The sequence below is a fragment of the Eleutherodactylus coqui genome, chromosome 13, assembly GCF_035609145.1.
Source record: "Eleutherodactylus coqui strain aEleCoq1 chromosome 13, aEleCoq1.hap1, whole genome shotgun sequence".
NCBI lineage: Eukaryota > Metazoa > Chordata > Amphibia > Anura > Eleutherodactylidae > Eleutherodactylus > Eleutherodactylus coqui.
In genome coordinates, this window is record NC_089849.1 from 45,157,022 (window position 1) to 45,301,200 (window position 144,179).

The window sequence follows — 144,179 nt, forward strand, 5'->3', positions numbered from 1 at the left end:
TTCTATGTACTTAACTAACATTAGATCAGACATCCATTGTCTAGCAAATACTATGATTAGATTGTGTGTGTGTCCTTTAAACTCCTCAGAGCTGAAAGTCATTACAATAGCAAAATACATTTGGGTTATATACAAATAGCGATAGACATTTTATACTAAATAATTATCATGTCTATCACATTAGGGCCATTTAGGAGGTGCACTATTGCTATTGGGGCCATTTAGGAGGCACACTATTGCTATTGGGGCCATTTAGGAGGCAGTATTATTGATATTGGGGCCATTTAGGAGGCAGCATTATTGCTATTAGAGCCATTTAGGAGACGGCACTATTGCTATTGGGGCCATTTAGGAGGGGGCACTATTGCTATTGGGGCCATTTAGGAGATACACTATTGCTATTGGGGCCATTTAGGAGGCACACTTTTGCTATTGGGGCCATTTAGGAGGCACACTTTTGCTATTGGGGCCATTTAGGAGGCAGCATTATTGATATTGGGGCCATTTAGGAGGCAGCATTATTGCTATTAGAGCCATTTAGGAGACGGCACTATTGCTATTGGGGCCATTTAGGAGGGGGCACTATTGCTATTGGGGCCATTTAGGAGATACACTATTGCTATTGGGGCCATTTAGGAGGTGCACTATTGCTATTGGGGCCATTTAGGAGGTGCACTATTGCTATTGGGGCCATTTAGGAGGCACACTATTGGTATTTGGGGCCATTTAGGAGGCGGCACTATTGATATTGGGGCTATTTGGGAGGTGGCACTATTGCTATTGGAGGGATTTAAGAGGCGGCACTATTCCTATTGGAGCCATCAGACTTGTCGCATATCCTGGGGTTATGCCATAAAAGTTTGAGATAGGAATACCCCTTTAAGATCCCTAAGGTTGTCTTCAGAGTGATATAGAAATACATAGGCTATATTTGAATATAGCAGTGGTTTCCAATCAGTGACTCTCTAGTTATTGCTACTTCTAGTCCCAGCAAGTCTTGATAGTCATCACAACTGGGGACACTTACCTGTAGATTGTAGGGTATGATATAACCAGTTGATGGATGGCAATGAGACCACTGGAAATATAAATTCTAGAAGCCCAAACCTAAATTGTAATGTATTACAGAACTGCAGTAAATTCCTAATATTTCAAGAACTGCTTTCATGGAAACTCCTAGATACCGTATATGAGATTTATAAGTATACGCTCTTTTTTCTCTCTAATAAGCATTCATTACTAAGGAATGTTGCCGTGTAAGTTTCAGACAAGTAGACCCTATGTTTCAGTCAATCAACATAGGCGTGCACCGTGCATCGAAGACAGATATATATCTTTCTATTTTATACCAGATGACAAAATCCACTCACATTTATTGCATTTAATCAGATAAGGAAAAAAAAATGCTCAGAACAAGCCTTTCTTCGCCTTGGTTGAAACCCTGAGGTCAGGCTTCTCAATTTTGATAAGAATAAACACAAATTGACCTTATTTCATATTACCAGTGTTTTGCTGTCAAGAACATCTCAGAATTTCCTTCTCCTATACATCCTTCATGGTTTAAAGAGACTTGCAGGGCAAAGATGATTGATGGCCTATCCTCAGGATAGGTTATCAATAGTTGATCAGGAGGAACCTACCGCTCGGGACCTCCTGTCAGTGCAGCAGGGCCGTACATCATCATCAGGGTCGGAGGTGGAAGCGTCATAGAGGGCTTCACTTCGACTGAAATCAATGGGACCTGACGCCTCCTATTACATTTCCACGTCCAACTCCGGTTTTTGAAGTGCAATACGAGGCTTCCACCCTCATTGATTCTAATAGGAGTGAAGCTGGGTATGACACTTCCATCTCTGACCTCGATGATGACTACATCTGGTCCTGCTGCACTGACAGAGGGCCAAATGATCAGCTGATCGCTGGAGGTCCTAAATGGCAAATCCCTGGTGTTAAGCTATTGATGACATGCTGAGGATAGGCACTCAATAGGATTTCCTGGAAACCCCTTTAAATATTTTTTGCCTATGTGCTCTATTAGGATTTCTCGATGACAAAAACGCACAGCTGACCGCAATTAAAAAAATGTATCCCTTACAACCTTTTTTCTCCTAATTAAAACCAGATATTGAACCATATTCCATTTATCTAATTTGTTTTTATTTTCTGATTGTAGATTTTTTATTCTATTGTCTGTACTATGGGAGTGGCCCTCTTGCCTGAGCTTAACAGCAATTAGAGATATGCTTTACAGCATTCTGACGAACGACAGTCACAATAGCCAAGAGCTGACCCAATGACTTCTATGGGAGAGTGCTCTGTGATTTGCGCAGAGGTCATTGTGCAGGGAGGGTGAGGAGGTAAGGTGTGACCATCACATACTGTGTATGGTGCATCCTATGTTGTCTATATATAGGTATTACCTTACATTGTACTCCTGCCTGTGATGATAATGGGATGGCTACTGAAAAGTTTTCTCCACAGAACAGGAAGTGTCAAGCTATTATTAGGCTAAGTTATTCGTGTGAAAATTGCAGGATTTGGGGATTTTCAAAAGAAATACAGATTGTGACATTGAAAATAAAAATAAAAACACCAATATAGAAAAAGTGTAATATAAAAACAAAACTTGAGTTATTCAATGGTTTATTTTTGTGATTACACTTTGGGAGGAATGCTAATCTATAGTCAAAGAAAAACACTAAAAACCATGCTACAACTGCAAAAAAAAAAATTAAAAGAAATCCATCAGTCCTTCTTACAGTTCTTTTTCTTGTGTGCATCAAAAAAATTGCAAGGGCCAAATACGCAGCAAATACAAGCAGTTTCGTTCAGTGAAAATGCTGTATATTTCCTGCATGCGCTGGTGTGAGTGAGCCCTATACGTATGCACCACAAGTACAGCTGCCATTAGGAATGTACGCACATTTGGAGTTAGGCGTTCTATTCTCCTGACCATCCCAAATTACCAAAAATGGGAAACGATCTTTAAAAAAAAAAACATTACCAACCACTAAAATGCTGTGTTTACATATGTTTTTTTGACGGTTTTTTTTCTTGCGGTTTTGCCTCAATTCCATTTGTGATTTTAACTAAAATGATTCCCATTCAGGGTTATATGAAAATGTTCCAAAAATTGTTTCAATTCAAAAATATGACACCACAGTGGAGGCGAAACCGTGATGAAAAGTAGTGTGCATGCATCCTAACACCTCATGCATACCCTGTTTCCCTGAAAATAAGGCATACCCCGGAAATAAGCCCTAGCATGCTTTTTCAGTTTTTTCGAGGATGCAGAATGCTTTTTCAGGATTTTTGAGGAGTCTTGAACTATTAGCCCTACTCCAAAATTGAGCCCTAGTTACAGTTAATAAAAAAAGTGTATTTAAATAGTGTCCAGGCAGCTATACATGTAAAAAAAGTGAAATTAATATAAGACACTGTCTTATTTGTGGGGAAACCGGGTAATACAATATATACCACAGGGATCCGTAATACTGCATCTACAGAATTCTTTGGGGTCATCCTGCACCCGAAAAATCTGCATGGCCTATCACATGCCGGATAACGTGCAATATACAACTGCATGCCAAGTGCCTACAGGTCTGTAGTCTAGACCCATTGCTACTCCCTGTGCCACCATATAGGCTCTGTGCACTCAACAAGTCACATGTATGGACCTTTAATTGTCATGTGCATGGCAGAACAGTACAGCCAGAAACTGTACTAAGGTACATGAAGGCTCTGTGGCTTCAGACTACAAAGGTAGATACTCTGTGCACTGCCATATATTGCCTCTGTAAAGCCCCATATTATGGAAGATACCTCCATAATGCAGCACCCAATGGAGAATAACTTGATTTTTGTAAGATTCATAGGTAGATCCGATAGGAAAAAAACTGCAACCTCATAAGAAATCAGAGGTATATAAGGGTATAGTCATGCCCATAGATCTATGAATACTGTATTACAGGTTTGTACAGTTCCTAAGTTCAGTCGGGTAAATGAGCCCTAAAAGACAGAATTCAACTAGAAAGCAAGCAAAAGTATTTCATAAGGTTCTTGCTCCCCCTAGTGGCCATTCCATAATGTAATATTAAAAGTAGTTTCAACACAGAACTTCATTCTTTTATTAGTGTGGATTATATAATTTGTTCTAGTGGGCTTTATATTGCTCTTAAAAGGTTGTCACACTTATGGGGTTTGTCTCACAGATGGACGTGTGTGTTGTCAGGAGATATGGATGTCAGGGGGGATGCTGTACTGAGTATGGTTCCCAGCTGACATGTAATATTACTAGAGAAGGGCGAGCGTACTCGCTAAGGCAAACTACTCGAGTGAGTAGTGCCTTATGCGAGTACCTGCCCGCTCGTCTCTAAAGATTCGGGTGCCGGCGGGGAAGAGCGGTGAGTTGCGGGAGTGAGCAGGGAGGAGCGGGGGGAAGAGAGTGAGAAAGAGATCTCCCCCCCCCCCATTCCTCCCCGCTCTCCCCCGCCGCTCCCCGCCGGCACCCGAATCTTTAGAGACGAGCGGGCAGGTACTCGCATAAGGCACTACTTGCTCATGTAGTTTGCCTTAGCGAGTACGCTCGCTCATCTCTAAATATTACCTATATGGTGGAATGACTCTGGCAATGTGAGGTGATCACGGAGCAGCTCTTTTTAGAAGACTGGTTGTCTTTCTTAGTGTCATGACCATCTGGACAACCTCCATCATTATTTCCATCATACTGCTGAATAGGAGGTAGTGAAGCCACTTGAAACAAATGTAAAACACTTAGATGATCGCCGGTGGGTCATCACTGTGGAGAACAGACAATCTAGGAGCACATGGCCTAATTGAAACTCTAAAGTTGCACTTTATAGGATGGGTGTACTGTGCTGTCTACATCCTCAAAAGAACAGAACATTTCCAATTTCTTTTACATCATATAGCAACATAGCAACATACATAGTAACATAGTATGTTTGGCCAAAAAAAAGACATATGTCCATTCAGCTCTACCTATTACCCCCCAATGTTGATCCAGAGGAAACAATGAGATAGAAGATTAAAAAAACAATGAGATAGAAGCCAATTTTCCCCATTTAAGGGAAAAATTCCTTCCTGACTCCAATCTGGCAATCAGAATACATATCAGGAAATTTACCAAAGCTTAGGAGATGGAGGAATCCATACTGGAACTCAAAACTCTGTCAAGAACTGAAGATCCAAGGTTAGGTTGGCTGGTTAGGTTATAATGCTTGTAGAACATGGAAGTAGACAACCAGCTAATGGCTTGACAGGTGTCTCTATAGGAACTCTTGATAATTCTGCCCAAGACTCACCTACGGTATACAGTACCTCTCATAAAGTTGGCTTTGAACAAAAAGGAATGATTGAGGTCTTGGGCTTGATAGACCAGAGGTCTAGTATTTCTTGTCTCATCCTTCTGGTAAATGTTGATTTGTTTGCTTTGCTTTCTCTTTATTCTTTAGTATAAAATCTTTCTAAATAGATTTTAATCGGGACAATTGAAATTATGCCAGATTTTCTTTAGCTGGGGGGGCTTGAAATATAAGCCCTACCACGAAAAAAAGCCCTAGCTGCAGAAATGTAAAAAAAAACAATATATATATATATATACACATCACCTCGTCTTCTTCATCTCTTCTGGCTGGGGATTGAATGCCCTGCCTCCTGGAAGCACTGGCTGTGATTGGCTAATGCTTAGATAATGCAGCGCTTCCAGCGGACAGGGATTTTTCAATCTCCGGCCAGAAGAGATGAAAAAGAATAGTGCCAAGGACTGAGAAGAGGATACAGCAAAGCCGGACAGCGCTTCTAAGGTGATGTATACTTTTTTATTTTTTCCTGCAGCTAGGGCATAGATTATAGCTCTGACAGTAGGGTTTCCTACTGTCAAAGTTGCATCACACCGTATGAAAATCGTGTTTTCGTGCAATGCGATGCAATAGAGAGGAAGGCTCCACAGGGAAACATGGTCTTCAAAACCTCATGAGTCGTGTGCATATCACGGGACCTGCGAGGTTTTTGTGTCGGAATGTCGCACACTCCAAAACATCGCACATGTGAATTAACCCATTGGAAAGCATGGGCTGAACGAACACACGATTTGTGGCATTGTTGCGACACGACAAAATCACGCAACTTTGTCGCCCCTGTGAATGAGGCCTTGATGACACATCGGAAAAAACAATATGGCCTTTCCTAACAGAGGAGAAACAAAAGAATTACAGATAAGTGCTATATAAAGCAAACATTAGTGAGCGTACAAGCTGTATTCTAAGGGCTCTCTCACACGAGTGGTTTTTCCCGTGTGCTGTGAGCATAACTACCGCTAAGAAGCACACAGCAGTACGCAATGCACTGTGTACTTGCTGCATGCCGACAATCCCCATACACTATCTTGGTGTGTATGTGCATGTAATACACACCAAGATAGTGCATGTAATACACACCAAGATAGTGCATGTAATACACACCAAGATAGTGCGTGTAATACACACCAAGATAGTGCGTGTAATACACACCAAGATAGTGCGTGTAATACACACCAAGATAGTGCATGTAATACACACCAAGATAGTGCATGTAATACACACCAAGAGAGTGCATGTAATACACACCAAGAGAGTGCATGTAATACACACCAAGATAGTGCATGTAATACACACCACGATAGTGCATGTAATACACACCAAGAGAGTGCATGTAATACACACCAAGAGAGTGCGTGTAATACACACCAAGACAGTGCGTGTAATACACACCAAGACAGTGCGTGTAATACACACCAAGACAGTGCGTGTAATACACACCAAGATAGTGCGTGTAATACACACCAAGACAGTGCGTGTAATACACACCAAGAGAGTGCATGTAATACACACCAAGATAGTGCATGTAATACACACCAAGATAGTGCATGTAATACACACCAAGATAGTGCATGTAATACACACTAAGATAGTTCATGTAATACACACCAAGACAGTGCATGTAATACACACCAAGATAGTGCGTGTAATACACACCAAGACAGTGCGTGTAATACACACCAAGAGAGTGCATGTAATACACACCAAGATAGTGCATGTAATACACACCAAGAGAGTGCATGTAATACACACCAAGATAGTGCGTGTAATACACACCAAGACAGTGCGTGTAATACACACCAAGACAGTGCGTGTAATACACACCAAGACAGTGCGTGTAATACACACCAAGAGAGTGCATGTAATACACACCAAGATAGTGCATGTAATACACACCAAGATAGTGCATGTAATACACACCAAGATAGTGCATGTAATACACACTAAGATAGTGCATGTAATACACACCAAGAGAGTGCATGTAATACACACCAAGATAGTGCATGTAATACACACCAAGATAGTGCATGCTACAATCTTTTTAGCAAGTGTATTTTGCATGCTGCGAGAGGCACAATTGAAAGTATTGTCAATTTTAGCACGTATTACGCATGCAAAATCCTCATTAGTAATAGGTGAAAAACGCTTGTGTCAGAAAGCCCTAAGTGCACTCTACTCTAAAGTGTGCTGTTTCACAAGTGTGTGAGGGTAGTGGAATTGCTAAATGTGTATCTTTCTGAATTGTATTTGCATTTGTTTATATCAACTCATAGTAATCTTTTAGCTTATACATTGTGCTACATGATGTCATTGAATAGCTGTGATTGGTTAACCCAGCGCCGGCGTTCATTGGCTGACGCGGCGCTGAGTTAACCAATCAGAGCAGTAGCTTGCTGAAGGCGGGGCATTCAGGCCCTGCCTCCACAAAGCAATACTCTGTCGGCATGGAGGAGGGAGTGACAGCCTACAGCAGCGTTGCGGAACATCGGCGGTAGGCGAGTATTTTTTTTTTTTCACTTGTAGTTAGTTTCCCCATTGATATGCACTGGAACGTATTAATGGCGTTTCAATGCATTTTAATGGGGAAAAGTGCTTTGACATACAAGTTTTTCGGCTTAAGAGCTCCATCTCGGAACGGATTAAACTCATATGTCAAGGCACCACTGTATTTACTAATGACCTGGCAGAAGGATTGTACAGTAATTAACACAAGAGAGGATAATATGGGATTCCAAGTGGTCTGAATAAATTGGGGGCAGAGAAATGGCAAATGAGGTTTAACACTAATAAATATAAGGTTCTGCACAAGGGCAGAGGAAATACATGTCACCATTACACGCTAAATTGGAAACCACTGGGCAAACCTGACATGGAAAGGACCTGAGGATTTTAGTTAACTGTAAACTTAACTGGAGCAACCAGTGTCAGGCAGCTGCTGCCAAGGCAAGTAGGATCAGAAGAGGTCTAGAGGCTCATGACAAGAACATTGCTCTTCCTCTTTACAAGTCACTGAGTGAACCACACATAGAATATTGTGGACAGTTTTGGGCAGCGGTACTCCAGAAGGACATATCAGAGCTTGAGCGGGTACAAAGGCGGGCAACTAAAGTAATAAATGGAATGGATGGACTACAATACCCAGAGAGGTTATCAAAATTGGAATACCTTTAGATTATATATTAGTAATTTTCCACCTTCCATCCTTACTCAGTTGTGTGTTTCAGTTCAGAGGTTTATAAGGTTTGTCCTTTTTTAACATATATATGCATATATATATATATAGTTTCTAATAGACAAGATGATCAAAAGCCTAGTAAACATGGTGTCTGTATATCATATCACTCCTTGCTTTTTAGTTATATTTGCCAATAAATACAGTGCTGGTACTAAATGTAAGAATATTGCTAATTTGACGGAGAACAAACACGAGAACGCTTTACGAGAATCTGGAATTGGTTATTAATGCTTTTTAAATGAACCGAAGGCGTAAATCTTATATATAGGCTCAGCGGCCCTGATGCAAAAGGTGAGCTGGGCCCCCCCTCTATCTGTACTCGTACCCATACCTAAACCATGCTGCACAGAGACATAACTTCTGGGCCCCAATGCAAAACCTGTAACAGATCCCCCAACTATAATGCTTTATTCATAGTACTGCGCTCCCTATATGGAGAGGCCTTATGGGCCCCTAAGGCTCCTAGGCCCGGGTGCAACCGCATCCCCTGCATCCTCTATAGTTACGCCCCTGTGTGAATGTATGTAAGTAGTACTATGTTACATTGCTGTGATATATTTTTGTTTTGTTTTGTTTTGTTAATATGAAAATGACAAAAAAAAGTTTTATAAAATTGGAATACCTTTAGTTTAGAAAAAAAAGACGGCTGAGTGGCGACTTAATAACGATGTATAAATACATCAGTGGACAATACAGAGATTTCTCCAATCATCTTGCTATACCCAGGACTGTGACTGTAACAAGAGGGCACCCTCTACATCTAGAGGAAAGAAGGTTTCATCACCAACATAGAAGGGGGTTCTTTACTGTAAGAGCAGTGAGACGGTGGAACGCTCTGCCTGAGGACGTGGTGATGGAGAACTCAATAAAAGGGTTTAAGAGAGGGACCTGGCCGCCTTTCTTGAGCATTACAATATTACATGTTATACTCAATAATTACTTTAGAAGGGTTGTTGATCTGGGGATTATTCCAATTGCCAGACTTGGAAATGGAAAGGAAATTTTTTCCCTTAAATGAGGAAAATTGGCTTCTACCTCATTGGTGTTTTTGTAGAAAAACATTGCACCAACACAGTTTAGTCTGTGATCGTGATTGAAATTTTGGATTAATTTGATCCCCTGATTTTGGTGAATCAAACTCATTGATCAACTGGTGAGATCCAAGATAGCGGACTACGCTGATCATCTGATAGGCTTTTCCTGGGTGGTGAAATTACACCTATGTTTGCTACTGGTAGCGGCCATGTTTTTTCACTATGAATAACTGGACAAACCAGACAAAACAAGGACAACAATGGGGTGGGGGGTAGGGAGGGAAGGCGAAGTAAGAGATAGATACAAATATTCTAATCATTGCATCTTAATTTCATGTCCCATAAACCCATGCTGAAAACTACTCATCATCCTCAGGTTAAACAGATGGTTAACCAGTGGCATCCTCTTATTCCAAGTACCTTATGTTATTCCGAGAATAGGTTATATATGCATAGTCTACCTATTTCATCTCACGTCCCATAAACCCATACTGCTACAGGTGTATATAGCGCCTGAGCTATAATGCAGCTGTCCCACAATGGATGTAATGCTTTTAATCTGAATTATAGCCGTGTTAAGAGATCTAATACTATTTTTTTTAACACCGAGTTCCAGCGAGTTACTTCATTATAGTTATTCTTTGTTATTTTAGTCTCTTGACCTGTTTGATAATTCTTTATTTGGGGTTAAAGCAAATCAGTCCTCGTTTAGTCCTTGTCCCTAATGTGGGGGTGATTGCATAGAAAGCCAATTAACCTACACTAGCAAAAAAAAAAGTAATTGAACGCTTGGAAATTACCTGAATGTCTGCACTGACTCCTGATAAAATGTGCTTTAATAGCCATTTAAATCACAATTATAGACAAATACAATCTAAACTAATAACACACAAATAGTTGAATCGTTCATGTAATTTATTCAGCACATTGAGTACATTTCCATGGTGCAGGAGAAAAAGTAAGTGAACCTCTGTGCTAATCGACTTCTCCAAGAGCTAATTGGCAAATGGTATTTCAATTAATAAGATGAAAATTGAAAGTGTGGATTTCGCAGGTGCTTTGCCTATAAAAGGGGTGGCACCAAGATTTCAAGTTCCCCATGCATTCACTTTCAATAAGGAAGATGCAACAATACCTCTGCAGCACCACCTATTGGATGGCAGCATTCCTGCAAATCAATGTCCGACCCTTTCCCAGAGGAGCATGCATGGTCTTATAAGTCTCCTCACTCACCTTCTAGGTGCTCTCCTTAAGGAGGAATGATACCCTCCTGACACAAATCAAAGGCCTCTCACTAGCCAAGCCAGGATCCTACTGCACACTGATGAGGGGCAAAAACCCTGAAACAGCTGTCTGTGTATGGATTCTGGCTTGGTTTTCAATTCCCAATCTAAAAACCTGTATAAAGGGTCAGACATTTATTTGCAGGAATGCTGCCATCTAATAGGTGGAGCTACAAAGGTATTGTTCCATCTTCCTTATTTGCATGTTTCCGAGAGGAGCATGCATGGCCTTATAAGTCTCCTCAATAACCTTCTAGGTTCACTTTCAATTGGACTGTGAAGATAGCTGAGCACTTGCTGCTCGGGTACCTCGGCAGTACCATTGAAATGACCGCTCATGCCTGGCCGGCGCTCCATTCATTCTGGCATCACTGTGGGGAGAAGCAAGCCCCACAGTGACAGGCAAACGGGGACACAGGAACTTTGAGATCAGCGTGGTTCTCGGTAGTGAGAACCCACCGATCCCCTGTGGATAGGGGATAATTTGAAATCTTGGTGCAACCCTTTTATATAAAGTAGCAAAAACACACTTCAGCATTCTAACATATTTAATATCTGAATACAATTGCTTAACTGTTCTGTATACTAACCACAGAAGAATGCAAGGTTCTTAATGCATATTTTGATCAAAACTTGTGAGCCCATCTGCCAGGTTACCTTTCCTTTCAGATAGGCCTTAACTCTAACAGATGCTTCTCTTTGGGCCTAAGACTCCAAATGGATTCAGGGAAAAGTAGGATACCCAGCTATATATTGTAAGAAAAAGGCTTAAGACAGATGAGTGAAGAGGGTGCACAACAGATGTAAAGACAAGACATGAGGCCTTCTCAAGAAAGATTAGTTAGTGTGAACCATGTCTTGATACAAACAGCTTTCAGAAGATGTTTTATAGAAATACATTAAAGGGGTTGTCCCGCGAAAGCAAGTGGGGTTATACACTTCTGTATGGCCATATTAATGCACTTTGTAATGTACATCATGCATTAATTATGAGCCATACAGAAGTCATTCACTTACCTGTTCCGTTGCTAGCGTCCTCGTCTCCATGGTGCCGTCTAATCTTCAGCGTCTAATCGCCGGATTAGCCACGCTTGCGCAGTCCGGGTCTTCTTCTTTTCTGAATGGGGCCGCTCGTGCCGGAGAGCGGCTCCTCGTAGCTCCGCCCCGTCACGTGCCGATTCCAGCCAATCAGGAGGCTGGAATCGGCAATGGACCGCACAGAAGCCCTGCGGTCCACCGAGGGTCAAGATCCCGGCAGCCATCTTCACCAGGTAAGTAAGAAGTCACCGGAGCGCGGGGATTCAGGTAAGCACTATCCGTTTTTCTTTTTTAACCCCTGCATCAGGTTTGTCTCGCGCCGAACGGGGGGGCTATTGAAAAAAAAAAAAACCCGTTTCGGCGCGGGACAACCCCTTTAACCTTGAAAAGGCTACAAAAGTGTTGTTAAAGACCTGGATGTACGTCAATCTATGGTTAGAGAAATTACCTACAAACTGAGAAAGATCACAACTGTTGCTACTCTCCCTAGGAGCGGGCGTTCTGTTAAGATCACTCCAGGAACCCCATGGGTAATCCTGAAAGAGGCGAGAAATAACCAGGAGCAGGCTGAAGGGATTGTCTGAGTTATTTACTAGGGACTGCGGACACAGTGGGAAGCTGGGAGGGGTGAGTATATGATTGTTTATTGTTTACACATGATGAACATGGTTTTATATATATATATATTTTAACTCGGACAACTCCTTTAAGACTTGGGCCTCTGGATGTATGAATATTGTGGGGCTCCTAGCAGTCTAAAGTTTTGAATGATTTGATGCTTACTACAGAGAGAATAGAACTGCACTGACTACATAATGAGGTAATGTATCTCTGTGTGTTACAGACACCTAGAGAGCAGAATCTGCAATTCTCTGGGCACAATGTACAAGACAGCACAGCATCCAGGATCCTGCCAACAGTCCAGAGAAAACTGAGAATCAGATGTATACCCTGCAGAGGGAAGAAATGCAGGATACAAATCATTAAATGGCCAATCATTAAAACAGTAACATAGTATTTAGGCTGTATTCCCACGAACGTATATCGGCTCGGTTTTCACGCCGAGCCGATATACGTTGTCCTCGTGTGCAGGGAGGGGGGGGGGGGGAGGATGGAAGAGCCAGGAGCAGGAACTGAGCTCCCGCCGCCTCTGCACTATTTGCAATGGGGAGAGCTGGGACGGGGGCGGGGCTAATTCTTGAAACTTAGCCCCGCCCTGTCCCGCCTCCTTCCATTGCAAATAGTGCAGAGGGGCGGAGAGGAGGCAGAGAGGGGACGGGAGCTCAGTTCCTGCTCCTGGCTCTTCCATCCTCCCCCCCCCCTGCAGAGAGAGACAACGTATATCGGCTCGGCGTGAAAACCGAGCCGATATACGTTCGTGTGAATGCACCCTTAAGGCAAGATACATATGTCCATCTAGTTTAGTCTATTACCCCCCACACCCACTTCCATGTTGTTCCAGAGAAAGGCAAAAAAAACTATGAGGTATAAGCCAGTCTTCCTTATTTAAGGGGAAAAAAATTCCTTACTCCAATCTGGCAATCAGAATAATCCCCAGATCCCTTCTAAAGCAATCAGTGATTAGAACATGCAAAGCCTCTTTCACATGAGTGTTGCGTTTTAACGCTCCCCACATCTCCGCTGAAAAGCACATGAATGAAGAATAGCCGCGGCCAAGTCGCAGCTATTATTCGAGGCTTTTCGTCTACTCACACTGTTCGCTACAGCGTACTGCAGGGAAAGTATGCTGCAGCCCCGAAATCCCTCGCTAGTCATGACATTTAAACGCCTCACTAGAGGCACTTGTCACTGTTTAGCGGCACTAGCCGCTGCTAAACTCCCTCCACCTCCCTTTTCTGATGGCTCCCATAGACTCCCGTAGGAGTCTATGGAGCTGCCAGCATGTTTTGGTCAAAAGATAGGGCAAGACCACTTTTTTTTTGCCTGCTGCATTAGGCCGCGGAGGTGCTATTGGTTTTCGGCTGGCCGATTTTGCATGGCTGAACATCACCCATCTGAAGGAATGCATTGGAATCCAGTGCGTCAGATTATTGCGATTTGCATCCGAGCCGTATAAAAATGCTCGTGTGAATGAGGCCTTATATTCTAACGCTCAAGAAAAACGGCCAGACCCCTCTTGTTCTTTTTTTAGCAAATTCGCCATCATACATGTACATGGCAGCGGATTCCGAAAAGTCATCTGAAATGTTAGGTATACTTTAAAGTGGTTTCCCAGAAGGAAGTCCTCAGCATCGGTCATCAATAGCTGATCGGTGAGGGGCCACCGCTTTGCCAATCCGCTGCCTGAAGAAGTCGCCGCGTTCACATCAGCAGTATAGGCTTCCGTTTTCCGGTCCCATTCAGCGATCCCTCGCGAAACTGTACCACAACATGACAGAAGTGAACGGTCGCCAATGGCTACAATCAGGTCCATTTGCTTTCCATGCAGCCGGCATTTCAGTGGATTTGGCAAAATGAAATAGCACCGCCATTTTTTTTTGCGCAAATCAGCTTCCGCTGATGTGAATGAGCCCTGAATATCCACTGCACCAGTAACATACTACAGCTAGGCAGATTTGCCATTCAGGCTACTAAGAAAGCCGGGTAAAAAACACCTACTAGAGTTGCCATGAAAGCCATTACCCCTGACAACAAGGGGGGGGGGGGGGGGAATATTACTTCAAAGGCTAAACAGTATTTTTAACAACTTTACTAAAGCTGCCACCTTCAGGACACACATATTTACTTGTGTGTTTTCAGATTTTGAGGGGTAAATGCACCTTATTGCCCAGCAGTAAACTGTCCCTAAAAACGTCCGCTAACATCTAGCTCTTAAGAAATCAATTTCACATTAACCTGCGCTCTTCTGAGTCTCCGACAAAATGGCGTATCGGCCCTTTCCATGGAGACAAAACACTAAGTATTAAATCGCTCTCTATTGACTCTCACGAGGAAACGCCCCCCAAAAGGCTCCAGCCGATCACGTGCTGTTCCCAGCCAAATTCTATTGGCTCCCTGTATAAAGCGCTGTTAGCGGACTACGCAGAACAGGCGCTTCCCACAGACTCTAAACAACTTTATTACGTTCACATGTACGGACAACAAACAACAAGGCTCATCCCCTTTACGGAACCAGTTCACGCCCAAAGTCTCTGACGGCAAAAATCCTATTCCTGATTGGTTCTCGGTGATGCCCATCAGCGCACTAATCAGCATTCTCGTCATGGATTGGCTCATTCGCTTGTCTCTCTTCCTGTGAGCCTGCGGCTATTGGCGGTTCACTGCGTCGCTCTGCTGAGGGAAGCGGATGGTTGGCTGTGTCGCTGCAGCTCGGGGGAGGCGGAACAGTGTGAGTTTCGGTGCGGGCTCGGTAACAGGAGATGTCGGTGTAGATAACGGGCGACTTGTACCGCTTCCGGTATGTAGGTGGGAGAAGGAAGGAGCCGCCAACTCCTGCTTTTACTGGGGACAGGGTGGGGCTGATGAGCGGCGCTTCCGGGAGGTGGGCGGGACTGGAGTAAACAGGATGTGCTATATTTTGACACTACTGGGGAAGAGCAGTCTAGGGGTTAAACAGCTGGGCCCAAGAGCTTACCATCAGAGTAGTGGGGGATGGGAGCAGGTAGGACCGCCAGCAGTACAGCCTGTGCACCTATTTGCTGCACAACAATTGCGCGCTCCTCTCACCTCCACCGCTGTTTGTCAGAGGCTTCTGCCGTGTTTGCACGAGACATATAGTGCCGTGTGCGGCGCCTGTTTACTACCAATACGGCAGGATCGGCGGTCATGTGACTGATCTCCAAATTATTACGTTATTTCCTATCCACAGGATAAGGGATAACTTAATAATCGGCGGGGGTCTGATTCTGAGCCTGGGGGTCCGGTTGGTCCCTGAGTGAATGGCGGTCGCTGCTCTGTACACTTCAGTAGGGTTCACAAAAAAGTGTTCTGCCGTCTGCATTAATATAGAACGTTTATTGATTAGCGTATAAAAAAAAAACCTAACTGCACCCTGAACCCTCCCAAATACTAGCCTATAGATGAAAAGGCGGGGGAACCGCCCTGAAAAGGGCGACCACACACACACACACCCACCCCACTCAGCCTATCATACCCTATATAAATAAACAGGAAGCGGAAGGAATAACACAGATCTGATCCAAATTATGGATATTGGACAAAAACAGAGTTTTGGTATCGGTTACTATTAGTGATGAGCGAGTATACTCGCTAAGGCACATTCCTCGAGCAAGTAGTGCCTTAGCCGAGTATCTCCCCGCTCGTCTATAAAGATTTGGGGGTGACGAGGGAAAGCGGGAAGGAACGAAGGGGAGATCTCTCTCTCCCGCCCGCTTCCCCCCGCTCCCCGCTGCAACTCACCTGTCACCGGCGCCGGCCCCCGAATCTTTAGAGACTAGCGGTGAGATACTCGGCTAAGGCACTACTCGCTCGAGGAATGTGCCTTAGCGATATACTCGCTCATCTCTAGTTACTATGTAGCTAGAAGTCCGGCGACCAAAATATCAGTCAAGGATAGATATGAAATCTGATAGCTGGCACACACAGAATCTGGCCGTGACTGCGACGGATAACCTGCCTACCTGTGCGGGCAGGTGGTGGCGTGGACCTGTCTTCTTCCGGCTTCTCTGTACTCTGGATGGTCCACGCGGCTCGCCATCCCACATGCGCAGTATGGATTTTTCTTTTTAATCTCCTGCTTTTCCCGCGGAATCCGCAGCCCGTCTACAATGTCAATTGCGGATGGGCTGCAGGTCGAACGGCTTCCATTGACTTCAATGGAAGCCGTCCGTGTGAGAACCGCAGGAAAATAGAGCATGCTGCGTTTTGTTTTTTTTAACATCTGCGAATGGAAACCGCAGTTGGTTTCCGCTCGTGTGCATAAAGAATTTTTTTTACATTGAGGGTTATTACTGCGGCTCCCATAGGCGGACGCCAGCCCCAGATTCAACAGCAAAAATCCTCCCATGTGCAGCGGGCCTTATACAGATGATGAGTGACGGCACTGGAGGTTAGCGAGCTCAAGCACTTCAGCGGCGTGCCCCCGTGACCTCGGCTCACTCGGGAGCCGCGCACCCCAAGACCCCCAGTGATCGGAGCAGGGCGTGTGTGAACATTGCTCAGGCCACTTGTATGGGGATAGCCAAGTGCGGCGCTCAGCTGCCACCATCAGAGCAGCGATCATGCAAACTGTTGCTGCAGTCACCAGGCGGACTTGGCATGTGCGGCTCTTGTGATCCCTGAGGGTCCCGGCAGTCGGACCCCGAGTGATCAGACATTTATCATCGATTCCATGGATAGAGGGTAATTTTGTTTAGTAAAGCAAAAAAAAATCCTTAAGGCCCTTTTACACGGAACGATTGTTCAAATGAGCAAAACTGACCGGTAAAGGCTCCGGCACCGGCTGAATAATGAGCAGTTAATCGTTGCTTTTTGCTCGTCGTTCAGGTTGTGCAGCATTAAAGTCATCGCCGGCTCGTTTACGAATCGTTTGGTCTAAATACCGATCGTTTAGTCGTCCTCACGAACGCATATAATGACTGTGAGCAACTGAATGGTTTCTTGTTTGAATGAGCCAACAATGTGTCTGTATAAAGAGGCGTTCCGAGCGAATTCTGACATCGCTCAAATGAGAAATCGGACACGGAGCGGAAATGCTGCGCAATGCCCAAGGCGAATTCCTCAACCAAAACAGAGTCAAAATCCACCTGGTTTTCACGGGACAACCCCGTAATAAATGTCTTTTGTATTCTAGGTTTGTGAATTGTTGGTTCTGCGGGACGACAGAAGATTCTGGGATGTCAGTTGTTGCTGCACAGACGGATGTACTATATGAGAAGACCTGGTGACAAGGATACATGTGCTGAGATGACCCAGCTGATACATTGCACTTACTAGACTCATCAGTTTTGTAGCAAAGGTCAGTATCACGCCTGTGCCGGTTCTTAGTATCGCTCTTTGTATCCGCTTCTAGACTGAACTTTGGCTGTATTTTTAATGCCAGGTTGTGGGCCTGTTATAATGTAGCACAGGAGCTGACACTCGGTCTATACATTTCTCTACTGTATTTTTTTACTTTTTGTAATAACCCTTTTTGCCTTCATTGTTGTTTATTACCCGTTTCCTTGAGAATAAGCCCCACCCTGATTTTTCGAGATTTTTGGTGAGGCTTGAAATATAAGCCCCACCCTGAAAATAAGCCCTAGCTTAATTACATTTTTTTTAAAAAAAGGAACACATTACCTAGCAGGTTTGGTCCAGGTCCCTCACGGTACTCTCCGGAGCTCCGACGAGCTTCTTGCAGTCCTCAGCCGCCCACAGAAGATCACTTCCCGGTTATGGGATACATAAATCCCACCTCGAAGTCGCAATGACTCTGATTAGCGAGCAGCGCTCGAGAACCAATCAATGCAGGGCTCAATGAACCAATGCGATGGCTGTGATTGGTTCATCAAGCGCTGCATTGATTGTCGGAGCGGTGGTCAAAGAACCAATCACAGCCATCACACTGTGGAGATAGCATTTATGAATTGGCCAGTCAATGCAAAAATTAATATAAGACAGGGTCTTATTTCTGGGGAAACACGGTAGAATGAATTCGATTAAAGGGGATTTCATCTTTTTTAACTACTGCCCAGTCCACAGCTAGAATTAGACTACATAAAATGTTGTGTGACTTTAGAAATACTCTGCATTACTTCTGCTGCGTTTAGACTGAAGGATATCGTTCAGAAAATGATTCCAATGAGCGATAATGAACAAAATCCTTCAGTTTAAACGCAGCCAACAACGAATGAGAATCGTGAGGTTCTCGCTCGTCGTTCAATTTCAGTCGGCATAAAATTCAGCGCCGGATCGTTACTTCTCGCGTAGTTTAAGCACTGATTGTTCACTGTATTACATAGGGGTGTGAAACCCTGAACGACTAGTGCATGAGAACTGCAGGCCTCCTGTCCACGGGCGGATCGGACTTTGCATGCTGGAACCCGCAGCAGAAGCCAACGCTTCCTGTGGCCAAGGATACTGCGTTACCTGTCCGGGTCTGCGGATGCATGCACAGTCCTTTTTTTTTTTTTGGACTCCTACTTTCCCGATGATTGGACAGCTTCCACTGACTTCAATGGGAGCCGTCTGTGCGGGATCCGCACTGAAATGGAGCATGCTGCGATTTTTATTTTCTTTATATTTTTTCGGATCACAAGGTCTGTACACCAAATCCACATGCTTTATTACATTTGCAGACGCCCGTGTTTCCCTATGGGTGGCTTGATTTGCGGATCTTCCGCGTGGGTGCTGCATTTCAAACCCTCCTGTGGACATTGAGCCTTAATGAGAATCGTACAGTCTAGACATACTCCCCCAGTTGGTGATGACATCATCAGCTCGTTAGCCCGTGTAAAAGGCGCATTACCTTGTACTGATCCTGAGTGACAGCTTGCATTATAGCCTAGATCTGTATTCATAATTATGCAGGCTTTAGACCTGACTCGTCTTTGCATGAAATGTTGTAATCTGGTGTTGGGAAAACTAACTGTTCCCTCTGCATTATAGGAGTTCAGTCAAACTGCTAGGGCCGTGTCGGGCTTCTTGTCTGTTTCCAATGACACTGGCAGAATTGTGAGTGCAGCTCTAGGGTATAACACATAATACTACATATAGAATACAGGCTATAGGTAACTCATGATTACTACCACACTGATGGGCCACTCTATTAAGGCCCTTTTACACGGCAGTCCATTAAGCGACTGCACGAGCGCTGACGTCATCGGCAAGGTTATCAGTGCTCGTGCAGAGCTTTCAAACTGAACATCCTGCCGGCGGCTCGCTGGCTTCTCGCTCAGCGCTTCCCACTCCTATGGGAAGCGAGGAGCTGTCACACACGATGAGAAGCCAGCAAGTGCTAACGAGGTTTTTTTTTAAGCTGACTGAAAAGTCAGTGTAAGCAACCACGAATGACAGGTAAGCGATATTGTCGCTCCACACTGAACGATTATCGATCACCTTTATTTGCTTGAACGAATTTTGAGTGATAATCCTTGTGTGTAGAAGGGCCTTTAGAGACACCGACACTTTTATGATGGGAGCTTCCCGGTATGAAAATTAAACCCATGACTTTGAAGTGCAACATAAAATCATGTGACAAGTTTTCCATGGATCAGTTTGTGTGAATTCACATTTAGATGAGAAAATCTAGTGATCTGAGTGGCTTCCAATGAGATCTGGTCACCGGTGCTAGACTAATGGATCACTTGGCTGCGGAAAAACATCACCTGGTCAGATAAATCCAGATTTCTCTTGGACCATGCTGATGGGAAGGGTAAGCTTTTGGCACAAGCAGCATGGATCGATGAACCCTTCCTGTCAGCTGATCAGAGCATTGTCAGCACTTCCATCTAAGGGTAGGCTCAAACGAGCATATGGTAAAACGCAGTGTTTCACCAGCAGGTGGAGCTGCGATCACAGTGATTGCGATCGCATATGCCTGCGCATGACAGCATATCTCACGTGTGCTGTCCTACACTGGCTTCTTTTTTTTCCCCCTTATTTTGCTTCCTAGCAACGTGCCTGTCAAATGCCGTATAATGCAGTGTTTTACCGCTGCTGCGTACAGCAGCGATCTTGCACTGCGCTTGATCTCACACACGTTGTCACACGCAGTCTGACTTGTTTCGTTTTTTTTCCCCGCTCTGTAGCTAAGTGACTTTGCATATAAACGCAGCACATATGCAATGTGATTGCATATGTACACTGTTTTCATACACACCCACAGAGAACAATAGGGCTTTATTGCACTTAATAGGCAGTAAAATACAACATGCTGGGTTCTTTACCCGTGTAGTACACTCAATGAATATACACAAGCGTAAATGGATCAATGTACTTTCATTGACTCTGTTCATCGCGTATTATTTGCACGTAATACGCAATGTAATTATACCCCTGTGAGCTCAGCCTAATTTGCATCAACTACAAATGGTTCTGTATGGGTCAGTATTCCTGCAGACAGATTTCAGCACCTAGTGCAATCTGTGCCACAACAAACTGCTGCACCTCTGAAGGCCAAAGGAGGTCCGGTGCACTACTACAAGGGGGTCACAAGTGGCCATTCAGTGTAGATGAGTAACTTTGTAAATACATTGCGTTCCTTTTTTGCTTTTTAATGTAGATGATATTTCAAATGATATTCAAATGACTATTTAAACGATTTTGAGTTTGGGGGTGAAAGTCATTAATTGAGTCTGGAGATGAGATTTGCATTGGACATTATATATCTGGATGTTGGCAATTCAGATATATTTTGTTATGTTTAATTAAAACTAATATATCCCTGTAACTTTTTTTTCCAGTTCATTATGACTGCAACCGCTGCAGTGAGTCCTAGTGAGTACCTGCAACCAGCTGTCACGGCCTCACAGGTTAGTCTGTTTCCTGATAGTAGAGAGATGGCAGAACTCATTGCTGTCTGTCTTAATGGGGTGTGGAGAAGCGGTATACAATGCTAGCCAAGTAACAGATGAAAAAATACAAAAGGAAGAGGGATAGTGGACATAGCAGCCATAGAGTGTGTATGTGTATGTGTATATGTATATATGTATATATGTATATATATATATATATATTAGTCCTAACACATTTATCAGCACGTTGAAGAGAATATAACTTTTTGTGCAATATAAATGTGCTGTTTTATACTATATTGGCATGTTTGAGCTTTTGGGGCTAACTTTGACTATGCTGGTTTTTATTTCATGGACAACACACAGGTGCATTAAGGCTGGGTTCACACGGGGCATATTCCCGTCGGAAATCTCGCGGTTTGGCCGCAGCAAAAACCGCGAGATTTCCACCGCGGTTTAAGCCGCGGCGGCTTTGAAGCGGCCGGCCGCTTGCTTTTCCGTTGCGGCCGGCGCTCCATAGAGAAGAGCGCGGCCGCAACGAAAATAAACAAAAAAGTAAACAGGCATGCTGCATCTTTTGAAGCCGCAGCCGCGGTTTCAGCTGGATTTACAGCGGATTAGCCGTCCTGTGTGGACAAGATTTCTGAGAAATCTCGTCCACATGGCTGGCTAATCCCCGAGATTAGCGGCCGCGGTCGGATTTGCCGCTGGCGGTTTTGCCACGGCAAAACCGCGGCAGATCCGCCCTGAGTGAACCCAGCCTAAAGTTAATGAGTAGACTAATAGTGTGAACAAAATCACTGCATGTCCTATTCTTGTTCATATTTACGAATGAGGACAGCACATGAAATCTGCACTGTCTGTGGACATCAGACAGCACGCGGCCGGGTGTCCATGTGCCGTCCAATGCGAGTTGCGCTTTGCAATATAGCTGCTTGAATAACACCTTTAAAAGAGTATTCCGGAAACTTAATGCTTTTTATAAGTCTTCACCTGTACACTGAATAGGTGAAAACTGATAGATCAGTGGGACTCCCACTGATCCTGAGAACAGGGTCCGGTCGGTCTCCAAGTGAAGGACACATCACTTCCCCATTCATTTGAATCAGAGCACCGCATATTGTGGCATTCAAACTTTTGGCAATCTCCGGTGATCTCATTAAAATAAATGAAGCAGTGTTGTCTCGGTGTGATCTCCGCTCTGTTCACTTGGAGGCCGATTGGACCTACATTCTCAGGATTGTTGGGGGTCCCAGCGGTGGGACTCCCACTGATCTATCATTTTTAACCTATCCAGTGTATGGGTGAAAATTGTCTCTGGAATACCCCTTTAAGGGTGATGACGATTTACCACGTAACATATATCTTCTCTTCTATCCATGTAGGACACACAGCCCTCTCCTCTGGCACTCCTGGCAGCCACATGCAGTAAGATAGGTCCTCCTGCCGTTGAGACAGCTGTCGCACCCCCTGTACCGCAACGACCAACTCGCAAAAGGCTAATACCCATAAAACCTGCACCATTACCATTGAGTCCAGGAAAAGCAGGTATAGGACTTCTATCTGCCAAGGGGAACGTCATTCAGATTCCACAATTGGGGACAGGAAATGGGCAGCTCTTCTTCACCATACAGAACCCAGTGGGCAAGACCGGACGCTATCAGGCTTTGCAAACCTCCCCTCAGGCAGTTCCACAGACTCTTGGCCATCAGTTTCAGATTATTAATTCCAATGACGGTGGAACGACACTTCAGATTGCCCCAGCCTCTAGTTCTACAAAACATGTGCCCATCAAGCCTGCCCCTCCACAGAAAAACAGTAATATTATGAAGTTGACTGGAACTGCTGGCAACAACCTCACCTTGGCACTGCCTCTCAATAACGTGGTAGACACCTCAGCTGAAAGTAGTACTCAGCTCGTTCCTAGCAAACAGAGTAAAAAGCCCCGTAAGAAGCCCATTCCACCAGGGCCGATGCCAGGCTCTCCTACCCAGGAGCAGGTGGAGACTGTCTTGATCGAAACAACTGCAGACAATATTCTGCAAGCTGGAAACAACCTGCTGATTGTCCAGAGTCCCAATGCCGGTCAGCACGCTGTACTTCAGCTTGTTCAGCCCAAGGCTGAAACCCAACTGGTGCAAATACCACAGCAAGCGCTGAGAGTGGTACAAGCGGCCTCCGCTACGCTGCCAACAGTGCCACAAAAACCTGTACAAAGCGTCCAGAGCACAGAAAGTCTCCCTACACAGGTACGGAAACCGTTTCCTCAGTTATTGCTTCACCCATGTAGTTCTTCTGTGACTTGTTACGTGTAAGCTTGTTTAGCGCTGCGGTAGGATGGCATTGCCAGCTTTCAGGATTTATCTAGTTGAGTGCTAGTTTTTACACTTTCTAGATAGCCTAATAACCGTAAGCTGAGGGGTGCTACTGCAGCCTTTGACGAACCCAATGGTCTTCTGACTGTGAAAGGGTTGTTTTCAGAGTGTCCTGATTATGTAATTAGATCCAGAAGCGTGGCAGTCACAGTTCTTTGTGACAATAGCATCCAACTGTTTACTATGTCATCTAATAGCTACTCTAATTTAACCCAATTATTACCTAGTGTTGTACATATGCTGTTCATGGACCTGGGCTTTAAATCTGTGCCATCGTAAATCAATAGCGCAGGTTTAAAGCGACCCTCCAGGCCTAGAGAAACAAAGATGGCCGCACTGCTTTTCTGACTACCTGATACAAACTGTGTATTAGAATGCATCATAAGTCTAAAGTCCCATTTACACGGGACAAACTGTCGGCAAATGGTGCCGGACACTCGTCCCAGTGATGCTCGCTCCTGCACTGTAACACAGGAGTGAGTATTGCAGGCAGCGTTGAAAGCGCTGTCGGCATGGAGGCAGAACTGCACGACTGCTGTTTACACTGAATGGCTTGTCATTCAGGTTTCTGCATGCATTTACATGGGGCGACTATTGTTCTTACTCTCGCGGGAGCGCGGGTATTTGAACAAATCTGAACGATAATCGTCCCGTGTAAATAGGCCTGAAGACATACATTACTTGCTGATCTGATTTGGCCAATGCTGCTCACATGGGCAGCTCTGACCAATCAAAGCAGCATGTATTGTCTTAGACTAATGTTGCGTACTAATACACAGTGTGCATTAGATAGTAAGAAAAGTGGTGCGGCCATCTTTGTTTCTTCAGGCTCAAAGGGATGTTTTGCTAGTCCTGCTTCTGCAATCTAACAGGAGCAGGTTGGGAGTTTGGCTGTCTTCACACATCTGAGGACCCTGCAGAGAAGACAGAAGTGGCTTATAACTTCTTCTGTCTTCTCTTTTGCAGCCTACTTGGGACTCAATATGCACTATGTAGAGAATAGAAGAGGTAGCAGTGTGGTTCCATTTATTGGACTCAGTGATCACATTATTGGCAGCCCTCCAGCATGGCAGATCTGCTGGGTCTTAGTCACTGACAGAGCTCGGCTGGGGTCAGCTCTCACTACAGTGGGCTGTTTTTCCCTGTAACTTGAGCTTCTATGGATGCCCCAGCTACGGTGGAAAACTATAATCCGAGACTCTACAAATTATTTATTAAAACCACAAAATAAAATGGAGAAACTATTCCTATAATTTATTTTAGCATAGTATACAAATTATAAAAATAAATATATACCTTTTTTTTTTTTTTATTTATTTTTTGTACACCTTGCGCCCAATAAAACCAAAAAAGGTAAACAAGGAAAAAAAGTGGAAAAAAAAGCAATTAAAACAGTTCTATATGTCATGAAAGCAAAATAAGTGCAGCAAAAATCACAGGTTTATGAGTGCTTCTACCTTCTCCTTTCCCCGGGTACATAGCGCTCAGTGAGCTATCCATGTGTGGTTGCTGCACTGGTTTTTTTTTTGTTTGTTTTTCCTTTTTCTATCCTGAGGCCACATTCACAGGGACGAAATCTCGTGCATTGTGAGGGGCACAAAACAAGCACGAATATGAACTCCATTCTTTTGAATGGCCTTATTCACATGAATCACAGCATGTTCTATCTTTGGGCATTCCCATTTCAATGGGACCTTTAAAGACATGGCATGGCACTCTCATTCCGTGCGATGTGATGTTTCCCATTGAAATCAATGGGAAACACTTGCAATCCTTTAACACTCATGAAACATCGCAATTTCACATGAGCGATGCAAGGGATTTTTAAATGAAAAACTCCTCGCATCCGTGTGAAAAACACACACTGAGCAGCGCGATATCGTGCTCACTCGTGGGAATCTGGCTGTATTGACTTGAATGAGAGTCTCATCCGCCTATTGGATCAGAATCATGCAAGCCACGAGTTGTTGTTTTTTTCCCCGCGGTCCCTGTGTGCGTTGACTAACATGAGGCCATATGCTGTCCGTGTGGAGTTTATTTTTTGATCGGACTGCACACAGATGAAAAAGGCGCTAGCGTCAGACAAAGCTTAGCTGGAACTACACCAAACATGCCATTGCTCCATACAGGACTGTAAAATTCATGGCACTTTGTATCTAGTGTGACGGGAAATTCTACTCCGCACCCATCTGTCAGATTTTCTAGTGTTGCATCACAGCCGGTGAAAGTTCGGCGTCTTGTGGGTATGCAGATACATTCATAAACCTCAGCTCTTCTTGCAAGCCATTTATTGTCTCTGACCGCAGTTTCTTATTTTCTTGCTTTGTAAGTAATGCTGTTTTTTGTAATTTGGCCCTTATCTGCTTTTTGTATTTTTTTATTTTTTTTTGTTCTTGCAGATCTACTTCCGCACATCAACAGGAGATTTACAGACGCTGATGCTGCAGGAATCCCCACCCCAGCCATGCTCCATGGGAGGCACAGGGTCTCTGCCAATTCTGTCTACCACTCCTACTAAGAAAAACGTCACACGGAAAGAGCGGTCCTTAGCCAAAATTGCTCCAGCGGGGAGCGTCATTAATCTGAATACAGCACAGCTGTCGGCCACTGCACAGGGCATACAGACTATCAGTATCAATGGCGTCCCAGTGCAAGGAGTACCCGTTACCATCACCAATGCTGCAGGTGTATATCCCATGTAGCCAAACCAAAAACCCTAAGCTCCAGCCTTACCTCCTGAACGCTTAATATATAAATATGGTTTGCTTGAGTTATCCTTCTATTAAATGAATCAACCCACCCTTGTGTTTGTGTATCCAATCAGGGCAACAGCAAATCAGTGTGCAGAACGTGGCCAGTAATAACGTTGCCATCAGTGGCCTCAGCCCTTCCCAGATACAGCTACAGATGGAACAGGCCTTGTCTGGGGAGCTACAGCCAGGAGAGAAGAGGAGGAGGGTGGCCTGTACATGTCCAAACTGCAAGGACGGGGAGAAGGGGTGAGAGTGTTCACAAAGCGGAGATGACCTTATGTGAGGCCAGTTGTATAAGGGGCGCAGGCGGGAGGTGCGGGTGATGGAGGGGATTATTGTGCTGAGGAGAGACACTCTCTCCCTCTCAGCAGGTGGGGTCCCCCTGGCAGGAAGAGGCACGTGTGTCACATCCCTGAATGCGGGAGAACGTTTCGCAAGACGTCACTCTTGAGAGCCCACGTTCGTCTGCACACCGGGGAGAGGCCATTCGTGTGCAACTGGGGATTCTGTACTAAGAGGTTCACCCGCAGCGATGAGCTGCAAAGGCACGCACGCACGCACACAGGTGTGTGACGCATGTATGCACGCATGCACGTGTATGGCACTCTAGGTGCCGCATGTATGACATGTATACTGATTTTACTCTGCTGTCCCTGCACAGGTGACAAGCGCTTTGAATGCCCCCACTGTCAGAAGAGGTTCACACGCAGCGACCATGTCAGCAAGCACTTCAAGACACATCTTGCGCCAAAGAAGCTGTAATACAAGTGAAAAAAAACATCTGTGGGACCCCAAAAATGATGCCATTGTGTTCCAAGTTGGAACTCCTCCAGTTATGTTTGGGCCACCCTGAAATAATATTGCGGGACTCCAAGCCCAATAATACGAGTAGTAATTATCAGCACTCCCTAGAGGCCATCGTACTGCTGGTATGTCCACAGCAAGCAGATGGTAGAGGTTTCATGACCACCGTGAGTTCGGGTGTCCGCAGTATGTAGACCACAGATCTGCTCCGTGTACGTCTGCATCATTGAGTAGAGGACTCTTCAGCATAGTATTTACTATTGCTTAATCAAACATGAAGGATTGAACTGGGGGGGAGAGCATGCATACATTACCTGACACCAACCTGCTGGCTGGACTAGAACATTCCCATGTGTACACTGCTCTCCCCCTTAAAGGAAAGGTGCCTTAATATCTCCCCTCTTCCACTATACTTGTGTAAGAGCTTTAAAAGGGGTCATCCAGTTGTAAAATATTGATGGTCTAGAAGCTGGACAAGTCATTAATTAGTAGATCGGTGGGGGGCCATTGCCAAGGAACCACAGCAATCAGCTGTTTCTAAGCCAGCATGCTTGTGTAGGGAGCTGATTCTTGCAGTAAGCTCTGCTCTTACTGCAGTTCCCAGGCTTGCTATTGCTGGCCAGATTCTCACACATTTCAATGCCTGCAATACCAAACCTGGCCACTACCATAGGAACGGAGCCATCTGCTTCCTGCAGAAATCAACTCAGTGCATGGCTGCGCTGGTCCAATGAACAGCTGGTCCTGCTATTGATGATCTGTCCTGAGGATAGGCCATCAATATTTTACAACTGGACAACCCCTTTAACTATACTTGTGCTAATCCTGCTTTCATACCTGCTCCACCAATTGCCAGACCAGAAATTCCCAGAGCGGTCCATAATGAAGATGCAGGAATCGCCGCCCCATGTACTTTCTTCTAGTTGGGCATTTGTACCAGAAGATCATTGTTTCTCTGCACCATGTATGCCGCCTGTTGTATCTGCTGGTATCACCTAGTATGTTTTCAATAAAAGAGGGGATTTAACTTGAATTGTATGGCGGGTGCAAGCACGGAGAACAGCCCGTTCTTACATGTCACGAAAAGACGATAACTCACTGACACGTGAATGTTCCTTTCTAATAGAAATGTGCCGTTTTACTCATTAGTAATTGTTAATTAATACCTTTTCTTAAAGTGAACATATCATTAGCTTTATTTTTGGTTAATTGTTACAAATCAATCATATTCTTCTAAGGTCAGAACTCCATTTCCCTTCTCCAACGCTCTGATTGTGTTGTTCCTCCACGTCAGCCGCAGCCCCACCGTAATTCCTATCTTTAGCGCCTGATGAAAGCCACTAAGGGCTCTGAGCCGTAGTGGGATATGTCAAAATAGTTAACTATTTAGATTAAATAAATATGTTTTAAATGCAATCTGAACTGGAGTGAAGTGTCGCTTACCTCTATTGTGCAGGGATACAAATGCAGTGGGCTTCCGCTGATTGAATGACGACAATGTGCTTAAAACAAAGTAGTACTAAATGAGTTTAAAGGGAATAAAGGTGGTATATGATTATTTTTTTTTTTTTTACTATTCATGACCTATGCTCAGTATAGGTCATCAATAGTTGATCACCGAGGTCCGCCCCTGAGGATCCCCACTGATCAGCTGATTGTCCGGGCCACTGCACTGACATGATCGTCGTCATCATCGGTGGTTAGACGTGTAATAACTGGCTTCACTCCCCTTGAAATCAATAGAAGTGCTGTCTCCTATTACATTGCCTCCTCCCACTCCTAACTGCCATCAGAGCCATAGGCGGTATAGCTCCCATTTCAATGCGAGTGAAGCCAGCTATTACACTGTGGTTCGGACGATCAGTGGACATTACTAGCAGTGGGCCCCTGATGATCAACGATTGGGAGGACCTAGCAGGAGTGTAAAGCCAACTTTTGAGAAGTGCGGTTGGTCCGTCGAATTCTTGCAGAAAATTTGGTTTGGTCCATTTTAGTTCAACCCATTCTTGAAGTTCACCAATATCCCTAAAACTGGTGTATAAACCTGTCTAAGAGCGATTAAAGCCCTGAAGAACACTATTCGTCTTATTTATACAGTGTTCATGACTCGTGTTGAGCGAACCAAAGCAGTAGAACCCCGTTTAGGGTAGAACTTTGCTTAAAGGGGTTGTCCCGCAAAAGCAAGTGGGGGTATACACTTCTGTATGGCCATATTAATGCACTTTGTAATATACATCGTGCATTAATTATGAGTCATACAGAAGTTATTCACTTACCTGTTCCGTTGCTAGCGTCCTCGTCTCCATGGTGCCGTCTAATTTTCAGCGTCTAATCGCCGGATTAGACGCGCTTGTGCAGTCCGGTCTTCTTCTTTTCTGAATGGGGCCGCTCGTGCCGGAGAGCGGCTCCTCGTAGCTCCGCCCCGTCACGTGCCGATTCCAGCCAATCAGGAGGCTGGAATCGGCAATGGACCGCACAGAAGCCCTGCGGTCCACCGAGGGTGAAGATTCCGGCGGCCATCTTCACCAGGTAAGTAAGAAGTCACCGGAGCGCGGGGATTCAGGTAAGCACTACCCAGTTTTCTTTTTTAACCCCTTTAAAGGGGTTGTCCCGCGCCGAAACGGGGTTTGTTTTTTTTTCATAACTTTAACTTTTTTTTTCAGACATACCCGTTTGAAGGGTATGTCTCAGCAACGCAACTTATCACTTAACCCTTTCCAATCCACTGTCTGACGTCTGAAGACATTATGATTTAAGGCTGTACAGCTCCGATTTTGTAAGACGTCCGTCGGGGTGCTCTTACTGTATATTGCCAGCCTCTCCTCTGTCAGAGTCTATCAAACGTGTCACCTCATGCAGTACTGGCTTTAGCCAGCAGATAGCACCGTTGTATAATGGCAGAAAAAGAGTAAACCCCCTAGGAAAACCAGGATGAAAATTGGATTGGAAAGGGTTAAAACAGGATAAATGTTTGATTGCTGGAGGTCCCCCCTCCAGGGCAACCGATGATCATAATAGAGGTCATGAATCCCCCACCTCTGAAAGGAGCAGCAATCATGCGTCCTTACTGCTATCTCGGCGGTACTGTGGAGGGTGAACCCCTTTTGAAGAACACTGGAAATAATGAAACTCCATTCTCTCTAGTACTGGACAAATAATTCTTGAATTGCTGTGATGCCCCCATCTGGTCAGGCCTGGCAATAAGCCTAACAGTATCTTTTCCACTTGAGTCCCTTTATGGGTATGTTCACATGTGGCATACTTGTTGCAGAAATTTCTGGGACTGTCCCTTTCATGGAAATAGGGCTTGCAGAAATACAAGTACATGCTGCAGAAGTAACTCCAGATTATGGAGTGGATTTTCCTGTTGCAGAGTCTGATCGATAGAGAACTTTCATTCTGGAGAGGGGTAACAGCCTGTGATCAGACGTCACCAATGTGATCTTAAACACAACTATGACAGATGTTTGGCTAAGCCTAGTCAAAAACATGTCTTTCTTCCACACAGTGCCGCCCTTGTCAGTGCAGTTGTGCCTGATATTGCAGCTCAGCTCCATTGAAGTGAATGAGAGCTGTAGTGCAATATCAGGTACAACCGCACTGACAAGGGTGGCACTGTGTGGAAGAAAGCAGCCATGTTTTTAGAACCCTGGGCACTCCCTATAAGGCTTGGATACATGGAGGTTTTGTGTAGCACAGTTGATATTTTTACTTTTGAATTAGTGTTCCCATATGCCCAAACCTCCCTTCCCCCCTGTAGTTTCAATGCCATATCTTCCTGTCTCTGCCAACTGACTTTGTGTTTACAGGCTGCAGTCAGCATGTGTACAGAAAATCACAAGCTGCTGCAGCCAATCGCAGAGCTCAGCGTTGAAGTGTAGAGGTTTGCAATTGGCTATAGCGCTTTGTCATGTCCCATTCGTAAACTGTCATTGCAGCCTGTAAACAGACCAAGTGCCAACTACAGAGGTGCAGGGCTGGAAATGTAGGGATCCAGGAGGGTGTAGGATAATTTATTATGTTTGGACATGGTAAATACTAATTTAACCTTTTTCCATCCCATGACATACATGTACGTCATAAGATGTAAACGGGTAGCACAAAATACTATACATGAGCGGCCTATAAAAGGTATGGCCTCAGGAGCCGAGACCACGCCATTCACAGAGGGAGCCAACTATAACCAACAACTGGGGTCCCACTGCTACTGCGAGGATCGAAGAGATAATACACTGCAGTACAGAGGTACTGCTGTGTGTTATCTGAACTAACATAAGATTGAAAGTTCAAGCCACGTACAGAAAACATTGGGGGGGGGGGGGGGGGGGAAATAACCCCACCTTTTTCGCAAAATTGCCATAACCATCTATTCAGTAGCTTGGAACTAGGCATAAGCATATTTTAGGCCCATACCATTTAACTATGTATGGCCTTTCCTAAGAACTGGCCATATGACTTTAGGGTAAGTCCAGACATGTAACACATATTTGCTGCAAATTCATAGTGTAAATTATCTACTGCCTCTAGACCTCGCATCGTTGCTTTGTGGTGGATTTTCTTCAAGAACGCTCATTTCCATGCAGACTTTATATTATGCACCCAAATTTACAAACAGACCAATTGTATTTTCCCAGTGTTAAATGTACAGATACCAATGGAACATGCGTATTAATGCACCCACAGTCATTCTGCGTCACCTGTGCTCGCTGCAGCAAAGGCTGCTTTGGACAACTTTATATCATTTCTTATCCAGTAGTTTTAAAGCATTTTGCAATGGGTTGCCTGAACATTCGTAACTCAGTGCAGAGACACTCAGCTGTCCTGTGGCACGTTCTCTGTGATCAATGTCTCTGTTGCCTTTGTTCCAGTGACTGCAGCCTTTTCATTCGGAGATTGCAGCCTCTGAGCTGGTGCTTTAGCTACAGTTCTGGGGCAGTGTTTAGTGCCTCCCTCTGTCCAGTCAATGCGTATGGACATCTTTTTCACGGCCCTTCGGGACGTGCCGCATTTACTGTTTATAACTGCATTGAAGTTACAGCCACGGCCACAAGCCCTTGTCACATAGGCTGGAAAAGAAGACAAAAACGATTAGAAATGGATACTTGTCAGATAATTTCTGAAGTGATGCATTTTGTGAGATCGGAGGGGACATACAACTTTCTTACAGTTTCAGTTTGATTTTAGAAACTTAGAATAGTAACAGCGGGAAGGTTATTTCACACATGAGTATGAATGCTAGAACTTCCAACGGCGCCAATGCATAAACCTGGAGGGCGAGTGCAAATGCGTTTCTTGGAATCAACAAGCACAAAAGGGCAACACTGTCAAGCGGATAGCTTCCTTGCTTTCATTTGATGGGAAGGGTGTAGATGAGGTTTAGGGAAGGGTATGGCCCGGGGAAGCCGCCACCCATGGGTTTGGCCCGGGGAAGCCGCCACCCATGGGTTTGGCCCGGGGAAGCCGCCACCCATGGGTTTGGCCCGGGGAAGCCGCCACCCATGGGTTTGGCCCGGGGAAGCCGCCACCCATGGGTTTGGCCCGGGGAAGCCGCCACCCATGGGTTTGGCCCGGGGAAGCCGCCACCCATGGGTTTGGCACCCCCACTGAGGAGAGTGAATGGAGCTGCAGTTGTGCATGCGTGGTGCCACTCCATCCTCACTAGGCCTGCTGGAGATAGCGGAGTACAAGTATTTACGTCAGCCTCACTGAAATGAATGGAGCAGCGCTGTGTATGTGCAACGGCCTCTCTATTTAATCCTCATGTCGCTGTGAACGGGTGCTGAGAGCTCACACTGACAAGAAGAGGGAGACACAGGATCCCCATTCTCAGATCAGTGGGGTCTCAACGGTGAGACCCCCATCAGACTTATCACCTCTCCTCTGTATAGGGGATACAATTCTGTGTTGGTACAACGCCTTTAAGTGTGTATGGCTGCATCAGTGTAACGAATGTTCACCATTCGCTCATGGTTCATCCAGTGGTTGACTAGCAGCCTACTTCTGTGTATGGCCATCTTCGGGGTGCATTCGTACGTGGTGGAAAAATCCATCATCAACAAATGCACATAGCGGGCTTTTCCTCCACATGTGAACACCCTACATGGCAAATGACTGAAAGTTTTACCATTTTCAATACAAAAATCAACTGCAAGACCTGGAGGGCTTTAAGATGCCAATTGCCTTTGTGTAGATATGTGCCATAGGCTGGGGAGCACTGGCTCATGGGGAATAGGGGAGGGCAGAACTTTATTTTGCTCTTTCCACTCTCTAAATATGTAAATTACTGAAAAAACATTGAACTTTTCTCTCCATTTCCCCTCCCCAGCAGAGCGATGAAGTGGACCCTCACCTTTGATGGCAGTTACTACTGTATCAGGCAGCCGTAGGGGTTTCTCCATAGTGGTATTATTATGCGCAATCCGCTGTCCTGTGGCTGAAGATCGTGCCAGGGTCTCCCTAGAGAAGAAGTAATCCAGCAGTCGCCGGGTCATTAGTTTGGGTTTATCTGGCGGGATAAGAGATAGGTCCTCCAGCTGCTGGTAAGTGATGTACACCCCAGATGCTGGCACCAACTCCAGTTTAGGACGTCCATTACTCTAAACATAGAGAAGACACAACTTAAAATTAGCACATTTTGCTTACATGAATTATGGTGTAAAATATCTCTCAGTAGCTCTAAATTTTGGGTTTGTGGCCAGAAAACTATTTAAAAATTCCTATTATGCAATAAATCCTGTGATTTTTCCTTATTCTTGTTTGCATAAAATCAGTAAGCCTAATTAAAATCAACATTAACATTTATTTACACTCAAACATCAGTAGGTAACAAAGCTTTTTTTGTGCCCAAGTATGTAATGCCAGTTTTAAGTTGCCTGGGTCACGTGTAACTGGTAAAGCACTTTTACTGATCTAGAACTATGGTTTTGTACCAATTGAGCTGGTATTTTGGCCCTATCTGTGTGCATCACAACCAAATGTGGCAGATTGTAAACAAACATTTCATTGCACATAGCGTGTGCATCTGTTTGTCTTTGCAAATCTAGAGCTGCCTGGAAATCTGAAGTATGCTTTCTGTTTGCAGGAGACAATCGGACAAAAGGTATCCGCATGGGTTTTCCAATGGCCTCATGAGATTCTAAGTATGTATTTGCAGTCTCTCAAGGCCTTATGGTCCTTTTAGACAGGACGAGCTGTCAGGCAAACGATGCCCAACACTTGAACTAGTGATACTCGCTATTATGCTGTTACACAGGAGCTAGTATCCTTGGTATCGCTTACAACACTGCCAAAATGGAGGTGGAGCGGGCCAGGAGACGCTACCTGGGAGCAGGAGCCGGCAGACAGTTCTCCACTGGTCAGGCTATCTGACAGATAGGCTGACAGCGGAGAATCGCGGCAAATCGCAGCATGCTGCGATTTGCCGTCCGCGCGCAGAGAACTGCAATGATTCTCTGCTCGTGGACAGGGGTGGGGGGGAAGCACTCTCCATAGCAACGCTATGGAGAACTTTCACTGCGTTCCCCGCGGCCGGATTATCACCGCGGGGAACATAATGAAAACCCGCCCGTAGACAGGAACCCTTTGGCTGATTTAGACACAACAATTTTTGCTCAAAAATCACTGAAAGCCGTCTTTTGAGAGATCATCGTTGTGTCTAACTGCACTGACATTGGGCCGTTTTCATTAAGGAATCGCTGTTCTTTCAACGTGCTGAAGACAGGTGGGGTATGAAGAACACAGCTGTCCAGCTGTGTTCTTCATACTCCGCTCGGAGAGCTCGGCTGTATAACAGCCAGGTGCTCTGAGCAGAGAACAGCTGGGTGGAGAAGACAAGCGGGGGATGCTTGTCTTCTGCATCCCCTGCTCGGAGCGCAAGGTGATCGCTTAACATTTGAGCATTCACCTTGCGCTGTAAAAGCACACAACGAAAAGATTTTTTTGAGCGATAAATGTTGTGTCTAAACCAGGCTTTACTGTGAATGGAGGCGGGTAGGGGGAGAACGCTCCCAGTAACTCTCCACTGCCATGCTGGCAGCACTGTGAGTGTTGAAGACAATATTTTCTCCTGTGTAACAGCACAAGAGGAGCAAGCATTACTGGAACGGACGAGCGTCAGGCATCATTTGCTTGACAGCTCATCCCGTCCAAAACGGCCATTAGGAGAACCAGTGTGGATACTTTGTCCAAATGTCTCCTGAAAACACCAGAAAGTATACTTCAGATTTCCAGGCAGCTCCAGGCTTGCAAAAACAAACATATGCATGCGCAATGACATGCTTGTTTGCAGTCTGACATAATTGGGTCTGATGCACACAGTGATGAGCTGCACAGATATAGGGTCAGCTGAAATACCTGCTCAACTAGTACAAAATCAAAGTTACGACTCAATAAAAACACGCTACCAGTTACATTTGACCTAGGCAACACAAAACTAGCAACATTTTTTTTTTGTTACACAGTGTAATTTGCTGTGTGGAGGTCACTGATCTACATAAAAAGATACATACCTCTATAGGTGAAGCCCACGCAGGAGTCCCATCTGGCAATGTTTCTTGTAGTGGTTCCTCCCATAACACACAAGATTCAGGTATTGTGTTCTCTACACCATCATCCATCTTCATCCAATACTGGAAGCCACTTGTCACCCCGGAGACCCGCAGCATGGCATCTGGAGGAGCGCTGGTCACGTCATTTGGTGCATTAGGATGCCCAGGCTCCGGCGTGGGTGGTGGAATAGGGGATGCTAGGTTTTCTGCTGAGGGGAGCTTGCTTTCACTTGACGGGAGGGGTGTAGATGAGGTTTGGGGAAGGGAGGCCTATGGAAGGAAAAAAAATTGAGTGAATTATACATTTACATAAATGGAAAGACAACTACGCCTAGAGTAAACAACTACCTGCGATTCTGAATTTGTCTCCAGAAATCCAGCCAGGTTCTTCAAGAAGGAGATGTTGCCGTCAGTGACCACTGAGAAGGAAAAGCAGTATTCAAAACAATTGCCAACTTTTTTTTTTTACAAACCAACTCCAGAAGTGGATCCTAAATGTATAGAGGAAAGACTTCTCTTTTGTGGATCCAATAGAAGCAGTGGTTTGTGCTCCGGAGTCATGATATGGCCATTTTTTAAGCATCTACAGCGACACGGACACGCCGCCTCTGCCCAAAGTGAACTGAAATCTTAGGAGCTGCAAATTTAAATGTACTCTAACCCAAAGGGGTCCAGTTATTGTGGCCATAACACCGATGCTGTGTAAAGCCTAGGGGGGTGGCTCTGCACCAATAGACTATCATCCGAATGACACAGGGTGACGGGCGTTAAATTGCCCACTATTTGTTTCGTATCAGCTCACATGAAATAATGAAGAAAAAAAACAAAAACAAAAAAAAACGCTGGTTGATCAAAAGTCGTCTGGTGTAAACTCAGAGTCATTTGTACTTAACCGACTTGCAAATGAACTTACATGGAGATGACTATATGTCGACAAACGACTAATGAACAATTAGCGCTGTGTGTAAAAGCAAACAACTGCTATTTGTACGCTTCGACTGAATGATAGCTGCTCAATGTAAAGAGACCTTAAAAGGGGAATTCCGGTGACATCAAGTTATCCCCCATCTGCAGGATAGGGTAAAACTAGCTGATTGGTGAGGGTCCCAGCGATCAGACCCCCACCAATCACCAGAACGGAGGTCCCACATCCCTCTGCGAGACTGGCATAAAGAATAGAGCAGCAACATGTATGCTCAGCCACTGCTCCATTTATTTCAATGGGAACGTCGAAAATAGCCGAGTTCAAACGCTCAGCAATCTCCAGCACTTGCATCGAAATGAATGCAGTGGTAACCAAGCATTGGACATGGAATTTGAAGTTACGCAGTCTTTTGGTCAACCACTTGTATACAGAATAAGTCTACCAGCTCAGTGAGGTCTGTAAGAACTCTGAAATGGGTTACCCAATCAAAATAATTTATAAACTATCCAAAAGGATAGGTAATAAATGAGTAATTGCTGGGGGTCCGATTGCTGGGTCCCCGACGGATCACAAGAATGGCATACCTCCAACCAGTTAGGTGAATGGAGTGATAGTGCGCATTTGTGACCATCACTAGATTCACTAGCCAAGAAGAGCCCCATATAAGTGAACGGAGCAGTGGTCATGCGCACAGCTATTCCATTCACCTTGTGGACTCAGGATATGCCCTTCTGGCAATCCCCGCGGTTCCAGCAGTCAGAGCCCCAGCGATCAATCATTTATCATCTATCCTGTGGTGTGGATTTTGGTGCAGATCCGTAGCTGATTTTTACTCCTTCAGGGCTCAGTCAGACGAGGGGCGATCTGCGCAGAAAAATATCCGCACCTGCCAAAGAAAGAACATACGGGTGGCAATGGACATGGTCATGCGGATTTTCACCCACATGCGGGGCGGACGTTCTTTCGCGCAGATCGCCGCTCGTCTGACTGAGCCCTGAATCTGAATTCAAATTATGCTGCAGAACTGCATCAAAATCTGCAAGAAATGGTGCGGATTTGCTGCTGATTTTTCAGCTACAGAAGAACTGCAGCAAACTAAGCTACAGGAGGTTTCAGAGATGGCTTTTTTTTTGAGGAGGGGAGGGGGGAGCACAGCTTTCCATGCATATTTTTGAACCAAAGTCAGAAATGGATTGGGAAATATAAAAGGATTCCTACTTCTCCTTGATGGATCCACTTCTGGTGTTGAAAGCTATGGCTTTAAAATCTAAAACCCCCAGTGGGTGAAACTGCCCTAAAAGTGTTTTTATTTGCTCCTTGTGGAAGTTCTCATACATGGATTTACAAACACCTCTCACCCACAGACTGACCATCTGGTCCCACAAGTCGGTCCCCTTCCTTTATTGCACAGAGTCCCCTACGAGACAAAGCATCATTCTGCTCCTCCAATGTCTGGACATGCCTTCTTAATTCTTGATTTTCTTTCTCCAGTTCCTGGATTTTCCATTCTTGTACTTTAGCGGCTTCATCCCGAGAAGCCAAGATTTGATGCAGTTCTGCAATCTGTGCCTCCAGTTCCCGAACTAACTCAGAATAAAGTGCAGTTACCCGGCTTCCAGGCCGTGCAGTCCGGTATGGTTCTCCAGGACCTTGGAGACAACTTGTATCTCTATCAGGTCTTCTTTCATGGTCATTAGTACTTTGAACATCTTGTGAAGTGTTGGTTTGGGGCTTATGGATTGTGGGCGAGCACAGAGGTCCATTCAAGGTTCTTTGACGTTTCCTGGAAGAGAACTCCTCTTCAGCTTTGTGTGAAATTGATGAAGACAAACAGGACAATCTGGAACATGAAAGAAAAAAGATGCTACTTGAAATGGTCAGTGGTAAAAGGAAACAGGGAAGACAAAAGACACGTTGGCTGGACACATCAAGGAGGATATGGGAATCGACATCAGGCAATTGGAAGCAGCCGTAGAGAATGGCGAAGCATGGAGAGGACTGGTCTACAGAGTATCCAAGAGTTGGATACAACTGAACGGACAGAATTGGAACGTAGGAAAAATTGTAGATGGTGATGAGGAGAAAGAAAATTGATTAAATAGTTTTTCTTCTCCAGTGTATTCACAAAGGAAATGTCAGGTGAAATGCAGCATTATAAAGTAAACTCTCCACTAAACGTCATCAGTTTAACCCAGAAAGAACTGCAGAGCCACCTTAAAAAGATTAAAATGGACAAATTGCCCGGTCCTGATGGCATTCACCCCCGGGTTCTAAGGGAATTAAGTGGTTGTTTCTTACATTTAAGGACTCAATAGTGACCGGGTCTGTTCCACTGGTATGGCACATAGCAAATGTGGTGCCCATATTTAAAGAGGGGTCGAAAAGTGAACCTGGAAACTAAGGGCCGGTAAGTATTACTTCCAACAGAGATGCTACTCTGGAGTACCTCAAGGAAAATGACTGTATAACTCCGTATCAGCATGGGTTTATGAGGGGTCGCTCCTGTCAAACCAACCTGATCTGCTTCTACGAGGAGGTAAGTCCTAGACTGGACCGGGGAGAGTCACTGGATCTTGTGTATCTGGACTTTTCCAAAGCGTTTGATACTGTGCCGGATAAAAGGTTGGTGTATAAAATAAGAATGCTTGGTCTGGGTGACAATGCGTGTAAGTGGGTAAGTAAAGCCCCATTTACAGGTAATGATTATTGCTCAAAATTCATTCAAACGATGGCATATGAGTGATAATTGTGTGTAAATGCTACCATTGTTCACACTTAGGTTGAGGGATGATTTTAAGTTGAGCTTAAAATCCATCCTTCAGCTGGAGAGTAGATAACACAGACTGCACTCTGTTCTGCACAGGAGCAGCTGATTGCATTGTATTCAGCTGACAGCCCATGGAAGAACAAAGGAGCTGATTGCAGAGCTCATGCCACCTGCTGTGTTCTGTAAGCAACTCCTGGAAGTTCATTTACATGCAAAGGAAGTTAACAAAGTACTAATGGCCATTAGTATCCATTAGCACTTTATGCAAAATGATTGCTAGAACTGTCAATCTTTCAATCGTTTGAAGGATTATCACTGGCTCAGTGATAGAAATCAGAGGGTGGTTAATAATACTACATATTCAGAGTCACCGTTACTGTTGGGGTACCACAGGGGGCAGTATTGGAGGGGCCACCATTACTTGTGAGGTAGCACAGGGGTCAGTTTTGGGCCCTATTCTTTTTAATATATTTATTAATGACCTGATAGAAGGATTGTGCAGTAAAACAGCAACATTTGCTGTTTTATAAAGTAATTATATAAAGTAATTAACAGGAGTTGACAGTACATGGATAAGTTTGGGGGCTCGGGCAGAAAAATAACCCTGATAAATGTCAAGTTCTGCACATTAGCAGGGAAATACATGTCATCATTACACACTAAATGGGAAACCACTGGGTAACACCGACATGGAAAAGGAGGTGGGGATTTTAGTTAACTGTAAGCTTAACTGGAGCAACCAGTGTCAGGCAGCTGCTGCCAAGGCAAATAGTATCATGGGGTGCATCAAAAGAGGTCTAGGGGCGCATGACGAGAACATTGTTCTTCCTCTTTACAAGTCACTGGTCAGACCACATATAGAGTATTGTGGACAGTTTTGGGCACAGATACTCAAGAAGAATATATCAGTGCTTGAACGGGTACAAAGGGCAACCCGCTCAAGCAACTAAAGTAATTGACAGAATGGATGGACTACAATACCCAGAGAGGTTATCAAAAGTGGGATTATTTAGTTTAGAAAAAAAAGATGCCTGAGGGGCAACCTAATAACTATGTATAAATATATCAGGGGACAATACAGAGATCTCTCCCATCATCTATTTACACCCAGGACTGTGACTGTAACAAGTGGGTGTCCTCTACATCTAGAGGAAAGAAGGTTTCTGCACCGACATAGAAGGGGGTTCCTTACTGTAAGAGCAGCGAGACTATGGAATTCTCTTCCTGAGGATGAACTCACCTTTCTTGAGTATTACAATATAACATGTTATATCACCGATTACTCCAGAAAGGTCAGTGATCCGGGGATTATTCCAAATTGGAGTCCAGAAGTAATTTTTTCCCCTTAAAATAAGGAAAATTGGCTTCTACATCATTGATGTATTCTTCCTTCCTCTGGATCAACATTGGGGGGTGGGGGGAGTAATAGGCTGAACTGGACGGGCATGTGTCTATTTTCAGCTGGGTTACTAACTCTCTTACCTGGGTGTCTGGACGCCATCTTGCACGCTGTGTGTGGGCGCATTGTTGAGGGTGTTGTCGGACTCTTCTTGGCCATGTTCAGGATCTGCACAGCGGTTCATCTGTCTGTCTGGAGCGGTCTGCACAGGGATGCGCTCTAGTTGCCTAAAGGATTATACAAGCGGACAATAAATGAAGGCAGTGATCATCTGGAGAACACGGGCTTAGAAGGGGATGTTTGCTAATGACCAATATAGGGAAAAACCATCCGTACGAGTAATCAAACAACAGCTTAAAGGGGTTATCTGTGGACATGCTGCTCTTCAAAAACAATTGTTCATCCTGCGGCAGTCAAGTAGCAGAGCACTTACTTCCCTCCCCGATCCCCTGCCGTATCGCTAGGAAGGGAGCGATGACGACCCCACACAAGGTCACGTGAGCGCCGTGGCCATTCACTGGCTGAACATTGCCGGTGATTGGCTGCAGCGGTCACATGCCCCTTTTGTTGGGGGTGTTATCACCTGCTCACTGCACCCAGAAGTGAAGACCAGTGAGGACCGGGAGGTGGCGAAGCGGCAGGGGATCGGGGAAGGGGAGTACTCTATTACTTTACTACCACAGGCTGAACAACTGTTTGAACCAAAGCATGTCCCCAGATAACCCCTTTAACCCTTTCCAATCCACTGTCTGACGTCTTCCTACATTCTGATTCAAGCCTGTGCAGCTCTGATCTCGGAAGACGTCCGGCAGGGTATTCTTATTGTATATTGTCGGGGGGCCTCTCCGGCATGTCCCACACCGCAGTACTGGCTCTAACCAGCAGATGGCACCATTGTATATTGGCAGAAAAAGAAAGTCTTCTAGGAAACCCTGAATCCAAAATTGGATTGCAAGGGGTTAAAAGGTTGTGGACAACTTTGAATTGAATTTTTTTAATATTCATTTGTGCCCTAAATGGAAAATTAAACAACTTTCTAAGCCGTCTTCATTACCAGTTTCCTACCATTTTGCTGTGATGCCTTTGTAACTCCCTCACCTAGCCGGCTGCCTTGTTGAATCTGATGGAGAATTGTCCCTGGATGCATCTGCTCTCTCTTACTACCCCCCCCCCCCCCCCCTCTTCACTCAGTATTAAAGGAGTTGTTGACATCATGTTTTTTATTTAGTTTTGCCCCCCCCGCCCAAAACTATTTTTTTAGCAAAAAAAAACTCACTGCGGCGATAGAACGCCGTTTCGCCACTCCGATGCCACAGCCTCACCGGGTCTTTTAGCCAGTCACAAGGGTTCTAATGTAGTCTGATTAGGGAGAGCCACTGATGACGTCCAATGCTGAGGCCTCATATTGGTTGCAGTGATCACAAGTAAATAACTACATGACCACTGCAGGCAAAGTAAACAGACCGACCAGGGGAGCGTAACGGTGGCTCGGGGAGCAGAGCATGGCAGATGACAGCTGAGTATTCCCCCTCTGCCACCATAGTAATTATTAGTTGGAATAACCCTTTAAGGCCCTAGACAGACTGGACAAGAGTCAAACAGTCCCGCAGACCTTGGTGGTACGCCATAACTTCAGTCTGTAGGGCGCCTCCCAACCTTTCCCCAACAGATAACAAACACTGGAGGAACGAAGGATGGAACAGACTGAATCCAAACCCCAATCCTTTTTTTCCCGTGGAGATAAGCGTTCACCGCTGCTCTGGCTGCAGCTTTCTCCAACAAGTGTAGCAGAGCGTCCACGGCGGACTCAGGGTGAAGTAGAGCGGATACATGAGAGCGGGTGAAAGCAGCAGCATCCGGGACACACAGACCCCACAGCCAGCATAGAGGACCTGCAGGGACACGTCCTCAGGGGTGAAGCGGAGCGGATACGTGAGAGTGGGTGACAGCAGCAGCATCCGGGGCACACAGACCCCACAGCCAGCATGGAGGACCTGCAGGGACACATCCTCAGGGGTGCAGCGGAGCAGATATATGAAAGTGAGTGACAGTAGCAGCATCTGGGACACACAGATCCCACAGCCAGCATAGTGGACCTGCAGGGACACGTCTTCAGGGGTGAAGCGGAGCGAATACATAAAAAGCGAGTGACAACAGCAGCATCCGGGACACACAGACCCCACAGCCAGCATGGAGGACCTGCAGGGACACATCCTCAGGGGTGCAGCGGAGCGGATACATAAAAAAGCAAGTGACAACAGCAGCATCCGGGACACACAGACCCCACAGCCAGCATGGAGGACCTGCAGGGACACATCCTCAGGGGTGCAGCGGAGCGGATACATAAAAAAGCAAGTGACAGCAGCAGCATCCGGGACACACAGACCCCACAGCCAGCATAGAGGACCTGCAGGGACACGTCCTTGGTGAAGCTAAGCGGATACATGAGAGCCGGTGAAAGCAGCAGCATCTGGGACACACAGACCCCACAGCCAGCATGGAGAACCTACAGGGACACGTCCTCAGGGGTGAAGCGGAGCGGATACATGAGAGCGGGTGACAGCAGCAGCATCCGGGACACACAGACCCCACAGCCAGCATGGAGGACCTGCAGAGACACGTCCTCAGGGGTGAAGTGGAGCAAATACATGAAAGCGGGTGACAGCAGCAGCATCCGGGACACACAGCCAGCATGGAGGACCTGCAGGGACACGTCTTCAGGGGTGAAGCGGAGGGAATACATGAAAGCGAGTGACAGCAGCAGCATCCGGGACACACAGACCCCACAGCCAGCATGGAGGACCTGCAGAGACACGTCCTCGGGGGTGAAGCGGAGCAGATACATGAGAGCAGGTGACAGCAGCAGCATCCGAGACACACAGATCCCACAGCCAACATGGAGGACCTGCAGAGACACGTCCTCGGGGGTGAAGCGGAGCAGATACATGAGAGCAGGTGACAGCAGCAGCATCCGGGACACACAGACCCCACAGCCAGCATGGAGAACCTACAGGGACACGTCCTCAGGGAAAAAGTCTGAAACTAGGAGCAGCTTGTAAACTGCAGATCAGGGGGTCTAAGGCTGCTTTCACATGGGTGACAAAATGGCGCGATTTTCTCACAATGTGACAGCACTACAGATCGCATGTATGTGAAGCCGATGTTTTCCAATGTGTTCCTTCACATTAGTGATGTTTTGTAGGCTGCGACATTGCAAGAAAAAAATATATATATATTGCAGCACGCCGAATATTGACACAATTTGTGATCTTTTGTAGCCCATGTTTCCCTATGGAGCCTTCCTTTGTGTTGCATCGCATAAAAACGCAGTTTTCGTGCGGTGCGATGCAACGTTAAGGCTGGGTTCACGCAGGGCAGATTTGCAGCGGAATTTCGCTGCAGCAAATCCGTTTACGGACGCTGATCCTGGGATTAGCCGGCCATGTGGACGAGGTTTGTGAAAAATCTCGTCCACACAGGGCGGACAATCTGTCGCGGCAAAGCCAGCATTAGCCGTTGCCGCTGCGTGGATTCCCGGGACGCAGCATGTAATTTCTTTTTTGTTTTCCGTTGCGGCCTTGCTCCTCTCTATGGGAGAGACGGCCGCAATGCAGAAGCATGCGGCAAAGCCGCTCCGAAACCCGCAGCTTAGTGCCGCGGGTTTTGAAGCTGTGGTTATCCCGCGGTTTTTCGCTGCAACAGAACTGTGAGATTTCCGTGGTGAAACCATCCCGTTGGAACCCAGCATTACAGGAGGAAGTCCAACCCCCCCACCCCACTAGAATAACCCCTGGTTACATAAAACAAACCAAAAACACACAATACCTCACCTAAGAGGCGCTGACCGCTCCGCCGCACGGCTCCTCCGCAGCTCCGGCAGACTTGGCTCTCGAGCGCTCCTGCTCAGCCAACCAGAGGCAGCGCTTCCTGGAGGCGGAGTTTATGAACCACTGACCCAGAAGCAAGTGCCGGAGCTGCAGAGGAGACGTGCGGCGGAGCGGACAGCGCCTCTTAAGTGATGTATTGGGATTTTTTTTACGCAGCCAGGGCTTATTTTTGGGGTAGGGCTTATATTTCAAGCCCACCCGGAAATACTGGGAAAAGAGCGCGACTTTGTAGCGACACAAAATGTAGATATTGCCGCGAGAAAACGCAGACATATCGCACAAAAACCCGCATACAAGTGTGTGAACGAGGTCGCACTATAGGGCCTTGATCATACGGGCGACAGTGATTGTGCTGCAAGAAGAAGAAAAAAGAAAAAAAATCTGCACCAAATATGCGATTATGACAATATTCTGGCATCGCACCGGCTCGCGAGAAGAACGCAGGATTTTTTTTTTTTTTTTTTAAATCACGGAAGTCAATAGGCCGCACGATTGTTAAAAACGCAACACACGAAAATCACCAGTTCGTGCGATGCGATAAACATGGAGGCTCTGTAGCGTTTTCTCGCGTTGTTGCACAGCCAGAAAATCACGCAATTTGCTCGCCTAAGAGGAGAGAACTACAAATCCCAGCATGCCCGGGCTCCAGATTTTATGGGATATCAGTAGTCATTAGAGACATGAGTATTATAAGGGGGGAGAACTACAAGTCCCAGCATGCAACGGCTGCAGATATTATCTGCTTGCATGGGATATCTGCAATCAGTATGATCAGCGATGAGAACTACAAGTCCCAGCATGCCCAGGCTGCAGATCAAAGTAAACCCTTCCCGGCAGCAGTCGTTCTGCAGCTTCCCTGGATGTATCACTCCGCACAGCCGGACAGAGCCTGCAGCACACACCCGATCATCCGGCACACGTGCCCCGGTCTGCCCGCAGATCGCTTCCATCCGCGCACGGCTTCATTTACCTGACACCGCAGGGAAGTTCCGCGGAGCGGCCATTACTGTCGTTTCTCCAGGTCCCACGGCTTTCCTCCGTCTCCCACGTGACCGATCACATGACCGTGACGTCACGGAAGGTCCTGCAGCCCGCTGGGATCTCGTATGATTACGTGCCGCGGGCTCTTGTGGTTCGCCTGTGTGTCACCCGCCGCCCGGGCGCTGACAGTTGGAAGTGACATCATGGACCTCAGCAGCATGCGGAAGACTTACCGCAGCGACCATGAGGTAAGAGGTCATGACCCCGGGGCTGTCAGAGGGCACCGGGGAACTACAAGTCTCAGCACTGCGACCACAGCTAAAGCAAGATGTCGTGCATCCAGATACATCTTGGGGAAGATTATTGAAAACCAATGCAAATGCAAATAAGGGGTTTTGTCCATAACAATATAAATAAAGCTTTGGAGTACAAAATAAAAGTTGGACTTGATTGGTTGCCATGGGTAACGTCCTAGGAGCTGGCCTTGTGCGCTGCTGTGTAGACACTGCCAAGTTATCACTTAGGCCGGTGACACACGAGCGCATGCATATCTGCGGACGCATGAGCGCAGCGTATTTGCAAGACGAACAATGCTTTTTTTTCTTTGCACGTGCTTTGGCGTATTTTACTATACTGTTTGGGCGCAGCAAAAAAAATGCAGCAGTTGAAATGGCTAATTAGTCTAACGAGTTCCAGATGCGTTTTTCTGCACATTTACGCAGCGTTTCACGCATCTCGCTGCGTATTTTGCACGCATTTGCGCATCTCCATTGACTTCTATGGGGGCTTTGGTGTGCAAATGCGCAGGAGAATAGAGCGTGCCGCAGGGTTTTTTCGCACAACCGAAATGTTCAGAAAACATACGCGCATGTGAACGAAATTAACGGCTTCTGTTCTGTGCATCGCACATGCGCAGTATGACTCTGGCCTGAGGCCGCTGTCACGTGAGCGGATTTGAGATGCATTTTTGCACATCAGATGTTGCAAATTTGCGTGCACAGCAGCATTTTTTTTTTCTGTACTTTTTGCAACCAGGTTGTGCCCGATTGTGTGTGGAAAAACACGCCCCAGCGCTGTCAGCCATTGAAACGGCTAATTAGTTTAATGAGTTCAGAATGCGCAGGAAAATATAGCGTGATACGACTTTTTGCATAACGCGAATAGCATCAATGGCTTCTATTTTCTGGGTATTGAGCGGTCAGAATGTTCGCGCACAAATACATTCGTGGGACACAGGCCTAAATGTAGGTGTAACGTAGTCTTAACAGTCAGGTGCGCCAAATTGTATATACGATGCATCGAAGAAGAATACAGCGTGAAACGGACAAGATGGCGTTTCAGGAGTCGCTTCCTCCACTGAAGCACTTTATTGAGTAAGAAGTATCTACAGAGAAGCACACGTTAGCAGGAGCGGATCTAATGCTCTGTCCCCCCCACACATCAGCAGGAGCGGATCTAATGCTCTGTCCTCCCCACACGTTAGCAGGAGCTGATCTAATGCTCTGTCCCCCCCAGTAATGTCTGGACACCGCTTATCTCCATGCTATTGACAGAGTCTCACATGCATGTTATAAAGGGGTTTCCAGGCTGCCGTAATGGGAGCTGCACTTGTAACTGTAGGCTGGGCTTCAATTCACTTCAATAAGAGCTGCACCTGCAATTACAAGTGCCGGCCACTACACATGAGATGGAGCTGCAGCTTCCTGTCTGACTCCAGTGGGCGCTGTCTAAATAACCCCTTTAGTGTCTCTGTGTTGGATGGGGACCAGGGTAACGTCACAGCATCAGCCGCAGCCCATGTGATCTGCGCTTCAGCACCTGCTCACTGTCATTCTGCCATGAGCGCTTCTGTTCTGGTGAATGCATAGATTGGTCGGCTGAGGGGCGCCCCTCAGCCGACCAATCAGCGCTTACCTGTACACATTTACTCTAGCTCCTCTGCAAGGAGGATGCAGGTTACTTTGCGAGTCTGAAGGTGTTTCTGGTCTAGTTGTGGCGCCTCTCCTGCTCCATCGTCAGATAAGCCTGTAAAGGGTGTTTGGGGTAACATCTATCACCCGACTTACTGCTTCCCTTACATTAGTGTTACATCCGGTTCACTACAGGCTTGTTTAGCATCTACACGGTGCATATTGTTATCTGCTATGGTGGTAGGTATCCCTATTCTCCAACTAAGGAGAGCTAAGGTTGCCCTGGCATTCTGGTGTGGGGTCTCCCTCATCAGGGCGGGTGCTCTACGTTTAGCTCAGCTCTCATTTCCTTGGTAGATTAGGCTCAGATTTCCCAATCTCTCACTTTTCGATTGCATTATTAATATATTGCGTTCTTCGCATGTTGTATGCTTTTTGGACACAAATCTCGTTTGATCCGAACGAGGAGTTTTGCGTCCAACTCAGACGTAAGATTGAGGAGAGGTCAGCTGTCAGCAAAGCAATCATTCATATGTACGTTCGTGTGAGCCGGGCCCATACCCATACATAATACTGTGTGGACATACTCCTTCGTGGATTGTTCCCCTTACACTGCATTAACCTCACCGCAGTACAGGTTGTTGCTTTGCTTGTTCCTCGGAGACTCTTGCTAATTGTCCTTGTTTTTCTTGCAAATTAAAAATATGTGAATCCAGGAATCCTCCAGATGTAAACCTGCAACTGCGAAGCGCGCTGTGAGAGCCACCTCACACCAACGCTGCAGCAGCAACACGGCAGGAAACGTTTAGAAGGACTATTGAGAAAGTTGATTCATTTTGCACTTAGGAAGCAAATCAGCCCTAGGTGTCCGCAGCGTAAAAGTGTTTTTCAAGAAGCTTTTTTTATGAATACATTTGTAAAAGGCTGCCAGCAGAGGGCGCAGCGTGGACTGTCAGGCAGGTAAGTGATAGCCTGATGCATGTAGGTTTCTTACCACCAGTAGAGGGTGCAGCATTTTAACGTCAGAAAAGTAAATGTTAGGATGCTGAAGTTGGGCGCAAGTGATACAGATTGGGCCAGAGCGGGAAGAGTGGGATCTACTACTCCCCACTGTTGCAGTGAGATCACATTCTACCCTTGGGGTCTTATACACGGCCATTGCCAGCTTCTGGCTTTTCTAATCCGCTTGTCATAGACCGGTCAGAAGAGAACATTAGTGGAGTTCCTAAGCTAGACAACGATGCTTAATAAAGCCTCCAGATGACTTTGTTGCTTGTCTACATCTCATACTTTAGTAGCTACTGTATACTATTGATATACTGCATGCTGCTGAAAGTCTGTATACTACTAATTAGGGCTGGCTCCAGGTTTACATGTGCCCTTGGGTGACAGAATCGCAGTGGGCTCCCTCAGTAATTTATAGGCCCCGCTGTGCCGCCTTAGGCAATTTATAGGCCCCGCTGTGCCGCCTTAGGCAATTTATAGGCCCCGCTGTGCCGCCTTAGGCAATTTATAGGCCCCGCTGTGCCGCCTTAGGCAATTTATAGGCCCCGCTGTGCCGCCTTAGGCAATTTATAGGCCCCGCTGTGCCGCCTTAGGCAATTTATAGGCCCTGCTGTGCCGCCTTAGGCAATTTATAGGCCCAGCTGTGCCGCCTTAGGCAATTTATAGGCCCCGCTGTGCCGCCTTAGGCAATTTATAGGCCCCGCTGTGCCGCCTTAGGCAATTTATAGGCCCCGCTGTGCCGCCTTAGGCAATTTATAGGCCCCGCTGTGCCGCCTTAGGCAATTTATAGGCCCCGCTGTGCCGCCTTAGGCAATTTATAGGCCCCGCTGTGCCGCCTTAGGCAATTTATAGGCCCCGCTGTGCCGCCTTAGGCAATTTATAGGCCCCGCTGTGCCGCCTTAGGCAATTTATAGGCCCAGCTGTGCCGCCGTAGGCAGTTTATAGGCCCCGCTGTGCCGCCGTAGGCAGTTTATAGGCCCCGCTGTGCCGCCGTAGGCAGTTTATAGGCCCCGCTGTGCCGCCGTAGGCAGTTTATAGGCCCCGCTGTGCCGCCGTAGGCAGTTTATAGGCCCCGCTGTGCCGCCGTAGGCAGTTTATAGGCCCCGCTGTGCCGCCGTAGGCAGTTTATAGGCCCCGCTGTGCCGCCGTAGGCAGTTTATAGGCCCCGCTGTGCCGCCGTAGGCAGTTTATAGGCCCCGCTGTGCCGCCGTAGGCAGTTTATAGGCCCCGCTGTGCCGCCGTAGGCAGTTTATAGGCCCCGCTGTGCCGCCGTAGGCAGTTTATAGGCCCCGCTGTGTCCCCTAAGTCATTGCCGGGTGTTGATGCCTGTCCAGCTATTATATAGTGTATACCTTTTTATTCGTAACTGATGTTGTCAAGGTGGTCCTTTGGGGCCCATGAAACAAACACATTGAACCACCTACAACGATGGGGTACTTACAGTAAGTACCACTCTTTCCTTATTTTGCTATGCTTTGGAAGAAATCATTTTACGTCTTCATGTGTTGCATGCAGATGGATGCAGACCGATTCGGTGGGAAGGCCGGACCATTTCTGCTGGCTAGAGAGCTTTCCTGATAAACACACCGCTTTCTGCTGGCATGACATGCATTCCATCTGACACTTCATCCCAATCTCGTGCATGCGCCAATGACTGTGCTGAATCTGTCCACGAAAGGGACAAACGATCTGTTCACGAACCAGTCCATCAACTCTCAATGCAAGATTTGGATCGATTAGTGATGACCTCCACATCACACCAGGGGCGGGTCTATTAGGCAAGTACCGGCCAGCGGAGACCACCGGCCCACCCATCAGACCGTTCTGCATCTATTTACCTGCGACGGGGGATTGTATTTAAATGCTAACTCTCCAGGTGTGATTTCTTCAGGGACTTAACAATGGAAGAGCAGTACTTAAAGGGATCCTGTCAGCATTTTCTACCCCGCTATACCCCACCGGATTACCACAATTTCCAGAAGTACCCTTGTTATACTTTCCTATTAAAGCATACCTTTGCAAATATCTTTTAACATCTCCCGCACTATATGACAATTCCGGCAATCCGATAGGCGTACCTAGACCAACTCTTCTGCCCGGGGTCTTTGGAATAAGCCTTTCCACCCCGGCCGTTGAGTAACCACGTAATCCACACGGGCGCAGGAAGGTTTTGTGCACACGGTTTGTTTTGCCAATGTGTTTTTGGTGTGTTTTTTTTTTTTTTTCTTTAACACAAGTATCGTCCCTTTCCAGTATCTGCCTGCTCGTCCGCAAAGATTCGGGTGCCAACGGGGGAGAGTGGTGAGTTGCGGGGGGGGGGGGGGGGGAGGGGAGTCTGATCCCACCTACCCCTACCCCTACCCCGTTCTCCCCGGACGGCACCCGAATCTTTGCGGACAAGCAGGCAGATACTCGAAGAGGACGATACTCGCTCGAGTGTTTGTCCTTAACGAATGTGCTTGCTCATCTCTAAAGACGAGTCATCGTTTTCATTGATACCATTTTAGGCCACATGCACTTTTTGATCCCTTTTTATGGGGTTTTTTGGAAGGTCGGATGTATAACAATTCCTGAACTTTTTTCTTGTTACATAATTCATTGTGCAGCACAACGGACATTAATTTTATAGTGCAAGGTTTATGAATGCAGCAATACCTAATATGTGTGGGTGTGGGTGTGTGTGTGGGGGGGGTTGTTTTGTTTTTTGTGTTTTTTTTTTTTTTTTTTTTGTTTTTTTTTTTAGAAAAGGGGGGGGGGGGTTTGTAGAAAAGAATTTTTCTTTTTAAATGTGAACTCCTATCTTTTTTCTCTTGTCCCCTGAGTGGACTTGTAGATGCGATCATTCGATTGATAGTTTTACTACACTGCACTATTTATGCACATGTCCCAACCATCGCAGATTTGATGGACAATCCCAGATTCAGTCACTGAAGAGCTATATTACGGGATACGGAGGGTGGGGCTTGGCATAAAGGGGCGCTGCCTGTCCTATAAATTTTACACTTTTGCACTCAAGCTGTTGGGGGGTATCTAGACTGCCATAGAGGCTGAGGAGAGCAGTGATAGTGAGAGTCATGCTCTTGACCCCAGACACACTTTGTTCAGTAATAGCTATAACTCCCAAGCAACGAAATGTAAGTAAGGCTGGCCTCAATTTAGACATTGGTTGTACATACCGCTAAGGGCAAAACTAGTTAAGCAACATGCCTGTTGTATAGTGAGGTACCATGCTAAGTAGCTTGGACTATTTAGCAAGTTGCCATTGCTAGCGGTTACTGAGACAGTATTACCGGGGTGCGATCCTACATTTGCCATGTGCTGAAGCAGTCATTTAATTTAGGTGATACTTAGAGGGTATCAAAGCCTTATCAGTCAGGTATGCCAAATTGTATTTACGATGCATCGGAGAAGAATACAGCGTGAAATCGACAAGATGGCGTTTCAAGAGTCACTTCCTGCGCTGAAAAATAGAAAAGTTCTGGGTCTTTGAATGTAGCCATGTAAAAAAAAATAACAAAAAAAGTCCAAGACAGTGTATTGAAAAAAAAAAGTGGAAGAACCTAAAATAATATATGTATAATTTTGGTATTGTTATCATTCCAACCCATAGAAAAAAAGATTTAATGTCAATCATACTGTATGATGAATGCCATAAAAAACACACTGGCAGAATTGGTGTCTTTTCTCCCTACCCCCCAAAACATTAATAAAAGTTATACATTATATGAACCCCAAATTGGCACCAATAAAAACTACAACTCACCTTGCAAAGAACCAGCCCTGAGATGGCTATATCAATGGAAAAATAAATAAATTTGTGGCTTTTGAAAAGTGGAGATAAAAAATCCCCGCAAAAATGTTACATCCTTATGGCCAAAATACTACATGGCTAACCCTTTCTAATCCACTGTCTGATGTCTTCAGACATTCTGATTGAAGCCTGTACAGCTCCGATGTCAGAAGACGTCCGGCAGGGTATTCTTACTGTATATTATTGGCCGCTCTGTTGTCGGGGGGCCTCTCCAGCATGTCCCATACCGTAGTACTGGCTCTTGCCAGCAGATGGCGCCATTGATAATGGCAGAAAGAGAAAACTCCTCTAGGAAACCTTAAAGGAGATGTCCCGAGGCAGCAAGTGGGGTTATACACTTCTGTATGGCCATAATAATGCACTTTGTAATATACATTGTGCATTAATTATGAGCCATACAGAAGTTATAAAAAGTTTTATACTTACCTGCTCCGTTGCTAGCGTCCTCGTCTCCATGGTGCCGACTAATTTTCGCCCTCCGATGGCCAAATTAGCCGCGCTTGCGCAGTCCGGGTCTTCTGTAGTCTTCTATGGAGCCGCTCGTGCCAGAGAGCGGCTCCGTGTAGCTCCGCCCCGTCACGTGCCGATTCCAGCCAATCAGGAGGCTGGAATCGGCAGTGGACCGCACAGAAGAGCTGCGGTCCACGAAGACGGAGGATCCCGGCGGCCATCTTCAGCAGGTGAGTATGAAGACGCCGGACCGCCGGGATTCAGGTAAGCGCTGTGCGGGTGGGTTTTTTAACCCCTGCATCGGGGTTGTCTCGCGCCGAACGGGGGGGGGGTTTAAAAAAAAAAAAACCCGTTTCGGCGCGGGACATCTCCTTTAAATCCAAAATTGGATTGCAAAGGGTTAAAGCAGTTGTACCAGAGTAGACTTTTATCACCTATTCATAATATAGGTGATAAAAGCCTATTCTAGTCAAAACCTTTTAAAACACGACTAGAGATATGAGCCAAAGGTATAGCCTATGACACCCTAGTTATGGCTGGGCTTTGGTAGTCAGGTGCCACAAGGAAATGTTTTTGTAAGTTGCCTACATGTGGCTCCTGAGTCACTTTGCGGCCATTCTGGATACAAAGAGTCACCTAATCTATAATTGTAGGTTCACAGGAGCGAACCCACACTTTAAACTGTACATTCATATCCATATGAAATAAACGCTGACATCATCTATACAAACCTGTTATAGATAATGTAATCGGTTAGATATACCTGTCATTATGCAGGTATCCTTTTATGAGCAGTGCTAAAGGCTAGTGACAGAAAATAAAGGAAGTCCACGTCCATGTGACAAGAACACTCGGCTTGTAAAAAGTCTTAAAATATAGTCATAACTCAGATTCTGGGAAGCAGTTTTCATTCCAGCTCCATAGCACAATCAATAATTGTTCACTGGTTTTATCCTGGCTACAGAAGTTTGTTCCTATGAGGAAAGTCATGGCACATGCGATTTGGGATAGGACTTGTACTGCCATAGTGGTGGAGGGCCAAAAGCAATGGTGGGGCAAGACCTTTTAGTGGCCAAGACTTTGGTTTCAGAATTGCCCCCTGTCATGTACTGCAGGGGAATCGCTCAATGGACCCTTAAACTTACAGCATTCTCAGATGCAATGTTCGATTGGCTGTACAATGAGATTTAAAGGCAAAGTGGAAAAACCTAACCTTTCATGTCTATCATACTGTATGATGAATGCCATAAAAAAATGGCAGAATTGGTGTATTTTTTTTCCCTACCCTCCAATCAAAGGTAATAAAAGTTATACAATACATTATACCCCCAAATGGTACAAATAAAAACTACAACTCGCCTTGCAAAAAACAAGCCCCCAGATGGCTACATCAATGGAAAAATAAAAAAGTTGTGGCTTTTGAAAGGTGGAGATGAAAATCCAAAACAAAATGTTACATCCTTATGGCCAAAATACTACAGGGTTAAAGGGGTTGTACCAGAATAGACTTTTATCACCTATTCATAATATAGGTGAAAGAAGTGTATTCTAGTCCAACCCTTTTAAATGCCCATGTAGACACAACGATTATCGCTCACAAGGCGGCTTTTGAGCGATAACGTTATGTGTAAATGTGCCCATCTTTCACTTTTCTGCCAAACGATGGATTCCAGTTCGGCATGAAATCCATCTATCGGCAGAACAGCTGGTAAGGCGGACCGCACGCTGTGCTCTGCCCGGGGAGCGCTGATTACAGCTGATAACATTGTCTCCGCTGTCAGCCCCAAAGCAGAACAAAGGGAATTTATTCAGAGAACAGTGGGGGTAGTCTGTTCCCTGAATACAGCTCCCATCGTTTATGCAGCGTAAACGATGGACAATGAGCAGATCGCTGATCGCTCAGTGTAAATAGCAGCCGTTCAGTACTGAACGGCTGCTATGTTAAGGCAATGGAGGGGGTGGGGGACGAGAGGAGAGACATCTCCTGCAGCCTCTCCGCCCCCCAGCTGGCCGCTCTGTGAGCGAGACAGCGATACTAGCTCCCGTGCAGGTACATTCGTCCCGTCTAAATGGGCCTTTAGGGATCACATAAAAACACAGCAAATACCCAGCGAAAAATTGCATATGCCCATGAGGACTTGGGCTATAGGAGATAAGATAAAGGACAAACCTTTTGTAGTCTCAGTACTGATTACTGATTTGTACATCATTCTAACAAGCAAGATGGCGGATAATCTAGGAATACAGTATATGAAACACAGGTTACAGAGTTAGTTAATTGGACTCCGAGAAGTCAGACCTGAATTCCAGAATGTTGAGATGAAGTCGTGGCATCAGATCCCTGGGATTACTTCTTGTCCAAGGTCCTGACACCTATAATCCCTACAAAAGACTATGTGTTCTCGTTCTGGGGATTATTGTAGCTATAGTCTGCCAGAAAGAAAGATCATATTGTTGCCGTCTTTCTCAATCCCAGTTCTCAGGTCCCTCCAGCACGTTAGGTTTTGAGAATATTCTAGAAAGCGAAGGCTTGTGGCCATTTCTTAGGCACTGATGACAATTACATCACCTCTACAATACTAAGGGAAACCCGAGAACAAACATGACCATGAGAAAAGGTGCTCCGTGTCCCCCTATATGATTGGAGCGGTGGTCAAGCATGCGCACTGCCGCTCCATTCACCTCTATGGGACTGCTGAAGAGAAGCTGAGCGCAGTACTTAACAATCTCGCTCATTCTTGTGATCAGCGGGTCTTCCAGTGGTTGGACCCCCAGCAATTCGGCACTATGCACCTTCTGGATTGGAGATAAGGGAAAATCTTGGGACTGTCCCTATAACTTTTCAATGTGGCACTGTTGAAATATATAGAATGTGCTGCATCGGGGATAAAACTGGTATGCCCATAATAATGAACTTACCACAAAGTTTGTCACCATTGTCTACCGGCACGAATCACTTGTTCTGTTGTATTGGCCACATAGTGGATATGTCTGGTCAACTTATCCATTCTTCATGCAAATCCATTATAATGACTACCTCTTGCTTGGATACAAGATGTAATACGAGGGGCAGAAAGGCTCTAGTACCCTGTTGTACCACCTCTAGCTTGGATACAAGATGTAATATGGGGGGGGCAGAAAGGCTCTAGTATCCTGTTGTACCACCTCTAGCTTGGATACAAGATGTAATATGGGGGGGGGGGGGCAGAAAGGCTCCAGTATCCTGTTGTACCACCTCTGGCTTGAATATAAGATGTGATATGGGCAGGCATGGAGGTTTAGTACCCTGTTGTACCACCTCTAGCTTAGATACAAGATGTCATACTGGCGGGCATGGAGGCTCCAGTACCCTTTTGTACCACCTCTAGCTTGGATACAAGATATGATATGGGGGGCATGGAGGCTGTTGTACCACCTCTAACTTAGATACAAGATGTAATACTGGCGGGCATGGAGGCTCCAGTACCCTGGTGTACCACCTCTAGCTTGGATGCAGGATATGATATGGGAGGCATGGAGGCTCTAGTACCCTGTGGTACCACCTCTAGTTTAGATACAAGATGTAATACTGGCGGGCATGGAGGCTCCAGTACCCTGGTGTACCACCTCTAGCTTGGATGCAGGATATGATATGGGAGGCATGGGGGCTATTGTACCACCTCTAGCTTAGATACAAGATGTAATACTGGCGGGCATGGAGGCTCTAGTACCCTGTTGTACTGCCTCCAGTTTGGATACAAGATGTAATACGGGTGGGCACGGAGGCTCTAGTACCCTGTGGTACCACCTCTAGCTTGGATACAAGATGTGATACAAGTGGGCATGGAGGCTCTAGTACCCTGTTGGGCCACCTCTAGCTTGGATACAAGATGTAATACGGGTGGGCATGGAGGCTCTAGTACCCTGTTGGGCCACCTCTAGTTTGGGTTGGCATGGAGGCATACAGGTTCTGTATTGTATCCTGCAGCATATCAGATCCACATTTGCTGTAACTGAGCCTCTAGATCATTCAAACTCATATTCTGTCAAAGTTGTCATTCTGGATCATCCCATACATGATTGGCAATAAATGTGGCGACCGGGCAGCCATAGAAGTGTGACAATGTTGTGGGGGCTCCCTGTGACCCCCTTGTGTGTGCGGCCGAGAATTATGCTGCTGGAAAATGCCTCTTGGAAGCCGCCATGAGAGGAACACATGGCTGATGGTTGTCCTGATCATATTGCTAAGCTGTCATTGTTTCTCGTACCACTACTAGGGATTACAGACTGTCATATACAATGGTCCTGACAGACCATCACACCAGCAGGGGGCAGTGTGCCGCTCCACAGCAATATAGAGACTCTAACCCCTAGGTCTCCAAACATGAATACAAAATGTCTTTCAGTCATTCCGACAGACACAGGGGCTGTAATAGTGGTGCTACCTGACACTGGATAGCGGACAATAAAACATTTGGAGCTGCTCCTGCTTGTCGAATGATCAGATGATCCTCTCTACTGGTGGTCTGTCAAAGGCATCCTGAGACCGGTCACCTTGTGTGCCCTCATGCATCCACTGGTCCAAACATCTCCTAACAGTCTGGTCAGAATGACCCAGATGGCGGGCAATTCATCGATAGGACCATCCAGCTTCTCATATCCCAATAATGCTCCCCTCTCAGACTCTGGAGGAGTGAAACGGAGTGAAATCTCTTCTCTGCGTCTAGAGGTCAGCAAGCTTCTCACAAGCTGAAAAAGGGATCACTACACACAAGGAGCCTCTGAGAGCCTTTTTATAGACCAAGGGAGGAACCACATTTAGGGTCTCGGGTGGCAAGACTGTTTATCCAATTACACCACAACGCTAATCGTTTGCGTGTCTGACCGAGATGTAACTGCATGCCCAGTTTTAATCTGGTCCTTTTTAAAATTGGGTGAATACAACCTCAGTTGAATAACACATGATAAATTACATGGATGAACAATATAGAAATGCGCCACAAAGTCTTTTTCAAGGTTCTTTCTGTATCAAATCCCCACGTGTCGGGAGAGCTGCAGGACATTAAAGAGGGTTTCCCTTACAAAAAGGAGACCCTCGCAAGGAAATATGAATAGTAATCTATGATAAATTACACCATATCATTATTTAAATAAAAACTAGAGCAAAATGTAGAAGAAATGTGTATTAGTACACCTTTACTGCTTCCATAGGAATAAAGAAGTAAGTAGCCGTTAGGTGCTACTAATAAAATGCCCTTGATTAATTGATCAAGTGTGACCACCTCTGTAAAAGCAGACATTTGGGCAGTTTGCTGGTCTGGAGCATTCAGGTGTGTGTTAACACAATGCCAAGGAGGAAATACATCAACAACGATCTCAGATTATGCTGCCATCAATCTGGGAAGGGTTATATGGCCATTTCCAAACAATTTGAAGTCCCTCATTCTATAGCTAGAAAAATTAGTCGGATATGGAAAAACATTCAAGACAGTTAATAATCTGCATATACATTCACACACCTAAAAATTACTACTCTGTTCGCCAACCTGGTACTTGTAGCTATGCTGTATATAGAGACGTAATTCCCCTACAATATATCATAATTCACTGTGACAAGGTGGAATTACTAGCGTGTTGCTATCTGTTATGTCCATGGACTGCAGTCTTCTTGTCCTGAATGTATCACTACTACCCTGACCGCATTCACTGCTCTTGTACAGAACTCTGGTTGCTGCTGAAGTAGTAATTACAGTCAACAACATGGACCCGTTCCTCACACTGCTATGAGGTACAATGACTACATCGCTGTCCTTATATCCAAGATGAAAATTGTACTTTTTATGAAAATCCCAGATCTGCTTATTGACACTCCCCACGGTAAAACGGCTGTTTATGAAACTCCACTTTTTGCTTGCGTCTGTTGGTTCATTATCTTGCATGTACTACAAGACTTAAAGGATCCTTAGATCAAAATGTTGTTTTTGTTTTTTTACCTTTTTGTAATAAATAATTTTTTTCATCACTAGCCCCAATGGTGGCAACGCCAACGCTGAAGCCAGTAACTGGCCCATGGCAGTCACCCCATTAGATGGCATGTGTAAGATAAGATATGATAGGAAGGAATATAAAATCCTGCAAGTTTAATGTTTAAGGCCCTAATCGCATCTACATTTGGGCATTCTGTTTTCCTGTACAGAAGTTATAGGGAACCTCCTAAATTTTTCTAGTAGAAGAAAAACAAAAAAGCTCCGTCCTGTAGGAAAATGATCTCCAGACTTTTGGGTCTAGTGGTTTGTAATAATCATTTTTATTAGATCAATTGTGCAATGCGTTTTTTGTATAATAATGGAGAGAACACAAAATATTTATAACAAAATCGAAAATGGGGAAACCGGAAATCTGACCCTAATCCTCCTCTAATGCAATGAGACCCTACCTAACAGTAGAGCACTTGCACTGATGAAGGCGACCCCAGATCAAGAACATGGGGCAACCCTGACTCTCCCTAGTTGGAAAACAGCAAAAATAACAAAGGATACGGTATACACAGAAACAAGCAAGGAACAAACCAGATGAAGTACAAAGGCAGAAATAGTAACTTAGGTAGGAGACAGATGTTACAACACCCGAAAATATTCTATACACCAAGCAGACTTATTTGACAGTGGAACAAGACAGGAGCCACCAACACGACCAGAGAAGCCTTAAGACTAGAAGTATAACCAGCATGAGGAGTAGCCAGAATAAATGTGTACAGACAGATGCTGATTGGTTCGTGTGGGCTTGGACTGACACCATGACAGCAACCTGGTCCTGATCCAACATGGCCGGCGAGCCACGACACTTTAAAGTAGGATGTCAGGAATAGGGTGAACTGTAAAACTAACTGCCAATACATTTCTTTACAGCTACTAAGCGGCATTCTTCTGATGTACATGCCATGCCTTGGAGTAATGCCTCTGTAAAAACCCATATTGGCGGTCACTAAGTAGTGTGATGTTAGAAGAGGGAGTTGTTTTGAGAACTTGTCCTTTGCAGTCCAGAACATAGCTATTTTAATGTTTTTCCAACCCCTTCCTGACGTGCACCATACATGTACGGCACATGTCAAGTGTCTATTTATAAAACCTGAGAGCTGAGGCTATTATATACATGGCAGCCATCTTTGAGAGCTGATACTGACCGGCAATAGCAACGATTAGAGTTTACACTGATTGTGGCTATTAACCCTTCAAATACCCCAATCGGTGCTGCTGATCGCCCATCCCCTTCCACTGCATTGCAATTTGGGGGATGCCATTCCATTGTCCTGGCGGCTTTGGGGCTTTCTGATGTCCCTGCAGGGCTGCCATGAATGATTGCCTAACAAAGCATGCCTGTGGCACATCTTCATAAGATTACACAGTATAATGCAATACTATAGTACTGCATTATACAGTATGAGCAGTAGTTAAGATCCAATCTGGGGACTAAAAAAAGGACTATCACCGAGGGAATCACTAAAATATAACTTTTATTAGGTAAAGATAAAAATAAAAATGTATAAAAGGCGTGGACTCTTATTCCAGTTACACTCCTACTGGACAAGTAGATATTCTAACAGTAGTAAGTCCATATAAGTATATACCAGATGATGCGCTAGGTTCTAACTCCACAACCACAATGACCCCATCTATATTGTTGGTGCATGGGTCGAGATATATATTATGGTTGTGTACAGCTCCACGTGTATAAATGGCCACAAGGGCTAACAAAGCACAATGTAGGTTATATTTTTTGTATTTATACGTTGGAGCCGATAAATGGGTAAAGGCCAGAATAATAAATGTAACCCCCGTCTGGCAGAGTATTGAGGCATATATTAATGCCCAGGAAATATAGCATCAATCAGGTATATACTATGTGGTATATCCCCTATTATGGTGGATAATACCCTGATGCGATAACCAGCTATAGTAAACACGGTCACTAATTTTATCTATATAGTGACTCGCTTGACTGACGTCATTTAGCGTGTTTATCTAGTTTATATAAAAGCTGGCAAATAGACTGCAGCGCTGAGTGGTCTGTAACTCGGAGTTAAATGGTGCAAGGACATATTACAGCACCAAACGTTCCTTTTATTTTACCACATTCCCATTAGGGACAGACACAGCGGAGAGTCTTAGACCAGGGTCATTAACTCATAAGACCCTGTCACATGGACTAAACACTGCTGAGTGCAGCTAATAAAAACAGCTGATCACTGCTTCACTAGAGATGAATGCCGCTGTTTGTGAGATTTTATAATCACTAGCAGCTACGAGCAGCTGAACTGAAGAGGGTTCAATAAGATATATAATGAACCCTCTTTGTCAGTAACTGCTGCATTCACTATCACCATTTAAGCATAGATAGCCCGATATACAATGATGTGGACATCTGTGGCATGTCAAGCACAACAATAAGGCTATCTTAGGCTGGCTAACACCATCTACGCGTTTCCACGGTCCTTAATGCAGTGACCGCATCATCAGGATGGTGAATCTAGGTTATAGAACCGAACAGCCTGAACGGCTGTGTGAAAATGAGCAGCAATGGTATGTTGCCCAGAGCAGAGGCTTTTTAAAGTACAAGCCACGCCTCCCAGCAGGAGGGCTCGTCCCCAGTGCTCCAATGAGCATCAACCAACACTAAACTGTGCCTCAGCGAAAACCCGTGATGGAACGGGATTCCCGCACATGTGCAGTAGCCCCGACGGGTCCGGGACGCCAACCACTGCCAACCTTAGGAGGTATAGCAGAGTCGGCGCCCGGCACCCCGGAACCGCTGCGCGCGGCAGAGATAAGTGCTGCTGAGGATAAAGAAGCCTTTTTTGCTGCATTAGTATACAACGGTGCCCAGATGGAATTTAACGCTCAGTATGTTAATCCTTCAGTATCATGGCCCAAAAGAACGCATGGATAGAATACCCAAGTGCTTCTGTATAATAATATTTGATGGACCGAACCCGGTTATTGGGAACACTGTATGTATATAGAGAGAAGGGGTATATATACATAGTTTAAATGACAGTAAAAATAAAAATAACAGTAACGACAGGTGACTACCATTATTTGGCAACATATAGTATTATGCAAACAATAAACATTCCATGATAATGCTCCAAGATGTCAAGCATAAATGTCCTATATACACTGACTCGCATATACAGCCAAGTTTATATAGTCTATGCATGGTGTGTCCGCACCAAAGATGGTGTAGTACAGCGGACGCGTAATTAAATGTAATAAATACTGTACATGGTATATTGTTGCATCAGTCACCTATGATGTTGATCCTGTATTATATAAACGATGCATAAGAGAGACAGTCATTTAGTCCCTTGGGGCTACAACATTGCAGGCGGTGAATCCACCGTGTCTCCTTTTGTGTTAGTAACCTGTCTCGATTACCTCTCCTCCCATTCTCCCTAATAATCTCAATCCCTTGGAATTTAATGCATGTAGGATCATTGTCATGCATATCACGTATGTGTGTCGCTATGTTGGTATGTTCTCCACGGTTCACATTGCCAACATGTTCCAGGATACGTCGCCTAAATTGGCGGATGGTTTTCCCAACATAGTCCAACGGGCACGGGCATGTGGCTTTATAGACAACGCCGCTGGTGCGGCAGTTTATAAAGTCCCTTATGTGGAACACCTCTCTTGTAGTGGAACATGTGAAGGTATTACCTCGAGCAATAAAGCCACATGCCTTACAGCCCGCACATCTGAAAGTGCCCTTTGGTAAGTCCGATCCTAGCCATGTCTTGGTTGACAACTTGGGTGGAAGTAGGCTGTGGACCAATCGGTCTCTCAGGTTACGTCCGCGTCTATACGTGATTTGGGGATTGACCGGGAGATGTGACACCAGGTCCATGTCCTTCAAAAGAATATGCCAATATTTACTGATGATATGTCTCACTTCTTTTGATTGGTCATCACATGTACCAATTATACGCATCTTATTGTTCTTGTCATCTCTTTTACGAGTTTGCAGAAATTGATCTCTGTTAGAATTTTTTGCATAGGTGTTTGCTCTCTCCACCACTGCTGTTGGGTAGCCTCTGTTACTGAATCTACGACTCATTTCTTGCGATTTTTCTGAAAAATCGCCTTCAACCGAACAATTTCGGCGGGCCCGGATGAACTGTCCTTTAGGGATCCCACACTTCAGGGGTAGAGGGTGGTGGCTATCCCAGTGGAGGAGAGTATTTGTGGCCGTTTCTTTCCGATATATTGATGTTTCCAAGGATCCACTGTCTGTTTTTGTTATCAGAAGATCCAAGAATGTAATCTTATGGATATCAATATCTGATGTTAAAAATAATCCAAGATCATTTCTGTTTAGTTGGTCCACGAACTTGTGAAAGTCCTCCACTTCCCCTGTCCACAAAATGAGGATGTCATCAATGAAACGCACCCACATATCAACGTGGGTGGTCCATCTCTCATTAGTCTCACCAAAAACGATGGTTTCCTCCCACCAGCCCAGGTACAGATTAGCATAACTGGGGGCACATGGGCTCCCCATAGCTGCGCCCCTGAGCTGGTGGAAGTACTTCCCTTCAAAAAGGAAATTCCCTCGGTGATAGGCTTGTTGACACACAGGGTTTTCCTTTCTGTCACGGTGACAAAGACTAAAAAAAGGAAAAATAAATTTTAAAGAAAAGTTTTATTACTAAAAACAAAAAAAGGCAGGAAAAGTTTGAAGAAAAAAATTTCCCAGTTGGTTCATTAAGAAAAAAAAAAGTCAAGTTTATGAAAATATCACATTTATAATCCTGCACAGTGTTCACCATAAAAAAAAAAAAAAAAAAGTTTATTCAAAACACTTCAGAAACTTGTATTTGAGTGACTAGAATGAAAAATCTGAATGGTCCTGGTATGACTATTTTTTACCATCCTACTAATCCTGAATGATGAATTTGCTTGGAGTTTACCATTTTAAAAAAAGAAAACAAAAACAGAAGAAAAATGTATGTATTTTTATGGAAATTAGAAGTCACCGATTTTTTTTTTTTTTTTTTTTTTTTTTTTTTTTTTTTTTGTGCAGCCTGTCTGTGAATTTAAAGTTAGATGGCAGGCCTGGATCTTAAAAACTAATTTTAAAAAAGCCTTTAATTCTTTCTTTTCCCTCAGGCATTTGAAGAAAGTCATCTAGTTTCCCTGAATCCCATTACTCAGTTCAGTGCGTGGTTTGAGGAAGTACTGCAGTGCCCTTCCATTGCCGAGCCTAATGCCATGTGTCTGGCCACTGCCACCAGGTAATGACCCAGCGTCGTTATGTCATTTGTCATTTTTTAACATTGTACCCAGCCAGTCACCTCCCGCTGTTTCTCTTTGATCTACCCACATTTACCTCAGTTTACCCTTTTTACCCCTTCTGCATAGGGATGGGAAGCCCTCTGCACGTATGGTCCTCCTGAAAGGGTTTGGTGTGGACGGGTTCCGATTCTACACTAATCAAGAGAGCAGAAAAGGGAAAGAGCTGGTGAGGAACTTTACCTATACAAAGTAACATATATGGTCCTATATGAAAACATACAGCTGATGACGGCCAGATCTCTGCTTCTACGATCACCTGGATTCAGTGATGCCCTATTCTGCATAAAACAATATCTGCTCCTAATTTCATAGTTTATACATTTTCTAATGTTCTTTTAGGCCTCCTTCACACGGGCGACACGGCATTGCCACGAGAAAATTGCAGCGATATCACATCACTGGTCCGAGCGATATCGCTGCGTCTTCTCACGGCAATACAGCGATTTTGTAATACTACAAAGTCACATGTGGTGCTACAAAGTAGCGCGACTTTGTAGCACCACATGCGAGGATTTTCGGGGGAGGTTTGAAATATAAGCCCTTCCCCGAAAATAAGCTGTAGCTGAAGAAGGGAAAAAAAAAATACACATACATCACCTCTCCCGCGCTGTCAGACCGGCCGCATCTTCTAACTGGGTCCCCGGGACTGATCATCATCTTCTCTTCTGGCCGGGGATTCAAAAATCCCTGGCTGCTGGAAGCGCTGGCTGTGATTGGCTGACGCTTAGCCAATCACAGCCAGCGCTTTCAGGAGGTGGGGATTTTTAAATTCTCGGCCAGAAGAGAAGAAGATGATCAGTCCCGGGGACCCGGGTAGAAGATGCGGCCGGGCTGACAGCGCGGGAGAGGTAATGTATGAGAATTTTTTTCTTTTCTTTTTTTTTTTTTGCAGCCAGGGTAGGATTATAGCAGTAGCATTTGTTACTGTCAAAGTTTTTGCTCGCACCGCACGAAGACTGCATTTTCGTGCGCTGTGATGCAAAGGAGAAGAAGGCTCCATAGGGAAACATGGGCTACAAAACCTCGCGTGTCGCGTGCATATCGCCGGACCCATGAGTTCTTTTGTGTTGGGTTGTTGCATGCTACAAAACATTGCACGTGTGAAGTAACCCATAGGAAAGCATGGGCTTCTCATATATGCGATTTGTAACATTGTAGCAACGCTACAAAATCGCATGCCAACCCCTTTAAACTGCCCATTAGACGAAACACACCAGACCCACTGATTTCAGCGGAATTGGTCAATGATCTAATGTGTAGAGGTACTAGAGGTGTCAACTCTGTAGCTGTCTGGATGAGCAATGACCAGGCATGTTGGAGCCAGTCATACATTCTTATAGGAGATAAGCCCATCAATGGTGTGTGGAAACGGCTCATTTCCCTCTCCCCATTGAAATAAACATGCATTGACTAATCCGAGCATAGATGTGTGGGGGCTATTCGGGAGAAATTAGTTATTTATACCAGTTTTGTATGGCATCCTTTTCTGGAAGAATGAAAAACCAGCGCTTGTAATGTCTTTCCAATCTATACTGGGAGTTGGGGTGGCCGTACACATTTCATATATTATTACGTATGTGCTATATAAGTAAAGTAATTGTGATTATATAGATAGCCGAACCCACCGACCGATCATCTAATGTGTATGGCACCTCCTGACTCTCCTCCGACGGCAGATATATGGGGAGATAAGGATCAGGCAATTGGTTTTCAGCTGCCCATTCCTTTCGTTCTCAGGAGGTAAACCACTACCAAAGGTGTCTAGAACCGCATCCTGCCCTCACTACACATGCACGCTTGCTCGGCTGAGCCAAATGTATATGGGGAGACTGGGAGAGAGAGATCTGGGCCGAACAAGCTCTCCTCCAACTGCTATCTCGTGTGTAGGTAGCTTTAGATCCCCTTGCTCCCTACCATCCATAAGACATTACATGCTCCTCTATGCATGCTCTTTTCACTTTAAAGTAATTGGGACAAGTTATCTCTTACCCACAGGATTGGGAATAGCTTTATGATCGGTGGGGGTCTGACCGCTGGGATCCTCACCAATCTTGAATACAGGGGTCTCAAAGGTCTCAGCAATGAATGAAGTGATGGTCGCCCATGTGCACCGCGGCTCCATTCATTACAGTGACGAAGATTGCTGAGCGCTCCCATTGAAATGAATGCAGTGTGACTGCCACTTCATTCATGCAGGGACCTTTGGGATGCTTGTTGTAAAGCTATGTGGGGGTCCTAGCGTTGAGACCCAATTGATCACATAGCTATCCATTGGGGATAACTTTATAACTTTGCACAACCCTTTTAACTTCTCTCTCCTGCTTTATAGGAAACTAACCCGGTTGCTTCTTTGCTGTTCTTCTGGGAGCCCCTGAATCGTCAGGTAAGAGCCTTTTGTAGTATATGATCTTGGAAGTTCTTCTTTACAGATCTGTCTGTGAAGAATGTTTTCACCTAAAATAAAAAATACTTAAAAATATAAGATCGCTGACTGTTTCGGATCTTAGTCGGAGTTTCCCGGCCCAACATTGCGCTTGCCCGTGTGAATGTAGCCTTAGGCTTCATTCATGCTAGAGTTTTCCATTGTTTGGTCCCATCATAGGAGCTGAACAACAACAAAAAAACTGAAGTGCCAGATCTGGCACATGCTGGCCGTGAACAGCCCAGCGAACCCCATTAAGGGGATCCATCAGGTTATCCTCTTGCCTTCCAGCATTTCAGAATGTGGTGTAAGCAGCATGAATTGATGAACCCTTCCTGTCAGTGCTGTCAGTACCTCCTTCTTATTTGTCACAACTACAAAAGCCTTCCTGTCCACAAGAGTCAATATTCTTGCTGAACGATTTCATCACCTAGTGGAATCTATGCCACAACGAAATGCTGTACTTCTGAATTCCAAAGGAGGTCCAACATGCTACTAGATGGACATCTTTAAAAAAAAAAACATGGCCATTCTGTGTAGTTCTTTAAAGGAAAACTCTGGTATAATCAGATTTTCACAGTGCAGTTGATCCTTCCCACCATATTATAACTATTTTTTTAGTAACAGAAACACGTCTCAGCACCCATAAACATTTAATATCTGAATACAATTGTACAAGTATTGTTCATACTAACTGCGTAAAAATGCAAGCTTCTTAGTACACACTTTGATCAAAACATGTGGGCCCATCCACTGTATCAAAATGTGTACTGTAATTGTCACAGCCATGGCATATATGCGCCTTTATACTTAATTTATTTGTTGGAAGTGCTGAATTTATTTTTTGTTGCATTGGTGGGGCAGTTGTTGCCGTCAGTTTTGCTATGCACTCCATTCACCCATCTCCCCCAGGTGGTTCAGTGAGAGAATATAGCCAGGTATCCAGCTTTCCCATTCATCTGGGATGTATTAAAAGAAGCATAGAGTCTAGATCATGTGAGATCATTATCCCCCTCTACTCTTCCTTAGTCAGACCTCATCTGGAATACTGTGTCCAGTTCTGGGCACCTCACTTTAAGAAAGACATAGAGAAACTGGAGCAAGTTCAGAGAAGAGTTACCAGGATGGTGAGCGGTCTGCAAATCATATCTTATGAGGAACGGTTAAAGGATCTGGGAATGTTTAGCTTGCAAAAAAGAAGGCTGAGAGGAGACTTAATAGCTGTCTACAAATATCTGAAGGGCTGTCACAGTGCAGGGGGATCAGCCCTATTCTCATTTGCACAAGGAAAGACTAGAAGCAATGGGATGAAACTGAAAGGGAGGAGACACAGATTAGATATGATTAGGATGATTTAGTGAATCCTGCACTGAGCAGGGGGTTGGACCCGATGACCCTGGAGGTCCCTTCCAACTCTACCAATCTATGATTCATTTGGAGGCTTTTTGCCCAAAAAGAGGTGTCTTTACAGTTATGAACCCGTCTTATAAGATTCGCCTGAATGTGGCAGACGGGCCCACATGTTTTGATCAAAATACGCTCTCAGAACCTTACATTTCATGCGGTTAGTATAAACAACAGTTGTACAATTTTATTCCGCTATTAAATGTATATGAGCGCTGAGGCACGTGTTTCTGTTACCGTATTTGTCGCAGCCACGGCTTACGCGCACCGTTTACATTTATTGTATTTGTTGGAAGTGCTGACGTTGTTTTTGCTGCATATTTTTTTAATTTAGTCTGTTGACTAAGCAGCGTAATAGGTTCAGGCTTGTCGGATGACTGGTGACTCTAATATTCAACACAAGTGTTCGTGGCGTATATTCATACATAACACCAGCCCTCCTGATTCTACATACCAAGAGAGGAAGGTGGCAGCAAGGCTCAAGCGCCGGATCATTAATCTCTTAATAACTACTGTATTTATTTATTTAGTTATTATGTTGCTATTTCGGTGGTGGCCTGGTTGAGCCGGCTCGGGATTTCGGCTTCTTCAGTACATAATTTACTCACGCAATTATGGCTCTTCCCCTTTGTATATATATCTCCTCCAATAACACAAGGTATAACGTTGCCAAATGATCATCGAGGGAGTTGTATTTTGTTAAAGTATTAACACCAACAGCTAAAATGCTGACACGTGCACTAAATTCATTGCTCAGGAACTTCTCCGTTCCCCCGTGTGGCTTCTGCTACCTGTTCTTTAAATGTAGAAGTGAGACAACAATGGCCCATAGAACAACACAGAAACTGGAAAGGCGGCTCTTATCACGGCGAACCTCTCCCTGTGATTCATACAGCTGCTGACTGTCATTATGGGGTTAAAAGGTTTCTATGGCAACGCCGCTGTTAACCTGTTGTGTACACTGTTCCAGATTGCAAGGACTTTTTCTAATGATGAAACTTCTGCAAGAACGTAAAACATGTTCATGAAATCATAAAGCTATGTGGCAGCCGTCCATGCATCTATAAGCGTTTTCGTATTTTTAGGCAGGAGCTACACAAGGGCTGTTCTCCATAATGGGACACCTCAAAAATGTCATGCAATCTTGGTTGTGCAACCTGTGAATATACTCTTTATTATTTATTCATACACTATCCTTCCAAAAGTAATTGGACACCTGAGCAAGTATAAAAAGTAATATTTATTTACATATGTTAATACTTACTTGGGCTCTTTTGGCTCTAATGACATCAGATACTCTCCTTGGCATACGTTCTACTAACGTCTGATGCACTTCAGCTGGAATTTCCCTCCATTCATCCTGCAAATGTCTAATGAGTTCTCTCAGAGAAGATGCATCTACAGTGGTAAAAGAAGCGTTGTTATTGGACAGTTGAGCAATGGAAGAGCGTTCTATAGAGTGACGAATCACAATACTCCATCATCAGATCAGGTGGACGTTACCTGGATGTGGAGGATCCTGGGGAACACCTTTTGCCTGAGTGTGTTGTTCCAACAGTTAAGAACGGTGGAGGATTTGTTACGGTCTGGGGATGTTTTATGTGTCATGGTCTCAGTTGGTTGTAGTGACAAGAACCATAAGGTGTACCTGAAATGTGAACAGCATCCATTTTCTTCAAAGAGAACTTGCCAGATATTTGCAGGGTGAATGGAGGGAAATACTAGCTAAAGTGTATCAGACGTTAGTAGAAAGTATGCCATGGAGAGTACCTAATGTTATTAGGGCCAAAGAAGCCCCACTAAGTATTAACATATGGCAATAAATACTACTTTTGATTCAGGTGTCCAATTACTTTTGGTAGGATACTGTATCCCCATATAGGAGCAGGATAGAGCTTTTCATGTCGTTTCCCCTGCATACAATAGCTATAGAGTTAAAGGGGTTGTCCTACGAAACAAGGTTATCTCCTATCCAGAACTAACTAACTATCGATCGATGAGAGTCTGACCACTGCTTCTCCCACTGATTATGATAACAGGGGTCCTGAAGGTCCCTGGATGAATTAAGCGGTGTTCATGTATATGCGCCGCTGCTCCATTCATTGCAATGGGACTGCCGGAGACAGCAAGCACTTGAACTTGGCTATCTCTAGCAATCCCCTTAAGATGAATGGAACAGCATTGCTATGTCACTGCTTCATGCATGCAGACTTTCAGGACCTCTATTCTCATAATCGGTGGGGTCACAATGTTTGGACTCCCACCAATCAGATAGGCTTTCCCTACCCTGTTGGTAGGGAATAACTTTGTTTCTTTCTTGGGACAATCCCTTTAAATTCTAAAATCCCACCACCACTAGAGAAAAACGGAGCTTCAACCCCTATAAAGATATATTAACAAATGGAAAAGAGCTGCTGTACCAGGCACAGCCACTGTACAATGGCCGGCACTGTGCCTGGTATTGACTGAAGGAGACGTCACTTTAATCAGCTAATCAGCAGGGTCCCAAACGGCAACCCCCACGATCAATCTTGATGACCGATGGGTCACACACAGTTTAGTCCCAGAAAACCACTTCAAGATTGAAGTGCTACATATTTAATTGACATATATTTATGTTCATCATTGCATTATGTTTCTTTTGTTGTCATAGTGACTGGGGGGGTTGTGTCTCACTCAGGTACGGATAGAGGGTCCTGTGGAAAGACTTTCAGCACAAGAATCTGATACTTATTTCCACACTCGTCCAAAAAGTAGCCAGATTGGGGCAGCGGTGAGCAAACAGAGTCAAGTTATTCCAGACCGAGAGGTGAGTGCGGCTGAGAAAGATTGCATTATTGGCATTGCCACCTGCTACCTGGCACTGGGGCACCACAGTTACTTGCAGCCCGTCATGGGCACGCCTTCTCTTGTGAGATTTTTTCCTACTGGTTTATCAAGCAAATTATTCTTCCCATGCTATTGTTTTTTTTTCTGGCAGACACCGACGCATTCCTTTAGGATTTGTCATATCAGTCAACACACTTCTATAATTATTGACTTGTGTTTGCAATGTCTTATACTGAGATAGCTTAGGACTCCTACTAAAGCCCTATAGCAATACTGTACCCTCAGTTATATGTCTATGGGAAACAAACTCCAACCTTTGTCTCTCCTGGCTGTCACAAACACAAATGTCAGCCTTTGGTTGCTATACTGTATCTATGACAGAACTACTAAAATATCCAGCCGCTGACTGTAATAACTTGAATATCAACTTACTGGGTAGGGCTACTTGGAAGGACACATGTAAATCACACACTCTCATTGCAGTATAAGTCACTTTTATTCTGTTCCTGGAATGTACTCTGTCTGCAGGCTATGTTCAAACTTTTTTCTGACCAGCGTTGATCTGTTTAACCCCTTAAGAAACAAGTGCGGTAAATTTACGGGGCTTGGTCCTGGGCTTTAATCACCGCTGATAGTAGAAATACGGTGCGAGATTAAAACTTCTGCTCCTGCAATCAAGCAGGAGCAGGTTGGGTCCACAGCTGTCAGACACAGCTGAGGACCCAGAGGAGAAGGAAGTGGTATAACTTCTACTATTACAGCAGAGCTGCAGAGTCCTTGCAGACCAAGATCAGCTCTGCCAGTAACTACTGTCACTGTAGGGGGATGTTTTTCCCTGTAAATGGGGCTCCTATGGATGCTCCAGCTACAGTGGAAAAGGGTGAAATTTAAAAAAAAAAAAGATCATGTGCATGACCCCAAGAGGTCTTATATGATGTCATAGATGGTAAAAAAAAGTAGTTACAAAAATAAGTTAAAAAAAAGATTATAGGATAAAATAAAAATGTATGCATAAAAAAAGAAAATGAGCCAAAGCCGACACCAACCTAAACCGTCGCCATGTGCACACTGTAATGCAAAATTATACATATTATTTATCAAAACGGCCGAAACAAAATGAGGAACCCGTTCCCATGCTTAATTATAATGTAAATATAACTAACTTAAATGAAAACTATAAACTTTTAAAAAATCATTGTTAAGCTTATTACCCCCAATAAAACTAAAAGGGGGGGGGAGGAGTGAGTGAAAGAAGATAAATAAAAAATAGCTCTATATGTCACGGAAAAAAATAATTTTGGTAGCTGATGGAAAAAAATAAGGTAGTAAAACCACCACATGGATAAAATCCCTAAAAAGTGTCTGGTCCCGATCTATAATAAACTGCAGTGAATAAAAAAGCTAGAGACTTGGGCTAATTCCACACGGGCAATCGCGATTTTGCTAGCAAGGAAATCACAGCAAAATAGCATGATAATTCACTGCGATTTGTGAGCGTCAGCGATGCTTTTTTTGGAGAATAATCTCATATCACATCGCTGCCCCACGCGAAAAAATGCAGCAACTCTTTTATTGCAAAAGTTAAAGGGACTTTGTAATGTTTGCAGCATTGTGATGTGATAAAAAGAACCCTCCATAGGAATACATGGGAGATTAAAAAATCGCACATCAAAGAAAGATAAAGCAAGCCGCGATTTTATATATTTTTTTATCCCCTTCAACATGGCATCAGTGGAAACATCGCAGATGGGAATGAAACCATCGTAAATCATTGGTTTTATTATTCTGCTTTTTAACTGACTATTGCAGCAGGTGAAAATCCCCGGATTTTCTCGTCCGTGTAAAACTATCCTTCGGTTGGTTTCACACAGGCGGCTAAATTGTGCAAGATTGGTGCGTTGCGAGACACACAAATCTCGCACAGATCTGAGCCCCATTCTTTTGAATGGGTTCATACACATGAGCGTTTTTTGCATTCATAGCACCACGATGCTATGCAGGAAACACACTGCAGCATGTTCTACCTTTTTGCGATATCACCCATTGTTTTCAATGCGGCCGGCGGCAGCAGCATCGGCCCTATTGAAAACAATAGGACAATATCGCTTTGCCCCGTAGCGTCTGTGACTGCCGCAGCGGGTGATTCCTTCAGCCTCGCAGGAAGATGAGGCTGTTTCCATGTGTTTCCACATGTTTTCAATGGGGATGGCGGTAAGCATTCCAGAACTGTGCTTTTTTAGTCACCCTATCTCCAAGAAAAAATAAAAATGTTATGGATGTCAGAAGATGGCGGCAAAACATAATTTAAAAAAGATAAATATCTTTTTGAAAAAATATTAAAATAGTACAGCCAAAAAAAAAAAAACTATATAAATTTGCTATTGTAGCAATCGTACCGACTCATGGAATAAAGTTTTCAGGTCATTTTTGTTGCAGTGTGTACACCGTAGAAACAAGATGCACCCAAAGATGGCGGAATTTTTTTTTTTTTCATATCACTCCACTTTGAATTTTTTTAAAGCTTTTCAGCACATTATATGGTACATTAAATAGCACCATTGAAAAATACAACTCGTCCCGCAAAAAACAAGCCCTCATACAGCGACGTCGATGGATAAAGAAAAGAGTTACGATTTTTTTTAAAAGGAGGGAGGAAAAAATGAAAATCGAGAAAAAAATAGGCCATGTCCTTAAGGGTTAAAAAACTCATGTGAGAGAGGGGCCTTACCAATATACTTCATGACAAAATGCCTGCAAACAATAAACAAAGGTTGACCCACTAAAAGCCAGGACAAATGAAGAGAAATAAACAAGTCTATTAATCCATGAAAGGCTAAAATAATATAAAGGAGATCCAAAAGAGGAAATACCCTCACCCCTACAATACTGGGGCGCACTGTACCCAGGTATAACAATCTGGAATAGGATGATTGCATTCTAAATAAATTACTAGTTATGGTTGTTTCTTTTTTATAAGATTTTAAATTATTTTAAACTTTTTTTTCTGCCTGTTGTATCTTTTTCATGGAGTAATAGTCTTGTTTCTTGGTTTGGGAGTGTGCTGTACCTTTTTGTGGGTCTGTCTTTGTTTCCTGTTATCTCTGTTCCCAGACACACAGTGGTTGCACCCTTTCTGTACATATTTTGTAGAACTGTTGCGGTGCCTGTCACTTGTGGGCTGACAGCGGCGCTTCGGAACATCAGAGGGGAGGTGAGAGGGGAGGTGACCGAATTGGGGAGAGTGTGATTCATGTAGCTCTACAAGGCGCTACTGCACAGAGAAAGAAGTTTGTCTGGCTAGGCAAACCGAAGGACGGTCCAGCAGCCTGGTGCCCCCCACTAGCCGGTTGGCCGTCACCCTGTGTGACCGGCCATGCCTGCAGACGCCTATTTCAGAAAATACATACATAGAGAAACCTATATGATGTGCAGCCAATGTGTTTCAATTGTATGGCAATGGCCTGTTTCATCTCAAAAGTAGCCAACATTTTCACACAATATGGCTGTTTTAAAATCCACAGAAGTGCAACTTTCTGCATTTCTTGTCCAGTTAGAACGATCCTTTAGCGGACCCCAATGAACTCTACTGGAATCAGTAAAAATGGATAGCCATCTACTCCTTTCTGCTCCATTATCCAGATCCAAAGAACAGGAAGCGGAATACTCGGTAATTTAGGGTGAATGACAAGGTGATACCTACATTGTGGTGGAGAGCCATAAAATCCATTGGTAAACCGTAAGCCACAGATATTAGCAGAGCCTATCGGTGATTATATCTCATCCACAGTATTTACGTCAGAAGAACGCTGAACTAGAAGAAATGTACAAAGACAAAGAGGTGCCCAGACCCCCTGAATGGTGAGTGTCACACAGCAGCCCCCGGAGTGGCCGAGGCCACTGATGTGTTTCTATACTAAGCCTGTCTTCTGTTTATTTTACAGGTGGGGATACATTGTACGCCCCTCTATGATTGAGTTCTGGCAAGGACAGACTAACCGTCTACACGACCGCATTGTATTCCGTCAAGCAAAGGAAGACGAGACCAGTCCTTACACCCATCAGGGTGAGGGTGGGTGGGTGTATGAGCGGCTGGCCCCGTAGTTTACAAACAATACAATGGCTCCCAGATTTTAATGGATCGAAGCACAATGATGTTTTCCTGCCCCACCCCTGAAGAAGCTACCTCTAAAATCTACTGTGATTGTGCCAAACTAACTTCAGTGTTGCAGATAATTGCGTGCCATCTCTGTGTCTTTAATTGCGAGCTGTGACGTGCATCGGTGACATTGTTCTTCTGTCTATTGGGATATTGCTTTCATGTTGTGGAATAATAGATGCATGAGGTATAAGCAATGGATACGTAGATAAACATAGATTGCAACATGTAACAATTGTGAAATGTATCATTAAGTTAATAAACAGTGGAAACAAGACGGCTGTGGAACAAGGACTAGAAGAAGCAGCGGGGTAGATGCATTGAATATTTTCCTCACTGTGTGGTAGGAGAGTATATGTTGCCCAGATGGCAACTGAAATTATAAGATGCCACAAGGTGCAGGCCTAAATGAATGTGACTGGCACCGGTAGAGGGAACATGTCACTCACGTGTTAGGAGCTGAGTCACGAGGAACACCTTGTGCAAATATGGAGGAGGCAGAATATGACAACAATAAAGCTGAAGGAGTGGCAGAACCATTGACCTACAAGCAAATAGGATTGCTAAGGCCAAAATCAGGTCTTCTTATAAAGAGTCCATACGATATTATAGTCTACTTCAGCCTGCCAAGCTGGCATAATTGCAGTAGTAAAAATATGGAAAAATTCAATTAATCTGTTTCATATACTATCTTACCAAAAGTAATTAGACACCCGAGCAAGAATCAAAAGTAGTATTTAGTTATAATTGTTAATACTTAGTGGGGCTCAATTGGTTCTAATGATTTCGGATATGCTTTGTGGCATAATGTCTGATACGCTTTAGCTGGTATTTCCCTCTATTCATCCTGCAAACATTTGGTGAGTTCTCTCAAAGAAGATGCATTGGCCCATCTATATTGGTGCAAGGAGCGTCGTTATTGAACAATTGAGCAATGGAAGAACGTTCTATAGAGTGAGGAATCGTGTTACTCCATCTTCAAAATGGACGAACGTACCTGGGTGTGGAGAAGGACTGGGAAGTGCCTTTCCCCTGAGTGTGTTGTGCCAACAGTTAAAGGGGTTGTCCCGCGGCAGCAAGTGGGTCTATACACTTCTGTATGGCCATATTAATGCACTTTGTAATGTACATTGTGCATTAATTATGAGCCATACAGAAGTTATAAAAAGTTTTATACTTACCTGCTCCGTTGCTGGCGTCCTCGTTCCCATGGAGCCGACTAATTTTCGCCCTCCGATGGCCAAATTAGCCGCGCTTGCGCAGTCCGGGTCTTCTGCAGTCTTCTATGGGGCCGCTCGTGTAGAATGCCGGCTCCGTGTAGCTCCGCCCCGTCACGTGCCGATTCCAGCCAATCAGGAGGCAGGAATCGGCAATGGACCGCACAGAAGCCCTGCGGTCCACGGAGACAGAGGATCCCGGCGGCCATCTTCAGCAGGTAAGTATGAAGACGCCGGACCGCCGGGATTCAGGTAAGCGCTGTGCGGGTTGTTTTTTTAACCCCTGCATCGGGGTTGTCTCGCGCCGAACGGGGGGGGGGGTTAAAAAAAAAAATACCCGTTTTGGCGCGGGACAACCCCTTTAAGTACAGCAGAGGTTGACCTTGACATTCTAGACAATATTCTGTTGCCAACAATGTGGCAATACTCTGGGAATGGTCATCAATACTTTCAACAAGACAACACGCCTTGTCACAAATCCAGTGTTTTATGTTGGTTTGAGGATATAGACGGTCCACAATTGGACTAGGGCACAGAGCCCCGACCTGAGCCCTACTGAACATCTTTTGGAAAAGCTTGAATGTTGGGTCAGGAAATATGATAAGTGTCTATTTTCTTTGAGAGATGTTTGCAGGGTGAATGGAGGGAAATACCAGCTGAAGTGTACCAAACGTTAGTAGAAAGTATGCCATGGAGAATATCCAATGCCGTTGGGGGACAAAGGTGCCTCACTACATATTAGCATGGCAATAAATACCACTTCTGATTCTTGCTCAGGTGTCAAATTCCATTTGGTAGGATGGCCACCGTAGCAGCTAGTGGTGATCGTTGCCCAGTTTAAGCAGCAAAACCTAATGAAATCTTTTATAAAAGAAGCAATCACATATGATTTCTATGAAGCTTTTGCGCACAGACAAGTAGAATAGGATACTATAGGATGCTATGAATTGTAGAGTGCAGAAATCTGATAGATGGGACATAAATAAGTAATGAAGCCTATATACAGCGAAGTCACAGCCCAGTCACATCACGACAGGGCTGATATACTTAAATTACACTTAACATAGCAGCTAGACAATGTGATTAAGGAAATGAACATGTGGCTTCGAACCAGTTTTCCGATATTCATTCGTCATCCTCATCATACAGGGAAATTATAGTGAGGGAGCTATAGTGATGCACCAGACTGAAAGGCAAGCAAATGTAGTTGCCCCATTTTTTTCCCTTGAGTCACACTCCAGCATAACTCAATGATAAATTCCACTCCACGGCTTCCTATAGATTCGACATGTGACTGAATTCTGACTCATGCAATACATTCAAAATCCAATTCTATTTAGTTGCTGTAGGCAGCATGGGCAGTCTTATTACCAGTGGAAACTAAACTAAAGTTACGTCAAGAGCAGGCTGGTGCCGGCCAAAGCTATGGATGGAGACAAACCCTCACCCAACTGGATGAACACTTATCTAAAAGCTGTATCTTGAAACCTGGAGTTCCTAAACTCTTTAGATTCCTAACATACACTGAACGGCCACTTGATTAGACAACCACCTCCAGTAGCACATTGGTCCTCCCTTTGACTTTCTTGAACCACAGCAATTCGTCAAGGCATAGATTCCACTAGGTGTTGTAATCTTTCTGCAGGAATATTGGCCCATGCGGACAGGAAGCTTCTTGTAGTCATTGCAAATTGGATGGAGGTACCGACAAGCCTTGAACATCAGACAAGAACGGGTCATCAATTCATGCTGCTTGTGCCAAATTCTGACCCTCCCGTGAGCATGGTGCAACAAAAGTCTGGATCCATCTCACCAGGCGATGTTTTTGCACTGCTTAGTGACCCACTTTTTGCACTCTTTTGCCCACTGAAGTCTTGCCTTTCTGTTCCTCTTAGACACCAACGGTGCTGGAACTTTTCATCTGCTCTTATAGCCCGTCCATGCTAAGCAATGACCGTTGTGCATTCAGGCATGTTAGCTGGAGCATCAGCCTTGTACTTAGCTACAAGTTACTTGACTGTGCACCACCTGTTTGTCAGAACCATTCTTGACATCCTCCTCTGACCCCTTTAGTCAACAAGCTGTTTACATCCACAGGATCCCTTTTGGCTGGTTGTTTTTTGTTTCCTCAATCACACCATACACAGTATACTCTCCACACTGCTGTACGAGAAAACCCCATGCGGTTGGCAGGGAGATCCCGGCCCTAAGCTAGTTTAGCACTGATGACCAGGCCTCAGTAAGTCACTCAGATGGCTGGATTTTCCCATTCTTATGTGGATTCACACTAAAAGTGATCGGAAAACTTGTCACTTGATTTTATGCTGCACTCTGGGGTTTTGGGTCTAATTTCCATACAAGGAAGCTTTAATTGTGACATGGCAGGGGGCTATAATAAAGGGGCCATTCAGTGTGCATTGATATAACCTTTAGCCTCATCCTGGAAAGGCACATAGAAAAAATAGCTTCAAACTTTCTTCTCAAAGTAGTAAAAAAGCTGTAAAATATAATTACTGAAAGATTGTAAGGAGTGGTTGAAATACTGTAAAATACAGATAGTCCAGATCCAATTTCCAGCAGCACAGTTTGACATTTAAAGCACATATTGTGCAATTTATTAGCACATAGAAAAATATGCCTGGCAAATGATCCAGTTCAAATACAAAAAAAAACACAAAAAGGACATATCTACAATACATTCTTCATGTTACATAATGTAGCATTATAGCGTGAATGCAGAATAGGTTACATCTGCCTATAAAATATAGATCTTGGTCAATTGGTATCGAATAAATTACAACTTATATACATGTTCAACCTGAACTGGCTTGGCGAGCTTGTGATGATCGTATCATTGGATACACACATACTGAATAATGCCTATAGGTAGATACGGTACAGATATTATACCAAGTGTGTATGTCCCTGTATGTGTATGTGGCACACACTCTGTAAACGGTTGGGTCTGAATGGCTCTTCCTGAGATGTCAATGGATGCTTTTGTGTCCATAGTGCTTAGTACAGGGGATACATATGCATTCATGTGAAATGGTAGGTGTACATACATGGTCAGGAAGGACTAACATTCATATATATGTACAAACGTGTCTGTAAACACTGGGAAGAGCCAGGTGATCCTTTCCCCCTTTTTAAAGTTATCAAAGTAAATCAATGGCATCTTTGGTTTGGTTCCATCATATCCTTAAAAAGGCTTACACGGAGGTGCCTCCTCGTTGAGAATGCCTCTGAGATATTGTTGTCCAAGGAATTAATGAATTAGTGAACTATTCTTCATTTGATTTGCTTCATTGTCCATTTGAAGGTTCGGGGCACAGTCCAGGTGTCTCATGTAGTGAAGGACGGACCTTCTTTCTTTCTTTAAAGCGGCCGGAGTTGGACACTTTTACATGTTTGCCTTTTGTGCTTTTGTCCACTATTTTCTCTAGCCGTGCTGTGTAATTGGCTTCACCTGGGCTTTCATCTGGTACCTTCTCAGTGCCCGCATACTCCACCACCGATTCGTAGACAACTTTTGGTGTGGATTTCTTTTTTCTCAGAAATGTCAGTTTCCACCAACTAGTTGAAGGCTCCGCCATGGAGCTGAGCAGCTGGAAAAGAAGAGGATATCAGCAGTTTTGTATGGGAAGAATAACAGGAATTTCCATAATATAACATTTCATTGTTTACTACTTTTTGACAGATATCTTTAGTACTAAAAACCTATAGGAAATGTAAAGAAATGTTAGAAAATCTTTATGCCCTCTCTAGTGTCAAAAAAAGACATGCAAGAGATTAGATCTCCCAAACATGATGTGAAAGGGGCTGCACATAGAAATGGTCTATAATGGCTAATTTTAACTGGTATAGCCAATGGTTGTGTCAAAATATGGCAAGAACCTGCTGTTTGTTTGTTGTCAGTTGTAGAACCTTCTTAAGGTGCCCATATGCCCCATCATATTGAGACATTAGACCTATATTATGTTGCAGTTTAGACTCATTTGCGGCACAGTATGTTTACAAATATTCATAACCTTACCAATGTTACCAAAATAGAGGAAAGGTAGGGGCATAGAGTTGGTAAGCTGAAGTTAAAGGGGTTGTCCGTGACTTTTACTAATGAGGACTTATCCTCAGGATAGGTCATGAATAGTTGATCGGTAGGAGTCCACCACTAAGTAATTCCCACCATTCAGCTGATCACCAGGCCTGCTATCAGTATGGACAGCGCTGCATGCAGATAGTGCTGTCCAGAATGCAACCTCCTGGGTTGGTACTGAAAGTACAGCTTCCATTTAATTTAATGGGAGCTGTATTTGTAATACCAACTAGGCCATTGCAATGGTGACAGGCTACCTGTTTCCAGCTCTGTCCACACTTACATTGGACCCAGTGATCAGCAGGGATCCTGAGTGGTGAACTCCCGCGGATCAACTATTGATAACCTATTCTGAGGATAGATCATCATTAGTAAAAGTCCCGGACAACTTATTTAAATCTGTCCAACTCTACTGTTTCCCACTAGATACAATGAGTGTTGTCATAGATGTCTGGCAACACTTTCTTTGCGTCTTTAGAAATGTAAGCATACTATAACATGGGATTCGCCTACTTGAAGACATCTTCCAGGCAACATATTTTTTAGATCTATGGTTACTGCAACTTAAAAAAACTTAGACAACCCCTTTCACAATGCAGGATTGGCCCAGGTCTTGCTCTTCGGGCCCCAGTAAACAGCTGATTTTGACCATTTAGCATTTCTCCTGGAGCAGCCACTGTAGGAGAAATGTAGTATTACATGGCAACCATTCAGATGGATGGTTTTCCTGCAATCCAAGGATGGCTCAGAGTCCACCTGTTCATTCTGGCTCACAGATTGGGGTCTTAAGTGGTGGACACCGCTCTATAATATCCATATGCCTTTAATAGCACGTATAGACAGGAGGTACCATCCCTTTAATACTAACAAAAGATACTCCTACTCAATTACATGGCTTGACTATACATATGTCCAATTTGCTAATACAGTAAAACCTTTTTGAGGTGACCAACTAAAATGGCATGGAAGAGTGGTCTTCTGGTGAGGTGGTCCTCTTGAAGTAGATGGCCAGTTTGCATAGTATATGATATAACTGAAAATCTGGTCTGGATAACTGGTTGGTCTTCTTAAAGAATTGGTTGTTTGGAGAGGTTTCACTATAGATTAATAGGTTATGGATTATGGAGGCCAACTTTTGGGTTGACACATGAGATCCTGAGCCTTATAGTGAGAAGTTGTTTGCACAGCCATGAATGTTGCCTTTGTTTCATACGTCACAGGCTCAAGCTCCCCTTTCACGTGATGACTGTCGGGCTCACACAGGAGGCGGAATGGCTGGGATTGTCCTGTCCGCCCGCTTCCATTCACCGTAAACTGTGGTCGCTCAAACATTGAGCGGCTCCTGTTTACACGGCCCGAGAGTCGCTTGGATTTTAGCTCGGGTAAAAAACCAAGCGACCTCGACAGGGGAGCAATTTCTCGCTCCGTGCCCTATCGGCACTGTTTGTACACGGGACAAATATATCGCCCAAATCTGCTGTTTCCATGCATACTACAAGGGACATTAGGTATGATAAATAGCGGATGAAAACTTTAGCAAGTAATTTAATGTCTATAGACAACTTCAGGGTACTAATAACCTAAATGCCTTTTAGTTGCACACCATTGTTCACAAAGCTTGCTACGAAATACATATAATGGGGAGATTTATTTATACCCGCGTTTCGTACGCCAGTCATAATCCTATTTCTGTTGGCACATGATGTGCCTAATATATGCAGAAGTATATGCCTCTTTATATATTAGGCGCAACTTGGCTGCTCCATGTGCCTAGACAGAAATCGACACCAGCTAGAAGCTAAAGTGGAATGCTGGTATAGTTTACGCCAGTTTCTGGTGTAAATTATACATGAATGAGTCAGTCCGGGGCAGCCACGTTAACCTCCTAACTAGTCACACCCTTTTTGGGGGGAAATGGTGTAGTACAGTGTATCTGTCAAAAAGTTGCAAACTTTTTGCACCAGCTGGCCAAAAAAAGTTTCATTAATCTCCTCCATAACTTTTTTTAAATATCTGGGTAAATACTTTGGAGGAAATTTATTATGACCGGCATTTCAAACGCCCGTGTTAATAATATTTCCACCAACGCACCTAATGTATGAAGAGGAGCATGGTTCTTCCTCTATTAGGCACATCTCAGTACCTCCATGCGGCTACTCAGAAATATATGCCAGATCCGATCTGGCGATCACTTCTGATATATGCATAGACGTGTTGGTCTGGGGCAATCACACCCCATCCCTACAAGGCATACGCCCTTAAAAATAACAGGCGGACAAGAGACAGACCGCAAAAAGTTGCAATTTTTTGTGCAAATCCCTATTGCGCAAAAATGTGCAAACATGACGCATAGCAATGTGACACTCCGCAGTCTCCGTTGCACGCTGGCTTCCATACAAGTCTATGGGAGAGCCTGCACACTGCAATCAGAGAAGACCAGATTTTAGTGCTCCACATGATCTTCAGAATGAGACAACGCTGGAACCAAGGAGCGGGCGAGTATAAAAAATACATCACCCGCCTCCCTGTCACCTCCCTAACAGCACCATAACTTAGTTCTGAGGCCCAGACTATGGCACTGCTATACCATCAGCAATCTGTATATAACATGAAGACCGCCGTAGAAAATGAATGGAGTCACACATGATTGCAACATTGTGGCGTTACATGTTGCTTTTAGTATTTCCAATGAAATTAAAAAAAATAATTTTGACCATGCATCAACATCACGTAACGGCATGTAAAAGCTCATGTAACATCACGTAGCGGCATGTAAAAGCTCATGTAACATCACGTAGCGGCATGTAAAAGCTCATGTAACATCACGTAGCGGCATGTAAAAGCTGATGTTGCAATTGTGCTGCAACAAACACAGTAGCGATAGGCCACAGGCCATACAGGATGAATGTCTCACTGACATCTAAGGCTCCATTCACAGGGGGCAATACAGTTGCAATAAAAACTGCATCAAAAAGTGCATTGCAAAACTCTGTGGTTTTTGTCACACATGGTTTCACCAGGGCACTTTTTGGTGCGTTTTTTTATTGCAACCGAACTGCCCCGTGTGAATGGCGCCTCAGGTTGGCAAAACTTCTTGCAGTTCTCAAAGCTCCAAGTTCTCCCTCGGCACAGTAGTGGTTAGTAGCGTAGGGATTTGTCGACAGATTTGAAAATCCCTTTTGGTTTGGGTGATTCGGGTCATGAGAAACGCTGTAGGTAAGGCCTCCTTTAGGCCCGAGCGTATACGTATTTGCATGTGTGGAGGTTTTGTGGAATAAATGATGCTTTTTTTGCACGTGCATCGGCATTTTGCGTTACGTTTTCCGCGAATAAGGGCATGTTCATTTACGTATGTGAAAAAAAAGCACCGATTGAAATGGCTAATTAGTCTAATGAGTTCCAGGCGTGTACTTTTTCCTGGGCAGTGTTTTACGTATTTCCTAGAGTATTTTGCGTGCATTTGCACATCCCCATTGATTTCTGTTGCGCAGGAAGAGAAAGCAGGCAGTGTTTTGGGGTTTTTTTGTGGCCTTACGGCACAGGAAACATTTACACATGTGAACGAACACATTGAAATGCGTTCTATTCTCTGCGTACTGAGCGCGCCATTTGTATGCGCAAATATGTCTGTGTGGCACCAGACGTAGGAAAATCCAAAGCCCATCACTGGAGCAGCGGTGTGGTGGGGATTTTAGGAAAACAATCTGCAGCATAAATTAAACCGCGGTGTGAAGTTTAAATCCACGATGTGTCAATGCTTATTGCTGTGGATTTTCCCCACTTGAAGCGGCGAAATCCGTAACAAAACGCACATTAAAATCTGCGGTGGAATCCACATGATGCACGCAGCTTTCACATGGATTTTTAACCCAATGTACGCCGGAATCCACTGCAGCTGGACATGGGTTAGAAGTCTTCATATTGTCTTGCCCGTGGTTGTTCATTTCGAAGATCTGCCGCCGATTCTTGGCCACCAAGGAATTCTTGGAGAAAAATTTCTATAAGTCCGGCTTCAGACAAGCGTATGAGTATTTGCGCGCGCATGAGCAGGGCATTTTGTGCAGTATGAACGTTGCTTTTCTTTGCAGGCGCATGAGCATATTTTACTACTAGAGATGAGCGAACGTACTCGTTTAGGGCGATTTCGCAATTTAGCCCCGCTTTTTTCGAGTAACTGACTACTCGGGCGAAAAAGATTCGGGGGGCGCCGTGGGGGAGCGGGATGGGGAGGGGGGGTAGCAGTGGGGAACAGGGGCAAGCTCTCTCTTCCCCCCCCCCCCCACTCCCCTCTGTAACTCCCCGCTCACCCCCGGCGCCCCCCGAATCTTTTCGCCCGAGTAGTCAGTTACTCGAAAAAGCGCTGCTCAATTGCGAAATCGCCCTAAACGAATACGTTTGCTCATCTCTATTTACTACGCTTTTTACGCGTGCAAAATATGTTCATTCGCGCCTGGCAAACAAAAGATTAAAATGGCTAATTAGTCGTAATGAGTTCCAGATGTGTTCTTTTTCCTGCGGAATGATGCGGTGTTTTACGCATGTCCTTGTGTATTGCGCACACATTTGCACATCTCCCATTGGCTTCTATGGGAACCTTTGGTGCACAAATACGCAGGATAATTGAATGTGTTTTTTGGTGTTTTTTTGCGTGACCAAAATGTGTGCAAAGTACGGAAATATGAACAAGCCCATTAAATCAATGGGTTCTATTCTCTGCGTATTACAGGCGCAAATACACCCATGTGCAGCCGGTTTCGGGCTAGTTTCACACAAGCGTACTGTCACGTCCATAATACGGATGTGTTACAGGTGACATTGCAACCGTAACTCATCAGTGGTTCATCATCATTTGATGTGTATTTGCGGTCATTGGTATTATTTACTACTGCGCAAATATGGATCTGTCTTTGCCCAACAGAAAATAATACCAATGAAGGCAAAATTGGGCAAAGGTGGTGCATGCTGTGCTTTTAAAACACGGCCGTGTGAGTAGATACATAGATTAGCTCCATATTACAGCCTGAAAACCAGGACCGAAGATGGGTTAAAAATACGCTCGTCTGCAAGCGGCCTAAGGCTGATGACACATAGGAGCTCTGATTTATCAAGGCAGGTGTTTCCTATGCCGGTCTTAAGATTGCCTGCGCTGGAGTAAAACGCACCAGATTTTTTAAGGGGCACACCCCTCTTAATAAATTAGCGCATCTTACAGCAAGCGGTCTGTTTGCCAGAATCTGCCTAAAAGCACGAGGCCACGTCCCATTCTAAGCCATGTCCACTTCTTTAAAAGTGGTGTACGCAAAATAAAAGTGTAAAAAGTCGTATAGCTGGTGTCGATTGGTGCCATAATTGACACCAGTGTCTGGAATAAGTATGTCAAGCCATGTCCTCTCCTATGAAGCCCATCCACTTTTTCAAAAGTGGCGCACCTGCTGTAAAAGTGTAAAAAGTCACAATTTTTCTTTATTTTACTATGGCCGGGAGAACACTGCCGTGTTTCAGCTGCTGCTTTGCATCCATAATACACAAGCGAACCCTGGCCTGACCGCAGATCTCCTGACACAAGCTCCAAGCATCACACATTCCTAGTTCGAGTCGGGAAACCCAAGTTCAGGCCGGAACACTTCCGTATTACGGACACCAAAATGCTGATGTACAGGAGTGCGCTCCGGGGCCGCGTGCCGTTTTTTTGTGGTTTTGATGCTGGCAGTACAAAACATAGTGTCCAGATGTTAGCTATAGTGCAATAGGGTATTATGAAACGCAATACAACCATTGCGTGTTTAAAAGTGGTGCTTTTTTTTCTTCCTTTTAGTGCGTTTTTTTTTTTTTTTTTCGTCCATGAAGTTTTTTTTATAGAAGGTCCGCACACTCTGGCGTTTTCCCTTAGGCTCCTCAATGGAAAAATAAGTGATAAAATTAAAAACCTACGTATGATAAACTAAAACGCCACCAAAAAACAAAGCCTGTAAAAACACACACAAAAAAAAAACGGCAGAAAGAAGACTATGTCCGAAGGAAGCCTCGCAGCTGAAGAATCACCATGTACCTGCTATAGTATAGCGGGCCTGGGGCAATTAAAATCTTGAGTACCATCACTAAAACTATAGGGAGAAATGAGAAAAAAGCTGCTTTATGATACAACATATGCTAGAGGGAAGTTCTGGAGGTGAAGAAGACCAGAACGGGTGCAGTGAGACACCTGCCGACAGCCTTAAGCTTACCTGTGCCTCGAATAATGTCTGCTTGTCACCGCACTCTTCTTGGTTCCAGGTGTATCAGTTTCTGCCAAGTTCCGCACTTTCTAAGATCTGCTGTCTCCAGAGGGTTGTGAAGTTTCCTCCTCAGTAAGGAAGTATCTATCTGTAGTATCTTCCTTGTCGATGCCCTTCTTGTAGGTAAACAGGTGTCTCTTCTGAACCTAAGCAGTTTGAGTCCTCCTCAGCTATAAAGATATGGCAGCGGTTTAGACCTGTCAGTCTTCTACCCGGAGGGTTCTTGACTGGGACAGAGGTCTCTGTGGCTCTCCGTGGCACAGGAGTCTCGCTCAGCCTGATACAGGTGTCTCGGTTTCTTTCTCGCTCTGAAGGTTAAACCTGACCCTCCCAGCTCAACAAACAGGAGAGAACAGGAACTGAGACATGAATATTTATAGGTAGGACACACCTGTCATATTTTAATAGAGTTCAGCAGGTGAGTGTGACAGAAGTGTGCAACAATAGAAATCAGAGCCATGTATCTCCGCACACCCTAGGCACATCTACTAGAGGTAAAGGTGAAAGTAAAGTTTACTATAGAAATGGCTATAAAAATGTCGTTCTTTAAAGACTACCTCAACGTTCACCTTCGGAGCACTTCTGCTCCATCCATCATTTTCGGTAGCTGAAAATGGCCCCATATATAGCACTTTTATGAGGCCATTTTCAGATGCTGGAAGGAGCTGAAAACAGCCAACGGAGCAAAAGCACCCCAAAGGTGAAAATGTAGGTACTCTTTAAGCCCGTAGCAAAAGTTCTCCCCAACCCTATGGTGTGGATGCCTGGGCAATGTCTTATTTAGTCACATTAGCGTTTAGCTTATCATTGTTATGTCCATGCAGGGGGCGAATATGATGCCCCTCATGCATGCCACTTGTACCTCCAACCCGGACGTTTACTATAGTCCACGATTAAGTAGAGTAGATGTATATTTTTACAATAACACAAGGAACACAAAACACGTTGATAATGATAACGGAAATATGGGAAGCGGAACGCTGACCCTAACCAATCTGGATTGACAGACGCTACCTAAAGCAGGGTGATCGCCCTGACGAGGGTGGCCCCACATCCGGAACCTGAGAGCTACCTAGACTGCCCCTAGGTGGTGATAGGGGAAGTGACAATTGACAAATGTAAATATGAGTAACAACTGACAAAGCAGTACTGGAAAGCAGAAGCACTAAACTAGTCAAATAAGTAAAGACATTAGGGACTTATCTGAAAGCATGATGACACCATGAGGATGTGGACCAAACCAGAACTCTGTTAGGCAACTCAATAGAAAAAATAAGCACAAAAATAAAAAACCTATGTATGATAAAATAAAGATATATGAGCATAACAACAAAACAAAAAAAAACGCCATAAAGAAGGATACATCTCTGTCAGCGAAGCAGCGCCCCATTGAAGATAATGGGAGAACTCAGCGATTCTCTGCAGCTGCTGCAGGAGACACCAGCGGCAGGGGATTCCTTCATCCCTGCGGGGAATCCCTCCAGATGTGTCTGCCCCCCCTTGTAAGCAATGAGATAAAGGGATTTTCCGCACTGATGCAAAGCTGTTTTCACATCCACAGGGCTTTCACACGGCCCAATATCGCCCTCGCCCCTATTTTGTGTTATCCGCATTTGTACCTTGAGTGTATTGTAGGCCTTTAGGGTCACAAAATTTATGTTTGATTCAGATGTATCATTTGCATCCAGCCCAGACACAACATTCATCCTATATTCCTACTGTGTTGATCCAAAGGAAGGCAAAAAAAACCCTATGAGACAGATGCCTCTTGCTCCATAATAGGGGGAACAGTCCTCCCTGACTCTAAAGATGGTAATCAGAGTCCCTACAGTAAAAACCCTTCTCCAGAAATCTAGTATCCATAACATGCAACACTATATCTTTTAAGAAAGGCCCTTCCTGAACCTGTACAATAAATCAACTATTGCGCATCTTGTGGCAGAGTTTTACAAAGTCTCACTGCTGTTACAGTAAAGAATCCCCATGATGAAACCTTCTTTCCTCTAAACACTGAGGATACTCATGGGCATTGTAGTTCAGGATTCCCAAACGTGTCAGAATAGATGTAACGATTAGAGATGAGCGAACACCAAAATGTTCGGGTGTTCGTTATTCGAAACGAACTTCCCGCGATGTTCGAGGGTTCGTTTCGAATAACGAACCCCATTGAAGTCAATGGGCGACCAGAACATTTTTGTATTTCGCCGATGCTCGCTAAGGTTTTCATGTGTGAAAATCTGGGCAATTCAAGAAAGTGATGGGAACGACACAGCAACGGATAGGGCAGGCGAGGGGCTACATGTTGGGCTGCATCTCAAGTTCACAGGTCCCACTATTAAGCCAGAATACCGGCAAGAGTGGGCCCCCCCCCCCTCCCAACAACTTTTACTTCTGAAAAGCCATCATTAGCATGGCATACCTTTGCTAAGCACCACACTACCTCCAACAAAGCACAATCACCGCCTGCATGACACTCCACTGCCACTTCTACTGGGTTACATGCTGCCCAACCGCCCCCCCTCCCCCCCACAGCGCACACCAAAGTGTCCCTGCGCAGCCTTCAGCTGCCCTCATGCCACACCACCCTCATGTCTATTTAGAAGTGCGTCTGCCATGAGGAGGAACCGCAGGCACACACTGCAGAGGGTTGGCACGGCTAGGCAGCGACCCTCTTTAAAAGTGGCGGGGCGATAGCCCACAATGCTGTACAGAAGCAATGAGAAATAGAATCCTGTGCCACCGCCATCAGGAGCTGCACACGTGGGCATAGCAATGGGGAACCTATGTGCCACACACTATTCATTCTGTCAAGGTGTCTGCATGCCCCAGTTAGACCGGGCTTTTTAATTCATAGACACAGGCAGGTACAACTCCCTATTGTGAAGTCCCTGTCGACCGACAGCATGGGTGGCACCCTGGAACCCACCGGCGGTACACAAAAATATCCCATTGCATTGCCCAACACAGCTGAGGTAGTAATGTCGTGCGTAATACAGGTGGGCTTCAGCCCACACTGCATGCCCCAGTCAGACTGGGGTTCTTTACAAGTGGACACATGTAGGTTACACTCCGTGTGCACCTACAGCATGGGTGGCTCCCTGGAACCCACCGGCGGTACACAAAAATATCCCATTGCATTGCCCAACACAGCTGAGGTAGTAATGTCGTGCGTAATACTGGTGGGCTTCGGCCCACACTGCATGCCCCAGTCTGACTGGGGTTCTTTAGAAGTGGACACATGTAGGTTAAACTCCCTGTGGACCCACAGCATGGGTGGGTGCCAGGAAGCCACCGGCGGTACATAGAAATATCCCATTGCATTGCCCAACACAGCTGAGGTAGTAATGTCGTGCGTAATACAGGTGGGCTTCGGCCCACACTGCATGCCCCAGTCAGACTGGGGTTCTTTACAAGTGGACACATGTAGGTTACACTCCGTGTGCACCTACAGCATGGGTGGGTGCCAGGAACCCACCGGCGGTACACAAAAATATCCCATTGCATTGCCCAACACAGCTGAGGTAGTAATGTCGTGCTTAATGCAGGTGGGCTAAAAATTTATTTGATTACACTGTAGGCGAGGGCCCACAAAAATTGCTGTATCAACAGTACTAATGTACATCCCAAAAATTGGCCATGGCCAGCCAAGATGGCAGGTGAAACCCATTAATCGCTTTGGTTAATGTGGCTTAAGTGGTAACTAGGCCTGGAGGCAGCCCAGTGTAACGAAAAATTGGTTCAAGTTAAAGTTCCAACGCTTTTAAGCGCATTGAAACTTATAAAAATTGTTTAGAAAAATTATTTGAGTGAGCCTTGTGGCCCTAAGAAAAATTGCCCGTTCGGCGTGATTACGTGAGGTTTCAGGAGGAGGAGGAGGAATATTAGACACAGATTGATGAAGCAGAAATGTCCCCGTTTTGGATGGTGAGAGAGAACGTAGCTTCCATCCGCGGGTGCAGCCTACGTATTGCTTACGTATCGCTGCTGTCCGCTGGTGGAGAAGAGAAGTCTGGCGAAATCCAGCCTTTGTTCATCTTGATGAGTGTTAGCCTGTCGGCACTGTCAGTTGACAGGCGGGTACGCTTATCTGTGATGATTCCCCCAGCCGCACTAAACACCCTCTCCGACAAGACGCTAGCACCTCCAGGGCATACAGCGCTAGTTCAGGCCATGTGTCCAGCTTCGACACCCAGTAGTTGTAGGTGGCAGAGGCGTCACGGAGGACGGTCATGCGATCGGCTACGTACTCCCTCACCATCCTTTTACAGTGCTCCCGCCGACTCAGCCTTGACTGGGGAGCGGTGACACAGTCTTGGTGGGGAGCCATAAAGCTGTCCAGGCCCTTAAAGACTGTTGCACTGCCTGGGATGTACATGCTGCTCGATCTCCGCACCTCCCCTGCTACCTTGCCCTCGGTACTGCGCCTTCTGCCACTAGCGCTGTCGGCTGGGAATTTTACCATCAGCTTGTCCGCAAGGGTCCTGTGGTATAGCAACACTCTCGAACCCCTTTCCTCTTCGGGAATGAGAGTGGGCAGGTTCTCCTTATAGCGTGGATCGAGCAGTGTGTACACCCAGTAATCCGTCGTGGCCAGAATGCGTGCAACGCGAGGGTCACGAGAAAGGCATCCTAACATGAAGTCAGCCATGTGTGCCAGGGTACCAGTACGCAACACATGGCTGTCTTCACTAGGAAGATCACTTTCAGGATCCTCCTCCTCCTCCTCCTCCTCCTCCTCCTCAGGCCATACACGCTGAAAGGATGACAGGCAATCAGCCGGTGTACCGTCAGCAGCGGGCCAAGCTGTCTCTTCCCCCTCCTCCTCATCCTCCTCATGCTCCTCCTCCTCCTCCTGTACGCGCTGAGAAATAGACAGGAGGGTGCCGTGACTATCCAGCGACATACTGTCTTCCCCCGCCCCCGTTTCCGAGCGCAAAGCAGCTGCCTTTATGCTTTGCAGGGAATTTCTCAAGATGCATAGCAGAGGAATGGTGACGCTAATGATTGTAACATCGCCGCTCACCACCTGGGTAGACTCCTCAAAATTACCAAGGACATGGCAGATGTCTGCCAACCAGGCCCACTCTTCTGAAAGGAATTGAGGAGGCTGACTCCCACTGCGCCGCCCATGTTGGAGTTGGTATTCGACTATAGCTCTACGCTGTTCATAGAGCCTGGCCAACATGTGGAGCGTAGAGTTCCACTGTGTGGGCACGTCGCACAGCAGTCGGTGCACTGGCAGCTTAAAGTGATGTTGCAGGGTGCGCAGGGTGGCAGCGTCCGTGTGGGACTTGCGGAAATGTGCGCAGAGCCGGCGCGCCTTTACGAGCAGGTCTGACAAGCGTGGGTAGCTTTTCAGAAAGCGCTGAACCACCAAATTAAAGACATGGGCCAGGCATGGCACGTGCGTGAGGCTGCCGAGCTGCAGAGCCGCCACCAGGTTACGGCCGTTGTCACACACGACCATGCCCGGTTGGAGGCTCAGCGGCGCAAGCCAGCGGTCGGTCTGCTGTGTCAGACCCTGCAGCAGTTCGTGGGCCGTGTGCCTCTTATCGCCTAAGCTGAGTAGTTTCAGCACGGCCTGCTGACGCTTGCCCACCGCTGTGCTGCCACACCGCGCGACACCGACTGCTGGCGACATGCTGCTGCTAACACATCTTGATTGCGAGACAGAGGAGGAGGAGGAGGAGGAGGAGGGTGCTTTAGTGGAGGAAGCATACACCTCCGCAGATACAACCACCGAGCTGGTGCCCGCAATTCTGGAGGTGGGTAGGACGTGAGCGGTCCCAGGCTCTGACTCTGTCCCAGCCTCCACTAAATTCACCCAATGTGCCGTCAGGGAGATGTAGTGGCCCTGCCCGCCTGTGCTTGTCCACGTGTCCGTTGTTAAGTGGACCGTGGCAGTAACCGCGTTGGTGAGGGCGCGTACAATGTTGCGGGAGATGTGGTCGTGCAGGGCTGGGACGGCACATCGGGAAAAGTAGTGGCGACTGGGAAGTGAGTAGCGCGGGGCCGCCGCCTCCATGATACTTTTGAAGGACTCCGTTTCCACAACCCTATACGGCAGCATCTCAAGGCTGATGAATTTTGCTATGCGGACGGTTAACGCTTGAGCGTGCGGGTGCGTGGCGGCGTACTTGCGCTTGCGCTCAAACACTTGCGCAAGCGACGGCTGGACGGTGCACTGAACTACACTGGTGGATGGGTCCGAGGACAGCGGAGGTGAGGGTGTGGGTGCAGGCCATGAGGCGGTAGTGCCTGTGTCCTGAGAGGGGGGTTGGATAGCAGTGTCAGGTTGGGGCACAGGGGGAGAGGCAGCGGTGCAAACCGGAGGTGGTGAACGGCCTTCGTCCCACCTTGTGGGGTGCTTGGCCATCATATGTCTGCGCATGCTGGTGGTGCTGAGGCTGTTGGTGTTGGCTCCCCGACTGAGCTTTGCGCGACAAAGGTTGCACACCACTGCTCGTCGGTCGTCAGGCGTCTCTGTGAAAAATCCCAGACCTTAGAGCACCTCGGCCTCTGCAGGGTGGCATGGCGCGAGGGTGCGCTTTGGGAAACAGTTGGTGGATTATTCGGTCTGGCCCTGCCTCTACCCCTGGACACCGCACTGCCTCTTGCAACCTGCCCTGCTGCTGCCCCTGCCTCCCCCTCTGAAGACCTGTCCTGAGTAGGCGTTGCAAACCAGGTGGGGTCAGTCACCTCATCGTCCTGCTGCTCTTCCTCAGAATCCTCTGTGCGCTCCTCCCTCGCACTTACTGCCCTCACTACTAGAGAGAGGAACCACTGCTGCCCAATCTGAGCAGGGGCCAGAGAACAGTTCCTGGGAGTCTTCACGCAGCTGAGCAGGTGTCATTGTAGTGGAGTGAGGAGGCTGGGAGGAAGGAGGAGCAGCAAACAGAGGATTCTGATTTGCAGCAGTGGACGGCGCAGAACTGCGGTTGGACGATAGGTTGCTCGAAGCACTTTCTGCCATCCAGTACAGGACCTGCTCACACTGCTCATTTTCTAATAACCGTCTCCCGCGTGGACCCATGAATTGTGCGATGACTGTCGGGACGCCAGAAACGTGCCTCTCTACTAATCGCGCCGCAGTCGGCTGCGATACACCTGGATCAGGAGTTTGGCCTGTGCCCACACCCTGACTTGGCCCTCTGCGTCCTCGGCCGCGTCCACGTCCTCTAGGCCTACCCCTACCCCTCAGCATGCTGTATTACCAGTGATTTGATTTCACAGGCAGGAAATAAATTGGCGCAAGACTGCAGGCCAAATATAATTTTTTCCCTTTTTTGAAAACGAAAGGCCCCACTGCCTCTAGTGAATGAATAATCTAAGTTTAATAACTGTGCTGTGGCCCTGCTAATGTGTCACAGAACTTGAGGGTAGCAGAGTTATTATAACTCTGGCAGAGCAGGTATTTTTTTCCCAATTAAGGAAAGCAAATGGCGAAGCCAGGAGTAAAACGTAGCTGGGTGCGTCTGATTTTTAAACGTTGCACACGCAGCCGACACGTGTCCACCGCCCTTAGGACGGACAGAGGCAGGACAAATACAATTTTTTTCAGTTTTTTTCCACCAAAAGGCAGCACTGCGTATATTCAATGAACATGAGAAGTTTAATAACTGTGCTGTGGCCCTGCTAATGTGGCACAGAACTTGAGGGTAGCAGAGTTATTATAACTCTGGCAGAGCAGGTATTTTTTTTCCAAATTAAGGAAAGCAAATGGCGAAGCCAGGAGTAAAACGTAGCTGGGTGCGTCTGATTTTTAAACGTTGCACACGCAGCAGACACGTGTCCACAGCCCTTAGGACGGACAGAGGCAGGTCAAATAGAATTTTTTTCACTTGTTTTACAAGCAAAAGGCCGCACTGCGTATATTCAATGAATAATAACTGTGTTGTGGCCCTGCCTACACAATTCTTTCCCTGCAGTATCAATGGAGGGTGCAATGCTCTGCAGAGGCGATTTTGAGAAGAAAAAAAATATGCAGCACAGCTAACAGCAGCCAGCACAGTACTGCACACGGTTAAATATGGCCCTAGAAAGGACCGTTGAGGTTCTTGAAGGCTACACTCACTCCTAACACTCTCCCTGCCTATGCAACACTTCTGTCCCTAATGCCGGGTGCAACGCTCTGCAGAGGCGATTTTGAGAAGAAAAAAAAAATGCCACTGCTAACAGCAGCCAACACACAGCTATCAGTGGCCCTAATAAGGACCTTTGGGGGTCTTGAAGCCTACACTAACTACCAATTCTTTCCCTACAGCAGCTCCGGTACAAACAGCACTGTCCCTCATCTAACTCACACGGCATCTGAGGCGAACCGCGGGAGGGGCCGACTTTTATATTAGGCGGACACCTGATCTCGCCAGCCACTCACAGCAGGGGGGTGGTATAGGGCTGGAACAACACAGGAGGAAGTTGTAATGCCTTCCCTGTCTTTCAATTGGCCAGAAAAGTGCGCTAACGTCTCAGGGAAGGAAGTGAAAGTAACCAGAACACCGCATGGTGTTCGTTACGAATAACGAACATCCCGAACACCCTAATATTCGCACGGATATCAAGTTCGGACGAACACGTTCGCTCATCTCTAGTAACGATACAACCAGAAAAGATGTTCTTTAACACTTATTGTATGTATTGGTTCTAACCTATTGAAGTTTGATGACACTTAGGAAGGTTTTCACCTCGGCATCTCCTCTGATGGTGGCTTGGTGGTGCTGGATGCTAGAACCTCCCACCCACCCCCCCTCCCTACCCCCTAAAATAATTGCCTGTGATTGTAATGGGTTAAAACACCTGTTTTCTTGTTCCCTGAAAAGATTTTGTTTGACCGGTTTTATATCTGCGTCGGAACCTCCGGCCAGATGTTCTGATTTTTCTTCCATCTAAAAGCCGGAAAGCGGATGGACCCCAATATAGTCAGTGGAGTTCGTCCGGCGCTGTTTGGTTCGTCTGGCGATGGAGCCGTTCACCCACACAGATTTCCCCTTCCTGCTCTCCCAACAGAGAAAGAAAATGGAACCCCGAGTACAGATGTGAAAACACCCTTTGACTATTATGTTTTCGGTAATATCTCTTTAAGATTGTATACAAATGGGTGAAAACAAGGTCCCCGAAAACTCTTGCAAGAGACGTCAAGAGGCACGTAGTTGACGCTTGCATTCCACTCATGTAGAGAAAGACGCAATAAAGGAAACATTGCATGTTAAGGGTGAAGGAGCGCCAAGTAAAAGAGCTTCCACCCACACTTCCAAGATGTCTGATAGCTCGGAAACCTGCTCGGGGTAGGCTGGTACCCGGCGAGGACCTCTGTGACAGCATGAGTCTGTTCAACGTGGACATTGCTTACCTCCAGTGAAACAACTAATACTCGGGCAGGCAACTTTATTGGTGAGACACATTGAGAGACTTCTTAAGGGTTATTAAGGCTTCGAGAAATAAAGGTGTGTCTTAACACTTCTTATTTACCCAATGGTTGGTCCAGCCTTCAGCACCAATATGATCCAATACCCAAATTAATTTTCAAATAATGGCTTCCCACACAATATTAAACATTCATTTAGCCCTCAAGATATCTTAGGAGCGTTTCCACCAGTCTTACTATATCCCCACCACTTGTCCAGTCTGTTTACAACCACTACTTCTGGCTTCAGATCCGCCACATCGGTCCCTACGATACCATGCACTAACTTGACTGCCAGTGCAATTACTACTCCCCAACCTTCCTCTCAGCATGGTTCTTGTTACAGCTTCTGGTCCCGTCTATGTGCCTTACACAGCTGACGTCAGCAGATTAACAGGACGGGAAGATGACGAGGGACATGACATAGGTGGGAGCTATTGGGATGGGGGGGGCATCACTTGACTAGGCAGCAAAGATGGGATTCTTCCACAAATATGTGGGGGCTATACATTAGAAAAATACTTCATTAGTCAGGGCAGCATTAGGAAGCCAATGTCGGATGTGGCCTGGAAAACACCTTTCAATTAATTGGTTTCCTATTAAATTGGACCCAGTGTGTTTAATATATGCAATGTAGGTTATGAGCCCCATTGGGGGCGGGGACTAATACGGGTCATGATATTCTTCGTACAGCTCAGTGGAGTACGTTAGTGCTATAGTAGCAACAAGAAAAAACGATTTGCCAGTATTTGCGTTATAGGACATTCCCCTGTATTTTAGGGACTTTTTTTCTTAAAAGTGTATTCCGGTCATGACCATAAGAGGAGCAAGAAGTTTAACCCTTTGCAATCCGATTTTAGATTCAGGGTTTCCTAGGGGGCCTTCTCTTTCTGCCGTTTTACGATAGTGCAATCTGCTGGCTAGAGCCAGTACTGTGGTATCTGACATGCCGGAGAGGCCCCCGACAACAGAGCTGCCAGTAATATACAGTAAGAATACCCTGCCGGACGTCTTCCGACATCGGAGCTGTACAGCCTTCAATCAGAATGTCTTTAGACGTCAGACAGTGGATTGGAAAAGGTTAATAGATGCGTGACGTTCCCACTGATTTCAATGGTAGTGAGGCCAATGTTTTCGTTTTCTCCCCTGACCACTGATGACGACATCCGGCCCACTTCAGTGAAAGTGAGCCAGACGATCAGCTGATGGACGAAGATACCGAGCGGCAGATCCCCGTCAATCGACTACTGATGACTTATCCAAAGGATATGGTTAGCCTGGAGAAGTGCAATCTGAGCCGGCAACTCGTGAAGCCGCTCCCCCGCTGCCACTCCATTCCTCCGGTGATTTAGTTACGCTTTGTCTGTAGCGGTCACGTGGTTGCTTACCCATGTGACTACTGCAGCCAATAGGAGGCCCCAACACAGGATGTCATCCGTGAGGTCCTGTAACCAAGCCGAAGCTTCTACATTATTAAGAGCCCATGTAACATGTTTACAGAATGTCATTGGTCCTGAAGACCTGGCGTTGTCATAGCGCCTTGGTAAGTACCTTAGCTCATGTGCCAAGTGGGCGGGGTTATTAGGGAGGGGCACAAAATTAGAATAAAAAAAATAAATTGGACAACCCCATTAACCCTTTTCAATCCACTGTCTGACGTCTTCCTACATTCTGATAGAAGCCTGTATAGCTCCAATGTCAGAAGACGTCCGACAGGGTATTCTTACCGTCTACTGCCAGCCACTCTGCTGTCGGAGCCTATCTGGTGCACACACACTAGCTTTAGCCAGCAGATGGCTACGTTGTGTAACAGCAAAAAGAGAAATCCATTTAGGAAACCCTGAAAACAAAATTGGATTGGAAAGGGTTAAGGCAAGGCTCACACGGAGGTATTTGTATTGTGTATAACGCATGCATAATACGTTGTGAATGGCATCAATGAAAGTACGATGATTTTCACTGATCCACTCACAGTTGCATATATTTCTTGAATATATTGCGCACGTAAAAAAAAAAACCGCAGCATGTTCTATTTTACCGTGCATTACAGCCCTATTGTTTTCTATGGGTGCGTTCAGGACGCAGTAAATTACATTGCGTGTGTACGGCATTTTTTACGCATGTTGCTAAGAAACATGAGAAGAAAGTTAAATTAAAAAAAGAAACCAGGAAGCCAAGGTGGGACAGCGTGCGTAAAATGCGACAATGTTCATGTGCAGCCATAAATGCAACAGTGCGCGATTCTCTAAGCAAGTAAAACGCTGTGATTTTTAAGTAGCGTTTTACAATATGGTCGCAATATGTAGGATTATTGACAGAAAATCTAAAGTTTCTGTATCTCAGGAAGAGTCTCTGTCCTCAGCCCATGTTTGAGACAGTAACGCTCCACTCCGATTGGCTGCTGTTCTTGAACACAGGTTAAATTGTGCCTAAGGGTTCCTTCACACTGGCGATTGAGATTTAGCTGCAAGAAAATCGCAGCAAAATCGCAATTGCGTTCGTGAGATGTCTGAGCGTCAGCGATACTTTTTCTTGTAATAGACAACAGGAGTTTCTAATGTTAAAACCGCATCGCACGAAAATCGAAAGTTCGTACTCTGAGATGCGATAAAGCAGTGGATCCACTGAGAAACATGGGAGATTAATGGAAAAAAAATACATCGCGAAAAGCAGAAAGATAGGATGTGCTGCGATTTTCTTTTCCCCTCCACAACAATAAAACATCACAAATGGGAATGAAACCATTGAAAATCATTGGTTTCATAATTCTGCATTTTCACTCACTCTTGCATCGCTGAAAAAATGCACGATTTTCTCACAAGTGTGAAAGCAGCCAAAGGGCGCATTCACACGACCGTATATCAGCTCGGTTTTTACGCCGAGCCGATATATGGCATCTCTCTCTGCAGGGGGAGGAGGCTGGAAGAGCCAGGAGCAGGAACTGAGCTCCCGCCCCCTCTCTGCCTCCTCTCCGCCCCTCTGCACTATTTGCAATGGGGAGAGGTGGGACGGGGGCTAATTCGCGGAACTTAGCCCCGTCCCTGTCCCGCCTCTTTTCATTGCAAATAGTGCAGAGGGGTGGAGAGGAGGCAGAGAGCGGGCGGGAGCTCAGTTCCTGCTCCTGGCTCTTCCATCCTCCCCCCCCCCCTGCAGATGAGGACGACGTATATCGGCTCGGCCTGAAAACCGAGCCGATATACGGTCGTCTGAATCCAGCCTAAGGGTGAATGCCCACAGAAGAATTTGGGTTCAAATAGATTTTATTGAATATAAAACAGACAGTGTTTAATTTCTGCATTAATCAGGGAAACATCAATTAAGAGCTTCGTAAACCATTGAAAGAATAGGAGTGAAGAAGGGGGGGGGCGGGAGGAGGAGCGTTTAGATCTGGTGAGAACTCCTTCCTTCACATTCCCTCTACCTCATCCACCCGTGGGATTCGTGATGGAGGGACTTGTCGCGGTCCCCGTTGGGAATGTGATGAGATGTTCTCCCTTCGAATATGTGAAACTTAAACCACTTAACATAATGGGGGGGGGGGGGGGGGGGGTGGAAGCTGAGGGAGGAAAAGTGGGGAAGGGGGGGGAATGGGAGAGAAACGAGAAGAACTGCTGGTTAGGTCCACTTGGTACTCTGCTATATGACTGCTTGGGGGCAGGGACACTTCTGTTTATCCCTTGACCTGTTGCCTAATCGAGTGAACCTTCTGCTACCCATCTTTTGAAATTGTCCGAGTCTCTAAACGCTACCCATGGCTGCCACGTCTTGTGGGTGGTTTGCCAGGTTTTGGGGTCGTCAGGACCCACCCACGGAAGACTTTGCACTGCGTTTCCTGCAGGGGAAATCCGCGCATGAATTCCGCAGTGGCAAGGTTCTATTGAAGCTAAAAGCTTTCTGCCTGCCAACGTACACATAGGGATTTCTACCGCGAATTTCCACCACAGGGAAAAAAAGAAAAAAAAATTTGAGGCACGTTCTATTTTACCGCGGATTTCCGCAGCGGGCGGCTCCATTGATATCAAGGAATGGAGACCGCTGACAAACATGATCTTGCTGAAAAGCATCTGTGCCTTATTGTCCAGAGGCAGGGGGGTCTGACAGATCCAGAGAGCCCTGACCGCTGCCTTAATGATTCAGCAGTGCACTGATTGATCATGGAGAGAACTCTGCAGCCATATATACTGCGGCTGCACAGTCCTCCCTCTCCTGACCGATCCCCTCCAGCAGATAACCCTGGAGATCATTCACATATCTGCCCATGTCCATTGCTGTACACATGGCCAGAGAAGAGCAGGGACCATAGATGAGGTCATAACCATGTGACCAGAAAGTAGCTTGAGGGTTAATGTAGGACTACACCTGTATGTGGGGATTAAGAAAATGAGTGTGTAACATGCCAGCGGCAGAAGTATGTAGCAGAGCTGAGTGTGTTTATATGTGAATGCTGCAGAGCTGTGTGTGTCACATGTAACAGAGCTGTATGTGTGTGTCACATGTAGCAGAGCTATGTGTGTGTATGTGAATGCTGCAGAGCTGTATGTGTGTGTCACATGTAACAGAGCTGTGTGTGTATGTGAATGCTGCAGAGCTGTGTGTGTCACATGTAGTAGAGCTGAGGGTGTGTATGTGAATGCTGCAGAGCTGTATGTGTGTGTCACATGTAGTAGAGCTGAGGGTGTGTATGTGAATGCTGCAGAGCTGTATGTGTGTGTCACATGTAGTAGAGCTGAGTGTGTGTATGTGAATGCTGCAGAGCTGTATATGTGTCACATGTAGCAGAGCTGAGTGTGTGTATGTGAATGATGTAGAGCTGAGTGTGAGTATGTGAATGCTACAAAGCTGTGTGCGTCACATGTAGCAGAGCTGAGTGTGTTTATGTGAATATGTTTCACATGTAGTAGAGCTCTGTGTGCAGTGGCGCTGTGTATAATGTGAACTTATGTGCTTGCGCCATTGTTGAATGGCCACGCTAGGGTTAATAGCTGACTCTTCACTATAAACCCCATTTTTCTATACTAGAACACCAAAGTTAGCGCCGGCAGCCCCTCCACCTTGTTAGACCCCCAGTGACGGTTACATTAGTATGCCAGATTCTCTCCGGTTTGCCGGGGCTTCTTATAGTCCGAAAAATCCAGTAGTCATACGACAAGATAACGACATCAGGAATATCTCAGGGAGCGGCGCTCCTCCAACAGGAAGGACGGGACTCTCAGAATACCCAGAATAACAATAAAAAATTCCAGGCGCCACAAAATGTCGTTTTGGTCCCCGAAGTAATTAATCGGCCAGCAACTATTTTGAAACGATCAGCGAACAAATTCCTGCTGGTCACCCGGTTGGTAGTCGCGTTTACACGTAACTATAGTCGCTTACATTGGCGCTATCGGGTGACTATCTGGAAGATAAAGTCACCCTGATATAAACAGAAGAGCCATAAGAAACAACAGATACGAGTACAACGTCCAGATGCACAAAGTATGGCAGCCAAATGGTTAATGTCCTCCTCCCCTGACGTGACAGCACCAACATAATACTGTATAGCTATATTATATACGCAGAACACACCGCCCCCTAGCGCTACTTCCTGTCTCTGCAGCCGCCTCATTAGAACGTTCTGTCTTCGCCGCATTCCGCCCCTTTTATGTTATTGGTAGATTCCGTGTATGGGCGGGGCTTAATCAGCAGCACGCTAACCCGTGATTGGTGGAAAGCCGTGTGTCCGGTACACGTGTCCTAAGAGTTCCCGGAGCCGGGATGCAGGTCTGTCCGGTAGCGGAGGAGGGGGGATGTACCAGCTGTGCAGACGGCTAACGGTCACTGACGGAGCCGTGTGTTGTGGCTCCGGGAATATAGACAAACCTGTGGCGTCCAGCTGCCATAGAACTACAAATCCCAGCATGCACTGGTCTTTGCTGACACCTGTAGATCCAGCACAGCTGTAGGCCTACATCCTGTTGCTAGGGGCAACAAGGGGCAGACTTTATATTAGACAGTTTGCACAATTGCGGCCCAGTGTGCCAGGATTAAAGGGGGTTTCCAGGTCACAGCCGACATGCTTCGGGGCTGAGCCAAGGCCGCTGGTCCAACCCCCGAGTAGTGGCTGGCGCTTGTAATAGCAGGCGCAGCTATTAGGGCATATTCGCAGGCTGTCCTATAAGGGGCGCAGACCTACGCCCTGTGCTGACCCTGGCGGCCAGGACTACGGGAACCACCAGGCGAGCGTCCCTCCGCTGTGTCCATACCTCCTGTAGAAGTCTATGGAGTTACGTAGGCCGAGCTTCTGTTTGTGTGACTCCATAGACATCTACGGGAGGTGCGGACTCAGTGGAGGGATGCCCGCCCGGTGGTCCCGTAGTCCTGGCACCGTGTACAAAGCGGTTTTTCCCTGGTGGCCATATTTGGTGGAGATCAAAACACCCCCTTAATGCTGCTCTTGTGCGATGGAGGATGAGGTGCGTTAAAAAGCACTAAAACGCACAAAAATAGAGCAGACAGTGCTAAAAAATCAGAGCATCAGAAACATGGCGTTCGAGCGCTAGTAAAAAAAGCGCGTCACGTCCTATCTATCTGCGTTTTGCTTCTTTTCATCGCCCATGTTTGCCTATAGAAACCCCTTTTTATCGCACCGCAAAGCACAAACTTGCGATTTTCGGGCAATGCGTTTTTAACATTAGAAAGTCCTATTGACTTTTGTGAAAAACAAAATCGCAAGCGGCAGCGATGTTTTTGCAAAAACAAAAAAAAAACATCGCCGAACCTTGAAAACCGCAGGTACAAAGACGCGATTTTTACCATGATTTTCTTGTAGCAAGATCGCAAGTGTGCGGGAGACGGAAGGGTAGTGTCACACGGGCGTTGGCGATATTGCCACGACAAAATCGTGTATTTTACATGTGCGTCCTGTTTGTGCAAAAGAATCCGCGGCGTAGATCCTATTTTCTTGTGCATTTGCGCAGGGAAGGAGCACGTTAAACTAATTGCACTAATTGCCCATTTCACTGACCGCTTGCGTGTTTTTTTTTGCGTAGCACAGTAAAACATGCACACTCAAATACGAGTGACTCCAGCCTAAGGGCACCTCCGCACAAGAAGACTGCCGGGCACATAAGCACCTGACAGCCGTCCCACGGGCCGCCGCTCTACACAGCAGCTGTAGTCGTTCAAGCGAATGGTAGCGAAGCGGCCGCGGATCGCTCGCTGTAAACAGGTTATTCATAGATTGAGCGGCTCCTGCTTATATGTCATTTGGATATTACTTCTGCCACAAACCAAGCGACCTTCACAGCGAACACTCTTGTGCTCCGCGCCCTGTCAGCGACGGCGTGCATGCGGGACGATTTTTTGAACTCGCTGTTTCCAGCCAGAATTCAGGTGATAATCACCCAGTAAAGCATCTTAAGGCCGCCTGCACATGTGCATGGCGGAGCCCGCAGTCAGCGTCCGCACCGCGAATCCCCAGCAAATATTATTCGTTACATGCTAAGGAAAAGCGTGTCTTCCAGGAACACGAGCGGAATCAAATTGCGATTTCTGTGACCGGAGGAAAACTCTTAGCATGTCTGACATTTGAAAAAAAAACTGTACTGCGCATGTCCGACAATTGCGTCACTGAAATCAATGGGACAGCCTCCCCCCCCCGCCATTAGCTGCAAAGAAACAAGACCCGTGGCCAGAATGACAAAAGCAATGATTTTCACTGGTTTCCTTCACATTTGAGATGTTTTCACTCACACTATGCCCTACCTTTCAGCGATGTGCGGTTTTTAAATCTCCCACATTTCCCTATGGAGTCTCTTTTTATCGCAACACAAAGCACGAACGTGCGACTTTCAGACAATGCGCTTTTCGTCATTAGAAAGTCTTATTGACTCTTGCGCTAAAATATTACGGTAAAACCGTGTGATAAAACGTGCGAGAAAATCACGAACGACAGCAATTTTTTTTTGCAAGAAAAAGCATCTCTGCTCTCAAAAATCGTGGAGAAAAAGACACGATTATTGCCGCAATTTTCTTGCATCAAAATCGCGATCGCCAGTGTGACAGAGCTACCTTTACACGGACGAGCTCAATATTGCGCCTGTCAACATGCGTTCTATCTGCGGATATGAGGTGTTTTTCATTCAAAAATGCATCGCATCACTTCCCTGAGGTTCCAATCCTCCGGCGCGTGTTTCACGCACGTCGGGCGTTCGGCAAGTGTTTCCCATTGATTTCTGTGGGAAACATCACATCGCGCTGGTGCGCACATCATACGGCATGCGATGTGTTTGACTGCCCAATTGAAAACAATGGGCGATGCGTTCCGAGGGACACAAAAAAATAGGACAGGCAGCGATTACTTTTCCTGCGTAGCGTCGCTGTGAGGGAAAACATCAAAAGAACAGAGTTCATATTTGTCTGAGTTTTGTGTGTCGCACAATGCACAAAAAATATGCGAGAATTGCGCGTGTGTGAATGTAGCCTAAGGCGTGCGCAATTGTGCTTACACTCGTATGAAGCCGTACCCAGATTGATGACACACAGTTTTTCTTTAGAAGACATAGAGATTCTTGACGCTTCTGCACTTTGCCGTAGCGTCCAGATGGGGCTTGTAGATCCGTAGCGAATTACTAATATTTGTACAAACGCAGAACAAATATTTCGCAGCACGCTCTGCTCTTTTTTTTTTTCTGATGTTTTCCCATAGGCCTTTCTACAGAAAAAAAGGCACAAAAAACTTTGTAAAAACGTCATGAACCTCATGGGTTATTTTTCAAGAGTAGAGAAAAACTTTAAAAAAAAAGAAAACTAAGAGAAATGCATAAAAAGAATTAATGCCAGAAATCTGTCCGTTTTGTAAGAGGGGGAGGGAACGTGGCGTAAACTGGCAGAAATTGTAGCCGAAATCAATGGCAGGTTCGACTTGCCATAGATTTCAGAAAGTGGCGCACGGCCAGCACAGGATGCGCCAAACTTAATAAGGCACTTGCAGCTCTTATTAAATTTGGCGCATCTTAGTCTGTCAACAGTTATCTAGGATCGGTGTGTGAGACACTTGTCTTAGACAGATGTTCCCCTATGTATGACGGAAGGCTAAATGGCTTCTTCTGGAGTTACAGGGGTTCCCTACCTCGGCCAATATGGGAAAACCCAGCCGCTCTGCTCTGACCTCCTGTCGTTGTGCTTAGCGCAGCGCCATTTCCGTAGCTCATTTAAGTGAATGGGAGCTACAAAAGCGGAGTAGCAGCACGCTACACTGTTTCCGGAATCCCACGAGTTGTGGAAACCGTGTAACGCGCTGCGCTACTCCGTTTTCGTAGTTCCCATTCACTTCAGTCAGAACTATGTAAATAATGCTGCACTAAGCGCTTGGCACTTACTGTAGGCTGCGGCCAGGAGGTAGGTCGCCATGGCAGCAGTTCCCCATCTCGGCTATGAGGAGTTGAGATGGGAATACACCATTAAATATTCATAGCCTGTATCTCGCTGATCAGCATAATACATGATCTATGGGGAATGGAACTGAGCTGCAGTACCACTCACAGCCACAACTCTATGCATGGCGCTGTTCCCATGTAAATAACGAGTTACAGGCTGGAGTGCTGCAGTATTTTCATTGTGCTGAAGGGTGGAGTTTCAGCAAATATCAGCTGAGGATGAATTAAAGGGGTTTTCCTAATAAAGACATATCCTTATCCACAGGATAGGGGAGGCATGTCTAATCACTGAGGGTCCGACCATTGGGTGAGCCTGAGATCTGTGCACCCTGACCGCCCCATGTGAATGGAAGGAGGTGCGCATGTGTGACCGCTGCTCTAGTCACTTCTGTGGGACAGAGAATGATGGCTGAGCGCATTGATCTCCCTCCGCCCCCTATAAGTGAAGGCTGTTATTAGGCTGATGATGCCGTTTATATAATTGGATATCTAGAAGCTGCAGTAAACTTTATTTTTTACATTATTTTGTTTTCTTCCAGGACATACAGAATGTGCCGATCGACATCCAGACCAGCAAATTGCTGGGTGAGTAGATATTGGTCCTGTTCATTATGGCCTTCGTCCAGCGATCCCATTGGGATTTCCATTTAAAGCCCTAGGTTCCATCCAGGAGCGCCAATCTTGGGTCATTACTTAAAAAATACTGAAAGACGGCATTGAATCGCAAACCGTGGAGTCTTCATACTGGAACACGACCGTTGTCAATAAACATATTCTAACATGTACTGATAAACCATTTTTGGCTACTTTTACTGTATTCCCCAACACAGCTTCTTGAGGACACCACTAGGGGGCAGATGTGTATACCGCTCCTATTCTGGTCAAAAAGAGGCCCATACAGCTGTACAGATTGACCCCCTCTCGGTCGTCACAGGCCGAGATTTAATATGTTGGTTGGAGAAGATGCAAATAAGGGAGATGGAACAATACCTCTGCAGTGCCACCTATTGGAAGGCAGCATTCCTGCAAGTCAGTGTTAGACTCTTTATACAAGCCTTGTAACAATGACTGGGAATTGAAATCCAAGCCAGAATCCATACACAGACAGCTGTGTCAGGGTGTTTGCCCCTCATCATTGTGCAGTAGGTTTCTGGCTTGGCAGTGAGAGGCCTGTGATGTGGATCAGGAACACTATCTTTTCTCCTTAGGGAGAGCGCCTAGAAAGTAGAGTGAGGAGACTTACAAGGCCATTCATGCTCCTCTTGGTAATATGCAAATAAGGGAGATGGAACAATACCTCTGTAGCGCCACCTATTGGAAGGCAACATTCCTGCAGGTCAGTGTTAGACTCTTTATACAAGCCTTGTACCGATGAGCAGGAAATTGAAAACCAAGCCAGAATCCATACACAGACAGGTTGGAGACGAGGAACACAATGCTTTTACTTAAAATAAAGTAAGACTAATCCGTAATAGTAGAAAAACTGCAGATAATTGATGGTGCTAGCTTCTTGTAAAACGGGCTGGTTTTACTCCTCTGCTCACATGTGATATAAGAAGAAGAAAGAAAGAAAGTGTACAAACTGATAAATGTTTGATCTTTCGCTTTCTGTTCCTTCCCAGATTGGTTGGTCGATCGAAGACACTGCATCCTCAAGTGGCAGAGCAAGGTACTGCAGATCAGAGAAAAGATTAATCAAGCACTTCAAGACATGCCGGAACATGAGGACATCCGGAATCTGCTGTCAGGAGCATGTGAGATATTGGGGATACTGAGGGATGGACGGGGAGGGCAAAACATCATAATCATTGAGGGAGTTCCTACTGTTAGGTCTATAGGGTGCGGTCCTGTATGCGGTCTGTGTGTCTGTTTTATTTACGTCAGTATGTCATCTTTTTCACATCTGGAAAAAAAAACGGAAACGGGCCCAAGTCTTTATTTTTTTTGCGTTTCTTAGCAACGGATTCATGAAATTCAGACCGCGCACGGATGGCATCCAAGTGCTGTCAGATTCTTCTCCTGCATCCCCATTGACTTGAATAGGCGAGTCTCCTCTGCAAATCAGATCAGAATGGTGCAGAGGTGAAACTGGTGATAACTGCGAGATACAATGGCCAGAAATAATGTCATTCCTCATGTCCGCACATGGCAGCTTACTCTATAACCTCCCCTGAAAGCATCGCTTTGGATTTGGGGCTCATAGGAAGCACTCTGCCCCCAAACCCCACAGCCATTGTGCTTATCATGGGCAGCAGATCCTTGTAGTACAGGGTTGTGTATGCAGGACGGTCTGTTTGCTGTTCGTTATCCGTCTCTACCTTCGGATGCCTGCACACGGGTGATCCTGATTCCGCATGTAGGAGCCCGCAGCGGAGTCTAGCTCTGACCCCAGCCGGCGACCCTGCTGTGATTGTCTGATAACTTTGGGAGTAACGTTACCTATTATACCATAATAATCTTTATATAGCGCCAACACTTTCTGGAGCACTTTAAAAGGGAACATAGATAAAACTAGACCTTACACACAGCAGTAAACTAATAACTGATCACAAGAGCTTCCAATCTATGAAGAAATAGGGGTGATGTGAGATGTAGCAGTGCTCATTCTGTACAATGGTCCAGCCAGCTCTCAAATCAATGGGCTACTATACATAAAGCTGTAGGAGTCGGTCACCAGCCGGTATCGGTGTATAGATAGATAGGAGGTGCATTAGTGTGTATTCGGTGTGGGGAATATAGTGGGATGAAGGGGGTCAGGTTTCGATGTGGGAATATACGGTAGAAGCTGGGTAATGGCCTATTTACACGTAACGATTATCGCTCAAAATTAGTTTAAACTGTGCCGGCTCCGTTGGAAGCAGTGGGAGAACTCTGTGATCCTCTGCCGTGGCTGTGACAGTTGCGCTGGTGATTCCTTCAGCCCCGCAGGGATGTGGGGCTGTTTTTAGATGAGAACACCTCGCATCCAGGGGTTTCCATATGGATTGTGAGGGCGATATCGGGCCGTGATTCACATCCCAATATTTCCCTTAGACATATGAAGTGCAGTTCCACATTTGTCAGCTGATCGGTGGGACCTTCACACAGCAAATGATTGCATGAATCAATGTTCAGACCCGAGCAACTGTCAGTGTAAATGTCCCTTAAGCTCAGGAAGGCCTGATTACTTTATGTTAGTCCATAGGTGCTTAGGTCAGTGGCGTAAACTGTTCTAAAAACTTTACAAAAAGTCTTGCATTTAGTGCAGATTTGCACTAAAATTTGAGACGTTTTTCATTGCTGCCAATCACAGAGTAGTACATGGTCTACTCAGAAAGTGGCAGCAACCATCTTGGCCACCCGAAGACAGGACTGTAACAGACACCATTGAGAGACAGAGGAGAATACTGAGTGCAGGTAAGGACTTGTTCACACCTCCGTTCAGGCTTTCTGTGTTTTAAAAAAACCTATTGAAATCAATGGGAAAAAGCAGAAGAACCATTTAGTTCCGTCTCTCTGCTCCAGAAATGGCACTGAAAGATGGAAAGACTGAATGCAGTCTGACTACTGGTGTGAATGAGCCCTAATATACCACCTCCATCCTCCAGTCCCTGAGCAGAACTTTGTCTCAAAACTGACCGATCCTTGTGAAAATAGCACAGCATTTAGATGTCACCAGGTTCTTAATAGTGTTGCAGATCAATTTGGTATATGTATTAGACTTCAGAGCATGCTGACTAAAATATCACAAATTAGGGAATCTTCAACCTTCTGCCAGTGTGCGGCAGTCAGTCGCTCTTGTGCCCCCTTAATTGTCTTGGTGGGCTATAGTGACATACACAGTCAGGGCTGTTATAAGAGGATGCAGAGCTCAGATTTATGTTTTTTGTTTTCATATTTATTCACTTATTTCAGATATTAATTACTTCCACTGCTTAAAGATTGTGGAGATATTAAAGGGAACAGAAGCCGCCACCAAAAATCTGTTTGGAAGATACTCATCCCAGAGAATGAAGGTAGGAAATGATGCATATACAGAATACAAGTTATACGTAGAATGTCTTTGTGGAATATAGTATGCCTTCTGTTTCAATACCTAAGCATTGCTATGGAAAACGCCGTCCCCCTGTCCACGAGCAAATCATAGCAAATCTCCACTCGCGAGCTGCAATTCGCAGCATGCTGCGAATTGCCGCAATTCTCCGCGGTCAGCCTATCTGTCAAATAGGCTGACAGTGCAGATCCGTCTGCAGGCTCCTGCTCCTGGGTGGCGGTTCCCGGGTGGCGGAGATCTGCCGCAAGATACCGCAATGCCCGTGGACAGGCAGCCTAAGTGGGAGCTTTCAGTTTGATAGAAGTTGCAGGTGGGGGTCATCTACTTTTACTACACACCTATATTACCGAGTAGCGCTGATAACGCACAGTCTTGTGTGCAGTCGTCTCATCATCGGATGGTATGTCAAGTCTGCTGCAGAACTAGACTGGCCGTATGGTGCAGAATTTGCCTTTGGTTTGCATGTAGCCAAATCACAGTCTGTCACTTGTTTGGCTTCAGTGGCTTTCTCATTCACCCGACATGTCTAGGGAAACAATTTGGTACGTTTTAGGAATTGCACAATGTTGTACTAACACTTCATTAAGTCCATCTGTGAAAACGAATGCAAATGAGAAGCATCGCTGCTAATCAGGGCACCGACACTAGAAATATGCAATATGGAACTGCGATTAACATTTTTCCCTTTGTACATGGCTTGTTGGCATTTGGGGTGCACGTTTTAGATTTTATTAACCCCCAACAGTCATTAAAATTGGAAAAACCCTCCCAAAAATGTCACTCTTTTTAGTGTATAACACAAACAACAACTATCAAAAAAAGGTGCTGCGCTCTCGGAGTACTGGTGAAGGAACATGCAAAAAAACAATGTAGTATCAGCGGGTGAATTGCCAAAAGACACGTACTTAGGAGGAGGGGGTGTGAGTAGCAGAAGCCCCCTCCTTGAAGTGTCCTGGATGATGCAAATCCACGTAGTCAATCTGGATCAAACATGAAATATTTCTCAAGCCAGTTATACTAGCTTGAGAAAGGTGCTATATAGCACCGAAACGCGTTGCCTGAATAAATAAATATTTCACGTCATTAAAGTTCTGGCAACACCAAATGTAGAGAGGTTTTATTATATTTTACTACTTTTGTACTTTTGCGCAATATAAACTCCCCCCCCCCCCCCCCTTTTTTTTTAAACAAAAATACTTTTTATGTAGCGCCACATTCCAGAGCTAGAGCATTTTTATTTTTCAGACAACAGAGCTGTATCACGTCTGTTTTTTGTGGGACAACTTGTAGTTTTTATGGAGCCATTTAGAGGTTTTAGGGAAAGTGAGGTGATCAGAAAATGTCTAGTTTGGATTTTTTTTATATAGAATTGTCTGTGCTTGATAAACAATGTAATATTTCATAGTACAGGTTGTTATAGATGTGGCGATTCTAACTACAGTATGTGTAGGGTTTTTTTTTTCATTTGTTAAAATATTTAAAGCCTTGTGCAGTGGGAAAATATTTTTTTCTAACTTCAGTAAAAATGTTTAGATGCCACGGTCAGCAATGACTGTAGCTTCTGTGGGGGTAAAAGGTGTAGAGGAGTGGTTAGATGTGCAAGTTCTCATCATTTCACTTTTCTGTGAAAAAACCCCATATGTGACAATCAGAGAGCAAATATGGTCTCTAATTAGAGATGAGCGAGCATACTCGGCCACGCCCCTTTTTCGCCCGAGCGCCGCGATTTTCGAGTACTTCCGTACTCGGGCGAAAAGATTCGGGGGGCGCTGTGGGTGAGTGGGGGGTTGCAGGGGGGAGAGGGAGAGAGAGAGGGCTCCCCCCTGTTCCCCGCTGCTACCCCCCGCTCCGCCACGCCTCCCCCCGGCGCCCCCCAAATCTTTTCACCTGAGTATGGAAGTACTCGAAAATCGCGGTGCTCGATCGAGTAATTACTCGAAACGAGTATGTTGGCTCATCTCTATTTCTAATTGATGGGACGTGAATTGTGATAACATGAACAAAAATTGGTGTCATTCCTCTCCTATGACAGGTATACAGAAGAATCACAGATCTTCTCTGTTGCCGCTGGTTTCCTCTCCCCCTTCCTTTCTTCTCTACACACACACTAAAAAGTTACAGCTGTAAATTCACTATTCCTGACTCCAGTTCAAACGTTTGATAACTCTGGTTCTCTGAACATTCTTTAAAGAATCTTCGCTTTAAAATAACACCAAAGCGTGTTGGTAGCTCTGATAGAACCGGAGCTACAACCATTTAAAATAGGACGAACTCTGGTCATACTAAGCTGTAATTCCTGTACCTGCAGAGCAAACAGAGCTTCTCCTAAACTGTGGGGGTTGGAGGGGGGGGGGGGGGGGTTAAACGGGATATATATTATATGCAGGTGCGCGGCAATTCACAAAATCGCATTTTGCAATGTGCGAAAGAGATTATTTTATAGTGCGTGCTTTGGCCTGAGTGGAGCCTTACAGAAGGTCCGATAAACAGGCCCCTAAGAGCTCAACAGACATGTTATAGTTAAACATTTATGACACATTCACACTTTGTTTTCTTGCTGCAGGACTGGCAAGAGGTGATATCTCTATATCAGGCGGATAATATGTATCTTGGTGAGTGTTTCATGGTCTTTTTGTGTTATGTTCCTATTGGAAATGGGGAGATGGAACAATACCTATGCAGCGCCACCTATTGGAAGGCAGCATTTCTGCAAGTCAATGTTGGACTCTTTTAAATAAGTCTTTTAACAATGGCTGGGAATTGTAAGCCAAAATCAGAAACCATACACTGACTGCTGTTTTGGGTGTTTGCCCCTCATCATTGTGCAGTAGGATCCTGGCTTGACTAGTCAGAGACCTATAGATGTGGGTCAGGGAGAGTATCAGCTCTCCTTAAGGAGAGACTTATAAGGCCATGCAAGCAGAGAATTATGGAAATGGAAAGATGGAACAATACCTCTGCAAGTCAATGTTAGACTCTTTAAACAAGTCTTGTAATGCTGCCTTCCAATAGGTGGCGCTGCAGAGGTATTATTCCATCTTCCCATTTGCATTTTTCCCTTATAAGGATCCTCACATCTTCTAGGTTCTCTCTTTAAGGAGAAACCATACCCTTCCTGACCAGTTCCTTTTGAATACACATTCAAAATCATAAATATAATTTTCGGTATTTGGGGCTTTTACTGTTGATGACTTATCCTCAGGACAGATCATCAATAGTTCATTATCAAGGATCTGCCACTTGAGATCCCCCACAGATCAGCTGATCCTCCAGCCCACTGTCAGTACAGCATGGTCTGGAGTCGTCCTCAGTGGTCAGGGCCAAAAGTGTAATAAACGGCTTCACTCCCACTGAAATTGATGGGAGTGATGTCCCCTATTACACTGCTGGCTCTGACTGCAGTGAGAAGCTGGAAGTGTAATAGGAGGCATCGCTTCCATTGATTTCAATGGCAGTGAAGCCACCTATTACATTTCTGGCCTTGACCACTGATGATGACATCCAGTCCTGCTGCAGTGACAGTAGGCTGAATTTTCAGCTGATCAGCTGGGATCCCCGCTGATCAACTATTGATGACCTATCCTGAGGATACTGTGTTTCTCCAAAAAAAAGACCCTATCTTATATTAATTGTTGCCCCAAAAGAGGCATTGGGTCTTATTTCTAGGGAGTGCCTTATACTCACTTAGGTGCCCTTTGGGTCCCTCCCGCTGGGCTGTGGCGCTCCGGAAGGCTTCTGCGTAGTCCTCAATGCCGACGGAGCACCTCTTGCTGGTGACGGAGCTTGAATACCCCGTCTCCAGCAAGCGATTGCTCTGATTGGTTCATCGAGCACTGGTTTTGATTGGCGGAGGCGGTGCTCCTGAACCAATCACAGCCATTCAATGATGGGTATTCCATCCTGAAGCACTTATCACCTATCCAATGGAAACATGATAAATGCTAGATTGGTGGGGGGGCCGACCAATAGAACCACCATCAGTCTGCAGAATGGGACCCAACAATCCCTGCAGCTAGAAGGAGTTTGATGCTCCATCTAAAATCTATGGGACTGTTTCTGTCACAGCCATGATAGAAGTAGCGCTTACAGTATGAAACATAATCGCTACTGTACACTTAGCTCTCTGGGCCAACCGCAAAGAACGGAAGAGCTGCACTTTTTTTCTGCTCTATTATGGGGGCGCTGTGCTATCCTTGAATTCGCTTCACTGGGACTGAGCTGCAGTAGCAGGTATAGTCGCCCATAGTTGGCCAACTGTAAAGGAGTAAATTACCATGTCTTCTGTCCTAGCGGAGTGCGGCAGTCTCTTGATGCGCAACGTGAGCTACGAGATCCCGGCTTTGAAGAAACAGATGACTCGATGTCAGCAGCTGGTTGCGGAGTGCGAGCGTCGGGCGGAGGAGTGTGTGCAGGGAGCCGCAGAGCAGCGAGAACAGTACTACAGCAGTTGCAAGCGCTACGGGATCAATGTGAGTGTGCAGGACAATTACTCTTATTGGTAGCAATGACCTGACATAAAATGGACATTGATTAGTAAATTAACTCTCGGCCTCTCAGTTGAGCGTCCTTTTATTAGGGCACCTATTTATTCATTCTGCCACTATTTCATACCATAGTAAACCAAGTATAGCGCTAAAATTATGACCTATATCTGTTTATAAAACGTATTTTGCCTTGGGTCTTTATATATGCATACCAGAAGAATCACTGTTTAAATATTTCTTGCACTGCATGTAAATGATGCAGACCCTGTCTGGCAGGCGGGCCGGGCCATCTTCAGGTTTTACCCTTAAGTCTGCGCTTAAGTCTTAGCTTTACCCTGAAGTCTGCGAGAACCCTTCGCTTCTCATATGACGGGGATGATGAACTAGATGTTATCCTCAAAGCACTGCAAAATCTTGAACCGCCGTGAGTTCACGGACTGGCGAATGTACAGATCATCTTTGTGGGCAGATTTGCGCACTTATCTGCGCATGCCCTATTCTTCTTTTTCACAGTTGAGAACAGCACATGCAACGTGTAAGGTCCGTAGACTACAGACAAGTGTTCGTTGGCTGTCTTATGCCAGTTGCACCTGAGTTTTTCGGGTACAACTTCCATATGACCATCTAAATACAGCCTCGGGGGTTAATATAATCAAAGACTATTATCGTCCAATCAACCCCCATTACTTAAGACTATTAGTAACAGTCTTGGCATCGGTATTGCAGCGCTCATAGCCCTGCAGTCCTCTTCTGAGGTACCACCGTAAAAATGGTGGTGCATTAGAACAAGTTCCTTAGGCCTCATGTCCACGGGGAAAATCAGGCCTGCCGTGGATTCTCTATGCAGAATCCCGCAGCGGGTGCCTCCTTTCCTGCGGACATGAGGCCTAAAAATAAGATTTACTCACCTGTCCGGACGATGCGGATCTGCCCTCCGTCGCGGCCGGATCTTCTTTCTTTGGCCCGACGGATGTGCTCGGCACACCGGCAGCGTGCCGCACGCATGCGCCGTGCACTATTTTTTTTTTTTAACTCCTGCTCTCCTGTGCCGGAGAGCAGAAATTCAGCTGCGGGTGTGCCGCGGACCGGACGACTTCCATAGACTTCAATAGAAGCCTGCGGGAGAGCCGCACTAAAATAGAGCATGCTGCGGGTGATTTCTCGCACATGCAATCCGCGCCTCAAGGGAAAATGACATCCGCAGGTATTTAATTACCTGCAGGTGTCCAATGCATTCCTATGTGGCGCGGATCACGCATTTAGGTGATCCGTTGCGGATCTGTCCCCGTGGACATGAGGCCTAAAACTGCTGCCATAAAATCACTATATTATCGGTTGTAAAGAGGTTAATCTTTGAAATACTACACTCACAGATTACATAAATGTCTGTGGACTGCACACATTTTGTAGAGATCCATCTAATTTGTATGGGAGAAGAGGGTGCAGGCATCTCCAACATTGTTTCTAGCCTGTTTTAACCCCTAGTTGATCCAGAGGAAGGCAAAAACACCAAGAGGCAGAAGCCAATTTAGACCATTTGGGGGGAAAATTCCTTGCTCAACCTTTGGTAGTTCCTACCTAAATATAAGACTCGGAACTACAAGCCCGCTGGTCACCTAATGTCTATGTCCTGTAATATCCTTCCGCTCGAGAAAGACGTCTAGTCCCCTCTTAAACTCCTCTATGGATTTTGCCATCACCACATCCTCTGGCAGAGAGTTCCACAGTCTCACTGCTCTTACAGTAAAGAACCCTTTTCTGTATTGGTAATGAAACCTTCTTTCCTCTAGACATAGCGGATGCCCTCTTGTTACAGTCGCAGTCCTGGGTATAAACAGATCGTGGGAGAGATCCTTGTATTGCCCCTTACTGTAGTTATACATGGTTATTTGATCGCTCCTTAGTCGTTATATTTCCAGGGTTAAAAGTCCTAATTTTGATAGCCTCTCTGGGTATTCCAGTCCTCATTCCGTTTATTAATTCAGTTGCCCTTCTTTGAACCCCCTTAAAGGGGTTGTCCTGCGAAAGCAAGTGGGGTTATGCACTTCTGTATGGCCATATAAATGCACTTTGTAATGTACATCGTGCATTAAATATTGGCCATACAGAAGTTATATACTTACCCCCTCCGGTGTTGGCGTCCCCGTCTCCATGGCGCCGACCGAAGCCTTCTTCTGCCTGGATTAGACGCACTTGCGCAGTCTGCCCTCTTCTGTCCCGCTCCGGCATGCTCGCGCAGCAGACCTGTGCGGCGCGAGCACGCCGGAGCGGCCCCTTCAGCGGAACAGAAGAAGCAGACTGCGCAAGCGCGTCTAATCCAGGCAGAAGAAGGATTCGGTCGGCGCCATGGAGACGGGGACGCCAACACCGGAGGGGGTAAGTATATAACTTCTGTATGGCTCATATTTAATGCACGGTGTATATTACAAAGTGCATTTATATGGCCATACAGAAGTGCATAACCCCACTTGCTTTCGCAGGACAACCCCTTTAAGCACTGTAACATCCTTCCTGAGCATCGGTGTCCAGAACTGTACGCAGTATTCCATGTGACAAGTGCCTTATATAGCGGTAGCATAATGTTCTCATCCCTCACCCCTAAACCTCTTTTAATGCACCACAAAACTCTATTAGCTTTTGCAGCAGCTGACTGGCATTGGTTGCTCCAGTTTAATCTACAGTCCACTAGACCACCAGGTCTTTTTCCATCTCACTTTTTCCTAGCAATACCCCATTTAGTGTATATTGGTGACATCAGTTTCTCCTGCCCATGTGCAGAACCTTACATTTGTCAACATTAAACTTCATTTGCCATTTTTCTGCCCAAGCCCGCAGCTTATTTAGGTCCATTTGTATTGGATACATACTTGGCCAATCCAAGTATCCATGTTTATGGAGAACGTGGGGGAGATAGTTGGCTGACCAATGTATGTCAACCATTAGATTTTAAGTGGAATTGGTGGTTGCAACTTTTGTTTTAAGACTGTAATGAGTCGTACAAGTAGGAAAAGTGCACGCATTAATATGGATATATCTGTTGAATTGCTCACCTAATAATTCCATCGCACCCTGTATTACACATAGAACTCCAGCTTTATTATACTACTTTCTCCCATGTAGGGAGAAGATGTTCGTAAGGAACTGCAGATGTTGGTTTGTGATGTCCCAGCGACCTTAAGACAAGTTGGGTCGGATGCTGTTAGACTCCTGCCTGCCATCCAGTTGTATGAGGCCTGTGTGTCTTTTGTCTGTGATAGGTAAGCAGTACAGTATCTGAATGGAGTTTGTATGATCTCCCAATGTCTCCCAGGACTCATGCTTAGGTTTACGGTCCTCCTATGCCATCGGTCCTGGACTTTGTGTAGAAATGTTTTATTTTCCCTAAACTTGGAATTTAAAAACGTTGCACAGAAAGTCAGGTTGCAAAACCTGAAAGTGCTAGGACTATGCAAATATTGAGGGATTCGAGTAATTATTTTCTCTACTTCAGCTCCCCTAAACAGGCTCTTCCCCTCATCCGCTACTTGCAGGAACATGGAGACACAACGGTGTATGAGTGGCGGACAGGAGAAGTCCCAGTGACCGTGGAACGGCCAGAAGTCAAGGAGGTTGAGGAGGTTCCCCATTCTATAGAAGAAGGAGATGTAGGAGTTGGCTTATGCCCTAGAAGTCTATGGTCACTCTCACTGCAATACTGATAATATCTTATTTTTGTCAGATCGATTGGGGAAATTTGGGAATAACTACAGAGACTCCAGCTGTGCAGACATCAGAGGAAATAGACTGGGTCTTTGGCTCCGGAACAGAGGTAAGATGGCTGTATTTTACAGAGGAAACAGGGAAATCTCATGCATGTGTCTCTTATCCACCGTCATTGTGTCTCATTGGAGATACTAGAATACAATAAAAAAATAAGTAAAAGAAATCCGCTCTCATAGGAATACTGATGAATCCAAGTGGCCAATGGGCAAGAGAGATATTTGTAGACACCTTGAAGGAGGCGGCTGTGATAAACAGAAGCCCCCTCCTAATGACGGTAATCACAAGTCTCACGTTCTGGATGTAAAGTCCACGGGTTTATACTTAGTAACAAACCAATAGACAGGGATAATGGGCAACGCGTTTCGGAGCCACAACTGCTCCTTTCTCATATGGAAGCAGAGAGAACCTTCGACTTGTGCTTGAGAAAGGAGCAGTTGTGGTTTCGAAACGAGTTGCCCATCATCCCGATCTATCTGTTTGTATGAGACAGACTATTCAGAAATTATTCTATTTTGTATAATAGGATGCTTATGTAGTTATGTGTTTTTTAGGCTACAGGAGCTGATGCCATCGTCTGGGACTCAGAGGAAACTGTTCCTGGTGAAATCATCACTGTGTTGGAAGATGGTCATGATGGTGAGACCTAAAACTGAAGATGGTTGATGGAAGACCTCATCACTAATCTGTATTAATACTATAGAAGAACTAGTTGCAGTACATTTGTAAGGTGCCCATACGCCTGCATCATCTGTGGGCTGAACACTCATTTGACCAACAAGTATTTCTCCCGGCTCCCCAATACACATGAATGCTTGGTTCGGTTGAGCGTTCATGTATTTTACATTGGAGGAGATGAGAAAGCTGCAGCCAGACAGATCTGGGAACAAGCTCCTTATCTTCTGGGGGAAGAAAAGAATCAGAATTGGAATTCAACACCCCAGTAACCATCTCGGTGTGGATGGAGGAGGGGCAATCACAAATGTTGTGGATACTTTGTCACATCATTTAGGCCCCGTGTCCACAGGCCCGCACGGTTTCCCTGTGCAGAATCCTGCACCGGATTCGACCCAGCCCGCAGACATGAGGCCAGAAAATACATTATACTCACCTGTCCGGACACTGCAGGGCTCTCCCCCGTCGCGGCCGGAGCTTCCTCTGCACAACGGATGCGCTTGGGATGCCGGCGCCGTGCCATCCGCATGCGCCGTGCCTTCTTTTATTTTTTTTTAAACTCCTACTTTCCTGCGGTCTGCAGCACGGACACAGTGACAGCTGTGAATGTGCCGTGGATCCGGGCGGATTCCATTGGCTTCAAAGGAAGCTGTGGCAGCCATCCGTGAGGGAAAAACGCATAGAAATGGAGCATGCTGCGGTTGTTTTTCTGCGCATGCGATCCGCACGGCGGGGAGAAAATGACATCCGCAGGGATTTAATTACCTGTGGGTGCCAATGATTCCCTATGGGCGCAAATCGTGTGAGAAATTTTGTAAATTGATTTATGCCGTGGACATGAGGCCTTAGTTTAGGACCACTATACAGATTCTGCACATTACAGGTTGTGGATGTTTCAATGTAGGTTCTCCTTCATGTTTTAAAGTAAAATTCTTGTTCTTTCACCCTTTTATCTGTGAAAGACTAAGGCCTCATGTCCACGGCATAAATCAATTTACAAGATCCGCGCGGGTCTCCCGCACATGCGTTCCGGACCCATAGGGAATCCTTGGACACCCGCAGGTAATTAAATACCTGCAGATGTCATTTTCCCCCAGTGTGCGGATCACACGCGTGGGAAAACAACTGCAGCATGCTCCTTTTTTATGCTGTTTTCCTGCACGGACGGCTTCTATTGAAGCCAATGGAAGCCATCTGGATCCACGGGATGTCTGCAGCTGTCACTGTGTTTATGCCGCGGGAAAGCAGGAGTTTAAAAAAAATAAAAGAAGGTACTGCGCCGGCGTCCCGTGTAGACAGGTGAGTAAAATGGATTTTTTTGGCCTCATGTCTGCAGGCCGGATGAAATCCGGTGCGGGATTCTGCACGGAGAAACCATGTGGGCCTGTGGACATGAGGCCTTAGGTGGATTCAGCCTTTGTCACTTCGGAGATGTTGGATGGTTTATTCTCTTCCTTCCCTGTTCCGCTCCTAGTAGAGTTGAGCGAACATACTCTGCCGAGCTTGATGCTCGTTCGAGTATTAGTGTACTCGATGGTGCTCGTTACTCGAACAAGCATCAAGACGTGTTCAACCCCGCCCCAGTTTTTGGCTCCTCCCCGCTGTAACGTGCCTGTTTTGGCCACTCCCCACCGCGACGCAGCGTGCTTCATTGGCAAATTTTTAGGCAGGCAGGAGAGAGACCAAAACCTAGAAAAAAAAAAAAGCTTGGCACCCGGCTTCCTACATACAAAAATGCTCGAGTCTCCCATTGTAGTCATTGGGGTTCATTACTCAAGTAGAGCTCTCGAATTTTACGAAAAGCTCGACTCGAATAACGCGGACCCGAGCATTTGGGTGCTCGCTCATCTCTAGCTCCTATTAATGAAATACTGCAATTCCTGATCTGGCGGTCGGCACTTGCCTTGCAATTGTTTTGTTCTTAGATCTTCTGGAAGATGGTGGGATATTTGTTCACTATTTGGCTAATAAATATGTGATATTCCTCTTCTCTTCTGGAGTTCATGAGATGATTAGGATTCTATTTATGGGGAAGGTTTGATGGTTGGGTTCCTCGTCTTTTGGTGAAGACTTTATGGTTACGATTCTAGTTTTCTGCAGAGGACCTGGTGGTTGGGCATAAAGTTTTCTGAACTGGACATTTCAATGTTTTTCCATTTGAGTTGATGGTTTTCTACTTTTCTGAAGAAAGCTGGAAAGTTTGGTTTCTAATTTTTGGAGAAAACGTAATTATTAGGGCTCTATTCTTGTGAAAGGTTACATTTTCTGAGCAACACTTGTTTGATTATGTGATAGCAGAAAGTAACTTAAGGGCTATTTACACTGAACGATTATCCCACATAATTCGTTCAAACAAACTAAATTCAGCGATAATCGTCCAGTGTAAATGCAAAAAAATTGTTTACTATTCGTTCACTTTCAGTCAGCATAAAAACCATCGCTGGATCACGGGATTCTCATTGTAAGCCCTCCCCATAGAGGGTGGAGCGCTGAGTGGGAAGCCCACAATCCAGCGGTGAAGTCCGCCTGTCTAAATGCTCGTCATAATGGGACATGGTCATGTGACTCTTTTCAGTAGGTGCTGACCTTTTAGAAGGTGTTGCGTCCTTTTGTTTTTCCTCTCCGGATAACTTTATTTTTCTGTTTCCCTCAGTCCCCCCAGGTGTGGCACGAGGAACCGATGCTCTTACGCTGCTTGAAAACACAGAAACTCGCAATGAGTTTGTTGATGAATTAATGGAGGTGACTGCCCACTTTCTAACTATTGCACTTTATTCCTCTATGTGTCTTTCTCTATTTTCCTCTTTTTCTCTATGTTCTTCTCCTTCTTGCATTATGTCGTTACTAGCAGGTTCTTCACACTCTCGGCCTATTCCTATCTTCCTGTGGCCAATAGTAAAAAACTGGTTATAGGGCGACCGTATTAGAGAGTTTTTCTCATAACCAGTTTATTTTTTACTATTGACCAACAGTATTAAATATATGTCCTCCTTAAATGTTGAGATAGATGTGATTTGGATTGGCTAATTCTTTAAAAAAAAAAATGAAAAAGTCTCTGTGTCTTCCTTCGCACCGCGTTGGGGTTTTCTTTGTTTTGTTTTTTTGCCACATTTATTTTAAACAGCAAGAATGGCGTGTTTTTGTTGATTATTTTTTTTGTTGTTTTTTTACACAAGCGTTTTCTGGGTGTTTTTTTTACACACATGCTTTTTTAAACTGTTTTTCTCTTTGTTTTACTATAGAGAAGTTTGTGGCCTCATTGACACGGGCTTTAGGCTGGGGTCACACAGGGCGGATTTGCCGCGGTTTTGCCGCAGATTGCCGTTGCATATCCGCACTGCGGCAAAACCGCTGCATTTGCAGTGCAATGCAGCACAAATGAGATTTGCCAAAAAGCTGTTCTCACAAAACGGATTTTTTCCGCACAGCCGTAGTGTGGAAATGCAACTGCGTCGCGGTTTTAAAAGATGCAGCATGTTCATTCTTTGGTCTTTTCCGCAGCGCTTTTTTGTCCATAGACCTCTATGGACGCAGCCAAAACCGCACCAAATAGTAAAAAAGCGCTGCGGGAAAAAAACTCTTGCGGATTTTTCCACACGAAAATCCGCAGCAAAATCCGCAAGCCCAAATTTACCTTTGAAGCAGTTCTTCTGCGGCAAAACCGCAACTGAGAAACCGCGGCAAAACCGCTGCAAATCTGCCCTGTGTGAACCCAGCCTAATGCAGATCTGCATACAGATTTAGGCTGGGTTCACACTTGGCGTATTCCCGGCGGAAATCTCACAGTTTGGCCACAGCAAAAACCGCGAGATTCCCGCCGGGAGAACCGCCGCGGTTTAAGCCGCGGCGGCTTTGAAGCGGCCCGGCCGCTTGCTTTTCCGTTGCGGCCGGCGCTCCCATAGAGGGGAGCGCGGCCATGACATAAACAAACAAAAAAACGAAAGTAAACAGACATGCTGCTTCTTTTGAAACCACGGCTGCGGCGGTCGCAGCCGCGGTTTCAACCGAATTTACCGCAGCGGATCAGCCGTCCCGTGTGGACGAGGTTTCTCAGAAACCTCGTCCACATGGCTGGCTAATCCCGAGATTAGCGGCCGTGGGCGAATCTGCTGCGGCAGAACCGCAGCAAATCCGCCCTGTGTGAACCTAGGCTTAGCCCCAGGCAAATTGATGTGTTGCTGCCCTAACCGGGAACTGCACAAAGAATTGCAGGTGGAAAAATTTGTGCTAAGTGAACTATGGAGCAGATTATTAGAGCACTCAGTAGAATACTAAAATGGTGTGGATTTGAGTGAGTAAATTATGCAATGTGGGCAAGGTGTAAAGGAAAACCCCTTAAAAACCCAAATCAAGGACATGCTAAATTTTAAAAGAACGCCAAGGGTGCAAAAATGAGGAAAGACCGCACCAAAAAAAACACAATGAGCCCGATTTACTAATACTGTCTAAATTAGGCAGTGCAAACTAGGGGTGCTTTTACACGGGATGATCTGTCAGGCAACAATCTTGACAGGTCATCCCAGCGATAATCGCCCCTGTGCTTTTATACAGGAGCAAGCATTGCTGACTGAATGGAGGCGGAGCGGCAGGGAAAATGGAACGATAATCATTGCATGTAAAAGCACCCTTAAATGCGCCAGAATTTATCACAGTGACTCATGATGAATCTCTTAATTTAAGATTGTCTAGTCTAACTTTTCCATCACCTATCAGTTGGCTTAAGCCCCTATTACACGGCACGATTATTGTACAAATCACTCGTTCGATCGAGCGGTCTGTGCTGTGATTGTGCTGTGTGAACACATGCAGTGACAGAACCATCAGCAAAAAATCGCTGATCAGATCTTTCACGGCAGACGTAAAAATCGTTGTTGGTCTCCTGCTGCATCGTTCTGTGTGAACAGGCCGTCCATCATCTATAAATGACAGACTGTTTACTGTGAATGGAGGCGGACGAGCTGGAACAATTCCCGGCCCGCTGCTCCTCCATTCACTAAGTGTCGATCGCTTCTGTATAAAAGCAGAGGAGCGATCATCGCTGGAGCAGTTGTCGGGCACCAAAGTCGTCTCGTGTTGAAGAAGCTTTAGTTTACACCAAAAATTAGGTGACATTTTTGACACGAGATGGCAGATTTTCACAAAACCATGTCCTTTTTTTCTGAGCTGTCATAAAAAAAAAACTGCAGCTAATCCACCATATGTGAACGCAGCCATAGTCTTCCTCCTTTCATTCCCTTCCTCTCCTTCCCTTTGTTCTGTGATCTTGGTTCTCTGCTTTTGTCCTGCAGCTCGTGTTGTTTCTGTGCTTCTCTCCTCTCTTGAGTCTATCCTTTGTGTTCCTCCATTGTGCTATAATCGTCGTTTCTAGACTATTTATTTTACCTTTCTCCTTCATCTTGTTTTCTCATTACATCCTTTCTCCATATAACTGTGTGGCTCGCGCCACTCATGCGTTACTATACATTTTTCCAAAATGCTCGTCCCACCACCTTCCTCTTCCTTGTCTTCTCGCACTACGTTTGTTCTCTCTATCCGTATCGTTGCGCTTTGGTTGGTCATGCATGTCCATTTCCTTCCTGCTAATCTCTCCGTTATTTCTCCCTGCCAGTTGGAGGCCTTCCTTTCTCAATGGCTTCAGGATCTCGACGGCCAAACTGACGTCATCACTGTCACACAGTTCCAGACTGCACCGCCCATTCTGCAGGACCAGACCCGGACTAAAGTCACTGGCATGTTATCGGACGTTAGAGATTTAATTGGACGCTTAACGGATGTGAAAATGCGCCATCTTTTCCTCATTCTAGCATCTCCACGGTTAGTTGGATCTGATTCCCTTGTATTACTTCTGCTTGCTAGAATCATGGACACATGTTGGCCTTTGTACTTCGTCAATCAGAGTCCTACTTTGGGATCGGGTTATATGGTGATCTGTTTGTTCCAGGTATGTAGATCGAGTAACAGATCTACTACAACAGCGCCTGAAGCAAGCAGAGCTCTTAGAGAGGAAAAGAGAGGCATGGTTGGAGAGAGGAAACTCCGAGCAGAAGGAGAGGGGGAACCTGGAACCCAAACTTCTACTTCTTCAGGAGAGAAGTCGTGAACTTCAGAAGCAGGTGAGTGGCGGCTACTAGTGGCAGGTTTAGAGTTTTTCATTGTTTCGGTGACATAGGTACATGAGGGCCTGATTTTGTTGGGACCATTGAACATACCATATAATGTATTGGAAAACTTTTACAAATTTATAAGGGGGGAGAAAAGTCAAAAACACGATTTTGCCATTTTGAGTGTGGGTTTATGTAAATACTGTTGACGTTGATGTAAAATCGACATCTTCTCTTTAGGTCTCATGCCCCTGACCGGGTCGGATTCCGACTGCGAAGTGTTGCAGCGGAATCAGACCCGGTGCCGGCCAGAGACCCTATATTCACCTGTCCGGAGCTGCGGCGAGTGTCTCGGCCAGCGCAAATGTGCAGTGCAGGGCATGACACTGCTGTCATACCGGCGATGACGTGAATTTGCAGTGATTTCGATATCGACATTTTGGAATCGCCGTGGATCGGACGGCTTCCATTGACTGCAATGTGTGTTTTTGTTTTTTTTTCCCCACACAAGATAGAGAATGCTGCGATTCTTCCCCGCGAGCGGAAAATCGCAGTTGATTTCCGCTTGTGGGCAGGGAAGAAGCATTTAACATGGCATGCTCTGGACAGACATTGCTGCGGAATTTGTGGTGGGCGTCCGGCTGCGAATTCTGCAGTGATCATCGATCTGTGGGCATTGGCCCCTATTTTGTGGGTCGGTACAGTTATGGTGATACCACATTTATATAGTTTTTTATATAGTACTACTTAAAAAATGAATAAATACAAATTGCATTCTATCACCATCTTTCAATCCCTGTAAGGTTGCCTGTCCACAGGCGATTGTTCACTGCGTTATCCGCGGCGATAATCCGGCTGTGGGTAATGCAGTGAATGCTTTTCATAGCGTTACTATGGAAAGCACAGCCCCCTGTCCACGAGCGGAGAATCCTAGCGATGTAGGGATCTCGTCTCCTGAGCCCGCTCCCTACACAGACACCTGACATGCATGTGTACATGCATCCTGAAAGGGATTAAAAAAGAATAGACGGGGATGTAGCTGGATGGGTGAATGTCTCAAAGCTGGGTTGTTTACTGTTTGAGTAAAAGACCGTCATACAGATTTGACAACAGGCGTGGGAACCTGCTGATATCAGCCAGATCAGATGACTCCCATTTGTTTATGGGCACCTCCCGAAATTCGCTGATAATCCTGGGAAAACCAGGATCGGGCATGGCAGCCCTCTTGTAAAACGTGTAAACGTTCACCTGAATCCAGATGTCATGCATATGGAGGGTCCGGGATAAATGGCTGGCAACCTAATAATCGTTCAGCCGATGGCTATTAGAGGTGTACGGGCAAAACATTTGGGCCTGTTCAGGAAGGAAACATTGTAGACCAAAGAACAAATCGTCTCTTCATTTTTCTTCCAGATTGAAGCAGATATATCTCGGAGATATAATAACCGCCCAGTGAAACTTATCGGCACCGGACTTTGAAAGTCGTCGTGTGACCTCGGTCTCCGGTTTCTACATTAAAGCCTCCTGTTTATAAAGCGTTCTAACCGTGTCCTGTCCTTTCCAGTGAAATCATTTGCAAATGACAATGACTCAGTTCAGCTGATCTCCTCTAACCCGCGTGCTTTCTGACCATTCTGCGGATGACACGTTCCATCTCCCTCTCAGCACCACACTGCACCTTGCACGCTCTTCTCCTCTTCCTGGCTCTCTAATTACATCCCATCAGAATGACGAGTGACCTGTCACTGCTCATTATTCTGGCTGCTCGTTATCTCGGTTCTTGGGGGGGATTTGCACCCTCCAGCTGGACACTGAGTGATGGCATCTATTAATCAGCAGGCTCACGGAGCCATACCTGTAAGCACATTGTGCAGCTCTGCCAGTAGGCGGGAAGCCATGCTTTGTTGGGTTCTGACTGGATGGGTTTACAAATGACGCTGCGGGATTTGGCTACAAAAGTGTTATGAGAGCCTCAGCTTGGATGTCTGTAGTGGAACATGGTCCGTGAGGGGTTGCTTTGTAAGTCAGGCCATTTTACGGATGTGTTTACACTTGGCAGATTTACTGCAGACCTTTCTGCAATCCCAAGCATCTGAATGGGGTTTGTTGAAATGACATGCTACAGAAGTTCTCACGTAGATGCATGGGAAAGGATTCTTTTGCAGACATTTTTAGTATCAAATGCTCCCACATGTGAATATATCTGAAAGCGCCCTTTACACCGCCCGACGATCAGACAAGAAGGCTGATTGGATTTTTCATTTGCCCGATCATCGGGCTCTGTGAAGCGGCGCCTGATCAGCCGACAAACTAGATTCCATCTTTTGTGCTGCTGAAAAAAATCATATTTCGGCAGCACATTTCCCCATGTGAACAGGGATCTGCTACCGACAATGATCAGACTGAATATGTGATCCTTTTTTTTTGTAAATTCTGAATCGGCGTGTGTGCAGGCCAGGTAAACGAGCGTCGATCTCATTGATCAGCACTCTTCATCAGGATGACCTCTTACAGTATGAAAGGATCTTTAGAAGAGGGGTGTTGCGCTTAATTGATTATTTTTATATATATATATATATATATATATCACTCTCTTTAGAAAATGGGACAATCACGGAAAAGGGGATGCCCAGTTATTAGACATCATAAACATAACAAAAAGAATAGTACTTGCTCCTCATCTGCAATGCGGATCTAGTGCTGCAGCCCCGCTGTGGTCCCAGTCTTTGTTGCTGATGATATCATGGGGCCAAGGAATGTGAGTGCTGATGCCGGGAGAACAGGCAGTGACGCTGCACCCTCTGATCCGCTGCAGCGTTTAAGTGACTTCCGATGACATTGCCCACAACAATGAACAGTGGGAGGTCAGTGGGGCTACAGCACAGGATCCTCACGGCAGAGGAGGGGCAAGTACTGCTCTTTTTGTTATTTTAACTGAATTGGAGTATTTAATCAGAAATGGATAACATACTATGTATTACACTTCAGCAGATGAACATTTATAGTAAGGGTGGTTTAATCTGCCTGTGCTAATGAGTGCTGCTGACCAACCAGGAGTATGTAATTCAGCTCTTATTCTTTTTGCATACACAGGCAGATTATCTACAGGATGGGAATGGACAATCATTACTATGATCGTTGGTCTCTATACGGCACTCATTGGTCAGCAGCACATCTTCCCATTTACACGTAGATGAGCTGATCAGCTGATCATTATCCTAGGTATATTTACACGGCCTGACGAGGGCAAAGAAATGTTCTTGCCCAACTATGGGGCTGTGTAATAAAAGGCTGTAAAATTAGAGACAAATTTATCCTTATGTAAAGCGACCCTCCGGTTTTGGGACAAAATTCTGTCTTTGGCCTGGAGTGGAAGGAGACTATATTGGCTGCAAGTTATTTCCTTTCATCACGTCAATCCACCATTTCCAAGCAATCTGCAGACTAACAAATTCCCACAATGCACTGGCAGCTTTAGACAACCAATGCACTATATCTGCTCTCTGATTGGCCAGAGCTCCTCACATGATCGGTACTGGCCAATCAGAGGTGCATTAGATAGTTTGAAAATTGCTGCTGCCATTTTGGACAGGTAACACTGGGGCCTGGAGCCTGCAGACAGGAGGGGCAACAGAAGAACTGCAGGTAATGTGCCTCCTGTCCCGGACAGATAAAGTGTCCCTTTATCTTTGATTTCCTCTGTAGCTACAGAAAACATAAAACCACAAGTTTCATTCTTACGTATAGGAATCTATTGTTGATAGGAATACTGTGTGTTGCAGATAGTCCACAGATAAGAATCCATAGGTTGTAATTTTACGGAAAGAAGAAATGAATGACTTTATTCCCATTTCTAAGAGCCCATAAGATGTGGTATAAAGTACTTGTAGAGTCCAGTGTGGAGGATCGCCCCATAGTAACTGATTAAACTGCAGCATTTCTGACCTAAAATGTGATGGATGTAACACGGTTAGTTGTAGCAATATCAGAACCTATTCCCAGCATTAACGGTTTTCCCAAGGTTTAGAATTAGAGATCAGCAAGCGTACTCGGTTCGGGTGTTTTTGCACTCGAGCACCGCTTTTTCCGAGTAAGTGACTACTCGGACGAAAAGATTCGGGGGGGGGGGGGGGGGGCACTGGGGCGGCGTGGTGGAGCGACAGGGGGGAGCACTCTCACCCCCGGCGCCCCCCGAATCTTTTCGTACGAGTAGTCAGTTACTCGGAAAAAGCGGTGCTGAAGTGCAAAAACACCCGGACCGAGTACGCTCGCTCATCTCTATTTAGGATCTTGCTTTGCCTATGAGCCCTATCCTACATATAAGGTCCACATATGCCATAATATGGTCCCTTCTGAGCATGTCCTACATCTTCCATATATGCATGTTTATCCTGACAGTCTGAACACGGCTAGTCTATCCATCTTATCATCTGTCTTCATCCTAATAAACTCCGAAATCACAAATTTTACAATTGCAGTTGTCCATACAGACAAGCTCATTTGCATTGTACCCTCTCCAACTTCCACCTCCAAGATCGATGGTCTGGGACTATATTTTACCACCAGGCATATCACAAACCCTGAGCACTTTTACTATTTAAAACCAGATAGTAATGCATATTTTACACTTTTCTATTTTTTCTAATTCTATTTCTGTACATGACTATGGGAGAGGGTATCTTGCTTGGGTTGCAGTTTACAGCACTTAAATGTATGCTTTATAGCAGCCTTATGGGCTGTAAACACAATGGACAGAAGGGAAGTCATAGACTTCTATGGGGAAAAATTTGTGGGCATGCTCTGTGACCTGTTCGGAGGTCATTGTGCAGGGAGGGAGAGGAGGTGAGCTGTGACCATAACTTATTGTGAATAGTGTATAGCTGTTATTTGTCGTTGTAATCTTGTCTGTGATGATAATTAGATGACTGTTGAAACGTTTTCTCTACAGAACAGAAAGTGTTAGGCTTAGTGGTCAGTGTAAAAACTGCAGGATATTAAAAAATATACTGTGTGTGTGTGTGTGTATATATATATATATATATCTATATATATATATATTTGCTGACATTGAAGATTAAACAAAAAATACCCCAAAATTCTTAAAGAATGTTTAACATAAAACCTTGATTCTTACAATAGGTTACTTCCCGATGACACATTCCCTTTTAAAAAATACTTATTTCCTGAGTCCTCACTTGAATTGGTACTTTTGTTTCTTGTATAGGCTGCCCCTCAGTTGGAAAGAACGGTATTTAGGACCTAGGCAATTATTATTTTTTTTAATTATGCCATTCACCTTTATTATAAAGATTTGCTGTTGTATAAAATAAAAAGTAGCATTAATGTCAATGCACCATGTCTATGTAATACCAAATCCATCTGCGAGTCATGTCAGGAATTCCATCATCACCATGCACTACTGCCAATGCTCTATCAAGGCTAAAGCTTTTAATGCACATTGGCGAAAGTTAAAATTTTCTGCAGAGTGCAGTGGGGGTAGCTTCACAGCATTGGCGCTGGTCCATGTGACCACACCTTCAGCGCTGCAGAAGGCCTCTAAGATATCATCTGTCGAGATGGTACTCCCATACCTGGATTTCTGTTACCATTACTTGTGTTTTGATATAATACATGTCTATATTGGTCCATGGTGGACATTAATTACGTGTTGATGACGTCTATGGAGGGCGCTGTTCTTGTGCCCTGCACGAACGTAACCGTTACGAATCCGAAATGTTCTGCTGCCGTACGAAAAAATAACGTCCTAAACAATGTACTTGTGTACCCAATGCCTCCCAATAGCCCTCCTAATGTACTGTATAGGGCAGGATCTTACCTATTGTGTCCAAGCGTTCCTATTGATCTCTACAGTCCGTACATTAAGCAGTACATTGTAAAGTATGTATTTTTGCACATATTTCTCCCAAATCAGGTGCTGTGTGTTACAACAGTTTTTGATCCCACTCGGGGTGTGTTCTCTGCAAGGTATACCATCCCCCCCATTTAAAGTCCTGCTCTCCTTTTCCCTGTATAGCCCGCATCCCTCTGTTTCCTGGACTTTGTCACCTGTCAGTTGTGACAGTCTGTGTCCCCCTCGCATAGGATGCAGTGCCTTCTCAGCTGGCACACACAAGATAATTACCAATTAGGGCTCAGTCCATCTGCTCCTGTGTGACACTGGGTTTCCCTTCCCTTTAATTAAACGTCTGTTGTGCTGCTCAATCAATTAGCTGAACAGCAGCATGCACACACCAGAGACCCCCCAGACTGCGTGCATGTCTATATGGACTGCGCAGACCCTCTCATTGTGCTGATGTGCGTCATGCCATCCTGTCGTCACATTGCTAATATATTTTTTTCTCATGTATGCCTTCTTTTTTTAGTCCTCCTCTGCCATTATATCACCCCCGCCTCCATCTCTGCTCTCCTGTATTCATGAATCAGTGTTGCCGGACGCCAACAACACCTCGTCCGGACTGGACGTAATAGTTGTCCATACACACTAGTAATAATTCGGAGAATAAAATGACTTAAAATGCAACTAAACAATGGGGAAAATGGAAATCTACCCTGTAAGACTAACCCGGCCTAGAAGCAAGGTTATTGCCCTGAGGGCCGGCCTCACTTCCAGAGCCTGGGCGCTACCTAGCCTATCCCCAGATGGTAAAGGGAATACAACTGACAGATATAAATATCAATAGTTACAACAGCACAAGTAGCAGATAAAAAATATTAACACCAGAGACTTGGCTAAGTCAGAGGCAACCAGGAGATGCGGACCGGACCAGAACTCCATCATGAAGAGGAATAACTAGCGCCCTCTGAGATAGGGAGCTGAAATATATGAACTACTATCATGGTTGATTGGCCGGCTGGGGAAACCTCCTTCACCGTGACAATAAACTTGGTGAAAGAAAAAGTGAAACAAATGATTCCAACCACTACTGCATGGCTTTCTATAGCACTTAATTATTTAGACTCCCAATGCCAGGTGGATCCTGCATAAGCAGGTAGTTCCATGTTTTGTTGCATTTCTGTGGTTCAAAGTACTATTCTACGTGTCATGTTAATATGGTCACAGATTGCATAGAAGAAAAAGGAACAATGATGTGCACCAAGTTTTGTAATACAGTTTCTATGACGTAAGTGGAGTAGAGATGAGCGAGTATACTCGCTAAGGCACATTACTCGAGCGAGTAGTGCCTTAGCCGAGTATCTCCCCGCTCATCTCTAAAGATTCAGGGGCCGGCGCGGGTGACAGGTGAGTTGCGGGGGGGGAGAGAGGGCGAGAGAGATCTCCCCTCCATTCCTCCCCGCTCTCCCCCGCCTGCCGCCGGCCCCCGAATCTTTACTCGAGCGAGTAGTGCCTTAGCCGAGTATCTCCCCGCTTGTCTCTAATGTGCCTTAGCGAGTATACTCGCTCATCTCTAAAGTTGAGCCAAATATGAAGTTATGTCTGTGTATAAGGAAACAGTGAAATGGTAATGTAGGAAGAGAGCTGCAAAGTCCTATGCTCAAGGCGCTTTGTAAGAACTTGCATCTGCTGAAATGTGGGGGTAAGGCCTTATTCATGTGAGCATGTCCGATTTCGGTGCTTAAAAAACGGATGAATTTTAACGCACGTGACATCCGTATGCATTGTGTGTGTCCGTTTTGTTTTTTTTATTACACGCCAAAAAAACTGAAGGAGGCCCAATTTTATTTTTCTAGAGTTGCTTAGCAATGATCAGTGAAGAATGGAGCGCACACAGAGGTCCTCTGTGGATGTGCGCCCTTTTCTTTTTGCACAGCCATTGACTTGAATGGGTTACTGTTGTCTTAACAAGTTGTAGCAAAAAAAGGAAATGTTGCGATTGTATTAAAACAAAAAACTATATATAAAAAATCATTAAGTCGTCTAATCATTAGTCTTAATAGCTTACCGACTGTAATGGGTCAGTGTGCTGTCCATGCGCAGTCCAGAGCAAATATGGGCAACACACGGACGTGAAAATTGCCCACTTGAATAAGCTATAATACAGGTTGCTACAACAGTGATGTGCATTCTGGTAATAGGTCCACAGGGCAATGGTAGGAGCCAAAGCACCAATGCCCTGTTGTAAGTGCAGGGTATAATGTCTAGATATATGTACCGCAGGGGGGTACATTCTATGTCTGGAGATGGTACCTCCATTCTGCTCATGCTTAGTGCATTGTCTAAAAGTACCTTTACATGGGACGACTGCCAGGTGCATAAGCGGACAACAGCCGCCCCACCGACTATCGCTCCAGTGCTTTCACAGAGCAGCCATAGTCCTTCTGCAAATGGAGGCGGAGCATGTCGGAGATATCTTCTGACCGTCTTCCTTCATTCACTGCAAACAAGTAGTTGTTCATAGATAGTCGTTTCTGTTTACAAAGGCCGACTGTAGCGCCTCCGACGAGTGAGTGATTTTCTCGCTCACTGCCCTATCGGTGGTCGTGTACACTGGGCGACTATCAGCCGATCTCAGTTTCCAGCAACTATTTGGGCAATAATCCCCCCGTTTAAAGTTACCTTTAGTCCTAGTGGTATTTTGATACAGTTGGTTTGGATATAAGGTTCTTGACTTGTGAATGTTAGGCTCTAATCTAATATACGTTCCCTCCTGACTCAGCTTTACCACCTTTTATTTACCTTTGACCAGAAGGCACTGCTGAATTCCTGCTTAGGCCAGAAACCTATAGATGTAGAGCTCTGATTGGCCAGTCCTTCCGCCTCCATATCCTAAGCTAACCTCCCCCAGAATACATCGTATCCTGCGGGGTTACTATTGGCAGGGGTGTAACTATAGATGGTGCAGGGGATGCAGTTGCACCTGGGCCCAGGAGCCTTAGGGGGCCCATAAGGCCTCTCTTCGCCATATAGGGAGCCCAGTACTATGAATAAAGCATTATAGTTGGGGGCCCCATTACAGGTTTTGCATTGGGGCCCAGAATCTTCAAGTTATGTGTCTGTGCAGCATGGTTTAGGTATGGGTACGGGTACAGATACAGATAGAGGGGGGGCCCCAGCTCACGTTTTGCATCAGGGCACCTGAGCCTTTACTTACGCCCCTGACTATTGGTATAGTTCCGTTTGTAGTGATTCCTATTCCGTTAATATTATGGGATTGTTAGTTCTGCAGTTTCCAAATATAATCGTATACAAATAACAAGATTTATTTTATTTTTTTAATTTCTACCCAGATGTTTGTTTTATATGTATTTAAGCAGCGTCGCTCTTGTCCTCATGCATTGTAATCGGTATTGCAGCTCAGCCCGTGGACAAAAGAGCAAAACTTTCTTCCTAATCTCATACCTTCCCTTCTAATCCTCCTAATTGTCTCTAAGGGTAGCCTCACACAGGCGTATGCACAATTGCCTCAACGTATTTACACTATGAACAAGGCGTATTTGTGTGCGTATCGGTGTATTTACCGCACTTTTTCTGCCCACAGGGCATGTTAATTCACACGCGGCAAACAAATGCGCTGACTTGAAATCGCTAAATCAGTTCCAGATGTGTTCTTTTTCCAGCACCATTACACAGTGTTTCACGCATCTCCTTGCATATTGCACACCCCCTATTGACCTCCATGGGGACCTTTGCTGTGCAAATATGCAGAAAGATAGAGCATGGGCTAGCTTTTTTGCATGGCTGAAATGCATACGCAAAATCCATGCATGTGAACGAACACTTAGGTCGGCTTCACATACAGTGTAAATGTTGCAGAATTTCTATAGCAGATTTTCAGTACAAGCCAGATTTCAAAACTTTTCTGTACACGGAGCGAAAAATGTATAATCATGCTGCGGATTCTGAATCTGCAGCGTGCCTATTTATGCTGCGGGCTGCAACCCTTGGAATACAAAAAGCACCACTAAATGCGCACTTTATAGGTGAGGATTTGGCTACTTCTAATGTATTGGATGCGGCTTTTCGGCTGCAGAAAGTGTGAAGGTATCTTTCCCTGATCAGATTGGAGTCCATGAGAGGTGGGAGGAGATATGGCTGTTTTAGAAGACTGAAAATGCAGGTCCCATGGCAAAGTTAGTAGATGTGTAATATAAAGTTAGTAGATGTGTAATATAAAGTTAGTAGATGTGTAATATAAATGTATACAAATGTGGATAAATAATACCGCAAAACTGTATACAAACAATAGAAAGAAATGTTCAAAAACAACCTGAAATGAGATGGAGTACCAGAAGCAATGTCAGAAGATGGTATTTTACTGCAAGAGTAGTAGACGCTTGGAACACACTTCCATGCCTGGAATAAACATGTATCCATAAGATAAAGGGAATGATACAGGAGCCGATGGAATGACCACGTGGGCTTTTTCAGTGTAAATAAAGTTTAAAAAAAAAACCTCCAAGACATCAAATCAGTGCAAAACAGGTAAAAAAGAATAATCCCGCAAAACTCCCAATATAATGCTCCAAAGGACCAATCTACATAAGCCTGATGTCCAGAACACAGGAGCTCGTAACCACCCGCTGTCAGCGAGGTATCTTCAAATAAGCAGTTATGCTGCTTACAGACAGGACAATTATCATTTAAACAAGTGAAAGTGCACAATAATTATTACGTTTCTTGTTTGTCGTTCAGTTTCTGCAGTTTGATTCTCGTTTGGTTTAAACAGCAATTGTTCAATCCCTATGAGTTGCTTCAATCCCTGTATATCTAAACAGGCTCCACGAATGCAAATAAGTTAGCGGAGATGTCAGATGAGCCGATTCTCGTTTGAACGAATATCTAACAGGACCCTTAGCGGAAGCTGAAAGCCCTCAAGCTACTACCTGGAAAGCGGTCAGCAAGATAGGTGCTCCAACTAGTAGCATCTACTCACATCTTAAGGCCCATTTAGACACAACGATTATCGCTCAAAAGCCATCTTTTATGCAATAATCATTGTGTCTAAACCCGCAGCCATCGTGCACTATTCGTTCATCGCTAACCTTTAGCAAGCTAAAAGTCAGCGATGACCCTCATCAGCGCCACGCGCTCAGTTCTTTGCGGGGTACCGCTGATACTATTCTTTCAGCTGGTATTCCGCTTGGAGCTCTCAGCGATAGCTCCGAGAACAAAGCAGCTGTTGGCGCCCCTGCTATTCTTGGAGCTATCAGCTCGGCGGGATACCAGCTGATGGCTCTGTAGAACAAAGCTGTATGCAGATGACAACACTCCCGCTGTCTTCTGCATACAGCGACTGCCTTTATTTACAAACTAATATACTCATAAGTAGCTAATTAGCTACTTAGGAGCTTATGCAAAGTGATCTCTCAAAACTGCCGTTTGAGCGATCATCTTTCTGTGTAAATGGGCCCTTAGCAACCTGATGTACTGCTTCTGCTACGTAGGTAGATATACATGGCCATGCTTTATGGTTATCGTGATGATGTACAGTTTATACATTATTCTAAATTAAGACTGCATTCACACAGCAAGTATAGAAAACAAGAACGTTCATGCAAAGTTGGATATTGCCTAGGGGCTTCGTCAGGGAATCGGTCTCTTAGGTGATACGCCTGGGGTTCCTTGATACATGATTTATTTTGCCACTATAGTGTGAGTCTGAGTCATACATGTGTGTGTATGTGTATGTGTGATATATATATATAATCCTTATTTCGGGATTTTGGACTCGCCTATACCTTCCTGGAATTGTTTTGGTATTTTCCCCATCTTTAGACTGTCTCTGAATGCCCCCTCATTCAGGTTTTCCTATATAATTATTTTGTTATGCACTGGTACTTTGTATTATCAGTATCTCTAGGACTTGTACCTTTTTGGATGTGCAAGAACTTTTTGTGCTCTGGTTTTGTTGGGCTCACAATTGTTTGCCCCCCTTCTTCTATATTTGCGGTGCCTGTCATATCCTCTTTGGCGTTCTCACTACAGTCGCAGACTCGGAGCCTCCATTGACAGCTCCATTGCATTTGATGGGAAGATTAATGCAGCATGTGGTGCTATTCTTGCCATTAAAATGATGAAACCCCTCCACAGCTCCTACTAAGTCAGTGAGGTCTATCGGGGGGCTATCAACATTCATCGTGCAAAACACAGAAACTATACGAATGTGAACTTGGCCTTCGCAGTCCTTGTGCTCTAGTGTTGGTACATGATAATAAATATAGTATTGGTGATTTTGGGGACTGTTTTTTGGCCCTCTCGTCTATATGGCTGCACTGCTGTTGTATAGCCTTTGTGTTCAGTTCTCACGTTGATCATTTGCAGTCTCTATGAAACCAAAGCAGCATCTGAAGCGGTGACGAGGCTGTCACCAGTGCCTCCTGACCCGGGCTGACAGCTGGCACCTCTCCTATTGGGGGATTGTTGCTGTGTCAATCACCGCGATGTGTAGGGAACAATGAAAGTGTCAAAGAACAAAACTGAGCTGCAGACAGAATGCAAAACCTCCCTGTCCCTTCCACCCCCCTCTATTGACTTAGTCTGCTACTCTGTCTATCTTATGTTCATGTATGTGCCTGAGTATATTGTAGATAAATCTGGGAGGGGGTTAGTAGCCTAATTTACTGAGAATTGCAGATAAATTACATAATGGACAATGCAGGAATAGGCAACCCAAAAAATGGAATATATACATATAGAATAAAAGTGCAAGAAGAGGAAGATATGAGAATAATGGCAACATCATTTAAAAGACTTGGTTGTCCCATGCACAGAAATTATCCTCGCATTCTCAGGATAAGGAATAAGTAGTGCATTTGATTATTGGGATGTGAACCCTGGGAGCCCCCACCAATCACAAGAACAGGGGTCCCCGAGTGTCTGAAAACGGAGCAGTTGTTACAACTGCGCCATTTATTTCAATTGGACTGCTAGCGGTAGCTGAACTCACATGTGAACACTGCTCCATCCATACGTGGACACTTGGGATCCCCCTTATCGTGATCGGTGGGCTGTAGCACGTGCCATTTTTCAAAAAAGTGTGAGTTACTATCATGCTAGACACTGGTGTAAATTACAGCACAAATCCCCTAAAGCTCATGGCTGGCATAAATTAGATTGTCTGGACAAATGTATTAAGTGGTGTGCGCCGGTCCTAAAGTCTCTTACTACGTCATCCATATCTGATGCTGCTCAATGTGTTTGTGAACAGCTTATGGGAGTTCCGGTTATCGTCTTCGTTCCGCCATCTGCTGTTAGGAGTCAAAGGTGAAGAGCATTCAGCAGCAGTGTACGGTGAGGGGTATCTGGGATGGGTACAGCCAGCACTTAGACATTGTCCTAGCATGTATTGGGATTCTGAAGGTTTTGTCTTTTCCGTTTTATTAGATTATACTGTAGTATAAAGGCGGTTGGGGATTTGTTTGAATTTGGCATTTTCTTTGTTTAGGGACCTGGTCAACCAGATGAGTTTTTGGCTCATGTGCTATCCGTGTATGCCGCGGACTGCAGACGGACCCATTATAATCTATCAGGCTATACACACGAGCAATTTTTCATGTGGTCCGATAATCCATATGAAAGAAATAGCTGCATGCCCTGTTCATATGCGTTTTCACGGACAAGAACTGGACATGCAATGTGCACTATCTGTGGAGATCAGGCAGCACATAGGCGGGTGTCTTTGTGCTGCCCAAAGCGTGTTGCGCCTAAGTTTCTTGGGCATAACATACTTACGATTGTCTAGATAAGTCCTAAGGCTCTGGTCATACACTAATCTTAATGCAGTTCGTCCGGGTGGGTGAAGACAAGAATAGCACATCCTATAGCACTGTTCTTTCCATCAAAGTTACCGAGACCTTGCTGACCACCATTACAGCCATTGGAGTCTCCGTATCCATTGGAAGATGGACCTGGCATACTGTAGCTGTCATGGCTCCCTTATGAGGGTATGTGACATGGATTTCGCTTCAACTACTGCAACAGAAATTTGAGGCTCTGCACTTGTATGCCCACAGATATAACCCTTTTCAATGGCCAAATTCTTGTATCGATTTTTCAGCATTAATTTGGTGCAGAACAACAGCGCATACGGTGACCATATAATGGTACCAGCTCTGTACAGGTGTTTTTCAGACCATATAAGTAATTACAGTACCGTTCTATCCAGTGACCACAGGTGAGGTCCTCTGACTGGAGTCGTTCAGTTTCCCTTTTCTTTTGTATCTGACCCAGACTGCCATGACAACTTCTCCTGGCCACAAGCTGTCTCTGTCACACTCCCCCCTTCTATAGTACCCAAGATAGTATAATAATGAGCACTCCACACAGTAGTACTGTTCTCGTTTCTGTGCCGCCTGTAGGCCACACAGAGTAAGTGATACTGATAGTGATCCTCACACAGTGAAAGTGCCTCCACTTAGCAATAATGCCCCCTTTTAGAAATTATGTCCCCTTTTGCGCCACCTTTCAGAAATTATTCCTGCCTTTCAGAAATAATGCACTTGTTTGCCCCTTTGAGAAATAATGTCAGTTTGCCTCCTTTTAGAAGTAATGCCCCCTTTTCAGAAATAATGGCTCCTTTTTTAAAAAAAATAATGCTCCATTTTCAGTAATCATGCCCCCAACTTCCCCTTATATTTAACTTTAAAAAATACAATGTTTTGGGGGGGGAGGTTTTAACACGCATCAGATTCAAAGAAAGGGGGCCAGCTGCTGTGCCTGACCCAGCAGTCCGGACCCTCCTGTGATCCAACTGTGGTCAGTAGGTGGATGGGTTTTCCCTGGCATCAGTGGCCCCTGGCATCTGCCTGGGTTTGCCAGGCGCTGACGCCAGCCCTGATCAGTACATATACCGTAGATTGTTTTAACATCATATAAAGCGGACAGCAATTATAAGGAGCGGCTTCTAAGACCTTCTATACATGGAGACATTTCATATGGAGACACTGGTGTAATTATAGGGGATGCCGTTACACCTGGGCTCAGGATTTCGCCATATAGGGAGCCCAGTACTATGAATAAAACATTATAGTTGGGAACCCTGTTCCAGGTTTTGCTTCAAGTTACGCCTCTGCATGGAGATATGTCCCTTTGGGAGGGGCTGTTATTTCTCCATATACAATCGACTTCCACTTGGCCTTTCTCCAGTATAAGGGTGCGTTCACACGAGCGCATAAACGGCGCGTTTTTGCGCCCAATCGTATATACGTGACCATCTGAGGCGTTGGTTTCGAATGTATTCGTTCGCACGGGCGATTTTACGGCGCGTAAAAACGGCAACCCGAAAAAAACACAGAACATACGCGACCGAAATACGCGCCAACGCTTATTCGATGGCCGAAAAGATAGTTTGCAAAGTAGGAACAAACGATAGTACGCTTTCTAGCTCTGGTCATGATCTCCGAAAAACGTTCTTTCCGGCGATTATACGCTGCGCACGTGCGAACGTAAATACGCCTACGCTCGTGTGACCGCGCCCTAAAATGCGTTCTAATACATAATCTACTATGATTGCTACATTAATCATATTTACAGTATATGTGATGGGTATATAACTACATATACAATCAACTAGATAAAGAACTGGGATTACTGCTACATATTTAGCATTTAAAGCCAATTATATATTTATACTATATTTTTAATCCCAGTTGGCATTTCTCTTGTGTGCGGCATCCAGATGTTACATCACATTTAGCATTTGAGAATGACCTTTTTTTAGGGCTTCTCAAGGCTTTTTTCCCCTCGCCAATTTCAAAGTCTGTGTTTACTGTCAATGGAGGAAAACATTCTTCTTAACATCCCGAGTCATAAAACTCTGTTACAACTTAAGGGTGGTTTCACACAGGTGAGAAAATCGCGTTATTTTCACGTGATGCAAGAGTCCGTAAAAAAGATTATGAAACCAATGATTTACAATGGTTTCCTTCCCATTAGTGATGGTTTCACTCATGTGATTTTCCGAGAGCAAAAAATCGTGCCATGCTCTTTCTTTCTGCGATGTGCGTTTTTTTATCTCCCATGTTTCCCTATGTAGACTCCTTTTTATTGCATCACAATGCAACAAACTTTCGCAATAAAAAATTGCACGTTTTTATCCCGGGCAGCAGCAATGCGATGCAAGATTATTCTAAAAAAAAAAAAAAAAAGCACTGCTGATGCCCAAAAATCGCAGGAACAAAGACGCGATTTTCTTGCGGCAACAGTGCAATCGCCCGTTTGAAACTAGCCTTAGACTATCCTGAGGGGCCATTTACTTGGGTGATGCAAGTTGCATCTGAGATTCGTCACAACTCACTCCATCCGTGTGACATGTGGGAAACCGCATAAGTAGCTCACACAAGAATAGGACAGGCAGCGATTTTTCAAAGTCAGTCTATTAGGCTACCAAAACACGGGCGAGAGTGATATTGGGCTAGTGAACGTGTGATTTACCTGCAGATGTAAGGTGTTTTTTTAGGAAAAAATGCCTGCTATCGCATCTGTGTCATTCTGATCCTCCTGCGCAAGTTTCACGCCTGATGGAGGATTAGTAGTGTTTTTCCATTGATTTCAGTTGGAAATCTTGCATCACACTGGCATGCACGATGCATTAAATGTCCCTTTGAAATCAATAGGCGATGTATTCCGAGAAACGCACGGAGATAGGACAGTTCGCGATTTTTTCCTTGCACCACCTCACTCGCCTATATGACTCCATTCAAAAGAAGGGGGTTCATATTTTCATGAAATTCATGGCTGTGTGAAAGCGACCTTAGTTTGAATGAAAAATCGCTCGTGTGCATGAATTGGCAGCGGAATACGGCTCTGACAGCAGCGGCATTCGCACTTACCTGCTGTATTGCCGTCTTTTCTGTACTGCGGATGGACCCGGTGGTTGACTTCAATGGAAGCTGTCCGTGTGGAGCCGCATAAAAATGGAGCATGCTGCGATTTTTTTTTTCCCCTCCGCCAGCAGAAATTGTAATTGATTTCTGCTCATGTGTAGGAAGCAGCGGACCTCCGTAGGAAGTAACAGATGGTATTTGCTGCAAATTCGCAGTGCGGATGCCGACCGCGGATTCCGCAGCTAATATAAGCCCATGTGCAGGAGGCCTTAGTGCCATCTGAACTTCAATCTGATGCATTTTACCGGCACGGACACATTGTGGCAAACTTACAGACAGGAGAGATTTGTGCTGCCGTATATATATTTATGGTTTAATCCCTTTTATTGAATACCTAAATGTAAGACACGACATTCCAAAAAAAAAAACCAAAAAACACACGGAATGTATGTAGCGCACAAAAGTGCCGAATTATAAGCATATCAATAATGAACTACAAAACATGTTGCTTCTATTATGTAGAAACCAGCAAACATGAGCAGCATAATTAACATAAAACAAGAAATGTAAAAAAAAAGAAATTGCATTTTTTGTGCAATTTGTGTGACCAGCAACATGGCTGCCATGTACAACATATTCCAAGCGCAAAACCCATGTTCGGAATACGCTATACCGACACGCTCATGGGAGACAGCTCTAACACTGAGGGCAAACCTAGGTCTGTATGAGTTTTCAACCTCTGGGTGTAAAGTAAATGTTTCTATTCACTGACAGCAAAGAGATCTTTTTTTTTTTTTAAAAAGTCTATTAGAAAGTAGCAGAGCTTTTCACTACGCAGTGTTCAGGCTTTCACTATCTCGACGTGGAAAACTCTTTAAGGACACATTTACACAAATTATATCCTTGCGCAAATTTTGTGCAATGCGCACACAACTCGCATGAATATGAAATCCATTTTTTTGCAGCAGACCCTATCCTATGGTGTTCCCTTGGATCGCCTTGCCCATTGTTTCCAGAGGGACCTTTAAAGACTTCTTGGCCCGTGCGATGTAATATTTCCCATCTTATCACGCACAGGAAGATCACATTTTCATGGAAGGAATGCGATTTGTAATCAAAAGCGCTTTGGATTGCCGTGAATATCGCACATCACCAAGCTCGATATCTGAACAAGTTTCTCACCCCATATCACGCTCGTCTGTGTGAATGTAGCCCCATACATGTTATAGTTGTTATACTTTTTGTAAAAAGTTATCGCCTGGTCCCAAACGTTTCTCAGCTGTTTGATAAACGTGGTAGAAGGCGGGTGCTGGTCGCGCTACTATATTTGTACTTGGTATTTCTGACACTTTATGACAGGCGCACAATACACATCCCTGCTCTCTCATCCTCACCCTCCCTCCTGGGGGCTTTCTTTATCATGGCGGGGGCACAACACGTCGAGTATACACATGCTGCAGCCAATCACACAGCAGCACTGTGACATCACACACTAATCAGCTGAGGGCGGTGTGTGCGCTACCAATCACAGTGCAGCAGTATTATAATAGTATTTTGCTATTCTGGGGATAGGGGTTGGACCAGACTCTATCAGACTCTTATGGCATATTTTGTATCTTTAACCCAATTTACGCAATTGCGGTTATTGTGGGATATGTGTTACACACACACACACACATATATATATATAATGTAGTAATACTTAAAATAAAAAGCATCTTTTCTTTTTTTTAATTGCTTTCTGTCACTATCTTTTTGACCCGACTTAATCACTTTTTATTCATTTTTTGTTAGAGCTCGGCTTTACTCATTTAAACTTTTTTTTTTGTTAGTCCCCATAGGGAACTTGAACTTGCGATTGTCTGGTCACTTATACAGTTTAATGCAATTACCATAGGATTGTATTATACTGTATTCTGACAGGCACACTTACAGCAGCGCTGGAGGCCTTCAGATGGCCCGAGGCTGCCATGACACACTTATGGCATCTTGAGCTCTCATCACGGAGTGGCCCTTCTGGACCCCCTAACGCCAATCATGGCATTTAAATGCCACTATCAGAATTTACATAATTATTTAAAGGGTTAACAGTAGAGATGAGCGAACGTGCTCGGCCACGCCCCTTTTTCGCCCGAATACCGCGATTTTCGAGTACTTCCGTACTCGGGCGAAAAAATTCGGGGGTCGCCGTGGCGGCGCGGGGGGTTGCAGCGGGGAGTGGGGGGGAGAGAGAGAGAGAGAGGGCTCCCCCCTGTTCCCCGCTGCTACCCCCCACGCCGCCACGCCTCTCCCCGCCCCCCGGCGCACCCGAGTACTTTTTGCCCGAGTAGTGAAGTACTCGAAAATCGCGGTATTCGGGCGAAAAAGGGGCGGGGACGAGCACGTTCGCTCATCTCTACTGTTAACCCTTTAAATAATTATGTAAATTCTGATAGTGGCATTTAAATGCCATGATTGGCGTTAGGGGGTCCAGAAGGGCCACTCCGTGATGAGAGCTCAAGATGCCATAAGTGTGTCATGGCAGCCTCGGGTTAACAGCTGTGATCGGTGTTCTCTCCAATTACAGCTGAGGCAGGCAGGTGACGGCTGGCACCCACCATTTATGGGATTGGCTCGTCTCCTGAGCCCCCTCCATACACAGACACCTGACATGCACCATACATGTGCGACACATTTCGGGGAGGGGGTTATCCGTTCTGGACAATCCCTACTTGTTAGAAGGGTCCCTTGACAATAAGCGAATGCCGAAGTGTCCCCTTGCTAGAACTCCAACAATCATCTGTTCTATGCAAGGATACCTAGTTGTGTTTTGCTTCTCTACAGCGCCACCACTGGAGGA

General features: G+C 45.4%; 5 protein-coding genes across 11 annotated transcripts; 3 read left to right on the forward strand and 2 right to left on the reverse strand.

Moving 5' to 3' along the window:
* Positions 1-15,192: 15,192 nt before the first annotated feature.
* SP2 (Sp2 transcription factor) lies at positions 15,193-28,738 on the forward strand. 6 transcript variants are annotated; one of them, XM_066586371.1, is made up of 9 exons: positions 15,272-15,386; positions 17,742-17,906; positions 19,538-19,603; positions 21,334-21,402; positions 22,770-23,633; positions 26,159-26,444; positions 26,584-26,758; positions 26,881-27,077; positions 27,174-28,738. In XM_066586371.1, exons 4-9 carry the CDS (start codon positions 21,340-21,342, stop codon positions 27,272-27,274), a joined length of 1,686 nt encoding a protein of 561 aa, XP_066442468.1. In that variant the 5' UTR covers positions 15,272-15,386; positions 17,742-17,906; positions 19,538-19,603; positions 21,334-21,339; the 3' UTR covers positions 27,275-28,738. The 6 variants fall into 6 exon arrangements, with proteins under 6 accessions (XP_066442466.1, XP_066442468.1, XP_066442465.1 ...); XM_066586369.1 differs by lacking the exon at positions 19,538-19,603 and having other exon boundaries at positions 15,193-15,317; XM_066586368.1 differs by lacking the exon at positions 19,538-19,603.
* A 3,147-nt stretch (positions 28,739-31,885) lies between these two features.
* Positions 31,886-45,940, reverse strand: LOC136587658 (uncharacterized). 2 transcript variants are annotated; one of them, XM_066586376.1, is made up of 7 exons: positions 45,811-45,940; positions 41,037-41,180; positions 38,158-38,627; positions 36,211-36,281; positions 35,824-36,132; positions 33,666-33,912; positions 31,886-32,382 (listed from the first exon to the last, which is right to left on the reverse strand). In XM_066586376.1, the coding sequence occupies exons 2-7, from the start codon at positions 41,135-41,137 to the stop codon at positions 32,129-32,131; spliced, it is 1,452 nt and encodes a 483-aa protein (XP_066442473.1). In that variant the 5' UTR covers positions 41,138-41,180; positions 45,811-45,940; the 3' UTR covers positions 31,886-32,128. The 2 variants fall into 2 exon arrangements, with proteins under 2 accessions (XP_066442473.1, XP_066442472.1); XM_066586375.1 differs by having other exon boundaries at positions 38,146-38,627.
* On the forward strand, positions 45,886-75,415 carry PNPO (pyridoxamine 5'-phosphate oxidase). Its single transcript, XM_066586377.1, is given in 8 exon segments — positions 45,886-45,936; positions 45,938-46,069; positions 64,142-64,266; positions 64,394-64,493; positions 66,657-66,710; positions 70,834-70,962; positions 74,770-74,840; positions 74,924-75,415. Coding segments are annotated over 8 exon segments (807 nt in total). The 5' UTR covers positions 45,886-45,900; the 3' UTR covers positions 75,084-75,415.
* Positions 75,416-78,940: 3,525 nt separating this feature from the next.
* On the reverse strand, positions 78,941-87,058 carry PRR15L (proline rich 15 like). The gene is made up of 2 exons (XM_066585844.1): positions 86,676-87,058; positions 78,941-79,963 (listed from the first exon to the last, which is right to left on the reverse strand). The coding sequence occupies exon 2, from the start codon at positions 79,949-79,951 to the stop codon at positions 79,661-79,663; it is 291 nt and encodes a 96-aa protein (XP_066441941.1). The 5' UTR covers positions 79,952-79,963; positions 86,676-87,058; the 3' UTR covers positions 78,941-79,660.
* Positions 87,059-101,808: 14,750 nt separating this feature from the next.
* On the forward strand, positions 101,809-126,137 carry CDK5RAP3 (CDK5 regulatory subunit associated protein 3). The gene is made up of 14 exons (XM_066588129.1): positions 101,809-101,889; positions 106,085-106,130; positions 107,168-107,299; positions 109,440-109,540; positions 112,142-112,190; positions 113,869-114,047; positions 117,183-117,319; positions 117,553-117,706; positions 117,781-117,870; positions 118,376-118,460; positions 121,150-121,238; positions 124,105-124,310; positions 124,438-124,609; positions 126,011-126,137. The coding sequence occupies exons 1-14, from the start codon at positions 101,884-101,886 to the stop codon at positions 126,074-126,076; spliced, it is 1,512 nt and encodes a 503-aa protein (XP_066444226.1). The 5' UTR covers positions 101,809-101,883; the 3' UTR covers positions 126,077-126,137.
* Positions 126,138-144,179: the final 18,042 nt, after the last annotated feature.

Coding starts and splice junctions, on each gene's coding strand:
- LOC136587658 (XM_066586375.1), bottom strand. CDS start 41,137: ATGAACCGCTGTGCAGATCCTGAACATGGCCAAGAAGAGTCCGACAAC. Junction 36,133..36,210: donor AGACAAATTCAGAATCGCAG/GTAGTTGTTTAC, acceptor TTCCTTCCATAG/GCCTCCCTTCCCCAAACCTC. Junction 32,383..33,665: donor AGTAGTAACTGCCATCAAAG/GTGAGGGTCCAC, acceptor CTTCTTTTCCAG/CCTATGTGACAAGGGCTTGT.
- SP2 (XM_066586369.1), top strand. CDS start 21,340: ATGACTGCAACCGCTGCAGTGAGTCCTAGTGAGTACCTGCAACCAGCT. Junction 23,634..26,158: donor CAGAAAGTCTCCCTACACAG/GTACGGAAACCG, acceptor TTGTTCTTGCAG/ATCTACTTCCGCACATCAAC. Junction 27,078..27,173: donor GCACGCACGCACGCACACAG/GTGTGTGACGCA, acceptor GTCCCTGCACAG/GTGACAAGCGCTTTGAATGC.
- CDK5RAP3 (XM_066588129.1), top strand. Junction 112,191..113,868: donor GGCGGATAATATGTATCTTG/GTGAGTGTTTCA, acceptor CTTCTGTCCTAG/CGGAGTGCGGCAGTCTCTTG. Junction 117,320..117,552: donor GTGTCTTTTGTCTGTGATAG/GTAAGCAGTACA, acceptor TCTCTACTTCAG/CTCCCCTAAACAGGCTCTTC.
- PRR15L (XM_066585844.1), bottom strand. CDS start 79,951: ATGGCGGAGCCTTCAACTAGTTGGTGGAAACTGACATTTCTGAGAAAA.